Source organism: Lontra canadensis, unplaced genomic scaffold, assembly GCF_010015895.1.
Source record: "Lontra canadensis isolate GAN:19392208 unplaced genomic scaffold, GSC_riverotter_1.0 scaffold4, whole genome shotgun sequence".
Lineage (NCBI taxonomy): Eukaryota > Metazoa > Chordata > Mammalia > Carnivora > Mustelidae > Lontra > Lontra canadensis.
Genome location: NW_022630998.1, coordinates 17643170 through 17787348, shown reverse-complemented (window position 1 = coordinate 17787348; position 144179 = coordinate 17643170).

Here is a 144179-nt window from a genome sequence, read left to right as displayed (position 1 = left end):
GGCCCTGCTACTCCAATCATCATCCCCAGGAGATATCCTCAAAAGTCATAGGCTTCAGGGATATTCACTGTGGTGTTGAGTTCTCAAGCTAGCAAGGAGTGCCGTGGCTTTTCTGTCGTCATAGTCAAGAAACTAAGAAAACTCTTCACAAACTCGGAAAAATGGCGTCCAAGGGAATATCTCGGTGGTGCCCAGAGGAGGATGACATTGGCATCTCAATCTTAAATTTGGTATCTGTTCTGGTGGCAGCCTTGAAGATCTACTCTACAGTTACGTAAACAGGGCAAACAGAACAACTACCAGGGGACAGGGAGCTGCGGCGAGGAGCTGTGCTTGTATTGTATAGGGCACCAGGTGGTGGAATTATACGCAAAGCTATTGATGCAAAGGAACCACGTGTGCGTGATCACTTCTCCTGGCATTTAGGGCAGGACTGGAAGCACTGAACCAGGGTAGATGTTTCACATCAGAAGGCTATTCAGTGGGGAGGTATCCTGGAAGAGACCCCCAAAAAATTCACCTGTGCTCTCTTTAATAAAAGGAGGGTTTCGACACCCACCCACGGTTGGGAGAATGTTTTCGTCTGGAAGAGGAGTAGGAACGAACAAGAACGAACAAGAACGAACAAAAACGATGTTTTTGGCATTTTTTTCTGTAAGCTCTACGTTCTGCTTTAACAAAGAAAAAGCTAGAACCAGAAAAGGGAGGGAAGAAGAAGTATGAAGAGCTTGAGTTAGGAGAGGGGAGTGTAATGGAGATGAAATTGGCTTTAAATTTGAGTAGGATTGCAATCTTGTAGATTTTGGCTCAGGTTATTTTAAGATGTGGGAAAGGGAGATTCAAAAGAGTGGTTATTGAAGGCAGTAAAATCATTCCATAGTTGGATTTCACTGAATTAAGATTGTTCAAGTAATCTGTCAACACTTGAATGCTGTCTAATGCTCCTGCATGCACTGTATAGGCCGTTGGTTTTATTTATCTTTTGGTAACTAGTAAATTTATGGTTATAAACCATATGAAACTTTTTAATATTTTTGAATTAAATCTCAGGACAGAGATCATTGAGTACCTAATTCTTATGACATCAGGAAGCATTTAACAACTTTAGAACTAATGATTATCTTTGGATCAAGAAATATAAATTTTACTAAGAATTCTTTGAGAATTATCATAGTCATGTTGTTAAAAGAACTCCGATACTAAGTCCTCATTTTTCAAAGATAAAAGAAAGTAAATTATTGGTTATGTTTTGGGATTTTTGTCTACATACCCAGAATGTTAAAAAATCCTATATGTTGTGCCCCTCTTCCTTCTGAAACATTACCCTTCCCCAGAGCAGAGGTAGGTTGAGCCATAGAGCACCCTTGGGCCCTGGTTCTATTTATTTGTTTAAAGTAAGGAAAGACTGCTAAAAATGTTTACACAATATTTGCTTGATGTGTAAGAAGCCTGGGGCTGTTTTATGCACCTTTAGTCGTCCTGGCTTTTTAAAAAAAAAAAAAAAAAAAACTGTCTCCACCGGTAGAATTGGAGAGTCTTGGTAGAAGTGAAGGGGCTGACCCATGGACCCAGGTCATCGTCTACCACTCTGAGTCTTTATTGTATCCTCCCTCTTGGTGACTATTCCATGTTCCCTCCTATAGGCCTTCTTTTTTGTTGTAGTGAAAGGGATGTTGATACCATCCACTTTTTCTTACTAATTCACCATTATAACACAAACAGTGCTTCTGGAGTCCTTGACAGATAAAATCAATAGGGAAGAGGGAGAAGAAAAAGTGAAGGAAAATGTCTGACAATGAAAGTAAAATGAAAAAGGAAAATATGAGGAAAATAAAAACCAAAAATAAGGGTTGGTAGAATGACATCGGAAGTTGCTTTTAATTTCCTCTCTGTGGCACTGTTATTTCTGGGCCACCCTGCTCTGTGGTTTTCTGGTTTTCATAATTGAATGGATGGAATTGACAGGATGTATGAATGGCATTACTATGATTATGTAACAGTCTAAACAGTTCACTGTTGTGTGAAAGTGAATGAGGACTACATTTTACTGAACTGTTACCCTGCTTTGGCAGCAGTTACACTGTGATAAATGACCACAGAATTAATTGAAGAGGTTATTATGCTATAAAAATGTATTTCCATGGAGCAGTAATAATGAGACTTCATTGTTAGTCAATGAGTGTCCACCATTTATTCGTTAATGGGAGATTTCTCTTCTAGTGTTAGATACATTGTTTTTGAAGCACCTGTTAGAGTACATTTTAGAACTTTATTTGGAGAGGTGCCAACTTTTTCTCTTCCCATTTCAGGATTGTCATAAAGGCTCAAGGTTTGTGTTTTAAACTTGGTTTCCTTTCTTTTTGAGTACTCTCATTCTATCCCATTTCCCCTAGTTAGTTGTCAACTGATTGACTTAGAGCTGAATTGAATCCACCATTTCATTGTTCTTAAGTTATCTTCACATATTATGACAATTCCTTGTAAAAAATTCAGAAACTAATTACAGTGTAAAGAAGACATTACCTTTCCTTTCTGCAGTTGTTAAAGAAGCATTCCTTTTAAATGCTGTTCCATCAGTGTATTTTAAACATTCACATGTGCTCACCTCTATTTCAGATTTTCTGGAAATTATAGCAGGAAAACTTGATAATTTTCTTTTCCATTTTAATAAGAGAAATTGTGATAGGACAAGTGACATTTTTAAGTGATGACCTGTGAACCCACTTTGGATAGTTTGGGCCTTGGGCACCCAGCAGGAGAACGTGCACCTAAACTTAGTATCCCACAGTCTTGGTGGTTTCCTTGTCAGTATAGGCTGTACCTGAAGACATGGTCTGTAGGTGGTGGGCAGCCTGCTTTCCTCAGTCAACTCCTATAAATAGCTGGCACTCCAGAAAGATTGTCATAGTGTTTGCTCTATAAGAAGAGAGATCAGTGTGTGGAGCTCCTTGCCCTGGAGTGTGAATGCGTGCTGCCCGTGCAGCAGAGCACCCTGGTCCTCGTTCAATTCTCTGTGGGGTGGTAGTAGGATTGGGGTCTGGGGTCTTTCCTTTTCTGACCCTTGTCATCTAAATTTCCCTGGTAAAGCTCATGTGTGGTGCTGTAGAATCATGGGATCTTCCTTGAAGGACATAACTCCACTGTGTATGAATTGTTGTGAATTGAATCATGAGGTACTACTTTCTTGGTTTCTCTGAGAAGGAATTTCTCCTAAACATACTTGGACTTTTATTATATGTTCTCCCTACTCTTTCCAGTTGGAGTTAATGGAATTATCTGGCTGGCAGGCAATAACATTGATTGGCATTTATCAATTATCAGAAGCTAACTTATCAATAGTCTTAAAGGAATTGGGATTACGAAAAAAATTTTTTCTCTCTTCACTCTGGGTAAGAGGAAACAAAATGTTTTGCTCTATAGACTCAAGCTTTGCTTGTGTAGTATGTCCCTGGAGGGGAGGGAGTTTCAGGCCTGGTCAATTTTCGCATTAAGTTATATTTTTCAACTCCGCCTTTACCAGTGACACGGATGGTATTTTCAACTCCAGTTTGCCATGTACATTTTTCAGTTGGCTCAGAACTCCGGGAAAAAGATGGCACTGATGGGGCCTGTTTGGATTCCAGCCTCTTCAACACTCTGTGCTGTACAGAGCTATTCAAGGACTGAAGCATTGCATAGAAGGTTGCTCTGCTGCCCAAGTGCTCTTTCCACTGATTGATTCATCAACTCCTACTTAATAGGTGGTGCTGGAAGGCATAGAAGACAGATTTCAAATTCCAGATGTTTGAGTTTAACCTCATAAATTTGAAGATGGCATCCTGCTGGAGAAATTTACCTTGCAGGCTCAGTAAAAAGCCAATTAGGTCTTTTGCAGCCCAAATGCTTGACTCAGTCTCACAGTGGTAAAGACATCTAGAAACAGATTAATACTTACTGTGACGTACAGTCGTAGATATTTGATAGTTAGCTAAACTCCATGGTAGCTGTTGAGGGCTTAAATAATTTTATAAATCTCTATGGAAATAGAGCATATTTTTAAGAAGTAATCAGCCATGCAAATTATGGCATTTAAAAGTCTAAGTCAAAATTGTTTGTCTCTATAAACATAAATAAAATGGTTTAATTACCAAATTGGTTTGTTGGGCATAGAGAGTTTAGGTAGAAGAATTTCATTTTATCCATCCCTGAAAGATAGAATGCATTTAATTAAGGTAACTTGATGATGGAAATACAGTTGATCCTCAGAAAACAAGATTTTGAAAACTGCATGGATCCTCCTATATGTGGATTTAAAAAATATCATATAATACTGTAAATGTACATTCTTTTTGGATTTTCTTAACATTTGCTTGTCTTTAGCTTACTGTATTATAATATTACTTATAATATATAATACATATGGCCTACAAAATCTGTGGTAGTTAAATATTTGTTGTTGGTGGGGTTCCAGTCAACAGTAGAGCATTAGTAGCTTTGGGGGAGTTAAAGTTATGCACAGATTTTTGACTGGGTGTGAGGGTTTGACTGTGCAGAGGGTTGGGCCCTTAACCCCCTCATTCTTCAAGAGTAGACAGTGTATGCGTTTATTCTGTGTGTATACGTGTGTGTATATATATTCATGTACATACTTCCATATATGTATTTTACATACATGTGCTAGAGGGTATAAACTAAAGTGTTTGTCACTTTAATTTTCTTCAGTTATTATTTTTTAAGATTCTTATTTCAGAGACGGGGGAGAGAGAGCATGGGCAGGGGGAAGGGCAGAGGGAAAGGGAGAGAGACTCCTCAGCACAGAGTCCTACGTGAGGCTTGACCCAGGTCCCTGAGATCATGCCCTGAGCTGAAATCAAGAGTTGGATGCTTAACTGACTGAGCTACCCAGGTGCCCCTCTTTAATTATTTTATAAGAATATTGTAGTGTGTTAATTCCAAATTCAGGCAAAAAATTGTTAAATGTATTTTTTATACCTTATGTCCAGGATTTGTGTTAAAAAATATTACTGACGTTGATTCTATTTCAAATATGCCAATTTATAAACCAGTTGTCAAACTGGAAATTTTTAATGAAAGCCAATCTGGATTTTTTTAATGCCTTAAACTCTGCCTAAGATAATATAAAACAAGACAGAATTTATCCACTAGTCCTTAATTTTCTGAAGTGTAGAAATCAGTGGGTATAGAATACATCTTCTGTGTGTATTTTTAAAATACTGTATGAAAGAAAGGCCATAGGTAATCTCTTTATCCTGAGATCGGGATCATTAAAATTTTGGTGATCATATTCTTTGAGGCATCTTTCTCTCTCATAAATGGAATCTTTTATAAAGGGAATTATATCCTACATCGTTTTTATCAATAGACACTTTCTTCTCCTCCTTTACGTTTCCTCCAACCTCTACAACTCCTATCCATTTTGGTCATGTTAATGACCTTGGGTATGTCCTTCCATTTTTTTCCAAGTTCGTAAATTGATAATCCACTAAACTATTTGTTCCTAAAGCAATTATGACCTATTGAATTGCTTGTCGTTACTCTATGGTATGTAATTTGCAATTCATTCTTTATTCTTTTTCATGTCTTAGCAATTGTTGGTCATTTACCCTGTATGAAGTATAAGGTTTATCTAAGTTAAAGATAATTCCTGGTCAGATTCTACTCATAATCACACTGAATTTTTACATGATCGTGTCTTACCTTTTAATTTTCTCATCACCTTTTAGCTGTCAAGAATTTTGTAATTTTTTTTTTAGACTATCTTTAGGAAGTTCCTTGAGGACTAAAATAATTCACAGATTTTGATCTCTCTAAACTACAGTTAGCTTACTTCTAACTTAAGTACTAGCAGAAATAATTTCTAATGTCCCTTTTTAGTAGTAGGATTGTAAAATTTATGTAGAAGAAAGGTTAATTATAGTCTTTTGCAGGTTTTTACATATATGTATATGTGTGTGTGTGTGTGTGTATACACACACACACACACACACATATACATTCTTACACTATGAAAGTTTCTATTTACTTTGGGTCCTTCGGAAATGAGAATCAGATACTTATGACTTAATAGTAAAAATGACAAGGTAATGTACTGTTAGGTTAACCATCTATCCTGGTTTGCCTTGGACTGAAGTGTGTTCTGGGATGGAGATTTTAAAGTGCTAAACCTAGGAGGATTCTAGGTAAACCAGGATGGTTATTGATTCTATCTGGTTGGGTGGTTTCTTTAAAGTAGTTTTAAAATGTCAATTTGTTTATACCTAAAGATATGGACATTTCTGTTTAAGTCTTTAAAATCAACTTTAAAAATTACTCCTTTCCTTGGAAAATTTGTAATCACAAAATTTCCAAGGAAAGGAGAGAGATTTATAGGATCAAATAAATTTTAATGATAAAGATAAATAACAGTGTTCAATATTTGATTTATAATAGTTTAAAATGTCTTATTAGTTTAGAAATAGGTGAGAAACATTTTTTCATAATTCTATCAAATCTTATGAAAGTATAAATAATACATATACATATAAATGATAATCATCTTAAAAATGGTAACTTTTGAAGGGTGAAAATGAACAGAAGTTGAAGACAATAATTGATATTTTTTATGATAATCCTATGTATTCTAGAGAAGTTATGTTCCATAGGGCTCTTGAATTAGTCTTTTTGGTCTGCTATAACAAAAATACCACACACAAGCTGCATGGCTTAAACAGCAGTTCTGGAGACTTGAAGTCCAAGGTTAGGATGCAAGCATGGTTGGTTTCTGGTGAGAGCTCTCCTCCTGGGTTTTACACAAGGCCTTTTCACTGTGTCCTCACATATCAGAGAAAGAGAAACCACATCCTCTGTGATCTCTCTTCTGCACAGGCACTAATAGCACTGTGAGGACCCTCATGACCTTAAGTAAACCTGAGTGTCTTCCAAAGGACAATATCCTAATACTGTCACCTTGAAGTTTAAGGCTTTAACTTAAGAATTTTGGGGAGCATACAATTCCGTTCATAGCAGGTCTCATGGAAGTATACAAACCATGAGAAACTGATGATTTATTGGAGTTAATTTAGCTTGGATAATAAACTGCTTAAGGGTCTCAATTCTGAGTAATCACTAAAACATTATTTATGGAAATAACTTTTAGTATGCTTATGTATGAGCATATTGGAAGAGTTTTGATGGACTAAAACACAAAGATGACTGTACATAAAACCCACAAAACTATCAGACAATGAAAGGCTTTCTAGTAATCAGAATTCAAGTTATATTGCATTTACATTTTCATTGGCTTATGAAAATCTTTAATGGATTTCAGTATAGTGTATTAAGGAAATGAATATTTGCCCTTTACAAAGTCATTTATTTTATGTAAATTTTTGTTAGGCCTTGCTTTCCTCAAACCACCATTACATTGTTGTGCTCTTTGTCATAAGGGGGGCTGTGTCACAGAATGTGGCACGAAGCCATTGATTTGTGACCATGCCAACCCCTGTACTCACTGCCATTCTTCTTAAAGACAAGTCTACGAAGGAGAATGTATTTTTTAAGAAAAAGGGAGTGAAATGTCTTTGAGTGAAGAGAAAACCTAAACGTGATGGTATAATATTCATACACATAGTGGCAAATATAAATAACAGAATCTTGATTTTTTTTTTTTTTCCTGAGGTAAGAAAGTCTGGATCCTTGTACTTAGCTTTTCACTATTTTGAACTTGATTGTGTAAGTTTGTCAGCATACTTTGTATGGTCTGTTTTAATTGCTTACTTAATATAGATCTCTACTGGAGCCCTTTAAGATTGTTTGAGTGGAGATCTATTTATTTGTAGAAATTAAGTGATTGAATAATGAAAGGGATTTTTAGGGCTTAGAATATTCTGTTTTTGTGATTTGAATTATTTCTCCATGACTGTTTTTCAACTATGTTTGATATCCCTAAGACCGATGCTTGCATGGTAGAGATCCATGTGGGGATGGAACTAATTGGGGGTGGAGGGAGGTTGTTATTGTGGAGAGAGAGAAAATCACTAAACCATGTGGGTAGTTCTGTGAAATACAAGGGTACATTAGCATGCAGATTGCATCTGATGCTCTCATAAATAATATGTTTATAGAAAAACAACCGTTTGCTCTAAGTAAATGTTAGTGCATCCAACACTTCTGTAGATGATTTGTTGAGCATGCAGTGGTGATATTATTTCTCCTGCTGAGCATATATTCCCTTAACTATGTATTCAGGAAAATGTATAAATCACAAATGCAAAGTAAGCAAAATATAGCAACCCACATTTATTTTAATTATGTGGTATTGAAATGTGTGCTCTTTAATATTTTTCATGACTGATGGCTTGTAGAGGTACCCCAGAAAATAAAATTAAGCTTTAAATATTACATAATTGTGAATATTCAGTCTTTCCTGAACTTGTAAAGCAATAAAGCCATATTTGTATTACATTCTGATTTTTTTTCCCCCCTGTGGTGATTGTTAGCTTTTTCTCCTGAAATTTGTCCAAAGTTGAGTTTAGGCTGCATTCAGCAATGTCAGGAAAATTGATAATGTTTATTTCTTGACACCAGGCAGTTTATGATCTTACTAACTGTGTTAATATTTCCAAAGAAGGGTAACAAAAGGGGCTTTTAGCATTTACTCTTTGTTCAGTAAATCAAAGATAAACATGGTCTGCACATAGCTTTTCAGCGAACTCTGCCATTTTATTTCTCTTTTATCTTCAAGGTTTATTGCTTTACATGGCTTAAAGTGATTCAGGCTCTGAACTGTTTAATCTAGAATGTTTAGGTTACTGATATCTCTGCTGGAGTGTATGACAAAGTCAGATGTTAAACTCCCTGACCATGTACAGTAGGTGCAGTATTGTGTTTGGATGATAGATACCTTAGCACATGAACTTTGTTCTGCCCTCCTTTTTTTTTTTTTAATTGCATTGCATTTCTGAATAATTAGCTAAAATAGTGGCTCTTTTCTGTGGATTATTTTGTCATCTTCATGCTGAAAGCTTTGGACAGTATGCTAGCTCTTTCAGCTTTTCTACTAGGAACTTGCAGGAAAAAATCAAAGTGATAGTGAAGAGTTTACTAATCTAGTGATTTCAAGATGATGACACAACAGAAAATTTTGTCATTTACAGTTTCTTTCCTTTCCTTTTCCCTCTTTTAACATTACTAATTGTCCAGTTTCTATAATTTAAGTAGGCATACAGCTCTTTGAATAATGACTGATTAAGTGCCTCTTTCTTGTTTTCCCTACTAGGGAATGTTCTTAGGGAAGCAAAGAGGCACAATGCAAGTATAAGCAGAGGGCTGGACCCCAAAGAAAGAAAACTTACATTCAATGAATATTTACTTTGTGCCAGACACTGCTAGGAACTTTCATGTATGCCTTGCACTTAATATCTGGTTGAAAATCTATGCTAATGCTTTTAAATTGTAATGTAGTAAACATGCATATACCAGTTTGATAAAATTATAAACTTGAAAAGTGAAATGATTTTTTTTATGGACCTGAAACACCACAGGAGTCCTTGGGAAAGAGCAGTCAGGGTAGCTCTGGTATGGAGAGGTAAGGCTCTGAGAGGACATGGGATCAGGATTCTGAAGGAATGGTGATGTATTTGTTATCATTGCTTTAAAACAAGGTAAATGGAATTTAAAAAGAGGAACTAAATTTGCACTTAAGTAACCCAAGGATGTACCAGCATTATTTCTATCACACTGTAGCTCCATCCTTCTACAGCTGTTAAAACATCCTGACAGCTGCCTACCATGCTTTAAATAAAATTTAAACTCTGCTCCATGATCTCTGACTGCCTTTTAGGAACTGGCTTTTGTCTACTCTAGACCCCACTTCCTATCACTCTCCCTTCCCTATTGACCACTCTTGACACTTTGAACCATCTTTCTGTCCTCTAATGCATCCAGAGTTTTTCACGAATTGTTCATAGTGGATGCTGTTGACCTCCTGGGTGGTCTCCATTCATTTTTAGCCTTTCCATGATAGCTTCCTGTTTCTTGTTCAGGTGTTTACCTCTGCTTGGTCACATTTTAGCCACACAGTTTCTGGGATTAACTCCTGCTGTAGGGGAAATTCAGAGTAATCAAAGCCAATGGTGATGTTCTCAATTTTTTGTTAAGGCATTGAACTAGGTGGTCATGCTCATGCCAGGCAATGAAAAAATTTCCAGTTATAGAGACAGAGTCAGGAATGAGCAAGTGACTTTATTCAGTCCAGTTGCACGTGGGAAAAGCTTGCCAGGAGTTTCTTGGAAATTTAGTCTTGCTCTTAAAATAGAGCAATGTCAAGAAACCATCTCTTTGTTGGATATTCCATGCAAAGCCTAGGATTTTGGTAGCTCTCTTGCCTCAAGTTCAGAGTTGAGGTAGTCTCACAGAGGAAGACCAAGTTGAGAAGATTGTAGAGCTACAGCGAATAGGCAGCTATGAACTATATTCCTCTTTGACCTCTGCTCATCTGAGCCAACATCTACCCATCTTTTGTTTAAAGTAGTCTTTTTTTTTTTTTTTCTTTTTCTGATAGAATAAAAGATCCTTCCCCTGGAATTCTTTCCTGAAGATGTTAAATTCCTACCTCCTGCTTGGCATTCAGATCTCAGTTCAACTGTTGGTTATTCAGAGAACCTTTCTGAGATACACAATCTAAAATCTCCGTATCACTCACTTTATCTCAATAATCTTAATACTGTTTTATTTTCTCCTAGCATTTACTACTTCTTCCTTATTTGCTAGTGTATTGTAGTGATTCCTCAAATGTAAGCTCCATGAGAGCAGGAAGATTATCCTATTAATCCTAGCTATGATATTAGCCATTTTAACAGTGCCTTTGTCCATAATAGATTCTCATTAGTTGTTGGGTAATTGGAAATACCAGATCCCAAACTTTTACTTCCAATTCCATGTTGTTTCCACTGCACTTTGTTGCCTGGCAAGGAGGAGAATGGTAACCACATTAGAAACAAAAACAGAAACTTAACCAATCTTTTTGTTTATTGAGAGGAAAAAATTAATTAAAATTCTAAACCAATATCCATGTATGTCAGTTAAAGTATAAGAGTTTTAACCAAAATCAAATATATTTAACCTGAATCAAATATATTTGATAAATCAAATCAAATATCCTACTATGTAGGGTACTAAAAATTAGGTACAACATACACATAAGAAAAATGCAAGTGATTTTACAGAGTGAACATTAAATACATTGATTTGTTCCATGACAGCAAGTGACTTACATCACAGAATTTTATCTGCAATGAGTGGCTTGTGACATAACTACATCCTAGAACCTCATATTCTAAACACAATAGCCAGAGGGAGGCTAAATCTTGAAGAACCTGTCAATAGGAAGAAACAAATAAGTGGAAGGTTCATAAGAGCCCCAATCGTGGAGCAAAATCATGTCAAGGATGGTACTCTACTCTGGGTTGGGTAAACCTTAGCACTGCTTTAAATTGGTGAAGGGATGGGAATGGTTGGAAATAAACTAAGTTAAAGGATCATTCTGTTCACACTTTTGTTCTCTACCCAGCACTATTAGTCAGATTTTCTATCGCTATTTTTCAGTCATCTGCCTAAGATGGGCTTAGGAGAGGCAGTTTATCATACTGATTAAAGGCATGTCTTGATACCATAATCCTTGGGGTCGAATTTCTGCTCTGTCAACCTGCCAGTTGCCTAACTTTGCTTGACCTCTCTGTGCCTTAGCATCTTCATCTGAATATGTGGCTAATAGCCATTTTATAGAATTGTTGTAAGAATTGCAGGAATTCATATACATCATGAACTGTTAACCATCACCTTTTGAGTTGCTTTAATGTGACAAGAATGTAAAACACTGCATAGCATATATTATGGATTGTATAATATTGCCTAATATTGCAGAGCTAACTTTATTTGAGGGTGCTGACCTAGAAAGGTTTGCTATCTAGAGGCAAAATCTGAAGGCACAGGTGGGTGACTGAGAATGGGGAGAGGTGATCAGAGCTCTCTTGTTACCTCCCTCATAACAGGTATGTTTAGTTTTACTGATTTCCTTCAGTAACTCACTGGGGTCCGCAGGATTTTTAAAATGCTATAAATATTTTAAACAGTAAACAAAACTTTTGGGATAGGGAGATATTTCTTATGGGTATTTGGCAGGTATTGCTTACTTTCTTCTGCGACGGCAATATGTGTAACTTACTTTCAGGGAGAGGTATACCCACATCTCAGAGTTTAATAAAACTAAAAACCACTGGCTTCGACCCCTTTCTAATTGTGTGACCTGAATACCTCTTTCTATCTCAGTTAATTCATTTGTGATATGGTTACAATAATAAGGCTTTCCCCATTGGGTTACAGTCAATATGTACTTTTAAAGATTTTATTTATTTGACAGAGAAGAGAGCATGTGAGAATGAGCAAGAGAGTGAACAAGCAGGGGGACCTGCAGGCAGAGGGAGAGGGAGAGGGAGAAGCAGGCTCCCCTCTGAGCAAGGAACCTGATGCTGGGCTCCATCCCAGGACCCTGGGATCATGATCTGAGCTAAAGGCAGGTGCTTAACCAACTGAGCCACCCAGGTGCCCTGGTTTATAATCAATACTAAGCAAGCTAATATATCTTAACTAGTATCCAATATCTATCAAAACAATATGTGCCATGAAATAAGCAATTGGAGGACACCCATCCCATGAATAATAGAAATCCAAATAAAGGCTATGTCTGATTGATCAAATCCTCTTTATTGATTTTTGAAAGCCAGTATATTCAGGTCTCAAATCCATTGCCAAATTTCATTAGAAACACTGAAATCCTTACTCATAACCAGTGAAATGGCATCATCCTTGGAATGGGGCAATTATCCTGAGTGATGTGGTGGTACAAAGTCACATGATGCTGGAAGTAGAATAAACCAGACCTTTACCGGAGCCTAGATGCTAGGAGCATCCTAGTTCTTCACAGAAAGCTGTACAACAGCTACTAGAAAGTGAAAAAAGGCATGAACACATTTTGAGATGTGGACCTCTTTAAAAATGGTCTGTTAGTCAGTTTACTTGTTTTATTGAACCAGTCATCATATATGTATTGGATGTATATTGAAAGTGTGGAATAATTTATAGGGGAGAAATAAGGCTTAACTTTAAAGACATACAAGGTAATAGGGGGAAAATCCACATTATATTAACTAACAATATTGCACAAGGTTTTAGTAGCAGTTCCAAGGCAACCATATAGAATGGCATAGGATTACTTATTTACCTTTAAATAGAATAGGTGTTTGGAAAATACATCATTTCAGGCTATGGTGATGGGGATAGCTATTATATTCTGCTTAAAGAGCATATTTTTTGTTCAGTAAGAATAAAATCCTACAAGCACACATACATACATACTCATTTCTCTTTCCACATATCCTAAGCTAAATGGAACCACAAATGTTTTAGGTTTTCATCATTATTCTTATAGCAGATGCTCTATGGCCTTCCTTTATTCAAGTTTCCACGCTTAGATTTCGGTATTTTGTATTAATATTACAGACAAAGAATCATTATGTCCCACACACAGTTAATGAGTAGCTGACTGACAAAGACCCATATTTACCTTTCTTTGAATCACTGAAGCAAAAAAAAAAAAAAGATGTTAATGGTTCTGGTCTGTTGGTGATTATAATTGTGATACATTAAAACCATGGTAACACTTTCAACCTAGAAGCTCTGTAAGAAGCATTATGGTAGAATTGTCAAGCGACTTGTTCTTTTAAAAACCTAAAACAAAAAACCTTGATGCAGAGTTTGAAGCAAGTTTGCTTGAGCTACATATACAGTATTGAAAGGCAATCTAATTTTTCTGGGAATATTGAACATAGTTCAATGTTAAAATTGCTGAATGTCTATTTAGGTGTGCAATATAAATGTAAACACAAAGAAAAATCTTTGAAAAGTTTAAACTTATAAATTAGCACCTTACCAGATTTCAAGCCCATCAGGAGGTCAACATTTTCTAGCTGTCAATTCTCTTTAACTTAATGTCTGAGGAGTGTAGCGTTAATTAAACCTTTGCTATTTACTCAGTCAATCTATGGCCTTCAGAAGTTCAAGACTCCCTAATTAGTCAGATTTCATGGAGGTTCTGTGATCAGCATTAAGATGATGTTACTCGATTTAACTTATGACTTGTTAGCACCATGTGATTAGAACACTAGTCAGTTTATTTTATCATTTGGGGAGAAAATGTACTGAACCATTTATATAAAATGTTGTTCTAAGAAGTTAATTAAAAAATGAGTGGTGTTTTCAAGCCAGTATTCTGAAGTAGCACATTCTGTCTTTGAGAATGATTTCTCAGAGGACCCTATTTCCACCGCAACTATGTAAGGACGTTAGCCAAGTCTTCTGGAAGTAACAGATGAAATTAAATACATTTTTCATAAGGTGTATTTATCTAGAGGACCAAACATAGTGTGAGCAAATATATTTAGTTATTCACTTAAACTTGAGCTCACTGGAGTGCTCAAAGCCTGACTCTACGTCCTTTTAAGAATGTGTTAATTAAAGAAGAAGAGTCAGTAGTCTTTTTTTTTTTGGTTTGTTTAAAGGAAATAATAACCACAAACAATGTAAATGATAAAAAATAATCTGAAACGACTTCAATTTTCTTTTGGTAAGTTGGATAATATTTCTTGGTTCTGAACCAGAAGTACTCAAACCCTCACAAATGAGTTACCAGTAAAGGAAATTAACACCTGTTGTACTTGCATGAGATGTTTCCATTCTGTTAAGATCAGAGGAATGCAAATATATATACCTGGAAGTCAGTTGTACCTACATATTTTTAAAGATTTTGTTTATTCATTTGAGGGAGAGAAAGCGCAAGTAGAAGGAGGGTCAGAGGGAGAAGTAGAAGCAGACTCTCTGCTGGTCTAGGAGCCTGCTATGGGGCTCCATCCCAGAACCTGGAGATCATGACCTGAGCCAAAGGCAGACACTAAACTGTTTGAGCCATACAGGTGCCCCTGTACCTAGATATTTTTAACCATAATTCATATCTTGTAAGTTTTTTCTTCAGTGAGTTATCCATTGTGTTTTGGAGTGACAGAATTCAAGTCAGTCCAGTAATATCATTCAACACACATAAACTGAACACAACTCCCTTACCAGCCTGGTGAAACAAACCAAAACAAACCCCCTCCCCGGCCCCAAAACAAACCAAAGAAAAAGGTTGGGTCCTATATTTAGAGAATAAAAAGCAGCAACTGTATACATTTGATTATTTTAAACATAGGCCTAGCTTCCAAAATGGAGAGTAATCAGCCTGAATTTCTTCAGCTATCAATTTGTGTACTGACTGGTGATATTCTATTTATGTCTACAGTTATAAAACAAAATAGCCTGACAAGTAGATAATGGAAATAGCCTAAATCAGCATTCTTCCACAGTGGTGCTCTTGATACTTTGGGATGGATAACATTTGTTTGGCTGTCCTGTGCACTGTAGGATATTAATCTACATCCCTGTTAGATTCCAGTAGTGCCTTCTCAGTTGTGACAATAAAAAATGTCTCCAAACACTACCAAGTACTACCTAGGGAGCAAACTCACATCCTGGTTGAATGTCACTATTTTAGAAAAAATACCACATATTGGGATGGATGGTCTTTCCTGACTTGTCGGGTCTCCCTTCTTTCCTTCCTTCCTTCCTTCCTCCCTTCCTCCCTTCCTCTCTTTTTTCTTTCATTTTTCCTTTCTTTTCCTTCCTTCCTTTCTCTTTCTCTTCCCCCTCTTTCTCTTCCTCCTCTTTCTCTTTCTTTCTCTGTCTCTGTCCTGTCCCTCTGTCTGTCTCTTTCCCCCCCTCAAATAAAATCTTTAAAGAAAAATAAAAATGAAAATAAAACTGTTACCAAGGCAAGAGTGATAACACGCATAGTCTAGCTTTGAGGATTAACTTTCAGGCTGCCTTATTAGTGAGTAATAAAATGATTATCCAAGAGAGACTAAGGTGTTTCTTTATAGTAAATTCTATAACCAAGTTTTCATCTGGGGCCTCCTCCTTCCCACTGGGGCATGGAAAGATGCAAGCAAAGTTCAAAAGTAAAACCATACAGCTTATTTGTATTACCTGACACGTCACTCAACCCATCTTAGCTTAAACCTGAGAGTGTATGGGTGTTACACAACTGAATTCATGTGTTCCGGGGCACTGCTAAGTATGGTTCATCTCCCTTATTTCAGACAGGCTTCTGGTTGGCACTAAAGAGCTGGCTAAAAGTTATACTCTCTGAAGAAGATTTAGAGTGCTTATTCTTTATTCCTCTAAGTGAAAAAAGCCACAGGTTGGGAACTATATAAGCATGATCAGTACAAGAAAAATCATACCTAAGCATATGATAGCAAACAGCTGAAAACTAAATATAAGGAGAAAAATTCCCCCCCGTTTCAGCTTTATTGAAAGAAAAATTGACATATAACATTATATAAGTTAAAACTGTGTTATGTGATGATTTGATACGTGAGAAAAATCTTAAAAGCACCCGGAGGGAAAGAGCTATGAATCATGTGCAGGATTACAATGAAAAGAAGGACATCTAAACAGGAACAATGGAGGACAGAGCACATTTAACATTTTTAAAGTGCTGAGAGGAAAGTAAAGAGTGTCACTTTAGAATCCTGCATCTACTGGACATATCCTCCAAAAATGATAGTAAAATAGTTACTTTTTTAGATGAAAAGATAATTACTTAGATAATATTTTTAAAATCATTCCTCACCAGCAGACCTGTAATAAAAGAAATGCTAAACAAAGTTTTTCAGGATGAGAAGAAATGATACTAGATTGAAAATTTAATGTACATAAAAAATGAGAAGAACTAGAAATGGTAAATTACGGGTAATTACACAAGAACCTTGTATTGAAACACAAATGAAGGCCATTAAATGGAAATAGGCTATTTTTAAAGTTTTCATTTTGTATAAAGTGATAGTATTCTTAATTCTACGAAAACTGTTAAGTTTGGGATACATACCGTGATCCTGAAAGCAAACACAAGTAAATAAAATTAAGTATAGGTAAAAACCCAATTGAAACTGTAAAATAGAAGACTAAGCAAAAGTTTTAGTCTTCTATTTTACAGTTTTAGATTAAGCAAAAATTTTAATCTAAAAAAACAAAACAAAAAAAACAACAAAAAAAAACCAAAACACACACACACACACAAAAACCGGGGGTGCCTGTGTGGCTCAGTGGGTTAAGCCTCTGCCTTCAGCTCAGGTCATGATCCCAGGGTCCTGGGATCAAGCCCCGCATTGGGCTCCCTGCTCAGCAGGGAGCCTGCCTCCCCCTCTCTCTCTGCCTGCCTCTCTGCCTACTTGTGATCTCTGAAATAAATAAAATCTTAAAACAAAACAAAACAAAAAAAAAAAACAGTAAAAGAGGGACAGGAGACCAAAGAACACAATGGACAAATAAGCATCTTCCTATTTGCTTTCTAAAAAATACATCAAATGTAAATGGAATAAACACTATAATTAATGGCTAAAAAGGGTTATGTTGTCTGTGTTTTTTTACATACAAAGACTCAGACAAATGGAAAGTAAAAGAATGGAAAATACATGCTGTGTAAATAATAAGCAAACGTACTTGGGTGCTTTGATTAAATCAGACCGTAGATTTAAGCCAGGTGTACTGCCCGAGATAAAGGGAGCTACATCCTAATAGATTTGCTTTAAAATTATTGAAACAATTTAAGGGACAAATGAAGGACATAGGTCTTCCTGATTATCTTTTATTTTTATTCTAACTGTACATACATGTGTACTTAACAGAGTTTTCAAAGTAAGGAGCCAAAAAAAAAAAAAAATCAACCTGACAGGAGAAATATTAAGTAGTTGGAGACCTGGGACACCTAGGGCACTCAGTTGTTGAAGCATCTGACTCTTGATCTCAGCTCAGGTCTTGATTTCAGGGTGGTGAGGTCAAGCCCTGAACTGGGTTCCATACTAGGCATGGAGCCTACTTAAAAAAAAAAAAAAATAGTTGGAGACTTTAATAATTGGAGACTCTCTTAATAATTAATTGAACAAATACATTAGTCAGTCTATAAAATACTTGAATAACACTGTCAGCTACCTTAACTTACTTCTAATTTACAAAACATGACCTTCGACAACTACAGAGTACACATTCTTCTTACAAACTCACTGAGTATTTAACAATATAGGCCATAAACTGGATCATCAAATCAGCCTCAATACATTTGAAAAGATTGAAATCATGTGGAATATGTTCTCTGACTATAACAAAATTAACTTAGAAAAAAATTAATTTAGTAATAAAAACAAATTAACAAAACATTGGGGTTTTTCTAAATAAAAAGTCTAATCAACAAATAGGTCAAAGAAGAAATCACAAAGGAAACTTAAAATATATACAATTACATTCTAATTGAGGGACAAAATACCAAAATTTGTAGAATGCTGCTACAACAGTGATTAGAAGAAAAGGTAAGCTTTAAAAGCTTGGATTCAAAAAAGAAGGGTGTGAAAGCAATGGTGTAAATCTCCCATCTGAGAAACTGGAGAAAGAAAGCAATTGAAACCCAAAGTGAATAGAAGAAAATAAAGCTAGGGGCATAAATCAGTCAAATAAAAAACAACTGAGGAAATTAACAAAACCTATCTAGAATTCTTATAACATTCTTTGTGCATTCAGGCCTTTAGAATGAATTGCTCCATGTGCAACATACTGTGAAGTTACATAAGTACCTAGAATTACCTGAGTGATTCATTCATGCCTCTTTGGAAAGATAACATTATTTAGTACAATGGCAATTTTAGTTATAGTTTATTGAACCCCTGTAACGTGCAGACGTATTCAAGCCCATTTGTTCTTTTATTTGAATGTTGATAAATATGTTTTTTATTACTATTTTTTGTTTCAAGTTCTTATTTAAATTCTAATTAGTTGACATATAATATTAGTTTTACAAGTAGACCTTAATAGCAATGTTGTAAAGCTTATATCCTATAATTTTCATTTTATGTGTGAGGAAGCCAAATCTCGAACTGAAATCGTTTCCTTAAAGTCACACAGAAAGTGGTGGAAACAGGATTCAAAACAAGGACTGATCTGCCCTCCAAACCTGTACCACTTTTTCCACATAGCTGTCTTGATAGTTACCTGTTTTTTACGGATCTGTTGGTCTTTTCCTTTTTATTACAGTTCTTATAGCTCTTTTGTTATTGGCAGGTTAAGACTCTCTTGGACATCTTATTTCTACTCTATAGTACTTTGCCCAGCTTATTTTTTTAAAAAAATGTGAGGTTAAATATATTTAACATGATCTATAGATATTTCTCTCTATAGAACATAGAATTTGGTTAATGTACATTTAATGTTTACTTTGTCTCTGTGCTGCCCTCATGTCAAAATTTACCATGATTTTTCTGAGTCACTGAAAATAAGATGTTAAATCTTTGTAAAGATTGTAAAGAGGACTGTTTTTTTAATGATAAAAATAGTGAATTGAAAAAAAAAAGTATTTTACTGATGAAAGCATTTTGAATATTTTTATTTTAGTAAACTTAATCATATGATTAAAATGTTTGATCATTAACCATGTTTAGGTGTTTTTCTATACTGAAAAAGGACCCAGACTTCCTTGTCTTCCAGTTTTCTATTACAATTCATTTCCGTCCTTTAAAATGTGATGTCTGCCATTATTAATGCTTTCAAAATACTTGAATGTCTACATATTATTTGCTGTGATACATGCTTCAAATGTCATTATTTCCTTTAATCCGTATTATGATCTTTAAATAAATGGAAACCTCCTTATTTTATGTATAAGGAAACAGGTTTGGGTTATACAAATGGAAAAAAACAATTTAGTTGAGAGTCTATTGACTCAAATCTTGTACTCAAATTTTTGCTAAGTCACATTATTCAATTAAAAAAAATTTTTTTTCTTAAAGGTCATGGCAAAATTGACAGGAAACTACAGTTATTTTCCTTTATCCCCTGCCCCCAAACATAACATAGCCTCCCTTATTATCAGCGGTCTGCAGTAGAGTTGTAGATCTGTTACAGTGGATGGACCTACACACTGATATATCATAACCACCCAAAGTCCCTAGTTTACAATATGGTTCACTGTTGGTGTTAGGTGTTTTATTTGGTTTGGACAAATGTGTAATGACTTGGATTCATCCTTATAATATCATACAGGGAATTTTTACTACCCTAAAAATACTCCATGTTCTCCCTATTTATCTTCCTCCCTATACTCCCAACTACTGGCAATGACCCATCTTTTTAAAGTCTTCATAGTTTTGCTTTTTCCAAAATGTCATAGAGCTGGAATCATATAGTATATAGGCTTTTCAGGTTGGCTTTTTTCGCTTAGTAATAGGCATTTAAGATTCTTCAATGTCTTCATGGCTTGATAGTTCATTTCTTTTTAGTGATGAATAATCTACTTTATAGATGTACCAGAATTTATCCATTTACCTACTGAAATACATGTTTGTTGCTCCCAAGTTTTGGTGATTGTGAATAAAGCTGCTATAAATACCCATGAGCAGGTTTTTGTGTGGATTTAGTTTTTCAGCTCCTTCAGGTAAATACCAACGAGCATGGTTGCTGGATTGTATGAAGAGGAAGCTTAGTTTTGCGAGAAATTGTTGTCTGCATTATTGGATTTTGATATACCACACACAAAGAATGTTTGGAAACTTTAGGCCATTTAGATATATCATTGTACTTCTTCGAAGTATTTTGAGACAAGAAAATACGGTTGTGCACTTACTACCCTAGTGAAAAGTACAGCAAGTTTTGTTTGTTTGTTTTGTTTTTTAAATTAAATCCTCACGAGAGCTTATGTGATATCTTCTTCCTGTAATTGTGTCTCAAAATCTAGTTTGAGTGTAAAATACCAATAGAAGTTTTCAAACACTTAAATAATAATTGAATTAGTGGATGCATTGTCACTTACTGAGTTTACTAACTCTGAATGAGAAGTTAGTCCCATAAAAGAATTAAGCAGTTTGTTGAAAGTTTTCACAAGTACAAGGCCTGGAAGTTTGAAACCAAAAATATAATTTTGCTTTTGTTGAACTTTGAACCTTGTTAAAAATCACATGATTTTCTTTTCATATGTGCAAAATACTGTACTCAGGAAAAATAGAAGTAGACAGTTTTCATTTTAAATAAATTTACTTTCTAGTTACATATGAATGAATGTTTTTGTCAGTGGCTAATTATCTTGCATTTATTAAATAATTGAAATATCTTAAATTTTTTTTCTCTATAATAAACTTATCAGTGTATCACTAATCATGAAATATAAATGATTGGGTTGAATTTTTGAAAATCGTTTTAAGTTATAAAGTAGATAAAATGATATAAAACTAATATATAGCTTAACAAATTGTTTAATAGTGGTCCAGGAATCACAATTCACATTAAGAAATCAGTTCTTTGTCCCTTATTACACATAAAACAGATTCAGAATAATAACAATACAACTACTTTCAATTTCATTTTTGCATTATTCTCCCCATATCCTTCCCTCCTTATAAAAATAGTTGTACCATATCCACATCGTCAGAGCACACATTCTTATTATAGTACCTTCCTCTTAATCCCCATTTAGCGTTAGTTCTACAGTTGACCATGAGAATTTGTTTGGAAAGCTATGTAGTTATTTTGGGTTACAATTTTATTCTGTAATAGAGTCCTCAGAAGAAGTTCATGGGAACAATAGTATGTGAGTCTTTGCCAATTGGTAAGATTATTTCTGTGCCCTTTGTAATTGAGATTCAGTTTTCCTGGTTATAAAATCTTTGACATATTATCTCTTTGTTTATCTTAAATATATTACCCTTTTTTCTTAGGGTATAGAAACATAGATGCTGAAAAATGATGATTATTTTTCTTTCCCTTTTAAATTGCTTGCTCTGTCTAGATTGTTTGCAGACTTTTTCTTTATATTTAAAGTAGAACAGTTCTAGTATACATTTTGATGTTGATCTTATTGGTCAGTTATTTGGAACACTTGTTCAATATGTAATTTTAGATCATTTATACTTTTAGGAATTTTTTCTTGAGCTACACTTTTTAGTCTTTCTCCTATTTTACTTTAGTTTTCCTCTTCAGAAACACTTAACTACTTTTATATGCATACTTTTGTCTACCTTCAATATTTGTCACTTGTTTCATAGCCTTTAACTCTTCTACTTGTTTTATTGAAAAATTTTCTTCCTTTTTAGCCTTTAAGACATATGATTTTGTTTTTGTCTTTTTAGTTTAATCTGTTTCTTAAATTATTGTTCTTTTGAATCAGTGTATTCTGAGTTCCCTCAACTTACTGTTCTTTCTTACTTGTTCTTTCTCTCTTTTTTCCTTTCTTTCTTTCTTTCAGATTTTATTTATTTGACAGAGAAAGAGACAGCAAGAGAGGGAACAGAAGCAGGGGAGTAGGAGAGGGAGAAGCAGGCTTCCTGCTTAGCAGGGAGCCCCATGTGGGGCTCAATCCCAGGACCCTGTGATCATGACCCCAGCCAAAGGCAGATGCTTAAGGACTGAACCACCAGGTGCCCCTGTAGTGTTTCTTTCTAATTGTAATTTGTTTATGTCTTGAATCATTTATTTGATACTTTAGCTTGTTTTTAAATAGTTTTAATTGTTTGTGGACTTTTCTTTCTGACCTGTTTTTGTTGTCTTAAGGCAGTTACTTAATCTTGTCCCTTTTTAGTTTTTACAGGATTTGACCATGATCTTTTCCTATCCATCATATTAATGCAAAACTGATTTCCATCAACTTTAAGAAAGAAGTATATTTAGTTCAATATAGTTTTTAAAATCTTATTGAGTCTGCAGCTCCTGTTGTTTTTGTGGCATATTTTAAAATATGGGGATTATCTTTCTGGTATTTCCTGGCTTTTGGCCTTTTCTACTTTTATGTCTCTGCTGTCCCTATCCAGTTAATTTCTGAATCTACTCCCAATTGTTTCTGTTGCACGATCCTGTTTGGAAGAGAGCTCTTGGATGGTTAGTGGTGAGAGTTCAGAAGTACTCATCCTGCTTGAGCCATTTTTAGACTTAGCTTTGGCTCTGTGTTCATCTGTTACTGGTTTAGATCTAATCACCCCCATTGTCAGCTGTTGTTCCCACATTAGCCACTGAGCTTTCCAGCAAATACCAATCTGGTGGACATTATGGTATCCTCCTGTTCTCAGGTGATTTTCCAGGCTCTTGGATTTGACTTTTTTTCCCTTCTATGTCAATGGTACCAGGTAGGTTTTGTGGCTGTCAGGAGTTGGTTACTTGCTTTTATTTTGGGGGTTGAGATACTTTGTTACCAAGTATAAATTTATCCATGTGTTTTTTGGTTTCGATATCTTGTTATCTATTTTTGTTATATTTTTGAGGGGTTATTCAGAGATACAAAAAACTATTCTGCTACCTACACAAGAGCTTTGGGTTAAAGTATTTAGACATTACTGAGTCTTGAAATGACTTGATATTTTTCCAAGTGCATGTGCTCAAAAATTCCCTTTATACCATTTACAATTTTCAAAGGCTTCTGGGTGCTGATTTCAGTAGGCTAGTGTACCCAGGGCTATTAGCTGAGAGAGATCCCAGACATAGTATAAAATGGGGAGGTGAGTTCAGAGCATCCCCACAAGGTCAGTTGTACATTTCAGGGTTACTATTTGGAATTTAGTGTGTCACCATGCTCAAGTACATAAAAAGGAAACAATTTTTCTCTGAGTATTCTAGGAACTATGAAGCCTATACTCAGTTTTGGTGTTTTCTTCCTATATATTCCCTGTGATAACACATGCATTCTTAAGCTATGGTTCAACCAGAAATAGGAACACCTTCAGTATTTGTTCAGATGTAAGTGTAGAGTGTCTATAATAATTTCTTGGATTTCTAAAGTACTTAAGACTTTACAAACAGCTTTAGCATCCATGCTCCTAAGGGAAGCTCATTAACATGGCTATGATGAAGTTGATGCCAGTGCTGTATGTATTTTCATTCTTTTATAGCTGAAGAGACCACTAATCCTCAGATCAAGTGACTTGTCCAGCGTTACACATCCTGCATGCTGCAAAATTACAACTAGAACTAGTATTTCCTGATTCTCAAACCCATTATTTTTCCACAGGAGGGAGTTTTGGGGCCTCTACCATTATAACAGAAATATATTTGCAACATGGTATCTGAATGCATTTGCCATAAAAGCCATTTTATCCATTTCTTCTCTATGCTTGGTAAATACCCAAACCATGTAATAGCAAAGGGATTAAACTTGGCAATAGAATTTCACACCTCACGTAATTTTTTTTCTCAACTTAAAGCCATTCCCTAAATCATTTCTTGGAAGTCTTAGTATCCAGTTTAACCCTAGAAGTAATTTATAAGGCAGTGCTACAAAAACAACGATAAAAATGCAGTCATCTAAGCTCTTCATTTCTTTACCTCAGTGGCTAAGGCTGAAGAGATTGTCTGGAGCTTGTGTTTGTTCATGTGTATCTTAATTTATATGGGGCTGAAAAGTCTCCCCTTGGATTTCTGTTCTTGATGCATTTGTTTAGGAGGAGGACCTCATATGGGTAAAGGATGTTGATTGCTATGTTTGGAAATTTGATTTGACATATCTGTGAAGAGCTCATTCAATAATCAGATTCTTGTCCTTACAGGGATATCTCTTTGCCTCGCAGATTGGTTTTATTGCCAGATCTTAGTGGTTCATGGATTCAGTGTCAGAGTGGATAATGTTCCTAGACATCATTGACTCCCACTATCAGCTTATAGGGGAGATGATGGTGCTCCAGAGAGCCATGGCTTTCTCACATATCTTACCACTATCTCTGTTGCAAGCTTTTTCCACTCTCTTTTCTTTACTATACATGGAGCCTCAACAGACACAAAGCCTACCAGACCTGGTCCGGCTTACCTGCTTCTCCTTCCACTCTCATTTTTCCTACTATGAATGCTGCTACGTCGAAGCTCTAGTCAGCCTAAAATGCTTTGAAATCCAAGCAAATACCATGTTCTTATATCCTAGGTCCTTGGCATTTTCTGTTTCCTCAGCCTCAAAAACCATCCTTCATTGCTTTTCATCTGGTTCCTATGGGAGCTTTAGGGATGAGCTCCACTGCACTTCCCCAAAAAGTTTTTTTTTTTTTTTTTGAAGGTTTTATTTATTTATTTGACAGAGAGATCACAAGTAGACAGAGAGGCAGGCAGAGAGAGAGAGAGGAGGAAGCAGGCTCCCTGCTGAGCAGAGAGCCCGATGCGGGACTAGATCCCAGGACTCTGAGATCATGACCTGAGCCAAAGGCAGCGGCTTAATCCACTGAGCCACCCAGGCGCCCTTCCCTAAAAAGTTTTACTTGGACATTCCAGCCCAGTGTTGCTGACTGTCCCAATTGCTGCTGCTATAGGACCCAAATATATCACATCATAGCACTTAGCAGGTAATGCTGACATAATTGCTTTTTATTTATAAGTATTCCCCACTGGACTGAAAGCTCCAAGAAGTCAAGAACCTTGTCTATTGAATTTACTGTTCAGTATGCTAGTACCTATCTAGCATAGAGTGTAGTATGAAAAGGGGGTTCCATGAAATGATTATTAAATGACTGAATTCTTGTTCATATTATTATTACCTTATACCTGTATATATGTGTACATACAAACATGCATGCATGCACACAAGTCTAAGTGTTTTCTGACCCTTTACCTTTATGCATAATATCTTCAATTTCTGAATCAAATAAAATTTCTTTTATTCAAGATCATGTACTAATGAACCCCTCTCCATGTCACTATCCTAAATCTTCAGTAAACATTGTTACTTGACAAGTCATTTATTAGATTACTGTAACTATGGCTATTACATACTTTCTTGAAAGAACTTTAATGTCCAGAAGCATAAGGGATTTCAAATATCAGCATAAACAATATATAAATTGTTCTAAAAATGATGTTTGTCTCACATCTTCTCAAGTACATTTAATTCTCAGGAGTTAGTTTAATTCAGGAGGACAGCAAGGATCTGAGGTGGGTTGCTATGGTGGAAGTTGTTGGTTATAGAAAGGTCAAGCACCACAATATTACTAGACTAACGCTTACTAACATATTTTTTGAGGGAGAGTATACTCTGAATTAGCGATTTATAACATTAATATAGAACTCAAGGTCCTGTGAATGTCTGCCTTTCCTTGTCTGATCTTGGAATCTTAAAAGCACTTAGCTTAAGGGCTTGTGAAAGACAGGAAATCAATGGCAATGCTCAGAATTTTGTTCATACTTCTCTGTCCAGAAAACTTTCCTTGATCATCTGTAGTTTAAACGTACTGTTAAAACTCATTTTTGTCACCAGAATTCTATTTTGTTGGCTTTATTACTTTTTTCTGAAAGCAAAGTTGAAACTGAAATACTTACATAAGGCCTCCTCCTTGACATTTGCAGGGCTGGATATAATTTACAGGCTGTTTCTGAGAACTAGACAGTGGTTTCCTTAAATTAATTGCATTTTGAGAAAATGGAACAGGTTATTGATAATATTATTTTAACATACAAAGTACTCAGACAATACACTTTATGTCTTCATGTAGAGTTTTATTTAATGTTCTGTTTTATTTACTTTTTTGGGGTATTTTATTACTAGATATAGCAGAATATGTACATGAGTACATTAAACATTTCTAATGAGTTCTGTTGCTATTTTATGTTTATAAGCTATCAGACATTAAAATGTTTAAATTTTCTTTATTTCATGTATTTGTGATGTTTATGGAAATGGTGATAAAACAAATTATAATGTTTCTTTGTATCTTCCTACTAGTAAATTAAGTTTGATTTTTTTTTTCTTGGCTTTTTTTCTCTAGTTCTGCCAGTTGATTGGTAATTAGTTTTGCTACTTATGAAATATTGTATATTGTTTAAATATGACCAAATTTTTTCAGAATTAAATCAAAATATTCTGGTGCACAGGAATGGGTGCTATGAATTGGAAGTATATGCATTAGTTTCGGCAGATACATAATAAATTCAAGTGGATTTTAACAGGTTGTGCATGGAATGATTTATCCATTAACTTGTTACAACATTTGTTACATTGTTACAATGTAACAATGTAACAATGTCTTCTGTTAGTAAGTTACTTGGAAGGAGGGATCCCATCTCCTTCATTTTTCTATCCCTGACAGTATTTTTTCTTTTACACATTAAATGCTTAAGAAATCGTTGAAAAGAGGTGACATTAATTTGGATGAGTTATGAATTACTTATTTGTTACAGCATATTTATAGGGAAGAACAAAGTTAACTGCGTGGTTTTCCTCATTTTTCTTGGGAATTTTTTTACATTGTGCTATGCTGGATGTCTTTTTGCTCTGCTAGTTGTACTTTCCACCCTTCATCTTACTCACTGCTCTGGAAGGTTGAACTGAAGGGCACACATCAACAAGGCTTTTAGCTCTCTTTGGATTTGGTTCATGGCGTGGCAGGAGACCAAAGTGAGGGTGAAAAGTCAGGTTGGGGTATTTATTCCCTTGGTTGCTTCCTGGAGGCCCCCTTGTCATGCATCTGCAGGTTACTGCTTTTCTCCAAATATGTTCTAAATTTGGAACAATTGGAAAACATTCTTCAAATGTTCTGTGACTATCCTGCCTGGTCCTGGGAATCTTTCTCCCTTCTAGTCATCTGTATAGGCCCAGAGGTGGTTAACGCTTTGACTGCTCATAGCCCTGAGTTTATCCTCTGTTCCCTTCGTGAAAAGTCCTCTTGTAAATAAACTTTCTTTGAGGGACCCTAATTTGACTGTGCCGTCTAGTTGGCCTTGCAACTTGAATGACAGAGCATCTTACTGTGACTTTGTTTTAAAACTCTTTTCTCACAGGACGCATGGGTGGCTCAGTTGGTTGGATGACTGCCTTCGGCTCAGGTCATGATCCTGGAGTCCCGGGATCGAGTCCCGCATCGGGCTCCCAGCTCCACGGGGAGTCTGCTTCTCTCTCTGACCTTCTCCTTGCTCATGCTTTCTCTCACTGTCTCTCTCTCAAATAAATAAATAAAATCTTAAAAAAAAACAAAACAAACAAAAAAACCTCTTTTCTCTTGTTCAATCCTCTGTCAGCAGAGCTTAATTTCCATAAAAGCAAACACAATTTACAAATTTGATATAACTGAAGAACTTTTTGAAGGTGTAAAGCAAATTTATCAATCCTTCTAAGAAAATGGTATCTTTAATCTGTGTACTCTGCCATAAAGGCAGTTGTAGACCATTTAAAATTAATATGTTCATTAATCCAATAAATAACTGAATACACTGTGCTAAGAGCTATAGATACTTCTTTCTGTGATGGAGGTTTAGGACGTTGCATGCTTCTTCTGAGAGCGTGGGCTGAGATGACTCTCCTCTACCGTAATATAACTAATACAGGGGAAGTAAGCCTGCCACTGCGGTCGACCTAACCTGCTTGTCTAGAATAAACATCATCAGGAATAAATATATTTGTTCACCTGCCTGGCTACTGTATCTATTTCTCAAGTGATTTCCCAATTCAGATGGGAATAAGGGAGGTCACATACTTACCTTCCCAAACCTGTGCATCTAACAAGTGAGAAAGGGTATTCCAGACACAGGTATTAAATGGCTTGGCATATTTGGGTGTTTTGCCAGATTTTGACCTGTCCATTCTTTAACATGACTACAGGTGGAAGGTCTGACTGAGCTGAAATTTGTATTTTTAATCTCACTCTTGTATTTCATGGTCGGTATTTTATAAACTCAATGTTTAGGGAGTCATCGGTAGGAGATTTTAGAAGATAATAGAACAGAAGTTTATGAAGAATAAGTGGGAGATAGTATTAAATGTAGCAAAGGGGTCAAATAAGAAAGGGAGACAATGAGTTTTTTGGTACTGACAGTAGGGAGATGTCTGTTGTATTCTTAAACAGAGTTTTAGGGATAGAAGCCAAATTCTGATAGTTTGAACAATAAGGGAGAGGCAAAAAAGAGCAGATGGAGGGTCAGTGTCTCTCAGGAGACTTGCAAGTAAAGGAAAGAAGAGGAAAATTTAAGGAGCTACAGTGACACACAGTAACTAGGGATTTATTTATTTATTTATTTATTTATTTTAAGGATAGAAGAGATTTGGAGATGATTCTAATCTCTAAAGAAAGCCAGTAGAAATCTTGAAAAGATTAGGAAAAAGGAAGGAAGGAAGAACAGGATATCAGAATATCCTGAAGGAAGAACAGAATATCAGATCAGCTGAAGAAGGCTGAGTCTTGGGCTGGGAAGGACCTTTTACCCTGTGGTCTAGAGAGAAGATGGAGATGGTGTGGATACATGTCTGTATTCATTACTCAGTAGTCCTTAACTTGTCAAACTCTTTCCCACCACTGATCACCAACTGAAAACTTTACTTGCTTTTAAATTTGGGGAGGGAATTTGAATCCCTGCTTGAAGAATATATACTAAGGAGTGTTCCTCACAATTGAAATCCATGTTGTAAATCTGTACTTGCTCACTGACCAGGATTTTAAAAATGACTTTTTTTTTTTTTTTCCCCTGGATGCTTTCTTGTCTCTTATTATAATGGTTTTGGGTAGTGGTTCTAAAAGTGAACATGAAAAGAAAGGCTAATAGAGGGAGAGGGATCATCAGTGTGTGACTCTAGTGGCTTCCACAGTGGAGAACTATTGATATAGAGCCTTCTAAAAATAAGATTTTCTTTGTTCTCCAATGTAGGTCAAATTTTGTTGTATTCCCATTTCAAAGCACTGTTAAGCACCATTTGGATATCCTGCATGATGCTTTCAACTCTGTGGAAGTGAAATTCCTTGGAAGGTTCTTGCACGGTTCATTTCATTTTATGGGTAGATAAAAGGGTTTCCTATGGCCCTCTGCAAAGCCTTGAGGCAACAGATTTTGGGAATACCATATTGGAACCACTTTTTTAGAGCTTCTGAGTTGGTGGGGCTGGGGTGACATCATGAAGCTCAAGGAGTCTGGTTTCATGTGACATGAAATCATTATCTTCTTGCCTCAGGCGGAGCCTAAGTGGCAGGGTATTGTTATCTCATGGAAACCTAGAAAGCAAGTTGTTACAATCTCCCAACAATGAGACTCTGATCAAAGGATTTTTATAGGGGTTTCATTTTCTCTTAACTGTGTATATTTTATCTTTTAGGAAAGGGACACATATGGTTATGCAGCTTAAACACAATGGAAAATAGTTCAGACTGTGAATTCCATCTGCTTCCCAGAAGGGTTCCTAGTGGTAGTGAAGAGGCCCAAGGCACTTTGATTATCACCTGGTTTTAGATGTGTTCATAGAGCTTGACAGAACAGTTCTTCTTGCTGCCTCCACTTAGCATACCATCTCTTGGTTACAACCTTTCAGCTTGCCCTTATGTATGTCACATACATACACATATAACAAGAAAATACTGTCCATGCCAGCTGGCATGAGTCCAAGAGGAGGGGCTCTCTAACTGGTATCCTTTCCTGAACAGTTACTGCTTTGTCATTTGTCTTTATTCCCATGCTTTGTTTCTGTTCTAGAAGTTTTTTGGCCAATATACTGTTTATTCTTGTACAAGTCTGTTTCTTCAACTGAAAATCAGTGTGGCTGAGTCCCCTATTGTGCCAAACGTTCTTCCCTCTGACTGCCTTTTTCTTCTATAATCTCCATCCAAGCTGCCAGCATCTAAAAGGCAAAATCAGTGGCAGGTAGATAAATTACACCTGATGTACTTTTTTAGGGGTCTTTATTTAGTCATGTTATTGCATGATTGCTATTATGTGTAGGCTTCACAACCTTAAGAATTTTAGCAACTTGATTTCTTCTATGATTTTCTAAAAAAAAAAAAAAGGGATCAGAATATAAGTGGTCTGTAGAGAATTTTAGTTCTTTGCTTCTCTTCAGTGACTGGAAGTATGTGATTATACCATATTTAAGCCAGCAAGACTTTCTTTAAAAAACCTGGCATGTATGAGGACCATATTTAAAATGAGTGACAATAAAATCTATAAATTTAAATCTCATAGTAATGTATTTTCTTGAATTTTAAAAACTTAAGAGCTTATTATGTGTCAGATATTTTACTTATTGCCAAATGAAGATATTCAAATATCAAATACTGATAGTACATCATTAATTTAGAAAACAGTATCTGATATTTCCCAGCTGAATAATCTTTTTTTAAAAAGGAAGAATACCAAACAAGATAAAGCCATGCTTCATTACTTCTACAGCCAGACAAGCAAACTCATTTACATCTGAGCTCTCTTAAAGCCTCACAAAACTAAATATTTTCTGTGTTTTCGTAGTGCTCCACTGTCAGTCACAGACTTATTCTCTGGAGAGTGTTTTTCTCCAACTCCTGCAGATGTTCTTTTCTTGTATGGAAACCTTAAAGTGCAAGCTTCAGATGGTCCTGGTGAAAATATTTTTATTTTAAAAATCAATTTGAGCCCATCAGAGAATCAGCAGTCAAATTTACCAAGTACCAATTTACTTGTTTAATCTGAAATGGTGCAGGATGAAAAATCACCTTTCTAGTTCCTCTGATTCTATTGACATGAAGTAGCCATCAGTAGAAAGCTACTTGTCTTCACTTAAACTGTTGTTCAGGAATACATAAATGTGTATTTCTGCTAGAAACCAATTTCCAAAGTGATCTCTGTAGTAAGACATCAGTTATAGAAATTCTGCTTTATTATCCTTTCTCTTTAGTTAAAAGAAGAAATGCTTAATGATTTCAAATGGCAGCATACCATGAGTCCATGGATAATATGCTGCTATACACGTTTTCTTCAACCAGCTTACTTTAGCAGTAATGTGTTAACTTCTAAAATTTCTGTCCTTTGCCTTTTTATTCATTATGATGGTAGACTGATCTTTGCTAATTGCACATTTCTATCACCAGTTGCCAGATCATGCTGCCTGAATCTTGAAATGATTCAAAGGGGTAAAAAAATCTACAAAAGCCTTTCCCACTCCATGATTTTGGCTTTGTGAGTTCTGTATTGTAAGAGTCTAAACACAGGAAGCAGTTTAATTCCCTTGCTTGCTATCAAAATAGCTAGCTTGCACAGCTTAAACATTGTATTTTTACCCTTATTTTTTGCAGGGAATGAAAATGTCATCCTCTAATCAAGACGCACCTTTCATTGTTACTCCATTAACCTTTCAGCAATTATTTTAGTTGTAGTTGCTTGCAAACATTGAATTATTTTTGTTAGTTGTTGGTTTTGTTTCAGCATAATATAAGTCCTCTGCTTTCCAAAGACTTATTGCTTCAAGATTAGTTTTGTAATTCACTAATATGGTGGTTTTGGCAGTTACAGGTTCTGAACAGTCAGAGATGATAATTGGACAGTTTACCTTTTTTTCAAATTTTGGGTTTATGGAAATATTTAGACCATGCCTTTGAGAATAAAACAAAATTTAAATGACAATACTAACACAAAACTGATGTTGTGGAATGTTTTGGTGTATTTTGTTGATTTCCTTTTTTTTTTTTTTTTAAATGGCTACAAAGTACACTAGTGCTCCCAAAAGTGGATGTAGACCTGGATATAGCTGCTTAGATCTAATGGACAGTGCACCCACATAAACAGCATTTTTCCTGCATTTCTATTAAATAGTCTCTCATTGATTTTCTAGCATGGAAAAGACAAATCCTTTAAAGTAACATTAGTCCACAGATTGGTAAATATTGGAAATAATACCTATTTCCATTCTTAAATCTCCCACAGGAACTGTCATATCAGTGTGAAAGAGTAGTCGTATTGGGATTGGCCAGTGGCCATCTGGGGAAAAAAAATGTCCCATACCTTACATCAGAATAAATTTTAAAGGGATCAGATACTTACTTTAAAATATGACACCATAAAAATACCAGAAGAAGTCATGGAGTAAGTGTATTTGACTTAGGAAAAGCTTCTTTAAAAATACAAAATTCAGAAAACAAACACTGATAAATTCTATCATATACAAATAAAAATTTTTGCCTGGTAGAAAATGAAAATTCAAAATATGCAAAAAGAATGACTTCACAAAGAAGTCATTTGCAAGTCATACCAGCAAAAATAGTATTAATTTCCTTAATGTCAGCAACTCAGCAGAAATAAAAATAAGAAAACAGCTACCCAGCTAGCCATTGCAAAGTGGGTAAAGGGATGCATTGATAGTTCCTAGAAAAAAATTTCTTAAAAAGCTGAAATTATTCAACTTTATTCCCGGTAAAGATAAAGACCATCTAAGAAGACTAAATTAACATATGTTCATGTATAAAGTAGGCAAAATCATATAAATTTGATAACAAGATGCTTTAAGAGCACGTGAGGAACCTAGCATTTTCACCTGTATGGTAATATAAGACTGTGCAACTCCCACAGAAGAAAGTTTGGCATTATCAAAATTAGTAGTGCTTATATCCTTTAAATTAGTTATTCAGTGTCTGAAAATTTATCTTGTAGACATACTCATATATACATGGTATGAAAGTAAACAAGTCTATTCATTGCAATAATGAAAGATTATAAACCCAATTGTTTATGAGTTACGGACTGCGTTAAATAAGTTCTGGTATTGCCATATTGTATGGAGTACCATGCAGCAGTATAAAATAAATAAAATAACTCTTTACTATTATGGAAAGTACACCAAGATGTATTAAGTAAAAATAGCAAAGTAAAGAATGGCACTGTAGTATATTAACACTGATAATGAAAATGTGTGTTTATTGTATGCATGCGTAAATATTCACAAGATCTCTGGAATAATATCCCTAGTTGAAACCTAAGTATGTAGTTCTTTCTGAGAACAGGAGCAGAGTAGACTGGAGGCCAGAAGATGTATCCCATTCTGCATCTTAAAAATTGTGATTCGTAAATACTTCTAACTCAAAGATTGAACATACACACAAACCCACACCCTACATGCACACTGCCAGAAACAAAAAAACTCAGTGCATTCATTTCTCAAAACTCTTAAGTATGATTCTAGTTCTTTGTAACAGATGAGTCTTGAGTTTAAGAAAACTATGAACTTGCCAAAATTTTGTGAAGATAGTTAATACTTCTTCAACAATATAGAGAATATACCGTAGAAAGTCTTTATACATTCTTACCTATGCTGAAACACTTGTAATAAGTATATTGCATTCACTTAGGACAAAGTAGTAAGCTAGACTTTCCTCACTGAAACAAAGCAAAGGAGGATTTAAGAAAAGTTTAGGAGAAAGGAGCTAGATAATATTGTCTAAGAAGACATTTGGAGAAGGTTTATATGTTTAAGTATACCCCAGAGCTCAGATGAGTGAGACATAATAGGATTTGGTAAATAAATCTATATAAATCTATCGCTGACTTAGTTTTTTTTTAACCAACCCATCTTCAGTATTCTGTATCACCTTTTGGAACTCAGTGAAAGAAGGGATCATAGGAGATGATCTTGAAGATCTCAAGAATCTAATATTGTTACTCTGATACAAATTATTGATAGGTTTTTCACTCTATGCAATGTGTTAATGATTCAAGCAATCATCTTTATATTGTGATAAATTGGACAAGATACAGTAAACACCATAAAAATGAATAGCTTTATTTTGGATATCTTAATGGTGTTATATAATTAACTCTAATGATAGCCTAATGATGATAGTTTTTTTACACTCACGTATGACTTTTTAAAAAAATTTTTAAAAAGATTTTTATTTATTTATTTGGCAAAGAGAGATCACCAGTAGGCCGAGAGGCAGACAGAGAGAGAGGGGGAAGCAGGCTCCCCACTGAGCAGAGATCCCAATGCGGGGTTTGATCTCAGGACCCCCAGATCATAACCTGAGCTGAAGGCAGAGGCTTAACCCACTGAGCCACCCAGTTCAGTCAGCGCCCCTGACTTTCATGTTTAACATGAAAATGCTATATATGACTTAGTGTTTAGCACATATAGTTTTATGGGTTATAAAGATCATAAATATTAGTTGTTTTGATTTTCAGTTGGAGAGATGCTTAAATCTTCCAGGATTTGCTAGAGAGCACATCAGAGAAATGATGACACATTTATGGTTTTGAAGCATCTATAGAAGTATCCAAGAGTAGTTGTCCAGTAAGACTTAGGGCTGAGAATTGGGTGGGCATGGCCAGTGATGTTAAGAGGCATGAAAGATGATCAAACATGTGGAGGCCTGCAGTTGGTTGGGAATTTACAAAAAATTAAGTACAATGAAGGAGTGGTAGGAATTTTAGGGAAGGGAAGATACTAAAGAACACGCTTCTGTCTGTAAAGGACTTGGGTTTGTTTTGGCAGTGGTAAGTCACTTCAGTTTTTAAAGTAAGTGAGTACTAAGCATTTTAGATAGATTTTCTGAGCATTATAGTCCATGGACTTGGAAAATGGGAGGTGGGAGGCAGTTAGACCAATTAGGAAACTTAGTAATAGTAGGTAGACAAAGAACTATAAATGGGTGAACTAAGATAAGATCAGACTCTTAAAACTGCATTTAGGGGTGTCTGGCTGTTTACTATGGTGTGAGTTTATTTTAACTAAATCTTGGGGATTAGAGGGAAGCCAGTGACTTCTTAGAACAGCAGCATTTCTTTCCTTTCTCTCTCTCTCTCTTTTTTCTTTCTCTCTTTCTCTTTTTTTCTTTCTCTTTTTTTCTTTATCTCTTTTTTTCCTTCTCTCTTTTTTTCCTTTCTGGCTTTGCCAAATAGAAATACTTTTTGCAGGTATTTCTTTGAGGTTTTGTGACCTCCTTTCACATTTTTGTCAATGTGTTTGTGTATATTATTTGGTGTTTTTTTTCTTTTTTTGCTAATAACTCGATAGAAAAACATAAAATTTCATAGTATAGTCTCTAAAATGAGCTGTAGATAATGTTCTCCCTAACATGTATAGTTAAAAAAGAAAAAAGCATTGGGGCGCCTGGGTGGCTCAGTGGATTAAAGCCTCTGCCTTTGGCTCAGGTCATGATTCCAGGATCCTGGGATCAAGCACCACATTGGGCTCTCTGCTCAGTGGGGAGCCTGCTTCCTTCTCTATAAAGTATCTTTTTAAAAAGTTAAAAAAAAAAAAGGAAAAAGCATTGACAGCAGGAGCAAGCTGAAGATGCAGCTGTTAATGTGGGGGTCAGGATTAAGTTATAAATGCATTCAACCTTGATGAACGCCCCCCTTGGCTGATCTAGACACCAGTATTGTTCTTCTTGCTTTCTCTTGACTATCCTGACTGGCATACATGAGTAAAGCTCCTTCAAAAGAAGCAAAAGGAATGTGTGTGATCTAAAAGAAAAGGATTCCTTTTAAGCAGTATTTTGCATTCTTACTTCGAATTTATTTATTAGGTTTTATATTTTCAGTAAATTCTGCATTTAAATAAGACTCTATTAGATAACCCAATAAAGAGTATGAATACAAGTTATTAGCCTGGACCTCTAAGACCTGTTGAACTATGTTGAAAATATTCCTCCAATTAGAATCTGGTTCTTTAACTTGATTTCAGGTGCAATCAATGACATTCCTATAAGTGGAACCATAAAAATAGTTGAAGCATTCAAAATTGTAACCATCAGTTCTACTTTAGGGTACATATTTGTCACACTATTTCTTTTTAAGGGAGTTACTGAGTGAGGTTATAAATTTGAACTTTACCTAAACTTTTTTCTGGCATCGAGGGCCAAAAAAAGTGTTTTGGAATCTTTTCTTTGTGTTCATTCCAGCTACTTGTGATGGGTCAGTGTGTTTGAGATGAATATTTGCTTCTCAGCATTGATGCTTCCCTAAGAGAAAGAACAACAATATTTGAACACCAAATAGCTTGGCTTCTTGTTTCCCATCCTCCCTCCATTTGCACAATGATAGTAAAACACAGAGACAGACACACAGAGACAAGCACATGTGATCAAAAATCTTGATCTCTGGTTTACTCTTTGATATTTTAGCTTGGAGCAAATAAATGAATCAGCAGCCTGGTCCTCTTGAATGAAGGTAGCTTTTTGCCTCTAGGGATCTCTAACCCACTGGCACCATCAGAGCTAAACATGTGCTTATAATGTCAAACATTATTTTCTTTCAATACCAAATACACCAAAAGTCAAAGTTATTGAACCTATGGATTAAAAAATAAAATCCAGTGAAATTACACTCTGCAAAAAATTGTTTTGTCTCGATTACTTCAGGATTTGTTCTATGTTCGTATCACTGTGGATATCATTGCTTACATTGTGACTTAGGTGATCAAGGGGAGACAGCACTAGATCTTTGCTTTGCTTCTCCTTCTATCCTCTGCAGTGTGTATATCATTCATATGTTTGCGGTTGAAAGTAAGTGACTCAGAGTCCAGAAATTGGGAAGGCTCCACATAGGAGATTAGTAGTTAAAATAAGTCATTTCAAGTATCCAGGTTAATCCTTTTCCTTTATTTACTCTGTCACTCTTAGGGTCAGCTTCCTCTTAGGAGGGTACTCCACATTTTGGTTGCAAGATGGCTACCAGTGGCCATTGAGTCTAGATGCTTCCTCATTAGTGTTCAGGAAGAGAAAGAGTAGTGTCTCTTTCCCAGAAAGAATGTGCAACTCTATTCGTGTATGCCATTGGCCCAAATTGATTTAAGACTGCTCATCTGAATGATGGGAATCAGTGGAATGGATGCTGGTGAGTCCCATTGTTACCACAGTGGAAGAGTCTTTATGTAGGCTGAGTAGCTGGAACATTTAAATAGGAGTTCACCAAAAGTCTAGGAATAACAAGGGAAATAAATATAGCCAATTAGATATATTAGCTATATATATCTAAGATATATATATATATATATATATATATATATATATATATATATATATACACACACATAGCCTTAATTATCTTTTGCTTGGAGTGCCTGGCAAGATTCTTCCCTGAATATTCCCACTTCTGTTATTATATTTAAAGATACCTGTACCTTCTGAAGGAAATCAAACCCATATTCTTTGGGGTTGGCATAAGTAATCTCAGCAGACAACAGCTGGAACCAGAAACTCTAGCTATCCTTCTTTATGTGGTAGTGGATTTCATTTTACTAAGGCAGCCAGCAGACCTCCTTTCTAAGTCCAGGAATATCTAGACACTGGTATATGTGGGTAACTGTGTAACTGTGTGTGTGTGTGCACACGCACACACACAGAATTGAGGGAGAGAAAGGAAAATCACTGGCATCTTGTAATCTGTCCTTTGTCAAACTGACATTGAAATGTATATTTTGAGCATTACATGGTCTCATTTCGTAACTGAAAAATATCAGGGTATTTTAGGGATATAATATAGTGTCAAAGCACTTTATTATAATAAATAGCCCATAGTAAATTGATTACATATAATGTTTTTATACTTAGTAGAGCTCTAAGATTGAATCATAGCCGTGAAACATTGCATTTATTTTATTCAAATAAATATGGTATATTTTAGGTCCAATGAGAAAGAGTCCTATAAGGAAAAAAAATACACATTTCAAATGACTCAAAGGTAAAGCCGCCTAAAAATTTCACAAAATAGCATTAGCCGTTGCAGAACTTTAGTTTAGGAATATACTTAAAATTAGGCTGTGATCTAGTCCTAATTGAACAATTGCTATTATCCAAATTAAAAAAAAAACCCTTTTTATCAATAGTAATTGCTTTTAGAAATATAAAAACATCTAGTCAAAAAATGAGCCAGTAGTTGTCATAGATCATTCACACACTCAAAATCTTTTTTTTTTTTTTTAAAGATTTTATTATTTATTTGAGAGAGAGAGAGCGAGAGACAGTGAGAGAGGGAATATGAGTCGGGGGAGTGGGAGAGAAGGAAGCAGGCTTCCAACTGAGCAGGGAACCCGATGTGGCACTGGATCCCAGAACCCTGGAATCATGACCTGAGCTAAAGGCAGATGCTTAATGACTGAGCCACCCAGGTGCCCCAACACAAACTCAAAATCTTAAGATGTATTTATAAATGCTTTATTTGACTCATTGAAAAATACTCTCATCCATCTTCATTGACTTTAGTCCATTTGGCCCACTGTAACAAAATACTATAAACTGGGTAGTTTTATAAACAAATTTATTTCTCACATTTCTCAGGGCTGGAATGTCTAAGATCTAAGGGCCAACACATTCAGTGTCTGGTGAAGACCTGCTTCTTAGTTCAGGTAAGGTACTCGTTGGGACTGCTTTTATAGAGAGCACTAATCTCACTTATGAGGACACAAATATTCGTACCTTAGCAGTATGTTACCTTTCTATAAAGTCCCCCAGAACTGAAATAACTGAGTAATATTATGAGAAAGAATTCAGGGAAACAAAACTTAGGAATATTCTTCTGGAGACATGTGTATAGCATAAATGAAAGAACATCATTAATCTTAGTAATTACAAGTAAATTTTTCTCAAAGTCCTATAGAAGACAAGTTTTATTCCTTTAATAAAAAGTTATTGAACATTTATAATTTTCCAGGCACTATTATCTATCTAGGAGATGGGACTTTAATGTCTTCTCATGGAGGGGAACTGTGGTTGTGGGAGGGGGACACAGATAAAAATTGTTAAATGATCAAGGTAGTTTCATACAGAGACAAGTGGAATGAAAGAAATAAAACAATGTAATCAAAGAGAGTGTTGAGGAGAGATTGACCAGTTAGACCAGTAACAGGGCTTCTTCACTGAGAAATTGATGCTGGTGCTGAGACTGAGATACACAGATCTCATGAATAAATATGCAGAGGGACCAATCAGGTATTTCAGACATCTAGTTAATACATCAGTTGGGAAGTATGCAATTTCACTAATAGTCAAAGAAATAAAAATCAAAATGCACAAATTATACCTCAAATCAAATATATCTTAAGATATTCTCACCTAAGGAAACTGTGAAGCAGTAAGTGGTTATTCCTTCAAGCTGGTGGGTTTATGGTTATTTAAGACAGTGATAGAGTCTCCTTCAATGATGGAACCAAATAAGGAAATTTCTACTTCCTGGGTTAGCTATAGGCAGGAGACTCTGCCTTGGTCTTTATTTAATGTGATATTTATACATATCTAAGTTATCTAATTATTTATTCTCTACATTGCTGCAGCCATAATATTGATTGATGTCCCGTCACAAAAATAATACCTAATAAACCAAGCACTTTAAAACTTAGCCATCTCTCTCCATAGAACACTAGCTAATAGCTAGAACTAGCTAGGACCAGGCCATCCATTCTTGCTATATATCAACATGATACAGATGTAGGGAAAGTTGATTGCTCAGTAAAATGGCAAGTCTTAGAAAAGACATAAGGTTTCACAAAGGTGGTAAAAGTGATATTGAGACTTCATAAATTATATCTTGCAGAATTATACCATTTAACTATTGAGGAAAGAAGAAATCAAGGCTGTTGGTACAATGGTAGATTAACTCCAAGTGAATCTCCCCCCCCAGTACTAGTGACTAATTATGTGTATTTTACCAACACTTTAAGTAGTGTGCCAATTGCCCTGGATTTAATTTTCTTTGGTTCCCCATCCTGTCATCATCCCACTTTTCTAGGGATAAGATTCTGTTAAGCCTACTGCTTTGAGTGGATTTCTATCATTTTGGCTTCCAAGTGTCTCTACTATTATGTTCTATCAGTTACTGCTGTGCTCCAGCTGCTAAATTGGATCTCCTCACAGGAATGATTACCTGAATGAAGCATGGTTTTGCCACACCTGTATTCTGCTGCAGAACCCACCAGTTTTCCTTTTCAGGGCAGCTTCTCTGCTGATTGAATAAAGGCACTCACACTTTCCCTAGGGAGACCTGAGCAGCAGATCTCTGCTCATTTCCAGCTTCTATCCCCTTCTTAGCCATCCATAAGTTACTAAGATGCTGGAATGTCTCATCTAAGAGGTAAATTATTATGTGATCTTCTGAAAATGTTTTTATTTTTATTCATCCAGTGCTGCATTCCCTTGTAGACAATTTTTGCTTTGCTGTACTTGCACTGCTTTCTGAAGATAAAAACAACTCCTTTGTGGCAAAGTCTGTGCCCTATCTGTTCCCTTCTTCTCTCCATGAAATAGAGGTATCCCTCCCACTGTTAAGCTGACCACGTGCCCACCCTGAAGATAGATGGCTAAACCCCCTTATAATTGGGTGGGTCCATTTGACTATAGTTTGGCCAGTGGGAAATAAGAATCTTGCAGAAAGTGTCTAAATGAGATAGGACATCCTTCTCTCTGTTCTTTTTCTTTTCTTGAGTGGCATATGGACGTGATGATTAAAGTAGGTCAGTCATCCTGGACCACAACATTGAAACAACAGGACAGAAGGAGCCTGGAGTTCCCTATGATTTTGGACCTGCCTAGCTATCCCTGGACTCCTTAAATTTTAATGAGAGACAAAAAAAAATTTCCCATCTTATTTGCCATGTGGATATTTTGAGTTTTCTGTCACTCAGCAAAATCTGATCCTAAATTGATACACTCTGTATTACTAATTTACTTAGTGTCTAAAATGACAGAAACTAAGATATATTGACACTTCTATTTTAAGAGCAAAGAAATTCCCAAGTGTCTTGTCATTCTGACACCTCTATTTTCTAAAAGTGCCATTGTTGTGTTACTCAGGTATATATTTTTCTTGGATTTAACTTAAAAAAATTGTGCTCTAGTTTTGTAGTTACAATGGCTATTGTACATTGTTTTATACCTGATTTAGAGCTTCTAAATTCTAATATGTTTTCAACTTACCTGCAGATTTCTTCCTTCCTTCCTTTCTCTTTTTCTTTTTTTTTTTGGTCTATGCTGCTGTTGCTTTTCTCCTCCTCATATTCCACTTGCTCCTTCTCCATATATTGAGGAAAACTTTTTTTGTCAATTTTAAGAGACTCTCTTTCAAAAACAAGGAAATAAACCAATCTATGGGCAAATACCTGTGGTGCTACCATTTCAGCATTATCATACACCCCTGTGAGGCTTCCCGCTCTGCACTGGCAGAGATCAGAGATCAGGGTGATAAGCATACAAAGCAGGTTATTTATAAGTGAAGGGTGGTTGATATCCACTCTTAATTCTGAAGTATTAAGTCCTGAGAGTTAATGAATGAATACACCCAATGGGTGTTAATTAGAGTTAATGGATACACCCAATGGGTATAATTTCTTGTTTATCAAATAGCAATACTAGATGGACCTTGAAGAAAGATCTGTGCCCTTTGTGTTTCTGAACACCTCAAAGAAGAGTTGATGTATTATTCAATAATAGGAAGGTAGAAGTAGCCTCTGAGTATGAAACAAACTGTCCTGATGTATTTCTTCATCTTTTAACTAGGACTAGGGATCGGTGGTTCCACATGGTGGACATTGTGCTTGTGTCAGTTTTAGTGCTGTGTCTGAGACTTTAGGGAAAGTCAAGAGCAGCATGACTAGTACTTCTCTTGGGAACAGTATATTACTCAGTGTGTCTTTGTGTGTGACCTTGTACTAAAAACCCCAGTCAGTGACAATGGATAGTGTTTTCCAACAATGACTTTGTAGAAATAACAAAATGTTCATTATTTGGATGATTACTTCTGAGGGCAACATTTGATAAAATAAGAAAAAAAAAAAGAACACATAACCTTAAACCATAATCAGAAGAATTTTTAAAAAAGATTTTATTTATTTATTTGACAGAAAGAGACACAGCGAAAGAGGGAACACAAGCAGAGAGAGAGGGAGAAGCAGGCTTCCTGCTGAGCAGAGACCCAGATATGGGGCTTGATCCCAAGACCCCGAGAGATTGGGTTCTGAGCTGAAGGCAGATGCTTAATGACTGAGCCACCCAGGCACCCAGTTGAAAGAATTTTTAAGCTACCTTTGTGAGATGTAGCTATCTGGATATAGCTTATAACTTCTGGTCATTGACCTTGATGCAGGAAGGAAATTTAGAATACCTTGTACAGCTATGGATGGTGTGTCCTGTACTAGCCACTCTGGCTTATCTTTGTTAGACCTACCAGGACAAGTTAAACACTCAGGTGAGCTCCTGAAACACAGGCATTTTGTGTAGTTGTTTGGGTTGGCTGCTACATAAAACTTTTTGAAGTTTTGAAAACTTTTACAATAGAATGAGGAAGTTGTTCAATGGGAATAAAAAAAGTAACTTTGACAAAGAAAATGAAAAGATACTCAGATTTAGCTGTCCACTGGTCTGCGCTTAACTTCAGCTCTAGTTTCTAGTACACGAAGTGGAAGAAGTGAGGTGAGACTAGTGATTCTGGTTAATCTTTTATTTTTTTCAAAGTAGGTTTTATTTTCTTCATTCTTCTATCCATGAATTTCATTTAATTTTCTTTCTTTTTTATTGTGGCAAGAAGATTTAACATGACCTCTATCCTTCCAAGAAATTTTTAAGTGCGTAATTCAGTATTGTTAACTGTAGGCACACTATTGCATAACAAATATCTAGAACCTATTCATCCTGCATAACTAGAACTATATGCCCATAGTATGTAGGAATACAGTTGCATACTACACAGCAACTTCCATTTCCCCCTCCCCAGCCCCTGGGACCATCATTCTATTCTATGTTTCTAAAATTTGACTCTTTTATTTTTTAAAAAGATTTATTAGAGCACACAGGCAGGGGGAGGGGCAAAAGAAGAGGGAGAAAATCTCAAGCAGACTCCAACTCTCCACTGAGCATGGAGTCTGATCTCACCACCCTGAGATCATGACCCAGAACTGAAATCAAGAGTTGGCTGCTTAACCTCCGATTGAGTCACCCAGGCACTCCAAGCTTGACCAATTTAGATACCTCATATAAATGGAATCATGCAGCCTTTGTCCTCTGACTGACTTATTTCACTTAGTCTGATGTCCTTCAGGCCCATCCATGTTGTCACAAATGGGAGGATTTCATTCTCTTTTGAGGTGGATAATATTTCATTATATGTATATACCCCATTTTATGTATCTGTTCATTTGTCCAGAGATACTTATGTTGTTGCCATATCTTGGCTATTATAATTCTGCACTGAACATGGGAGTACAAGTATCTTATGGAGATTCCAGTTTCAACTCTTTTGGATATATATGGTTAATTTTTTATTCCTTAAATTCTGCTACTCATCAGATAAAACTGCTTCCCAATATCCTGTTTTCTTCTACTTTTCTGTAGGTAGCAAACTGGGGTGGGAAGAGAGGATTGCAATTCTTGTCACTTTTCTTCAATCTCAAATTTTCCATGTCCTAATGCCTCACAGCTGTCACTTGAATCTACTGATCTCACTCTCAGGGAGAGAAAGGATATTAAGTGCTTCTTTAGAATAGGGACATCAAGGGAAATCAATTTAGCAGTATTTAGAAGAATAAGACCTATTACACATAGATGGTTTTTTTTTAACATTATGGATTAAACTCAATCAAGTATATGGTAAGATATATCACAGTAAAACATTCTTAGTATAACCAACAACATCTTAGTTACTTTTATTGCTATCTATTTTAAGTTTGCTATTCCTTTTTATAGGCCCCTTATAAAGCATCAAGATTTTATGGAATTCATAGTTGCTTTAAATGACATCCTTGGCTTTGGGGCGCCTGGGTGGCTCAGGTTGTGATCCCAAGGTCTGGGGATTGAGCCCCGCATCGGGCTCTCTGCTTGGCAGGGAGCCTGCTTCCTCCTCTCTCTCTCTCTGTCTCTGCCTGTCTCTCTGGCTACTTGTGATTTCTGTCAAATAAGTAAAATCTTTTTAAAAAAAGACATCATTGGCTTTCAACTACATGTTAGCTCTGCTTACCTTTAAGATGATAAAGGAAACAAGACAAAAAAAAAATCTGCCTTTATAGGAAGGTTCATCTGAAAGAAGCTCCAAATTACTAGGCTTACCTACCAACAACATGTATGAAACAGCATCTCTCGGATTTTCAAACTCCTTGCTGAAAAGTTTCTAATTTTTTTCCATTTCTCATATTTTACCTAAGAATTACTTGTGTCCATGATATCAAGATCACTTAATAAAAAATTTCTGTGACTGGTGGCAATTAATTTGCTCAGTTTATCTTCCCAAAGTGAGAAAATTCCCTTTTAATCCTTTTTCCTCTCATCCACATGTCTTATAAATAAGCATTCAGAAAATTCTAAACAAAACTTTTTTAAAAAATCATCGTACTGTACATTGGTTTCCTTCTTTAGTGTCATGCTAATATTCCACCATCTGCTGTCATTTAATAAGAGCAGGACCAGTGCTTCCTACTTGAGAGTGATCAGCAGTCATTAAAGAATTGAGCATGAAAAAGGGTGAAACCCAGAATATCTCTAGAGATGTTTCCTTCTACAATGGGCACTGTTTCCTTTCCTCAGTTGTAATTTTATCCATTTAGGCTCAACTTAATAAGGCCCTGATGTTACATATGAAAGATCAAATTATGTAACTACCTTTGTAAGGCCAAGTTCTCAGGACAAGTCTTCCAGCTGAGAAATGAGAGACATAGGCTCCTTTTGCCCTTAATGCTGGTGGCAAATCCAAAGCAAAGCAGAAGGAGCAGCAACGTCAAGTTTGCAAGATTATTTTTTATGGCACAATCAAGTATTTTATAACTCATGCAAACTGAATTAAGTAGGTTTCGAGGGGAGAAAAACAGTATAATAAAATCAGGAGAAAAAACCCCAAATCTGCCATCATATTTATCCTTGAATGCTTGATAGGAACCTGTGATCCTTTATGCAGTGTTTCTGAAGGAGCCACTAACAAGCTTCTCAGAACATCAAGTCCTGGCATAATGACAGGACCTTGTCACAGGTTCCTGATAGGTGTGGAATCTTGGCCCTTATTCCCAATCGACTGTGGAACTCCACGGCCACAGGCATGTGCAAAAGGAAATTTGCGTAGCATGTTAAAAAATATTTTTAGATATCCCCTAATTAGGAAAAGAGACCATGTAAATTGTTGGTTAGCTCTGAATAACCTATAAGGTTTAGGTACTCCGTACATTCATTCACTGCTTTCGCATGTTAGTAGTTATCCACCCACTGTTCCCTCTGAATTGCATCTTAACAAGATTATGCTCCTTTTTCTAATTTATTGAACTAGCATGGAACATATTTATATAAAAATTAGCTTCTTAAATACTTCCTTGATGAAAAACATAGCTGTTGTAATTTTATTATGAGTTTTAATCAAGGGAAAAAAATGACCTTTGAAAATTTTCTTCTATCATTTTACATTTTGTGTGCATGTGCTTCTCTCTCTTTATATGATTAGAAATCTTTGTGATTTCATTAAATTTTAAATAGAAAACATGTGACAGGACAGCAAAAGTTTATTTTATAAGAAAAATTTTAAGGAACCAGTTTATAAATTAATATGACTAACAGACTATTTTCTCTGAAGATACTAATTCTTCCAGTACTGTGCATCTACTTTACAATACAATGCATTGTGATTTCTTTTGGTTTAGGAAAAAATCCTCTGAAGTGAATCCAAAAATGCCCCGCACTTTGTTTCTTTTGATGCAAGCTTCCAAGCCTTTTGGGGACCCACTGTAACTATTGTCAGTCAAACAAATACCTTTTCATACCACGTCAAATGCCAATTTAGGAAGATGTTTATCAGGTAAGAGAAAACTTTTTTTTTTTACTTTGCCCTTGCCTCCTGGAAGAGTATAAGAACCTGTGTGCTGGATGGAAGGTTTCAATAAACTGGTACCCCTCAAACTTTATAAGAATATAAGGGAGGTAAAAAGTTTTCCTTGATCTTATTAGGGTCACTGGCTGAGTCTGAAAATTAAGTTGACAAAGATAGAATAACAGGAGAAGAGCATAGACATGTATTTACTGCTAAGTTTTATATAACATGGAAGCCTTTATCAATATATGAAGAAATGGTTAAATCTGAGTATTTCAGTGCTAAGTTTGATGAACAGGGGACAGTTGTGGAGAAATATAATCAGGGAAAGAGTATGAGGTAAGTGTAGTAAACTTGGAGAAACTTAGCAGGATCGATTCATTCACATTCTTCTTTCTGTCCCTTTGTCTTGGAGATAAGGATATCCTTTTTTTGGCGGTATAAGGAGGACATCTTTCGCAAGAGAATTTTATGACCTCCTTCTGGGAAAGGTCAAAAACTCCATTCTGACTGTGGAGCCCATTTTCCCATGTTCCAAATGAACCTGCCATTTTCTCAAATCACCTTATAATACTCAATTTGCCAAGATATCATGTGTGGGGGTATTGGGTTCTGAACCTCCTCAAAAGTACTCCCTTGTGGATGTTGTTAAAAGAGTACATTTAAGCTGCAACACCAAAGATTCTGATCTGGACAAGTGTTTGAGAATATTAAGTACCCCCAAGTGATCCTGGTGGCTGTTCCAGGAACCACACTGAGAGTGTAGATAATGCTAATTAAATTATTAATGCAGTTATTCATTTCTATGGCAAAATGGTAACTGGTTAAAGTTATGTCTACTAGAAGAAAGAAATTACAATATAGTATGTTTGGTGGTGACTTTTCTAACTTAAAGCTGGCAGAGAGTCAGAATTTGAGGTTAAGAGATAGGGAATACAGGAAACGTAGAAAGGATAGTTTTAAATGTGGATTTTTTTTTTTTTTTAAAGATTTATTTGAGAGAGAGAGTGAGACAGCACAAGCGGGAGGAAAAGGGAGTGGGAGAGGGAATCTCGAGCAGACTCCATTCTGACTGTGGAGCCCACGTGAGACTTGATCTCATGACCCTGAGTTCAAGACCTGAGCCAAAAGGAAGAGTCGGATGCTTAACTGACCCTGCCACCCAGATGCCCCAATTTTTTTTTTTAAGTTATCTCTACACCCAACTTGGGTCTTGAACTTTCAAATCCTGAGATCAAGAGTCACATGCTCTAGCAACTGAGCCAGCCAGCTGCTCCTTGAGATGCTTCTTTAAAAAAAAATCTGGTAATAAAAAGTTGAGTTGGCATAACTGGTCCTCACACATCAAAACAATCATTGATATGACAGAGAGCTCAAGCGCGTGCTAGCAAGAGTAGGAGGAGGGGCAGAAAGAGAGGAAGAAGCTGACTCTCCACTGACCAAGGAGGTCAATGCAGGGCTCCATCCCAGGACCCTGGGATCATGACCTTCGCCAAAGGCAGAGCTTCACTGCCTGAGCCACCTGGGCGCCCCTACTTAGTTATTTTTAAAATGAAGTCTTTTTACTTACAGAGATGCAAGTATATGTATTGTTAAAAACAACAATAACCTCTCAGGAAGCGTCAAAGCATTTAAAGGCAAGGTGTTGACCTCAGATAGATGGCATTTCTTATCCCAGCACTACCATTTAACTGTGTATATGAATCTGGGCATCTGAGGTCTCTTAGTCCTGATTCTCATTTCCTTCATGCATAAAATAGAAATATTCATTGCATCATTGCTAATATTAAGTGAGATAATAAGTCCAAAGTATTTAGAATAATAGCAGGAACATGAGTATTTAATACAAATATTAATTTTGGTAATTGAGTATGTGACCCATTTTAAAGACAAACATGCAGAATGATTTCCTCAAAATTATTATTCAATGAATATTGTCAGTATTTCCAAAAGGACCAAAAAGAATCTTAATTTAGGTGTTTTTATCAGTTATGAAAAACTAGATTTTACTGCAGGAAATAGCTTTAAGCAACAAAGTTTTACTCTTTGAAAAACAAGTTTTACAAATACCTGTCGTATGCCAATAATGACGGTGCAGCAAGAAGTTCTATTTTATACCATCCTCTCTGTGACTGAAACTGGTGGAAACTTCACTGTTGGGAAAGTGGGTCACAGTCACAAAAGGAATAGAGGCTAATTTATGCATCAGCAAATGCTTTCACATGGAAAATTTACAGTTACTACCACTACTCAAATTCCGTTGGACAAAGAAACTCCAGTCACTGTGATGTGTAATCCTTCCATATGCCTAAGGGTAGAGAAGAACCAAACATTGGTAGACTGTGAATGTGGTGGGCATACATAGTAGGGTAAGGCAAATGGACTGTGAGAAAACTAGGCCCCAGAATTCTCTAACTTGTAAAATCACAGTTACAGAAACAAACGAGTAAGTGATAAACTAAGCATTTCATTTCTATGTAATAGTTTCCTTATTTTATATAATTGAATCAATTTTATCTTTTATTAATGCCTAGAACAAAACACATGTGCGATTCTTGAGTATAGTGGAAGTGATAGTCCAACCAATACAGTTCAAATTTGTAATGACCTCTCAGTTCTTTTTTATTAAAGATTTTTATTTTATTATTTATTTGATGGACAGAGATTACAAGTAGGCTGAGAGGCAGGCAGAGAGACGGGGAAGCAGACTCCCCCCTGAGCAGAGAGCCAGATGCGGGGCTCCATCCAAGGACCCTGGGATCATGACCTGAGGTGAAGGCAGAGGCTTTAACCCAGTGAGCCACCCAGGTGCCCCTGACGTCTCAGTTCTATATTTTCATTAACTTTCCCTCAGATTCCATTGAAATGATAAGCACATTTATTTTCTACAGTCAATTGCCATTATTCAGTTTCTGTATTTGCAAGTTTTCTAAAATTTTCTTATAACCCACAAATTACTCCTCAGTATCTCTGGTCCTTTATGGTCCTTCGGAGACTGTTGAAGAGCCACACACAAACATTAAGTCCCTGATGTTCATATCCTCAGCAGAGTTTGAACAAGCCTCTGTTCTGCCTTCTTGTTTTAGCTCTCTTACTGTAAATAAGTGTCCTGGGGGTGGGGGGTTGTCTATGCAGTGTCATACTTAGTTGTGTTATTGTTAGTTTTTTGTTTGTTTGGTTTTGTTTTTTGATTTTGCTGAAATAGTGTATAGTGCCGAAATGTATTGCTCCTAATGCTCTTAAGTGCAAGAAGGCTGTGATAGGTCTTAGGAAGAAAATACGCCTATTAGGTAAATTTTGTCCAGACATGAGTTACTATGAGTTGAATGTTAATGAATGAACAATATATATTAAGTAAGTTGTCTTATGCAGAAACAAACATAAAATTGGGTTATGTTAATTAATGTATGTATTAATTTCTTGTTTTCTGTGTGTTTCTATTTAAAGATGAGATGCTGGCAAACATGAGACCAGAGGCTCGTAAGAACATAACCCTATGCTTACCCTAGGGGCCATGTTTAAGTGTGATTAATTCAGTGTCTGTGGTGACTTTTACAGATCATAACTACTGTAAGAAATGAAACTTGGACACTTAAATAGAAATATTAAAATAGGGAAGATCTGGAGCACCTGAGTGGCTCATTTAAGTGTCTGCCTTTGGCTCAGGTCCTGGGATCAATCCCTACATCAGGCTCTGTGCTCAGAAGGGAGTTTGCTTCCCCCTCTGCCCTCTGTACCCCCTACCTCTCACCCTGTGTGCTCTCTCTCTCTCAAATAAATAAAGTCTTTCTCCGATTGACTTATTTCGCTAAGCATGATACCCTCAATCGGAGAAAGACAACTATCATATGATCTCCCTGATAGGAGGGAGAGGAGATGCAACATGGGGGGTTAAGGGGGTAGGAGAGGAGTAAATGAAACAAGATGGGATTGGGAGGGAGACAAACCATAAGTGACTCTCAATCTCACAAAACAAACTGAGGGTTGATGGGGGGGAGGGGGGGTTATGGACATTGGGGAGGGTATGTGCTATGGTGAGTGCTGTGAAGTGTGTAAACCTGGTGATTCACAGACCTGTACCCCTGGGGATAAAAATATATTATGTTTATAAAAAATAAAATTTTAAAAATAAATAAATAAATAAAGTCTTAAATAAAAATAAAATATAACAGATCTTTCTGTCACCTGAAACAAAGTAAGTTCAAAATCAGAAAAAGATGGGAAATTCTGTGTCACTTAGAAGAAAAGAATAGTAATTATTAAGTTGACCTGCAAAAGCTGCAGTCTCTGTAGGTAATGTATTAGTGTTAAAAAATAGTTATCTTCTTACAAGTTAAAAACCAAAATTGCTATGTTCAGAATTTTATTTTCTTAAAGTTAGGTACCTTTGAAGAAAAAAAATTTCTGATTTTTAAGGTTTAGGCTCCCATGTGTAGGTCTTGCCATTGCAAACCAATTGCAAGCTTTTGTACTCCACCAAGGAAGAAAATTTTTCTTACCATTGCTTTATTTATTTTTTTAAGATTTATTTATTTGAGAGTGAGAGAGCGAGTGAGCGCGTGTGCATGGGAGCACGGGTTAGAGGCAAAGAAGCAGCGAGAGATGGAAAGAAGGCGTATGTAGACTCCGTGTGGAGCCCGATGTGGGGCTCAGTCTCACAATCATGAGACCACAATCAGAGCCGAAGCCCAAAGTCAGACTCTCAACTGACTGTGCCACGCCGGTGCCCCTTACCACTGCTTTCAAGTGACTGGATATAGGGAAGAGGCTTTGTTAAACAGCCAGTTTACTTCCTTGTGATCCATGTTTTTAAAAGAATTATACGAGATCCTGATTTCTTCCAACTTAAACTTAGCTAATTAACTAAAACTTGAAATGAAATGAAAACACTAATTTATATGACAAAAAGCTGGTGTATTAGAAAGGGCTGTCCCTAAATTCTTTATCACCACCTTGGCAGCATAATCTGTTCTCAAACAAATTCATCCAGGTAATTACAGTGCTTTAAAATTTGATGAATGACCATCCGCCATGGTTACATCATGAAAGATGTTAAGTAGTGCAACTAGTTCTCATTTACTAATAGGATTGCAGAGTCCCAGTTTATCTTCCTTTCACACTCAGAGCAATCCCATTTCATGGCTAATGGGGCATTCCCACACTTTATCTGTCTCTAAACAAGGGAAGATTAGTCATATGATATGCCAGTTGCCTGTGACAAAAAGACATGTTGTTGCTCTCATTATTGGCCTCTCTCTCACCTATCTATCCCGTTATCTTATAGACAGCTGCCTTAAAGAAACCACGTGATCATTATTTCAGGTCACAAAATGAGCAACAATCCTCCTTGTCATGTAAGTTAAAATGCAAACCTCTTTTCTATGAATTCATTCTCAGATAATAATTTAGAGGGAAATTGGCCAGAACTTTTACATGGTTTTCCATTTTTAACTATACCCTGCTCTGCCTATGTGAATTTCTGGCCTGGAGGACCTGGGTGGACTTTGTGCTCATCAGTCCTTGGCTCCGATTATGCTATGTTGGTAGTCAGGTAATAAATCTCTGCACAGGGGGAGCATGAAGAGATTGTCAGATTTGGCAATAAGCATATGGAGGAGTCAGATTTCTTCTGTGTCAGAATCCTATGGCAAGACAAAGATGGGCCACTGGTTATTACCTGGGACACAAGTTACTGATTTGTAAATTTGATGGTACTTCTCTACTTACTACTTTAAAATGTCATAATGATTAATTTTAATGTTCACTGTTAGGGTGTACTGCTTTTTCTTGCTCTTAATTAGAAATGTCATTTAGAAATTAGTACATAGATACTGACGTTATATATAGCAAAAAATGTAGAGTTTCTGAGTACTTAAAAAAGGTGGTGGTGGGGGGGGTGGGCACCACAGGGGTAACTCTAAGATTTCTAACAAAGTTCTGCTGAAGTGATTTTACTCTTTGACTCCAGTAGTAATGGACTTAGTTTTAGGGGAAAAAATGGTGAAAAAAAAAAAGAGGAAAATAGTAGTATTAATGTGTCCTGATCAGTCGAGTCAACTGAAATATACTGCTGGCATCAGGACGAAGTAGAAAATACACAGAAAAGCCTGATGAGCTTATAACTTGGGACTTGGAAGGCCTAGACACAGATCTAGAAGATGTGGTAAGGATGGAAAGATGCGGCTTACTAAGTGGGTCTCAGGGCACATGATGAGTCCAAGAAATCTGTTTACTTACCAATGACTGGGAAGGATATGGAAGCCATATAAAATATTGGTATTTCCTAAAATAAGTGTGAGTTAGCAATCTACACATGAAAAAAAATCTGATGTTATTAGCTCATTTAACTTCATTTTAATCCTGTCTTAGGGGTTCTTAAAAATAGAAACATTAGTTTTTAAGTAAGATTTTAAAGAAAGTGAGACATGCTGATCCACTCTCTCCTTAACTCCCCAGTCATTCAAGCTCATGAGTAAGTATCTATATAAGAGTCAGAACCATGACAATCTCAAAGAGGAAGTATTCTGTCATGGTAGATTAAAAAGGGCTTGGATATGGCATAAAGAGGAGTTAGGTTGAATTCTGGCTCTGTCACTTACAGGTTACTCTGAGTTTCAGATTCCTTATGGCTAAAATGGCACTAACAGCACTTACTTCATGTTAGTATTGTGAAGATGAAATATTAAATGAGACTACGTATGTAAAACACTGAGTGAAGTACTTCATGTAGAAAAAGTACTGGATTAGAGGCTGCAGTTACTACTTCCTCTGTGTGCTCCTACCTGGAACCAAGGTTCTCCCCCATGGATGTTCACTAACCAGAAGTGCAATTCAAAATCTTCTGGGGTGGGGACCAGGCATTTGTATTTTGATTCTGAAGATTCTGAGGTTCAAGGAGATCAGATTCTTGAGAATATAACTTGTAAGATCTCCGTGAGCCTGGACCATACTCTGCTTTGAGGATACCAGCTGCCTAGGTGTCCTCAGAAAGCTGCTGTGGGTGAGGAGGAGCCTCCTTATGCTCACATGTATGGCTGGTCTGCAGTCCTGAAGGTACAAGGAAAATCCAGGCTCTGATCTTTATAAATTAGACTCTTAAAACAGACTAGTGCTACTCTTCAGATGTCTGTTTTCCAAGGGCTTTCCCTACTGTTTCCCTAAAGTTGCCTCTTTTGTAAAACTATTGTTGGATGTTAGGGACATGTGATGAAGTGTGATGCCCTCTGTTCTTACCTCTCCCCACCCCCAGTCCCACACCCTCGACAGCAACCCTGTCTTCATCTTTCCTAATATATAACCCCTCAGTCCTCTGGGGGTTAATTTACTATGGGAGTTCAGCACAGTAACTGAACCTAAAATTTCTAAAAACGGGCTGTTAGAATTTAATGCCTCTCCTCTACCACAGGCATTGGATGTTACATAATTCATGCATATGAGTGATGGCTTGTGTCCTTATTTACAAATGTCAACATAACCACCCATCCCCAAAAGCTTTTATCTCCTTTACCTGGACAAAAATAAATTAAGATTTCTGCAGTGCCAAATTCTCTCCTCAGAGAAGAATGGAAAGGAAGGATGGAATCATGGTCTATTTAGAGGGTAGACTGGACAGGAATTGACTGGGAAGGAGAGTGAAGATTGAAATTAACTTTCCAGTTTCAAGATGAATCCAAAGTGTGGACTTAGTGGCTGTAAAATATGATGTAATTTTAGAGTGTATCCTTGTCCCCCTCATCTGCACTACCCAAATCTCCTCTCTACCCTCACTGATGTGTGCAGTTCATGCAAAAGAGGACAAAGGCTCTTATACAGACCGGTATTGCCTTTCCCGCTATTCTGCCTGGTTGGGCACGATAGTGTCGTAGGTGAAGAATGGTCAGATACTTCAAGGAGTCAGGCAGAGGAAATATTTCACTTCCATCTATTTGGTCCCACTAGTATGGGTAAACTTAGGACTTGAAAAAGACAATCGAGCTATTTTTCAATTGTTTAATTGCTCAATTCTACCATAAAGAAAAATTATTACTAGGTATTAGAGAGCTTCATCATATTACTGGAGCTGCACATTCTCAAATAGGCACTTTTCTGTTAAAGGAAAGCCAGTTTGCGAATTCTTTATCTCTGTACCGACCTTAACTTCAGCTAAAATTATAAAATAGCAGTTGAGTTTTTATTCCTACTCTATAACAGTGGCAAAACAAAGCATGTAATTTTCAGAAACAAGGACAGGCGTGAAATCTAGAAATTGAGCCCACATTTACTAGAACTTGGTAGAAAATATCTTTTTCAGAGTATATACATAACATATTCTGCCAAATCTCTGCCCTTTATACTTTCTCTTTAATTCTCTTATTCCTCAGAGTAGAACACCTGAAAGGTCAGAATATATAAGAATTTACTGATTGGATGCATCTACAAAGCAAAGTCATACAGTGCCTCCTTTTGTCCTTAATAAATGCTAATGGTATTGACATTCAGTTGGTATGACTTTGCTTTTCTTAGTGTTACCTTCTTCCTTAGGCAATTTGCTGTGTCATCTCATTATAGTCATGGCTTGAAAGAGGAACCTAGTTCTAAAGCTTGAAGTGGTTTATTGATCCTGAAAGATGAGGTAATTCACTGTCTGACATAATTCAAGCCTCCATAGAACAAAACTCTGAAGTACACTTTTCTCATGAAACAGTCTCTAATGGAAGTATCAAGATTCTGGCCCTTGCTTGGAATCCTCAAAATCATTTATTTAGATTAAAATCCAGTCCTTAAAATTCATTCTGAATCATTCTCATGGCCTATTCCCTTAAGTAGGAGTAAGATCCTTCCATTTGTTTAACACTGGTAATTACTGCTAATTGTCCTGATAATGTTAACTAAATCTAATTCATTCCTATCATTGTATCTCCTACCCTGTGATTATTGTCAGGAGCTGGGATTCTGTATATATTAAATATCTTCTTAAAGGTTACACCCGGGGACTGTGAGGGAAAGCTCGATGGCAATGAGATAATATCTAGAGGATTGACACAGAGTGACCAGTAAAAGGACTTACATGCATTCTAAGTTACCCAGAGTGAACCAAATTATCATTTTGTTTCAGAAACACGAGGATGAGTATTTACAGTTGACATAAGGTAGCACTTGAATGGAATGTTGAATCTCTTTATTAATTCTATTTGGAGGACATCATCAGAAAAGATGTGATTTGTTTTTCTTTATATGATCTTAGACTTCAAATATTCTCTCCACAAATATGGCTTTGGGTAGAGAGTTTTGTGCCTCAGAAACTAATAAAAAGCTTTTGAGCACTTAGTACCTGCCACTCACTGTTTTAGGGAATGTTTAAATATAATCTCATTTTATTCTTAAAGAAGGTAAATTTATTTTCCCATTTTATTGATAAGAAAACTGACAAAGAGAGGTTAAGTAATTTGCCCAATATGGTACAAGTAAGAAGTGTTAAAACAATTGAATTTATGCAAAGGGGATCCAACAATCTCTCTCTCTCTCTCTTTTTAAAAGATTTTTATTTATTTATTTGACAGAGAGAGGGAGAGAGGGAGGGAGATAGATTGAGAGAACAAGCACAAGCAGGGGGAATGCCAGGCAGGGGAGAAGCAGGCTCCCCACTGTGCAGGGAGCCCTAGATGTGGGGCTCAATCCCAGGACCATGGGATCATGACCTTAGCTGATGGCAGCAGCTTAACCAACTGAGCCACACAGGTGCCCCCACCAATCTTTCTTGACAACTAGATTACACTGATTCATCTTGCAACTGGAAACAAAAAGGATAGTATTCATGAAAAAGGCTTATTTGGATGGTAAGTAAGGATAAATAAAATTTTGATAGAGGGAGGTGGCAGGGCAAAGCTAACAGGCATTTTGAGCTAATGAAACAGCATGAGAACTAAAGAAAATAGGAAAAATGCAGAGCATCTTCAGGAAAAAATTAAAAGTTTATCTGTGTGTGTGAGTGTGTGTATGTGTGTGTGAGAGAGAGAGAGAGAGAGAGAGAGAAATTAAGAGAGAGAGAAAGCATTTGAATTATGTAAAGCAAAACACACAGGCTCTGTAATGAAATGGAAGTGGAGAGCCAGAGCAATTGGAGAAGAGCAATAGCAGCAGCGGGAGCTTAGACCTGATGAGCAGTGGAGCCCATTTTAGTCTAACGTGCTTGACAGGGGGTCTTTGGTGTTAACTGAAAGATGTCACAAGGCCTCCAGTATTTGATCCTGTTCAAGTTCTCATATTGGTCATCTTGACTCCCCAACATTTGATTTATTTATTGTTCATTGTCTAAACTGATCACCCTAAGCCCTCTGAAATAACATTTTGTTTGTTTGTTTTTGTTTTTGTTTTTTTCTCCCTGTCTAGGAGAGGATACTTAAGGATATGCCAGTGTTTTCTCTACTCACTAACAACAGATGTTAGAAAGTAGCTCAGACCTGGAGAAAGAACCCATAACCAGCTGTTTCATAGCTGTAATTACAACCTTAATAAATGAATCATTTCCTTCAGTTGGCACTAGTTGGGGTCTGAGCCTGGTGTTCTGTGGGTTAGCAGTTCTGGAAGCATTTCCTTGTCCACTGATAATGCTTTAACATGGAGGTTTGAGAAATCAGGCACATAACACAAATGGCCCTTGCTGTGTATAAATGCAAGTTTAGCGATTGGTGGTGAGCTCATATAAGTAGGAAGAAGTCATCAAGTCCTCGGTAATATAATTGGCTTGACTTATTAGGTTGTAGCTTTGAATTTAAAAATCAAACTATAAAACATAATCTGCTGTACAGTGTGCTAATTAACCAGCTGGGCCAGCTTTTATAGACTTAATTTTACAGATTTCCTCGAGGACCTAATCTAGTTTGGTGACTCAGAGCTATATCTCCCTCCTGCTAAGTCTTAATAATCATGGTCCCTGGTTTTTTTCCTTGGTATGTCAGAGACCTCATCTTTGTCTCTTTTGTTAGATGATATCCTTTCCACACACTAATCTTTTTTGTAGATATCAATATTAGACATTGCATTATAAAACCACAGGTTTTGCTACTTCCACCCAAATAATTTTCTTCTGTGATTAATGCTCATTTTTCAAAATAATGTATCCTAGTCCCAAACAAACATGCTAGGTCATAACAGAAGAGTTAGAAGTAACAGTAAGGGTTGAATTTCTACCAAATGTTTGGTAGAAAGGAAAAGATGAAGTGGGAAATCATTCAGTTGCAAGCTTTTCCATAACAATAGTAGTAGGGAATGTAAAAAAAAAAAAAAGGAGGGGAACAATAAAAATCAGTTATATTCCCAGCTTTAAGTTCACAAATGTATGCAGCTAAGGAGGCAAGTAGAACAATAGGAACAACATAAAGCCTTAAAATAACTTTTTAAAAATTGAAGTACAGTTGACATACAATGTTACCTTAGTTTCAAATGTACAACACAGTGATTCAACATCTTTATACATGCTATGTTCGCCTGAAGTATAGCTGCCATCTGTCACCATGCAACCCTATTAATACCTTTGAATATATTCCCTATACCGTGCCTTTTTATCCCCAAGTCTTACTCATTCCATAACTAGAAGCCCATACTTCCCACACCCTTTCACCCACTTTGCTAATCCCTCCTCCCTTGAGGCAACCAAAAGTCTGTTCTCTGTATTTGTGGGTCTGATTGAGCTTTTTGTTTGTTTATTCATTTGTTTTTTTTGGGGGGGGCAGGGATTCCACATTTAAATGAAATCATATGGTGAAATAAGAGATAAACACAGCAACTTTTTTAATGATAGAGATAGCATATGCTTGATGTAAGAAATATATAAACTGTAAAAGAATTACCAAAAGATGATGATTATGAATATTTTAATGTATTATCATCTTTCTCTACTCAAAATTTTCTACTTATTTGCAGTCATCCTGGGTAGGTAATTTTGCATTCTCCTTGTTTTCCCATCATTATCCTACATTTTCTAAAGTCAATAAAAATTTTCTGACATCTGTGTAAATTTTATTGTTGTTTTTTCTATCAACAAAATTGACACTTAATAGAAAAATTTAGAGCATTAAGTTGACAAAAGCTACTAATGCTATGGATAGTGTGTGCATGTATACATTTATACTAATTCTATAACCTAAATACACCATTTTTGTGATTACATTATTATTTTACAATATGGTTTTTGTTAGCAATACACTGAGTATTTTTTGATGCATATATATGTATATACATATTATTTTAATAAATAAATACTACTGTATGGGTATTCTATAATTGATTTAACCAATCCTCTACTATTGGCCTTTCATATGGATTTCAAATGTTTATTCCAAATGTTTATGTTTACATATAATACTCTAATAAAAATCTCTAGGAATATTTTGTCATTCTTAATTTAAAAAAAATACATTTTTAGAATTTGTGCGTTTGTACTAATAGAATTTACTCCAATCTGATGTTGTGTATGAAAGTAATGGGATTCTTTGGATCATATCCAGTTTAATATGTGGACATTATCTTCTTGCATTCCTTTCTTCTTAACATGATTTTTTCGTGTAGTTATTGAATATTTATATATTGGTATTTCTTTTGTAAATGGTCTATTTTTAGTTTTCTATTTTTACATTGGGGGATAAGTCACTTTGAATTTAACTTACTTAAATTAATTAAAAATTTAAATTTCTAGTTATTTTATTTGGTTACATGATATCATATATATTTAGCATGATCCAGGAAGGGAGTTTACTTATTACTTCCAAATTTAGGTTAAAGCCTCAAAGCTGAGAATGTTGTGGAAAAGTGTCACTGTGTTTTTAACAAAGGAACTAGATATACCCTATACATCTTTAGGATATGAGTTTTCAGAGGCCTATCACCATCAAGAGCAGTCGGAGATTTATTTTTGATTAAATAGTAGAAAATACTTTGAAAGGGCTTTGCAAGGAGTAGAGAAAAATATTTTGCTTCTCCTTTTCCAATCTTCATGCTGAATGAAGGCAATACCAACAGGGCTTGACTTCATCCTTGGAGTCTGTGGGGCACAGATAGTGGAAAGTCTAAAGTGGATCACAAAGGCAAAGCTATTAGGGAGGGCAGCAGGAAAGTGTGGCTAGTAATCTAGAGTTTGGCAAGGTGATTTGGAATGTTTCCCTAGAGCCAAATGGTAGTGGACCATAATTTGTCTTGTGAGGATATCAGCAGATTGACAATCTTGTTTTCCAGATGTTTAAGTCCCACATCTTGAAATCATGGTTAACTGCTTTATCTCCTTCATAATCTGCAAGCAATCAGCAAACCCTGTCAGCTTCAGAGCACAACCACCACCTCTAAGATGACACTGTCATCCAAGTCATTAATACCTTCATTCTAACTGGTTTCTTGTATGTTTGCCCTCCCCAACCCTCCCACTTAATTTCTGCATAACACTCAGGTTCTTTTAATATTTAACTTGAATCATGTCATGGTTTTGTTCAAAACCTTATTTATAATGGCTTCACGTCTCACCCAGGGTAAAAGCTAAAGTCTTAAAAATGACCTCTAAGTTCCTATGTCGTCTGCCTCCCCATTCATTCCTTTCTGAGCTCATTTCCTTCTGCTTTTCCTCTTCTCATTGTGCCATGTACGTGGGACTTCATACTATTCTTTTAGCTTGTCAAATGTATACTCATCCTGGGACCTTTGCACTTACTGTTCTACCGGGAACACATGTCCCTAAATACGCGTATACTTCTTTTACTTTACTTAGGTAGCATCTTTGAGGTCACAGTTTCAGAAAGACTTTTCTGCCCACCCTTAATGTATTAGTGTCCCCTTAGTTCATCCCGTGTTCCTAAGTTACATTTCATTTTTCTTCTAGGCACTTAGCATCATGTGTCATATTTTTATGTGCTTATTTCTTTATTGTTATAGTACACCAGCTTGCCAGCTCTTAGCATCTTGTCTTCGATCACCACAGCATACTACAGAGTAGGACACAGAAAAGGCACTGAGTAGTTAAGTGTTTAGTGTTTAGTAAATGATGAATGTACCCTGATTCAGAAGCAAAGTTTTTTTTTCTTCTGTATGTTACTTTTAGTTATTTAAGATGAATGCATTTCCATTCTCGAGATACCTAGAAAAAGTGTGTATTTTCAAGACTAGAACAACTGCTAGATAGCTAACTCTTGGGTATATTTTAGGTGTATTTATTAACCTTGATATAATGCTTTAGTTAATACCCTACTATGCCACACGATTTTATACCCTGCTACAATTTATCATTGCAATTTTGATAAGCTTACTTGTGAAGAAGTCTTATTTCTTATTTCTGTGGTAACAATTTACCATAAATATATTGGCTTAAAACAATTCAAATTTATCATCTTGGTTTTGGAGGTCAGATGTTCAACACAGACCTCGCTTGCGTAAAATCATGGTGTTAGCAGGATTGATTACTTCTGGAGCCCTGAGCGTAGATTCTGTTTCCTTTTCTTTTCAGTCTAGTGATTACCTGCCTTTCTTGGTTCATGGCCCCATTCCACTATCTTCAAAGCTAGCAAGATAGCATCTCTGACCCAGCCTGGTGAAGTTCTATACTTACAAGGATTCATGTGATTAGATGGGTTCTACCCAGGTAATCTTCCCATCTCAAGCTCCTTGACCCTTTTCACATCAGCAGAGTCTCTTTTGCCATATAAGGTAATGTATTCACAGGTTGTGTGGATTAAGTTTCCTAACAAGGAAGGAAAGAAAACATAGCTATATTTCATGATTGTCCCTGCTGACCTCTAAGACTAATACCTTATTTCTCTTTTCTTTGAAAACAACTTTCATTTCACTCTCGGTGTTTGATTTTTTTAATGAATGTAACTTTGAATCCCAGCAACATACTGAAAATGTTCTTTCCAACTCCACCTTTGACCACCTAGTCCAAATTTGATTCCCCCCCCACCCGCCACCCCTCGCCATGTGTCAGTATGCCTGAGAAACTAGCAGGTAGATACATATTTTCTGTAACAACCAGGAAGAATGGAGCCTGATGGCTCAGACCAGAATACAGAAACTACCTGCTTTTCCCTTTCAGGTGTATCTTACCTTCTGTCCTCTTAATGACCTGCTCTTCTACTCATGTAAAAGTGTGTCTTACTTTCCTGATCATTTACTGTAGTTTGAAACTCTCTACCTTCAAACTGTTTCTCCAAACGTTTCTCCAAAAGCTTTTCTTGTATCCTACTCTTTCCATGACCTCTGCTTATCTTTCTAACTACTTTAAAATTCTCAACTCCCTGTTCTTCCTGTTTTAGACTCCTAAGCCAGGTGTTCCTTTTCTTGGGGAAATGATTCTGAGGACAACAACTTTACCTCAGGTTACTTAAGTGCCTTGCTTGTTACCTGGTCACTCTCTTCATAGAGTCTACAAAGCCATAGCTGCAGGTCACTGCTCTGAAGAGACTGAATATTGAGCAGTTATGGGCACTGACCCAACTGAGTGAAGGTGACATCCAGTGAACATAATCCTTCTTCCTTGTCATGTGTTACTGATTTTTTTGTTAATTGCGGTAAAATGTATATAATACAAAATTTACCATCTTAACCATTTTTACGTATTCAATATAGTTCAATAGTGTTAAATACATTGACATTGTTGTGCAACCAATCTCCAGAACTCTTTTCATCTTGCTAAACTGAAACTCTCCATTGAACTCTAATTTTCTATTTTCCCTCCCTCTAGTCCCTGGAAATCACCATTCTACTTTCTGCCTCTAAGAATTTGACTATGCTAGATAGTCATGTAAATGGAATTATATAGTGTGTGTCTTTTTGTGATTGGTTTATTTTACTTAGCATATGTCCAGATTCATCCATCAGGATTCCCTTCCTTTTTAAGGCTAAATAATATTTCATTGCATGTATATGCCACGTTTCTTTATCCATTCATCTACTGGCAGATATTTTGGTTGATTTTACCTTTTGGATATTGTGAGTAATATTGCTATGAACATGGGCATTCATATATCTCTTTGAGACTCGACTTTCAGTTCTTTTGCATATATACTAAAAGTGGAATTGCTAGATTATATGGTAATTATATTTTAATTTTCATACTATCATACTGTTTTCATTAGCAGCTTTAGCATTTTACATTCTCACTAGCAATGCACGAGGGTTCCGGTTTCTCCACATCTTTGCCAATACTCATTATTTGTGAAAGAAGCCATTGTGATACGTATAAGGTGATATGGTAACCATATGATGATAACCAAATGATAACCACTATTAAGCAAGTTAATGTAGCTGTCACCTTGCATAATGATATTTTTGTGTGTGTATTAAGAGAATTTGAGATCTCTCTTAGAAAATTTCAAATACACAATACATTGTTATTTAAGATTCTACAATAAATGAGATCATGCAGAATTTGTTTTTCTGAGTCTGGCTTATTTCACTTACCAGAATGTTCTCCAGGTTCATTTGTGTTGTTGCAAATGGCAGGATTTCCTTCCTTTTTAAGGCCAAATAACATAACCTAATTAATGACTTGTTGATCTCCCCATTGATGCTGTGCAAAAAACTCCTTAGTCAGAAACCAGTGAGGATACCTTAATAAGAATCTTTGAACGCTGTACCTGGCTGGAAAAAGTGGAGAGGGTATTGTGTCAGGTTAAAGGAGGAGATAAAGCACACCTTTTTAAAGGCTTCTTTATCTCTACCTTGCCTTGATGTCTCCTCCACTGCTGGTGGCCCATAAAGGTGTTGTCTTCTTAAAATTTTCTCTTGAATGTGATTCGTTTCTTCAAGTTTATCAAGTCTAAAATTAGCTCATACTTCTGATATCTCTTTTTCTTTCAAGGTACTGTTTCATTTACTCAGTCTTCATACATTAAAGTTATTTTTTATTCTTCTTTGTTTCTTTCAATTAACTGTTCTTCTTTCTTCAATTAACCATTTAGTGTCGATTTGTCTTTCTTGATATCCTATGTATTGAAGTTCACTGTGGAATATACCTGTGGTCAAAGTTAGGTTTATTTAGCTTGCTATAGCAAGGGAGACTCTAGAAAAACTTCAGAAGCATTTCAGTGAAGGGTGTTGGATGGGCTTTTTATTGGGTTTGGGATTGTTTTGGATGACTCCGAGGAAGGATTAGGGAAGTACAGACTTGATCTCAATGCTATCAAGACGAGAGCATTCCATTAAATAAGACAAGTCAGACATAGATAATGTAGGATTTCACTTACATGAAATATAAAAATAGCTGAACTCATGGAAACAGTAGAAGGATGATTGCTAGGGTCTGGAGGATGGAAGAAGAATTATGGAGGTGTTGTTTAAGGGTACAAACTTGCAGCTAGAAGATGAATGAGATCTGGAGATCTCCTGCATAGCATGGTGAATATACTCAACAATACCATTTTAGAAACTTCAATTTTCTAAGAGAATAGATCTAATTGTTATGACCACAAATAAGACATAATTATGGATCATAATAGAGGTGTTACCTATTCCCATGCTGGTAATCATACTGTAATACATAAATGTGTTCAATTAATAAGCTGCACACCTTAAACTTATATAGTGTTATATGTCAATAATATCTCAATGAAAAAAAGAAATTCAGTAATTGGGATTCTTAATAATTTTTATTTTAAAGGGGGAATTAAATGGTGGTAGAATTACCATTGTTAAGTAGCAACTCTTAAAAAAAGGTGATAGGAGTCAAATGAGGGGAAACAGCCATACCCTAGCTGATATCTTGCTGTGAACATGGTGATAGAGTGGCATGAGGATTTTCTATTTCATGTTGTGAATATCATAATCTGTTTTTAATTTTCTCCATATCCATTTATTTCCTTCTGTTAACTCACCTTCCATCCCTACCTGAATATATTCCCTCATGTCTGGACAACTGGAGTAGCCACTTCACTTTTCCCTCTGCCTCTCTCTATCCCCCACTCCAGTCTGTCCTTCTCACCATTGCCCAATCAGTGAACATGACTTTGACCTCCTTATTTCTCTGCTCAAAGGATATGTCCCCCCACTTTTTTTAACAAAAAGAAGTCCACACTCTTTTTCCAGTCAACCATCTCAAGCCACTTTGCCAGACCTCAACTACTTTTCTCTGTATTAGTCTTTAATTTGAATATATTATTTGCATTCTATTCTTGCTGCTAGTGATTGCTTGACATGCTGTTTAAAAATGGGGGGGGGGGAATGGGTGAAATAGGTGATGGGGATTAAAGAGGGTACTTGTGATGAGCACCGAGTGATGTATGGAATTGTTGAATCACTGTATTGTACATCTGAAAATATAACACGGTATGTTAATTGTACTAGAATTAAAATTTAAAAAATGTATATTCTTGGACTTTAAAATGGCTTACTCAATCCAAAATGTGTAGGGATATAACTAATGGTCTCATTTCTTAAATGGATTGTGATGCATGTTGTTAGCGGGCCCATTTTGAAGAATATTGTTCTGTGGATTTGTTCATATTGTTCCCTCTCTGGAAGACACTCCAGTTATCTCAGTTAACAAGTCTTTAAAGTCTAGTTGAGAAATACTTCCCTAACTGTCTAATTTTAGAGTCACTCTAAGTCAGAACTGTTAAAGCATTCACCGCATATACCACATTATCCCTTTGATATTGACCATTAGAACTTACAAGTACTTTGAAGGAAAGGGCCTTGCTTAGACATCTTTCTATCTTCTATAATATTAAGGATAGGGTGCTATAAGTAGTAGATATTCAGTGAAAACTTGTTACTGAAGAGTAGTGTGAGTCACTGATACTATTAAATCTGGACATAGGTGAGCTCGAGAGCCCTGTGTCCGGCTCAGCACTCAGTGCAGTCTGCTTTTCTTTGTCCCTCTCTTCCTCCCCTGCTGTCATTGCTCTCCCAAATAAATAAATGAATAAGATCTTTAAAAAAAATATGGATATAAGAATTAATTTTAGGGGCACCTGCGTGGCTCAGTGGGTTAAGCCTCTGCCTTCGGCTCAGGTCATGATCTCAGGGTCCTGGGATCAAGTCCCACATCGGGCTCTCTGCTAGGTAGGGAGCCTGCTTCCTCCTTTCTCTCTCTCTCTCTCTGCCTGCCTCTCTGGTACTTGGGATCTCTATTTGTCAAATAAATAAATAAAATCTTAAAAAAAATTAATTTTAAATGAATGGAGTATACTTTCCCCAATACTGATCTCCATTGTAAATTAATATCTGTATTAATATTTAGTTAAGTGCAATTTTAAGCATATAATTATACATTTAAAAGCTAATTGAACAATATTATAGTTTGTTATATTTGCTTTGAAATTTGTATATATTTTGAGAGACAGAAAGGGGGAAAAAGAGATTTTGCTTTATTTAATGTGTGTGCATTTTTATTACAAATTTTAAAAATTTAGGAGATAATTTCACTTTCTTGGTTGAAAAAGTTGTTAAATGCTAAGTTTGGCTAGCAGAGTTATGCAAATGTTTATACATATTTTAGATAATTTCTCCAAGAAATCTTATGTTTTGGAACTTCAACATGTTTGATTTTTAAAAATAGCATTTTTAAAGATTTTTATCATACCCCTTATTGTTTTTAGTTCAACTTTAGCATCTTGAGCATATAAAAGTGATATTTCTTTCCTCTCCAGGAGCATTGGACTCTAAACAAACTCTGAACACAATTGCCTTCAAGGCAATTCCTTTTTCTTTAAAGTGTAAATGCCACTTCTGCTACCAGAGTAAAGTGTAAAATGTAATCAGCCATAAGTCTCATTTCTTAATTCTATGCCTTTGAATCCACAAGAAAATTACCTTAAATCTGCTATCAGGGTGCCACAGTAGATATCCTTTTATTAGCATCCTTTATTCTGAGTAAAATACATAAAACTTTCATTGTGGTCATGAATGTGTTCGGTGATGTTTTCCCTGGGTTTTCGGATTTCAGAGAGGCTATAGAATTGTGTCCCCTTGAGGGTATAAGAGGCAATTCAACTGAGAACCTTGCAGTTCTGAGTGCCATCCAGCAAGTGGAGGCTTTGTGTTTATGATCTTACTCGTGCAAATCTCTCAGATTCTGTTTTCTTTTTCTTTTTCTTTTCTTTTCTTTCTTTTTTTTTTTTTAAGATTTTATTTATTTACTTGATAGACAGAGATCACAAGTAGGCAGAGAGGCAGGCAGAGAGGAGGAAGCAGGCTCCCTGCTGAGCAGAGAGCTCGATGTGAGTGAGACTTGATCCCAGGATCCTGAGCCAAAGACAGAGGCTTTAACCCACTGAGCCAGCCACCCAGGTGCCCCATCAGATTCTGTTTTCTAAGGACCAAAGGGCTCAAAGGTTCTGATGCCAGCCATGCAAAAATGAAAAAAAAAAAAAAAAAGTCATTACCTGACTTGCACATTTAGACTGGGTGCTCAGAGTTGTGTAACATGGAAGCAGCACTATTGGTCTTTGTTGATAAATTCATCCCCGAGTTCTACTAGGTGTTCTGCTGGTTTTTAAAATAGATTTCTCCAATCTGTTCTTTACCAGTGGAGAACAAGTAGACTATTTTTTATCTGTTGCTACGAGGGCTGAGGAGAAAGGCAATCTCCAGGGTGGCTGGAGGAAACAGAGCATGCTCACTCTGCTCTCTTCAGGACCATGTGCTTGCGTAAGCCCAGTGCATTTAGTGGTATGATTATTTCATCAAGATAACAATGAAGAGAGGGAAGGGATCCTTCCCTCTCTTCATTGACTCTCTATGGAATGTAGAATGAACAAATGAGTGAGTAAACACTTGGATATAAAGAAATAGTTGTTTCTACCATCAAATAGTTTGTGTGTGACTGACTCACTGACCTTTGGCCTTCCAGATTAAAAAACTTGTAGTTCCAGCGCATAGAGGGAGCTTTTTGTGTTGAAGGTGAATCTGAGAGAATAGAAGAGGGAAAAACCGGTATCAAGGGAGCATGAAGGGCATTACTACTGTTACTCAATCTTAAAAGGTCTGAGAAAAGTATAACAAAAATGTTCAGTGTCATAAGGGACATTGTAGATGTCTAGTCTTGAGAGTCTCAACCTTGGCTGCATGTTAAAATTATGTCGGGATTTTTAAAAAAGATTTTATTTATTTATTTGACAGAGAGATCACAAGTAGGCAGAGAGGCAGGCAGAGGGAGAGGGGGAAGCAGGCTCCCTGCTGAACAGAGAGCCCGATGTGGATGCTGGGCTAAATCCCAGGACCCTGGGTCATGAGATCATGACCTGAGCTGAAGTCAGAGGCTTAACCCACTGAACCACTCAGGCACCCCTATGGAGACATTTTTAATATTAACTTATTACTGAAGTATAACATGTACAAACCATGAGTGTTTAGCTCAATTAAGTTTCACAAGGTGAATATACCCATCTAACCATTACCAAGTTAAGAAACAGAACATTCATAGCTATTAGAAGCCCCATGTTCTTCCTAGTCATTACCTCCTTATAGAAGTAGCCCTTGTCCTGGTGTTGAATACTGTAAAATAATTTTGCTTACTTTTGAAATTTATATCCATGAAATAAATAATTGTGTCTTATGCTCTTTTGTGTTTGTTTTTCTTTTTCCTGTTCAGTACTAGGTTTATGAGAGTCTGCAAGTAGCAGTAATAGAGTCATTCTCATTGTTGCCAAACCCTTCACATATGAATATGCCACCATTTATTTACCTCTTCTAATATTGATGGACATTAGGGTGATGGTAGGTTTTGGCTGTTGCAAATAGTTTTGCCATAAATATTGCTATGATTATTTTGGTGAACCCATGTAAATATTTTGTTGGGCATATATCCAAAATGGAATTGCTGGTTCATGGTATATGTGTGTGTGTGTGTGTGTGTGTGTGTGTGTGTGTGTTCAGTTGAGTGTATACAACCACTCATTTTACAAATTGTTAAACCAATCTATACCCAGCTGCTAGCTGTTCCACATTCTTACCCATCTAGGGACTTTAAAAAATACTAATACCCAAAGTGCACCCACATTCCACCCCAGAATAATTAAATCAGAGTTTTTGAGGGTAAAATCCAGATGGCACTAATGTCACCAGAGAAGAGAACCAAAAAATCATTAATACTCAGGTGAGGTACCTGGGGTATGAAGAGATAAATGCTTTCTCCAAGCCACCCAGACAGTTACAGGCCCAGGACTGGATGCCAAGTCTCCTGACTTCTGATCCAGGCTTGCTTTCCCTGTCAGTTTCATTTGGAGGCACTTCCTCATTTCATTTCATTCTTGTACTGTGAAAGTGAACTTTGATTTAGTCTACACATTTAAAGCTCAATAGTTGACAAAGCAGTTTTTCAGGCTTTGTGAGGTAGGTAGGGCAGATATGTAGGACTGGCTACAGAACTTGTGGGATCCAGTGCAAAATGAAAATGTGAGCTGACTTGTTCAAAGAAATGATAATGAGGGGCACCTGGGTGGCTCAGTTGGCCGAGTCTGTCTTTGGCTCAGGTCATGATCCTAGTGTCCTGGGATTGAGCCTTGCTCAGTGAGAGCCTGCTTCTCCCTCTCCTTCTGCCCCTCCCTTGCTTGTGTGCTCAGTCTCTCAAATACAAATATAAATAGAATCTTAAAAAAAAATAATGAATTTGAAGACCATATCAGCAGAGCATTAAACCAAACATGGGACCCTTTTAAGAATGGGTACCTGTGTTATTGCACACCCATGAAACTGCCCTGCAGGTATTATTATTTTCAAGCTACAGATGAAAAATCAAGGCTCAGTGACTTGGTTAGTGGTTGGGTCAAGGGTAGAGACTGACCCAATGATGCCTGCTTTGTCTTTCTGGTCTATAGGGTGGGCAAGTCCCTTTTCTCAGGGATTTTCCAAGATAAAATGAGTAAAAATGATAGAGACTAAATGTAAAATGCTCACAGGAGAACATTAAAAAAAAAAAAAAAGAAAGAAAAAGAAAAGAAGGGGGGGTGTCATTTTGCCAGAGAAGTAAAGAATAAATTTTGTGAAAATATGATCCAATTATCCAATTAACTGCTGTAAAGCCTGCCACCTAGGCTCTATACCTTAACATGCTTTGGACATGTCTGTTGTATTTTCTGAAACATTTGGCTGGTAAACTATATCCAGATGTTCAGACCCTTCCAATAGTTGCCTTCATAAGCCTTATGTTGGGGTGCTGTGTGAGAAACAGATGGAAATATCTATTCTTCTTTCCGGGGTAAAATCTTCTAATAACACATGGAAATATGATAGAACTATCAAATGGCATAGAGTTGGAAAAAATATTTTAAGAAGTAACTCCCAACTCTAGGTGTTTTATAATAAAGTAAGAATAAGAAAACCTCCTCCTACCATCTCTAAGCAATCTGTTTCCCTCCTTGCCATCTCCACGAAGTTACTTTTTTTTTTTCCCCTCCCAAATTATATTTATAAGCCTATGAATAATAGCCTATTTAGGGATACTTGTGAATGACAAGAACTAATATGTAACTATACTTTTTTCTTTAAAATGGTGTATTTTTTTATGATTGGCTTCAACTGAATTATTTTTGTCTCCCAAAGACATGCAGAACCATTTCTGACTTCTGCATATGGCTCCTCTCCTACACTGAGAACCTGTACCCTTCCCACCCACAAGAGTTAGGACTAAGGAGTCAGAATTGAGGACTCAGGACCAACATCACCACATGGTTGATTTAAAGGGTCTAAAGCCCTTAAAAAAAATCGCTCCTGCTCTTTATGTTCATTTCCTCTATTGTAAAATGTGATGTTATGTGCTGAACGGTGCCCTCCCCAATCCTAGATTTATATTTTGAGGTCCTAACAACTGATACCTCAGACTGTGACTATATTTGAAGATAGGGCCTTAAAAGAGATAAGTTAAATAAGGATATTAAGGTGGACTTAACTCCAATATGACCGATGACCTTATAAAAAGAAGAGATTAGAACACAGGGACACACAAAGGAGAGACCATGTGAAAACCAAAGGAGAAGATAGCTACCTACAAACCAAGGGAAAAGGCCTCTGAATACATTAATTTTGCTGACCGTTTTGGTATTTGACTACTAACCTCTAGATTATTGAGAAAATAAGTTTCCATTACCCTTGTCGGCGATACTTTATTATGGTAGCCCTAGCAAACTAATACAAGGGATAATATAATAGGGACTTGAAAGATTGTATTATGGAATAAATGGAATTGCCATGTTGGCTAACTGTGAAGTTTAGAGTGGATGTTAATCCTATAGCCACCAACTTGAAGTTTTCTATCTACAACACATGGTCTACCTGACTTCCTTTATCTCCTTCTTCATTGAACTCTACAGGTTTTGCTTTCAACATGGAACATGGCTCCTAAAGAAAATGATTTAATTCAGAAGTGAAGGAGATCTACCATTGAGTATTTCTCCAGCTGTGTTTGTGTATTTACCAACGTAGATTTTCAGTCTGAGTGAGAAGCATCAAGTGTCTCTTTCCTTACTGAAAGGTCAAATCTAAAGTTGGCAGCCAGATGTAAATGTACTCCTGTGTCTAGCTAGTCTTACCTGAGTTGCATCTGTTCCTACATACTCTGTACTGTTGTCATTCTTTCTAAAACAGAAATTTGAGAAAGATGATAGATTGATATTTTTAAGGGTAATACCCCCAATAGCTTTGTTCTCTTTTGCTGAAGACACATTTTTCTTGCTAGCTGGTTTTAATAAAAGCCCTCATTTTTATTCAATAGACTGTGCTAATAGTACCCCGAGAATAGTTAGTATTTACATAGCAGAATTTCCCGAGAAGCTCAAAGCACTATATAAATATTGTCTCATTAAAAACTCATATATCCCCATGAATTAGGTTGGTGGCTGCTGCGATTTCCCTGATGTGCAGATTGAGAAACAGAGGGCGAGAGACTTGTAAATTCAGCAAAGCTGGGAGGGAAATACAGAAAAGCATTGCCTTCTCATATTTGGTGAAAAAAACTCAGGCTAGCTCCCCATGTTTTCACAAACAGAGGCATTCCTGCAAAGTCACAAGCCTATGTTTTGATGAGTAATTAACACATTATTAAGGGTCGTTGTTTTTCTTTGGGGACTGGGGCCATTTTTAGTGGGTGGAGGGAGGCACTGAGAAGTACCTGTAAAGTCTTAATAGTAGGAATTGGCTTTTCTGGCTTTTTCTGGGTTGCTCAGCTTGCCATGGAACACTGCTGGTTTATTTGTGTCACTTTTGATATTCTCATTTCTAAAATAATCCTCTGAGTAATCCTTTCAAAGCAGTCCTTCTGACAGGGTCTCACACAACCTTTCTGTTTGCTGGTGGCTCTGTTCTGGTGCAGTCAGCAATCTCCTAATTCAAGGGTATAATCCTGCATCTATTTTCCATTCTTTTAGGGCATTGATCTTCCTTTGTCTCTATTTTTCCCTCTGCAAATCCTGCTTGGGTTAGTTACATGGCTGCAAACACTAGTAGGCTTATCAAATTAATTGCTAATGAAAATGGCTTAATAAAATCCACAGATGAACAACATAGAATGCGGGTTATGACTGTGTGCTTGGAGAAATTGAAAACAGATTAAGCATGAAGGAACTGTGGTGTTAAGGTTTCTTCTGCCCCAGAAACTAACTGGTTAATGGAAATAGCAGTAGAGATGGTAATGCAAAAGCTGTGCAAAGCTGAGAAAGAAGCCAGAAGGGACCCAATAGACTGCAGGTAAATTTCCCACTTAAGGGTCAAGACTGAATTGAAATTCTGACTGACAGGTTTTGATTATAGTACTGAGCTCCTAAAATCTGGTGCACAGCTTCTCTACTGACTCAGATAATGCCTTTTGCTGAACATCTGCAGTTAAAGAAAGGACTATTACTTTTGGCTAAAAGCATTCTAGTGGAAGATACTTCATTGGAAAGGCAGCAGCAGCCTTTAGCTACAGCATAGAGGGGACACACCACAGATCTTTTAATTCAGTGTTTTCATAGCACAGCATATTCAGGCATACCTCACGTAATTGTTGCATGAAAGGTTTTGAGGTTTGTGCCATGAATGGCAGTATTCCTGAGGTGTTTGTTCTCTACAACATAAAAATACTTCTTCCTCTGTCTTTTCTTATAAATTAAGAAAGACTAATTTTTTTGTTCTGTCATCAGATTCAAGATTGTAAAAGTATCCTTTTCTTTGAAGTTTTTTTTTTAACAAGGTTATTAACTCCTCATATTGATTTTTTTAAGGATAAAAATAAAGGGGTTTTATGTTCTAACACCTAATACTACACTTTCTCAAGGAAGTTATAAAGGAATTTGTTAGAGATTGCAAAGACTATATACCATTTAATGGAACAAGTGCTCTCCTTTTTGTATAGTGAGAGTAAAATCCTGTCAGTGTTTGTTTGAGCCTTGTACACATATTACTTTAATAAATATTTTCATTATCTATCATCTATCTATGCACTTTTTTTTTTTTTTTCTCCGCTGGGTGAATGCCCTGTTAGGAACCAGAAATTTGAATAAAAAGGAGAGGTTCTTCAAAGGACACACTAATAGCCCCCAGTCTTTTTTTAATGAATGGGAGTTGTTCAACCAATCAAATGAAGACACCATTGGCTACTTTCCCAGAGCCTCCCATTTCTCTCTAGGGCTATTTAGTGATTCATCCCTACACTAAGTGTTTAGCAGAGTTAAAAGCAATGAGTGAAAAATTCCGTAATGTACCCAAAGCCAAATCCAAATGGTTTTTTAGTCACTGTTTTATACTGACTGTACACTACTCCCTCAGCTGATATAAATAATGACTCAAATGCATTTTCAAACTTAATAATACTCTACTAAATAAACACCCTTATATAATACACATCTAAAAATTCACTGAATTTCCCTGAGAAGGAAAAGTGGCTACTGATACATTTCTTACCTTTTTTAATCTTCCATATTAGGCGTTCTGGATACATCTGTTGGTCAGTTAGCCTGAATTATAAATGATATGAATGTGTGTACCCATTGACTACCCAGGATACAATAATGTTACTGATCATCCACACTTTTACACCTAGACAGTTATCACTGAAATGATCAGACCTGAAATCTGAGCCATATGCCACCAGCTCATAAATCAAAGGTAGAGCTCAATGAAATGTTGACTGGCTCTGTATACAGAGATGAGATGCTGGGTTTCTTTTGCCCCATTACTCCTTGGGAACTCTAGGGAGGAATACCTTTACTGTACCTCCCTTAATTGGCTGTATTCCAAGAAGCTGCTGCTAGGGTTTGACATTTACTCGATGTTAGTATAAGGCGGTGTGATTTAGACAAAGAAGAAAGCTGACAGCCTCATGCTGAAGTGTATGAATATTTAAAACAATGTTAGTGTTGCACATGACTGGTAAATAGTGATTTGTCATGCTTAGACTGAATGAATTTTGCATTTACTTTGCTTTTGTCTTTCGAATGGCTAAATAAAGGGAAAAAAAAAGTCCTTTAACCTCATAAGCATATCAGTTCCTCTTTAAAACTAGCTGTACCTTGTTTTAATCAATTGCTACCAATTAATAATTTATACTCAAAAAGGATTGCATATGAATCCTTAATCTCCAATTTCATATAGATTCTAGGTGCATGAGCTGGGGTGATAATAAAAAAGTCTTCTATTTCCTAATTGCAGGCCTTTCACAGGTTATCTATTCATACTGGATCTTTATTTCCTCAGCTCTAGATGAAGGCTTGGGTCAAACTAGAGTGAATGTTCTATTTGAATAGCATCTTGTAATCAAGGCAGGCCTTAAAAAACTTAAAATAGTTTTTCAATGTTTAGAGATCAGATAGTTCTTTTTTCCCCTAATAATAATGTGTGATTTTGGTTTCTTTTGAAAAAAACAAAACAAAACAAAACAAAACAAAAACCCTCTAAATATCTAGCAACACTAGAACCAAAAATTATTTGTAGGCAAACCTACTGAGCCAGGTAGATGCAGCCTGTGCTCTCCAGCTTCCACATTCCTGCTGCCCCTTCCTGGATTCCAAACACTGAGGCATAATGATAGTTGCCATTTATGCAGCCCTTGAACTGCTATGTTTCGCTGCAGTTGACTTGCTTTGCTCATTTATATTTCTTATCTGGCCCTGTGAGCATGTGTTTGCAACCTCTGGAGACTAAAGCTCTAAAAATTCTATGACACATGAGTTTATTTCTTGAGAAGGGTCAAGAATAATTTAACTATATAAGATATTTTATTAAGTCATAAGCTGTTTTTTGTTGTTTTGTTTTTTTGTTTTTAATTCTTAAAAGGCATGTTTAGGTGGTTCCCAGTAACCACATATGAAAGAGGCTAGTACTTTGCTGTTATTGACTGGAGTATGCCTAGGTCCTAGAGACTGCCTGTAGTTTCTTGCTACTTGGATTTCTCCAGTAGAGCTACTCATCTCATCAAGCCAGCAAAAAGTCTGTCTGTCCAGTTACTAAACTTGGAGCCTTATAAAAGTTAATGTAATCAGAGGAGTAGCCAGCTTTACATAGTCTATTGATAAGAAACAAGTCACATGGGGTACCTGCATGGCTCAGTGGGGGCTTAGTGGGTTAAGCCTCTGCCTTTGGCTCAGGTCATGATTCCAGGGTACTGGGATCAAGCCCCACATTGGGCTCGCTGCTCAGCAGGGAGCCTGCTTCCCCCTTTCTCTCTGTCTGCCTCTCTGCCTACTTGTGATCTCTATCTGTCAAATAAATAAATAAAATCTTAAAAAAAAAAAAAAAAAGAAACAAGTCACAGGTCCCCCTTGACATTAAAGGAATTACACCAGTAGGTGGGAATCACTAGAGGTCATTCTCAGGCCTGTCTGCCACAAAAATATTTTCTACTTCAATAAACATTTATTCAGCACTTAACACCTACAGCTTTCATTTGATTAATGATAAAGAAAGGACACTATAGTGATAAGTCTTTTAAAAATAGGAAGTTGAATAAGATCCAGTTCCTTCTTTCTAGAAACTTATAGTCTAACATGAAAATTGTTAAGTTTATAGTTCTATTTGTGCCTAAAAAGTATTAACTATCTTCAGAATAATCAAAATATCTAGAATGTTCAGAAAGTCTCTGAATCTCTTGAATTAAAATTTGTGCATTAGATTATGCTTAAGACAGTGGCAATCCACTGTCTTATAAGTTAACAATTTAAAACATGTTAGATTCTTTTGCTTGGCTTTCACTTACCAGGAAGATGAATTTGATGATTATTATAGATGGTGACTTCCATTCTTCACCTAATCTTTTCGATAAAACAGTCAATGCCAGGTATGGTATAGATAATCAATACATGTTTTTAAAAATCTTTACTTACCTTCTGCCTTAGGGAATGGGAAGGCTATCAGCAGAGAAAGGACATTAGAAATCCTGTTTAAACTATTTGTAAAAACTTTAATACCACACGGAGTTTCTCAAGGTGGATTGTCTATGAAGAAGATACTAAACTATGTATCAAAAATAAGTGTCTTACTGTTTTACTTGAGTTCACTACTGCCTAACACATCTTACCCTGTCCCCATCTACCCTGGGTAGAAAAAAAAATGGTTTTATATTCTAAGTGCTGACACAAATTTCTGCAAATCAGATTGCAGTCAGAGAATTTAATTGCAACAACTCCTTAAAGCTGCAAATGTGGAACACATACACATATATATAGAAATATTTAAATGTATATATAAATAGTCTCTGCTTAATGTGATTGATACCAAAATTTCACTGGGCACTGATGAGACCTATTATCACTGTGGAGGCAGCATGTGGCCCTCAATTAGGAGAAAAAAGTGCTTTTCACTGCTAATTAAGATATCTTTAGCAAGGAGAAAATGATTATTGTTCACACTGTGCTTAAAATTTATTCACTAAAATTTGTCCTGTAAATTTCTCTCTCAGAGGCAAACTTACATATATCCTCTAGTTTCCTGTCAATGCATGTATACAGGTAAATAGCAAAATTAAGAATGTTCATGGATGGGCCACTTTTCCCTATTTGTTGAAGAAAAGGCTGTAGCATGTGTCCAGGTTTTTGCTATTTCTCAGAGAGGAAATTGTTGGTCTTTTTTTTTTTTTAATACTTATTTTGTGGATCAGACATTCCAATTGAAATTAACTGGTCAAATCAGCTTGCAATGTGCATTATTGCCAACCTGTTCTATTAGGCTTTGAAGGTGCTACTCATTTTTAGGGAAAAAGTGCTCAATTCAGCATATTTTTTCTTCATTTATTGCTGAGCTGCAGAATATTTAGACTTGATGAGTAAATGAGTTTTATCCCCATTTTATAGAGAAAAGCAAGACTTAAGATGTTAAAAGTCCTGCCTAGTGTCTCCTAGTAACTGTGGTATTTAGTATGATTAAAAAGGGAAGGCATGAATATAAATTTGTTGATTATGAAAGTGAAGGAATCAGAATCTCTTTTATTACATCAGATGTGCTATTTGCACACACATGTGGCTATAGTAGATGAGTATCATAGATTCACATTTTGCATTTGCAGTTGGATAAGTGCTGTATGTAAAGAAAGCCATGCATATGCAGTCCATTCCCAATCACCGAGGAGCTGACTAAATTTTCTGAGTTTAGGCTTCTCCTACAGTCATTGCATCAGATACGGTATTCCATTAGGGAACTGCTTCATTTGCGAATATCTCCTTATTTAGAATTCTTCATTAATCTTTGCTGGGCCTACATTGTGAAATAATAAGATACCAGTTGTCTATTTCAAAATTACTCTCTGAATATTTTTGTCTTTATTGAGCAGTAGTGTCAAATGCAGCATTAGTGAACTTTGTGTCTAAGTGAACAGCCAGCAACTTGGGATAAAAAAAGTGTCAGTTGGGTTAGGCTGGGTTAATCTCTAAGTTGAAAGTGCACTCAGATCATGTCTTTGCATGGGAGATTCACTTCTGACAATAATGTAATAATCTGCATATTGTGCAACCTCACACTTGATCATCAAGCAGATCAAATTAAATTGCTTAGTTCTAATGGGAAACCCTGTGCTGTGTGCTGTGTCCTGTGGGGTAAAAGCTGAATAACATACAACTTTTGCTCTTCTGAAGTTCACAGCCTGGGACGGCTTACTGTTAAAGACATAAGCCAATAAATATACAATCTACAGAAATCTGTAAAAGGCACTAACGGGATACTACATGTGAAACCATTAGATAACAAAGACCTATGTTTTTGGAAGTCAACTGAACTGAGCTCTTAGTTTGGAAAAAAATAATGTAAAGTCTCAGAGAAAGAGTCCATCAACATAGTAATTATTAAAATAATTGTTTGGGGTGGAGTTCTTAAGAAGCGGAGCCTGAGAAGGGTGATTTATCAAGAGTGGTCTCTGAAGAAAACTGGAAGGCTGGTGAGGGCTGCAGGATAGGACAGGGAAAGTAGCCGGGAAAGGATAAAGTCTCAGCGTGATCCTGCAGGGAGCTCTGGGGCATAACTGACAACCATGGAGTTGTCAAACTTTGAGGGGGAGGGGCAGGATTTTGTACCCTGTATCAGTCAAAATGGGCTATAGGCTATAGCATTTCTGGACAGGTTGGCTCCTGTTTCCTGAAGGCAATTTTTGGAAGAAGCACAGCCATGAGCTATTTGCCACTCACTGTGACAGCACTTGGGGGATGGAAGGGTGCATTGCCCTGCTGTAGCAATGACTAATGTTTATTACATGATTTACATATCTAACATGTATTAATTCTATGGGATACATAATAACATTTATTCATTTGAAATCTAGGAAAACTAAAGCACAGATAAATTAGGTCATGCAACAGGAAAGTGTTAAGAGTGACAATTTGGAAACAATCTAAGTAGAGAGAACAATTTAAGTAGAGAGAAGCTACCCTAATTCTCTGCTACTACATGGCTGTAGTGAATAATGTTGTTTCAAAAATAAGTAAGTGGCAACAAAATAGGTTGTAATTTCTCATTTCTTCATAGAAATAATTGTCTAAATTGTGATAAAATGGCCCACTGTTCTTCAGGAACTGAAGTTTTACTGGGCCTTCTAGGAAAACACCTTCCCATATCCCAGTAGCAATTGCAGCTCCTGGATGTTAACTCCTTTCCCATTTTCAGGGAAATACCATATTCTTCACATCTTTTGACATCTCCCCCCCACCCCCCTGCCCCAGGCTGACCGTATTTCCCCTAACTTTCTGTATTCCAGCCTCATGTTTGTTTTGTGAATGTGTAATGCTGACTTCCATCACAGGATCTTTGCACATGCTCTTCCTCTAATAATAACACGATTTCTGCCAACCCCTTCTCGCCCCCAGCAATGTGCTTAGTTATCTCCTCATGATACTCCAGATCTGACTGATAAGGCTTCATTTACTTTACTTCCTGCCCCCTTGTCTAGGTCAGCTTGTATCTCATTTCATGTCGATAGATACATTGGTGGGATAGTTTAATGCCTGTCTCCTCTCTGTACTGTATGTTCCATAAGGGCAAGAACTATGTTTGCTTCATTCATTGTTATACCCAGCACAGGGCCTGGCACATTTTGGATGCTCAATAGATAGGTTAATAAATGAATAAATGAGGGAAAGCATATGTATTCTCTGCTCCGATTTCTCCCTATGGACCAGTGACAGGCTTGTCTGCCTGCCCAATGGCTTCTTGTGCTCTAAAGATTGGTTTATATCGAGGACCTGTGTCCAAAAAGCAGGCATATTATTATCCGTGTCTGAAATCTCTTGGTGTGACAGAGCTAGTAGCAACCAAGCTCTGAGCTGCTATAGGGACACTCACTCCCCACACTTTATCAGTGGTGCAATTAAATTTTGAATTAGACATCCTTGGGAAATAAGGACCCAGTGATGGCAATTATCATATTCTTATACTGTAAGAGTCTAATGTGGAAGTGTCTGGGGTTTCACAAGTCTTCCCTGTTTCAAGTCCCTCTTTAGCAGTGATCAGATCCACTACAAACATGCCCATTTAGGACTATGAATATTTACACTGATACTTGTAAAATACCTTAAATAAAGAAGGCAGGGGTTTTGATGCTTTTAAATAATATATTCCAATTATTTATGAATAATTTGTTCTGTTGTATGTGTTTTTATTCGCAACAACTTTAGAAGAATTTTAAAGGCAGGGACACCTGGGTGGCTCAGTTGGTTGGACGACTGCCTTCGGCTCAGGTCATGATCCTAGAGTCCTGGGATCGAGTCCCGCATCGGGCTCCCAGCTCCACGGGGCGTCTGCTTCTCTCTCTGACCTTCTCCTCGCTCGTGCTCTCTCTCACTGTCTCTCTCTCTCTCTCTCAAATAAATAAATAAAAATATTAAAAAAAAAGAATTTTAAAGACAGGATTTGTAATGAGTGACTCTCATTAAGAAATATAGAAGGAAGCAAGAATATCTTTGCACCTGTTTTTCTTTTTTTTTTCCTGTTTTTCAATCATATTCTCAAATACATTTTTCTGTTTCACATGCAAGTTTAAAAGTAGAAAAGTTAGGATGATTAATACTTCAATCCTCTGCATTTTCCATGTTATTTTGCTGGCATAAAGAAGATGCATCTGTTTGACTTGAAATGATATTATAAAAAGGAATTGACAGTACATTTATTAACTTATTTGTAGAGAATTATTTAGTGTACATTAAATAACATTTGTTATTATCTTATCTATTATTTAAATAACTAAATATTCTGTTGGAAGTATAGCCAGGTTTTGCCAAAGAAAACACATTATTAAAGTTCTTTCCAAAGTGTTCATTATTCTTAGAATACTCCTGTGAGGTTTGGACTTCATGGCCCAGCAGGTCATTTACATCTCTGCCCTGAGCAACTTAACTGAGTATTGAATTAGGGCCAGCTCTGGTATGGAACACTCCAGCTGCTAAAGTGTAAAGAAAAACTGAATATAATAGTGGGATAAAAAGAGTTTGGCCTGTCAAATTGGAATTGGGAAACTTCACGTAATGACATAGATTGTATTGGAATTTAAATAAGATGAAATGCCCCAAATTTGATATTTATCATACTTGGTAATTCTCTAAGCTCAACAATATTGCTCAAAAAACTAGTATTTTTATATTTTAGTAGATTACTGTTTATTACAGTTTCCATATACATCTAGAGAGAAAACAAATATCTAAAATTAGAAACTTGGAATAGGTCTCCCTTATGGTGTAACATATATTTCACAGAGAATTCCAAGGATTCTGTTGATCTCAACTAAAGTAACCATTTAATTTGTTGGTCAAATTGAAACAACTTTGAAAGTGAAGGATGGTGTTCTGCAAAATTATGCCAGGACAAAAATTGGAACCATTTCTGATACATTTAGATATATAACCAACCACCTTAGGGATGAATAAATTCACATCTTTAGCCACTTCTGATTCCATGGTTGTGAAAGCACATCTTTTGGAAACTACTACTTTTTATTCAAGTTTGTATTCAGGTAATAAAATAACTTTGTTAATACTGGGTCTTTGGAAATATATATGGACGTAGGTTGTATAAACCTGTAACCATGCACAGACCCATTTATTCATTGAGCCAAATAATATTAATTGAGTACCTACTATGTTCCAGGAGGTATGATAGATTTTGGGATACTGTGATGAGAAACGTAAGGTAATGTCTTGCCATTGTGCACATTGTTTTCTAGTGTACGCAGTGAATAGGAAGCACAATGACACAAATTACTGTAAATTTAAACAGTGTTGTGTTACAAAGGAGATACACATGGACTACTGGGAAATGTAAAATGGGGATTTGACCCTGTCAAAGAAGCCAGATAAGCATTTCTGAGCAAGTGACAATTGTGCTGAAATTTAGAGTGAGGACAGCTAAGTAGTTATAATGATAGTGTAGACCAGAGGGGATGGTTTGCTTAAGATTGGATTAATGTTAGCTCTCATTCAGTGTAGGTATATCCAAGGAATATTGATGGACACATCTTCGTGACAGACTGGCCTCTTAATTTTTTTTAGTTGATAGCTTTTGCTTTGTGAGTCTGGTGGGTGAGTTGTTTGGAGTTTGACAATGTTGGAGTGGAGAGGCTGAAAAAATAAATTTAAGATGGAGAGGGAAGAGGTAGTTAACTCTCATAGGAGGGGGAAATGGAGGGATCAACCCCAGATGCTCAGGAGATGTGTGGAAAGTGTAGAGATGCAAGATCACTCTCTCTCAGAAACCTGACCATAAATGACCTGGTTTTTGAAGGTGGATTTGCAATTGAGGGGCTAATCCACTTCAGTTTGTACACATACATTAAAAGACATTTATCAGTTCTCCTCATGCTTTTGTATTCCTTGTCTCTTCTAATTCTTAGAGAAATTTTTTTTGCAGTTTCCAGAAAATAAGCCATAGCAATGATAAAGTAAGTGAGTCAGTCCCCTGCCTCATTAGAGTTGTCCAAATAGGCTTCCTATGTATGTTAAGTAACATTATATACCCCCCCATTCAGAGTTCTTTATCCAATTTTAGAACATTTGAGGTACAGAGAACTACCATGTGATCTGCTCTTATCTATAAATAAATATTTTTAAGGATATAGGTTCAAGCATTATCAATGTAGATGGTGTATGCATTTATGTCTGTGTATGAGCTTGTGCATGTGTGTATCAGAAAATCAGAGGCTAGTTTGATATTGTCCCTACCCTTAACTTTGTAAAATTTACATAGGATAGTACTACTAACATGCAAAAAGCAACTTTTGAGCAATATAGAATTTACCTAAAGGTTGATTAATTACCTAAGGGTAATTAAATAAAGACTGATGGGGGAGTTTTTATTAGGGAATGTATGTTTATAATTAAACATAAAATCAAGAAAGATGTCATCTTTAAATTTAGACCTGAAAATTTCTTTGAACTGACAATTGTATTTTTGTTCAATTGACCTATGTCTCTTAAAAGTTTCAATTGCTTTCTGTCTCAGTAGCTTCTCTGACTTCAAAATGCCCTATATAGAATTCAGCCATTGCTGAATGATACAACAGAAAAAAACTTCAGTGACTTCTATCAGATTAAGCTTGGACAGTAGCTCCTAAGCAAAAAGCATAACCCTGTAACTGCAAGGGTAAAGCAAATGGCTTTGAATAATGCAGCTGGATGCAAGAAGAGAACAGAGTGGTTAAAAAAAAAAAGAAGAAGAAGAAGAAGTTTCCAGGCTTCTTTCTGGTTCAATTCCATGGCTATCTTTTTATATAACTGCAGTGAATACAGGCTTTTCTCATTGGCTAGCCTAAAATGCTATGAAGTTCTGATTTTTATGCTCTTCCTTCCCATGGAGGATTTTATTGAATTCCTTTTTTTCCTAGGATAATAAAACTCTTTATATCCTAATTGCTCAGTGGAGGATCCACATGCTTAGGATAATAATGAGCTGGCACAAAGCCTTGATTTCTGGAAGGCTCTGTGGATTCAGAGAAGTCACAAGGTTTGCTAAAATGAATTCCTTTTTGCTTGCAATTGGTCCCTCAGGTAATGTAGACCAAAGAAGAAAGATGCAACTTCAGACATTAGTGAAAAAGCCCCATGATCTGGAAAGAAATTTTGTTCAAGTGAGGGCATGTCAGCCACAGAGCTTTTAGAAAACGAATCACTAAGTCCATATGTTTTAGTGAAGTGCCACTGAAATAACTTGACATGAGCTCGTTGTATAACATAAAATCACCTTTCGTTGACTCTGAGCCAAACCATTCACATTAAAGTTTCAACTGGAAGCCTGCCTAATGTTTGAGGGATTATTTCTACAAATCCAAGATAGAGGGTGTGAATACTAATTGACTAATGAGAGGAAAGGCTGTACAATAATGAAGGTCACTGTTGATATCCAAAAATGAGCATTCTACATGATGTGGGGCTGGTGGCTCCAGTCCTCACAACACAGGGTCAGCATTTTGAAAACCATCATTCCACCCTTTAAAATTGTTATGTATATCCCCTCCTCCCGCTTGCTTTGTATTTTCCCCATACCATTGATCACTTTTGAACATAACCTAATTTTTGTTATATTTATTATTTAAAATCTGTCTCAGAGGAGGGACAAAGGTGGCAGAGGAATAGGGGACCCTATTTCAACTGGTTCCCTGAATTGAGCTGGATATCTACCAGACTATTGTGAACACCAGCGAAGTCAGCCTGTGATATGAGAAGATCTATCTGGATCTCTACAAACAGAATATCTCAGGTGGTTGGTCTTGAGGTATGAAGGAAGGAGCCATGATTCTGTGAGCAAATATCAGGAGATAAATGGAAGGTGATGGAAGCCGCTGGGATCATGCACCACTGGAGGGCAAAAACCTCTCATGCTGGGGACCGGAAGCAGACTTACAGACTGGAAACAGTTGGGAAAGGACTTTAGGCAGCCCCCCCAGACTGAAACCTGGACTGCAGGGGCACGCATGTGAACTGCGGGTGGCTGGCAGTTTTAGAAGCACAAAGGGCAGAGATGTGTCTGGACCTGGAAGAGAGGGCTGTGAGTGCTGCTGTGGGGGCCACAAACCAGAATGCAGCAGGTTTTGGCAGCATAGACAGAAGCAGGGACTGTGTGGTCTGGAGAGCTCACTGAGGGGCAGACTGTGATCTCTCTGAGACAGAGGTTTGGATACAGTCACTTCTGACCTAACTTTCAAGGAGGAATGCGGAAAGCTGCCAGAAAAAAAAAAAAGCCGCCCCAAACCAGTTTTCACTGAGTCCATCCTTCCTTCCCCACACCCCCAGGGAGCAGGGCAACTCTGCCCAAGCAGGGTTGCCTGAGTGACAGTGCAGCAGGCCCCTCCCCCAGAAGACAGGCTGGAAGAACAAGAGACCAACAACCCTAAGGTCCCTGTAAAACAGGTGCATCTTGCTTGGGTTGTGGTCAATAATTTGGATCTGTACATTCCCTCAACCACTCCTCAACCAAATGGCCAAGGGGAAGAACCCCCAACATAGGAAAAACTCAGAGACTGTAACCTCTGCCATAGAAGTAATGGATATGGATATAAGCAAGATGTCAGAAATAGACTTCAGGGTAACAGTTATGCAGATAATAGCTAGGATGGAGAAAACTACTAATGCCAACATAGATTGTCTAATGACAGAAATGAGAGCAGATCTGGCAGAACTTAAAAATGCTATCAGATACAATCTAATCTAGATACTCCAACAACTAGGGTAAATGGGGCAAAAGGATGAATTAGTGATCTAGAAGACAAACTGATAGAAAAGAAGGAACAGGAGGAGACCTGGAACAGACACCTTAAAATCCATGAGAACAGAATTAGAGAAATAAATGACACCATCAAATGTTCCAATGTCAGAATTCTTGGAATCCCTGAGGGGGTGGAGGAGAGAGGACTAGAAGATATATTTGGGCAAATCATAACTGAGAACTTCCCTAATCTGAGGAGTGAAACAAACACTCGTGTCCTAGAGGCAGAGAGTACTCCTCCCAAGATCAAGAAGAACAAATCAATGCCCCGGCATGTAATAGTAAAACTCACAAATCTCAGAACCAAGGAGCCATCTTAAGGACAGGTAGGTGGAGAGATTCCTTACATACAGAGGGAGGAACATCAGAAAAATGTCAGACCTGTTCACAGACACCTGGAAAGCCAGAAAAGGCTGGCAAGACATGTTCAAGGTACTAAATGAGAAGATCATGCAGCCAAAAATTCTTTATCTGGCAAGGCTGTCATTCAGAATGGATGGAGAGATAAGGAGCTTCCAGGACTGGCAGACACTAAAAGAATATATGACCATTAAGCTGGTCCAGTAAGAAATATTAGGAGGGAGTTATAAAAGGAGAAAGACCCCAAGAGTGATATAGAACAGAAATATACAGAGACAATCTATAGAAACAAGGACTTCTCAGGCAACATGATGACAATAAAATCGTATCTTTCAGTAATCACTCTCAGTGTGAATGGCCTAAATGTTCCCATAAAATGAAACAGGTTTGCAAATTGGATAAAAAGACAGGGCCCATCTGTATGCTGTCTACAAGAGACTCATTTTGAACCTAAAGATACATCCAAACTGAAAGTGAAGGGATGAAAAACCATCTTTCATGCCAATGGACCTCAAAATAAAGCTGGGCTAGCAATTCTCTATCAGACAAATTAGATTTTAAGCTAAAGACTGCAGTTAGAGATACAGAAGGACACTATATCATTCTTAAAGTGTCTATCTAACAAGTTCTAACAATTGTAAATATCTGTGCCCCCAAACATGGGAGCACAACATGGGAGCAGCCAACTATATAAGCCAACTGTTAATCAACATAAAGAGACACATTGATAATACTTTAATAGTAGGAGACCTCAACACTCCACTCTCAGCAATAGAAAAATCATCTAAGCAGAAAATCCACAAAGAAACAAGATCTTTGAATGACACACAGGACTAGATGGACCTCATGGATATATGTAGAATATTCCACCCTCAAACAACAGAATACTCATTCTCCATCACACATGAAACTTTCTCCAGAATAGACCACATATTTGGGTAACAAATCAGGTCTCAACTGACATAAAAAGATTTGGATTATTCCCTGCATATTCTCAAACCACAATGCTTTGAAACTGGGACTCAATCACAAGAAAAAGTTTGGAAGAAATTCAAACACTTGGAAGCTAAAGACCATCCTGTTCAAGAACGTTTGAGTCAACCAGGAAATCAAAGAAAAACTTAAAACAATTCATTAATCCAAAACCTATGGGATACGATAAAGAAGGTCCTAAGGGGGAAATATATAGCCACCCAAGCCTCATTCAAAAAAATAGAAAAATCTGAATACACAAACTGTTTTTACACCTTAAAGATCTGGATAATCAACAATAAATTAAACCTAACGCACACACAAGAAAGGAAATAAGTTTAGAGCAGAGATCAATGAATTAGAAACCAGAAATATAGTAGAATACATTAACAAAACTAGAAGCTAATTCTTTGAAAGAATTAGTAATATCAATAAACCACTGGCCAGAGTTATCCAAAAGAAAAGAGCAAGGACCCAAATTAACAAAATTATGAATGAAAGGGGAGAGATCACAACTAACATCAAGGAAATACATACAATGATCAGAAATTATTATCTACAGTTATTTGGCAATAAACTAAGCAACCTTGAAGAAATGGATATATTCCTGGAAACCTATAAACTACCAAGACTGAAACAGGAAGAAATTGACAACGTCAATAGACCAGTTGCCAGTAACAAGATTGAAGCAGTGATCAAAAACCTCCCAAAAAACAAGAGTCCTTGTTTTCCCTGGGGAATTCTACCAAACATTCAAAGAAGAAGCAATACTTATTCTCCTGAAGCTGTTTCCAAAAATAGAAATGGAAGGATAACTTCTAGACTCTTTCTATGAGTCCAGCATAACCTTAATCCCCAAACCAGGCAAAGACCCCATCAAACAGAAGAATTTCAAACCAATATCCCTGATGAACATGCATGCCAAAATTCTCATCAAGATCCTAGCTAGTAGGATCCAACAGTATGTTAAAAGGATTATCCCTCATGATCAGGTGGAATTTATCTCTGTGATGCAAGGGTGGTTCAGCATTCACAAATCAATCAATGTGATAGAACACATAAATAACAGAAGAGACAAGAACCACATGGTCCTCTCAACTGATGCAGAAAAAGCATTTGACGAAATACAGCATCCTTTCCTGATTAAAACTCTTCAGAGTGTAGGGATAGAGGGAAGATTCCTCATTTCATAAAATCCATCTATGAAAAACCCACAGTGAATATCATTCTCAATGGAGAAGAGCTGGGAGCCTTTCCATTGAGATCAGGAATATGACAAGGATGCCCACTCTCACCACTATTGTTCAACATATTAGTAGAAGTCCTAGCAACAGCAATCAGACAACAAAAAGAAAATGTATTCAAAATGGCAAAGAAGAAGTCAAACTCTCTTTCTTTGCAGATGACATGATACTTTATGTGGGAAACCAAAAGACTCCATCCCCAAATTACTCAAACTCCTAAAGCAATTCAGTAATGTGGCAGGATACAAAATCAATGCACAGAAGTCAGTTGCTTTCTTATACACTAACAATGTAACTGTAGAAAGAGAAATTAGAGAATCGATTCCATTTACAATAGCACCAAAAACTGTAAGATACCTTGGAACAAACCTAACCAAAGAGGTAAAGGAGCTATTCTCTACAAACTGCAGAACGCTCATGAAAGAAATTGAAGAAGATACAAAAAGATGGAAAAACATTCCATGCTCATGGATCAGAAGAATAAACATTGTTAAAATGTCTGTGCTGCCCAGAGCACTCTATACTTTCAGCGCCATCCCTATTAAAATACCAATGGCATTTTTCAAAGTGCTGGAACAAACAATCCTAAAATTTTTGTGGAACCAGAAAAGACCCCGAATTGCCAAGGAAATGTTGAAAAAGAAAAAGCTGGAGGTATCACATTGCCTGATTTCAAGGTATATTACAAAGCTGTGATCACCAAGAGAGCATGGTACTGGCACAAAAACATACACATAGATCAGTGGAACAGAATGGAGAGCCAAAATATGGAGCCTCACCTCTATGGTCAACTAATTATAACAAAGCAGGAAATACTATCCAATGGAAACAAGATAGTCTCTTCAATAAGTGGTGTTGGGAAAATTGGACAGCTGCATACAGAAGAATGCAGCTCAACCATTCTCTTACATCATACACAAAGATACACTCAAAATGGATGAAAGACCTCAATGTGAGACAGGAATCCATCAAAATCCTAGAGAAGAACATAGGCAATAACCTCTTCAACATCAGCCACAGCAAATTCTTTCAAGACATATCTCCGAAGGCAAAGGAAACAAAAGCTAAAATGAACTTTTGGGATTTCATTAAGATAAAAACCTTCTGCACATCAAAGGAAACAGTCAACAAAAAGAGGCAATCCACAGAATGGGAGAAGATATCTGCAAATTATACTGCAGACAAAGGGCTGATATCCAAGATCTATAAAGAACTTCTCAAACTCAACACCCAAAAACAAACGATCAAGTCAAAAAATGGGCAGAAGACATGAACAGACACTTCTCAAAAGAAGACATACAAATCGCTAACAGACACATCATCATCATTAGCCATCTTACACCATTTTGAATGGCAAAAATCAACAAGGCAAGAAACAACAAATGTTGGAGAGATTGTGGAGAAAGGGGAGCCCTTTTACACTATTGGTTGGACTGCAAGTTGGTACAGCCACTTTGGAAAACAGTGTGGAGGTTCCTCAAAAAATTAAAAATAGAGCTACCCTATGACCCAGCAATTACATTACTGGGTATTCACCCCAAAGATACAGAGGTAGTGAAATGAAGGGCCAATGTCCATAGCAGCAATGTCCACAATAGCCAAACTGTGGCAAGAGCCAAGATGCCCTTCAACAGAAGAATGGATAAAGAAGATGTGATCCATATATACAATGGAATATTTCTCAGCCATCAGAAAGGATTGTCACACTAAATTGCTATGTATAAGCTTAGATATACGGTCTTTGCTGGTGTCCTTTTTTATTTCCAGAAAACAGTCTATGGTCTTTGGAGTTTTGTTTTGTTTTGTTTTGTTTTTCCTTTTAGTAATCTCTATGTTTAACATTGAGTTCAAATTCTTGACTCCAAGATTAAGAGTCTCATGTTCTATCCACTGAGTCAACCAGGTGACCCTTGTCTTTGAAGTTTTAATGCTAAGAATTTTTTTTCAGCTTGGTGGTTTCCTCTATATTAGTATGACTCCTACCTTCCCCCCACAATTTCTGTTCCTTCCACCTATGCCCCCAAAAGGAAAGTAGTGAAAGGAAGGGAATGTTGGGGTTCTGAACCTATGGAGCAGTTGAAAGTAACAGAAACCAAAGCAATCACTGGATATGTCAGCAGTTGTCCATCAACAACTCTAAAGCAGAGTTGATAAGAGAAAGGGGAGAAAAGTGAGGTATTAAAGGTCACCTACCCACATTAACCCTCCTGCTAAGAGGGACTGGGCTAGAGGAGAGCCTCAAACGTTAGAAAGTCTGGGTCCTGAAGAAGAAGGATGTGTTTGGACCTGATGGCGAGTCAGTCAAAGAAGGGGAACTAACTCTCTTTTTGTAGAATGGGACCCTCACCTCAGGGGTATAGCTGATAAATTTTTAATGTTTAAAAAAGCAAAATAGTACTTGTGGCAAAAGATTGCTTCACATGGCATAGTGTACCTAGTCTGTTTCCAACTCACTATTCAGTAATGCTATGATTTTTTTATAGTAATTCCCGTACTAGATTATTAGATATTAGATATATTTTTAAAATTTATGATGCCATTCCAAAGCAAGCTCAATTATTTATCTGTTTATTTTGAATGAGTGGCTATATTGCAATAGAAGCTTGGGCTTAGAACAAGAAAGGAAATAGTTTTTCCTACTTGCATATTCTGGTGGTGTTCTAGTATCCTTCTAGTTTCTATTGGCTAGAAGAATGCATGTCACAAGAAGAATGATTAAAAAAAAAAGATAATGAGAATATTCAGTTGGGTGATGAGATGAATGAGAGGAAATGTACAAACTGTCTTCAAATATTTTCAGGCTTCATAGATTTATTGAATAGATGGGTAGAAGGATAAATGAATTAATAAGTGAATGAACAAAAGAAGGAATGAAGCATTAAGTGGAAGGTACAGGGGAGCAGCATACAGGGGTTGTAATGATATACATGTTCTTCATCCTTAGGGAACTTATGTTCTAATGGAGTTGAACACAGATGAAAAGGCAATTACTCTATAGTGCCTTAAGGAAAAGAGTGAAGAAATTGGCTTTGAGTAGCTCCATAGGGCAGAACTCAAGCATGTGTCTATGTTTGTTTTGAGGTTTTTGTTGCTCTTTTTAATGAATTGTATATCAAATGACTTTCTAATTCTAATGCTGAATCGAATTCAATCTAAGACATGTTTATTGAAGACCTACTATGTGCAGTCTACCCAGAGAGATATGGAGTATACATCTGGAAGATAATGCCAAAGGGGGCAGAATCAGGGTGATGAGAACAGTTAGAAACTTGTACTGCCATAAGTAGATACCATCTATATCTGCAAATGCATTTTAAGTGTCTCCACTGTGGCATGGTTCAGGCATTAGACTGTATGTTCAGTTTATTCAACTAGAATAGGTAAAACACTTTTCCTATCTAGTTTCTGATAAGTCAGATTTATGTACATACTTTTCACTATATGTCAACATTTAGTGACAGTAAATGGTTTTGTGAGTTATAAACTGATGTTTATTTCTGACCAGAGAGGAAACAAGTATTTCTTCCATAGTCATATTTAGGTTTTTTAGAAAAGTAGTCATTGATTCAAATATTTCTATGGAGAAACTGAAGACAGCATGGAGAACAGACTATCTCCAAACAAGTTCCGAGGTGTTTGCTATATAATAGCCATCCTTACTGTAGTAATGTAGCATAAAGCAGCCTGCTCTTGGCAAGTTTTCTGTAGTTATTTTTAGGAATGGGACTTAGCACTGGGTATTTTTATATTGTTGGATACTGGGTTGATTTTTACAGATGCTAAATTACTTCATGAAGATTAACAATTTTATATGTTATAGAAAGTATTGATCTAGTTAGAAATCTCACAGGGGCTTTCAGGAGACTTTTGAGGGTGTCAAAGAGAACACAATTATAGCAACTATGAAACTGTTAAATAGTATTATTGTTGTTCTTAGCAAAACTACTCTCCCCCACTCCAAACATTATTACTCTTTGCTTATTTATTAAAAAGACCTCTCTTATTTGCTATATATTATAGAATTAAGGTAGGTTCCTGACAGGTAATACTTTTTTGTATATTTCCTTTAAAAGTATTTTTATAATTGCTATTGTTTGTTGTAGAAAAATTGAAAACTATAGAAAAATATGAAGAAAATGAAAATCCTATTTCCCTCTATTATTATTGCCTTAATACTTAATTTCCTTTCCCCGATTATCCCATTTGGATTTTTCTGTTAAAAATAGAGACAGAGAGAAGGAGGGGGAAGAAAGAGAAAGAAAAAGGGGAATGGAAAGGAAGAGAGAGACAAATCCATCTGGTTTTACTCTTCTGCTCCAGTCTGCAAGGCAGTGTTGGTGGCCCCGGCTCAGTGCCATACGATATAGATTGGTTGTGCTGCCCACCACTCTTAAAGAACATAAATGAATTGACAGCAGTCTAAATACATAATTGACAAAGAAACAGTTTAATCTTCAGGACTTTTCCTCTGCCCAATGATACACTTTTGAAATTTCATAGACAGTATTTTATCCTTTGAATCCACATTCTTTAGAAACTGTCCATTCCAGAAGAGGCTATTTACTCTATATTTGAAAACTAATAGCTCTGGGATGCTCTGCTTCACACCACAAGGAAAAATCTTCCTCTAATGTAAATTCCAATTTATTACTCTTGAAGGTAACAGGAAAAATTACTTCTAAATTTTAAATAGCTATTATTTCTCTTTATCTCTAAAAGAGTTAAAAAAAAATCTTGAAGTCCAAATTCTTTGAGGTAATTTCATATACTTGTGATAGAATTGTAGCATCCAGTTTCTGATGAGAACATTGCTAATGTTCCCATTTCTGCTTTTCTAAATTAAAAATGTTGAGAGCAGACATATTCCCATGATGACTCCAGAATAGTTAAATCTTATTCTCATCTTGGTTATGCCCACATAGGCAAAAGTGAAAAGCATAGATTATTAACTTTGTAGTGGCCCTTTAAGATCACCCAACTTAGTCCCCATTTTTAGATGAAAAAAATCCTTAAAGCCTCAGTGACTGACTTAATGACAAAAAATGAATTAACTGGAGAACCAGAGTTCTGTCTGCTTTCTTTCCTACAAAACTGTCTCTACAGAATACTAGACCAATGATCAGGAAGAAAACTTAGGGGCGCCTGGGTGGCTCAGTGGGTTAAGCCTCTGCCTTCGGCTTGGGTCGTGATCTCAGGGTCCTGGGATCGAGTCCAGCATCAGGATCTCTGCTTGGCGGGGAGCCTGCTTCCCCCTCTCTCTCTGCCTGCCTCTCCACCTACTTGTGATCTCTGTCTGTCAAATAAATAAATAAAATCTTAAAAAAAAAAAAAAGAAAACTTAGGGGGCACCTCGGTGGCTCAGTGGGTTAAAGCCTCTGCCTTCATCTCAGGTCATGATCTCAGGGTCTTGGGATCTAGCCCCACATCTGACTCTCTGCTCAGCAGGGAGCCTGCTTCCTCCTCTCTCTCTGCCTACCTCACTGCCTACTTGTGATCTCTGTCAAATAAATAAATACATTCTTTTAAAAAAATAAATTAAAAAAAGAGAAAACTTAGGTCCTAGTTCCAACTCACCTTCTATGTACTTTGTAGATTAGAGTCATATATATATATATATATATATATATATATATATATCCTAATTTAAAAAGTTATATATATGTACATTTATAACATATATGCATATATATACATATATAATATATGTAACTTTTAAAATTAGGAGACCTAAACAGATCATCTTTAAGTCTCCTTCACACTTCAAATTTCTATGATATATAATAAATTTTGAAAATAACATTCTGGATTTATAACTAAAATCCCAATAAATGTCAGTAGTAAACATTCATTCTTATTCATATTGCCTTTAATTTCTCACCTATGAATTTATTTAATGAAACCAGAATTATTAACTTTGAGAGTTAGAAATTACTGAAAAAGACCTAAAGAACTGGGAAATGTGAATCATTCTTGCCATGTATTTATTTTTCACCAAAATTCTACACTGAATTTTTCTTTCGTGTTTATAGTGAAAATTAACACTCTGAGGTGTCACAGATGACCTATTTAAGTTTACCTCATTTGACATGGAACTCATGGTTATCAAGGATTTTAGAACATCTTCAAATGATTTCTTGTCAAAAGAGAAAGAATGAAAGAGAGGAGGGGGATGGAGAAAATGTATTTTTTCTGTGATAATTCTTTTTTTTTTAAATTGAAGTGTAGTTGTCAAACAATATTAACTTGAGGTGCATATCCTAGTGATTTGATGTTTATATACGTTGTAAAATGCTTATCACCATAAGTGTAGTTACCATATGTCACTATGCATGCAAAGTTATTACAGTATTAACTCTATGCCCTATGTTGTACTTTTTGTTCCTATGATTTATTTTATAACTGGAAGTTTGTACCTCTTAATCCCTTTTTCTATTTTTGCCCATTTCTCCACTCAACTCCCCTCTAGCAACCTCCAGTTTGTTCTATTTATAAGTCTATTTTGTTTGTTGGTTTTTGTTTTTGTTTTTACCTTCCTCATGTAAGTGACATGATATGTCATCTGTCTTTCTTTTAGCACAATACTTTCTGTGTCTGCCCATGATGTTGTAAATGGCAAGATCTCTCTCTCTCTCTCTCTTTTAGAGAAGGGGGATGGGGCAGAGGGAAAAGGAGACATATATAAAAAAATGTTTTATGGCCAATGTCAAAGAAATTACTGCCTATGTTTCTTCTAGGAGTGTTATGGTTTTAGGTCTCACTTTTAGGTCTTTAACCCATTTGCAGGTTTTGTGTGCGTGTGTGTATGTGTGTGTATGGTGTAAGAAAGTGGTCCAGTTTCATTCTTTTGCATGTAGCTGTCTAATTTTCCTAGCACCATTTATTGAAGAGACTGTCTTTTCCCCACTACTTTGACTACTTTGTCATGGATTAATTGACCCTATAAGTGAGAATTTATTTCTGGGTTTTCTATTCTGTTCCATTGACCTATATGTATTTGTCTATTTTTGTGGCAGGGCCTACTGTTTTTATCACTGCAGCTTTGCAGTATATCTTGAAATCTGAAATTGTGACAGCTCCAGCTTTGTTCTTTCTCAAGATTGCTATGGATATTCAGGGTCTTTTGTAGTTCCATACAATTTTAGTATTATTTATTTTAGCTGTTTCAAAGATGCTGTTGGTATTTTGAAAGGGATTGTGTTAAGTCTGTACACAGGTAGTATGGATATTTTGGGTAGTATGGATATTTTGACAATATTCTTTCTCTAGTTGAATTCTTGATTGGATTAGCAAAGTGAGCAAACATGCTTATTTCAAAAGTAGATGTACAAATACTAGCAAGATAGAATATATGTTTTCATATCTTTGAAAAGAAGCATGTTGTAAATAAAATACAACATTGGGTTTCTTACTGCTTTGGACTTTAAATCATTATAATTTTTTCCTTTTCTTCATCAGAATGTTATAAATTTTTAATACTTCTGCCTCCAAAACAGTGCTAATATATACTGCTTTTTTTTTTTTAAATATAAAGCCTATACCTTGATTTCATCATTGCATTCATTCATGTCCCATTTCCCTATCTTCACTTCCTTAGTGAAGTGAACATTATATAACACTGGCAAAACTTTGACAAGATTTTTTCATATGTTGAGAGGATTCAAATTTCATATTCCTTCCATATCATCTCTGAGTTTAGACCATTCTGTGATTTCCTGTTACTTGTCAAATTTTATTTTAAAGCCTTTTTTTCATTGCTGTGTTCTTGCTATGCTTTTTACTTTATTTCAACCTAACCTCAGTCCTTTCAAACTGGACAAAGTGGCACAGGGATCTGTGTTTTAAATAAGTAATTTTGATTTTAACAGTTTGCAGACAAAATGTTGGAAAACACTGATAAAAAACACCTGCATATGCAAAGCTCATTCTTGACCTTTTTGGAACCTACTTAATTTGGACTCCAGCGCCCAAAAAAACTGAGAAAGAAGAAAAAGTCCTCTTGAAAGGTCGTTGTGTTTCTATATCCTTTCTCTATCCTCCTTCAGGGTCCTCCAGGTGCCTTATCATCTAAATTTGTTTTCTGGCCATGCAAGGTTCTCTAAATTACATCCCTTCTAGGATTGCCCCATTATATCTGTTCCATTCCTTTTAGTATTATCATGTCCTTCATCAAATGAAAAATTCTGTGTCTTTTGCTTCAGGAACACCCAAATTTGAGGATATAATATACTATCACATACTTTGTATGGTAGGACCTGAACACATAGTGGCTCCCTATTGTATGAATTCCATGAGCATGATTAGTCAGAAAGCCTACTGGGCAGAAACTATACAATTCACATTATGTCAGTATAATTTGGAGGACCCCATGAGCCATTTAGAACACACCAAATTAAGAGTACAAGTAGTGAGGCAACTATGGGCTTTTTTCCCAAAAGGAGGTAGATACTAATCTCAGCCATTTATTTTATTCCTTTCTTGAAGAACTTCTCTCTCTCTCTCTTTTTTTTTTTTTTTTGTCTTAAAAAGATCAAACATGACAGGATTTTAGGGTTTTGTTTAGTTTCTAACTGAATGGAATATTTTCATTTTCTTATTATTTTAAATAGAGAAATCTATAGTTCAGGATATAGGTATGAGATCAACATTAGTTATGATTTTTTAAAAAGCCTTTGAAGTCCAAACTGTCTATATCCTTGTTCTCCAACTCCCCTCACACCCTTTATGCAGATATTCTAATATGAATTGGCTGTGCAACATTAATTGGAGCCACACTTGAGGATCGTTTTTCATGGAGATTCTGAAAAAATATGATAATACAGTGGTGCTTCTTAATGACCTGCCCTATAAACATTAACCTTGATTCTTTTGAGATGTTGCAGATGAAATAGATGTCTAAAGGAAAATTCCAGAATTAGAATGACTATTAAAAATATTGGCTAGAAACCATCAGTACTCAAGAGTGGATACTAGTACCTTTGGCAGGAAAACAAACGTTCATCCTATGCACATGTAGAAAGTGTTTTTTTCTGACAGTGTCTGTCTTTTACTGGAGGATACTTGAAGTTTCTCTCAAGGATGCTACTTTGTTCTTCTGGCTCTATGTGCAGTGCAGTTCATTAGCACATAAACTGTTCATTTGTTTTTCTTGATTAGGAACTGAGTAGAAGTCAACATATAAAATATCTATCTTTTTACATTGAATGGGATTTTCTATTAAAAAAGGTCTTAAGGAAACAAGTCTAACAGATTAACACATGGGAAGATAAATATGTATATTTTTAAAGATTTTATTTATTTATTTGAGAGGCAGAGATCACAAGTAGGCAGAGAGGCAGGCAGAGAGAGAGAGGGGAAGCAGGCTCCCCGCTGAGCAGAGACACCCCCAATGCGGGGCTCGATCTCAGGACCCCGAGACCATGACCTGAGCTGAAGGCAGAGGCTTAACCCACTGAGCCACCTAGGCGCCCCAATGATTGACATTTTTATTATAATGGAACAAAAATACTGGTGGGTGAGCATTCTAGTTCATTAGTACATGGATAATGCCTAAACCTCTCAAAGTACAAAAGCATTCAATAGGACTTGATATAGATAAATAGGGTGACAGAGAGGAGTGATTAAGAGTGCATGCCAAATGAGGTTACATCCATTTGGATCATGATTGTTATTCGTAGGTTGTTTGGGAAAACCTCTTGATATCTTTGTGCATTGTTTTGTTATTGTAAATTAGGGATAATTAATAGTACCTGTTTCATAAGATTGCTTTGAGAGTTAATGTAAAGTGCTTAGAACAGCTCCTGGTGTGTAGTAGGCAATGGTATAATGGTAAATGGTTGACAAGTGGCTCTCCAAAATGGAAGTTCTAATTTATAGTGTTTGACAATTTCTGTGGAATAAATACTCCCACCACAGTGCAAATACCCTCAATATGATACCACTGGATGCTCAGTTGAAAGGAGATGTACACAACGGGCACTCATTAGCCTATGTGAGTCATCTCCAGCATACCACTGATAGTAAGCATAAATAAATCTTAATTGTTGTTGTTTTCATATTAAAATAGTAGAAGACACTTAGAGACTTTTAACCCAATCAGTTGTGCCCTATAGCATGACCTTTAATTGTGAAGTCATATTTATAGCTTATTATTTACTACATAAAATCCAACATGCAATACACATTTGCTTTAGTTTCCCTGGTAGGATTAGTTAGTGTCCTAATTTTAAATTTTGCATTTTGTATTTATTAGCTTGCAAGACACCCCTTAATTTATATTACGATATGTACCTAACATTTGCATCTCCCAGGTTCAGTGTGTTTACATTTTTGACTGTGAAGTTTTCTCTGCACTGGAGTTTTACTTTTTATTTATGTTCTCATTGCCAGGCATAATCAGTTTTGAAAAGAAAAAAGAGAGAGAAAAGATCACTTGTTAAGGTAATGCCTTCCAAGTGAGGAAGTAATTGCCCATTTATCAGGCTTTGAGTTCTCAATAGACTTCCCATGGTAATCCTCCTTGCAAGCATCTATGTACCAATCTCTGGCAATTATAAAGCTCAGTCCTCCTTTCTAGGCCAGGGTTTTGAGAATGAAGTAATTGCATCTGCAATTAGTAATAAAGGAGACTGAGAGGCTTGTCTTCCAGAGTAAGAATAATTATTTTTAAGTCTAAAAATGCAGCCTAATTAGTAATCCAGGTCAGAACAGATATCTATATAAAGAGGGGTCAAAGTATGCATATCAAAATTTAACTTAAGTATTAACAAAAGAAAACACCTTTAAGCTGAGATTTGACAGAATGTTATGCAAATTAATAACAAAGCTCCTCATGATAGAACTGTACCAATTTTTCTGCAGAGCAGTTAGAACAAATAATTTATTTGGAGACTAATATTGTAAATATGAAAATATATAACTGACTCCTCTTTGGAATTTAGATATACACAGCTGGCTATGATGTTGGTATCTTGTCTTGCCTCCCAGTTGGAACCAGGAGGTGTATATCACTCAAATTGGACTTTTATGATTTTAAAAAGAAATTATAGTTCAGTTAAGTAAAGAGTCTCCCTTGTAGGTTTTGGAAGATGGTTTAGAAGAGTTTGGGAAAAGCAGGCCATTTTGCTTTCATGAGTCACTTGCACTTTCTCTTCAGAAACTTAGAGGGGCTTGCTTTAGAGATGTCTCTACCCATCTAAAGTGATAGGGGCCAGAACACAGCTATTATAAGTTTTATTTTTCGGATGTTGTTGATAGTATTAGTGGAAATTATGTGCCTAGCATTTATCTAAACTATTAAGTGCCAAGCACTTGTCCTAACTACTTAGCTGCACAACAACCCAATAGTCAGGTAGATTATTATTATATCAAGTTTGCCAATGAGTAAATCAAGGATTAAAAAACACTTACTATTTCGCCAAAAGTTATCGTTACTAATGAGAAAACCTACTCTTCAAACTTCAGTCTTTGCTTCCACAACCATCTTTTTACCTACCCGTTAGTACAGCACAAATGTCAAAAGGCAGTTTGACATTAAATACAATTTTCACCAGTTACCCGCAGTCGATTATTTATTCACTGCTCAGCTGCTTTAAAAGTACCTTATTTAAACCTATGATTTAATTCCAACTTTTAGAAAGCAAGTTCAAAAAGCATTTTTTTTAAATTTTATTTTTTATAAACATATATTTTTTTCCCCAGGGGTACAAGTCTGTGAATCACCAGGTTTACACAATTCACCGCACTCGCCATAGCACATACCCTCCCCAATGTCCATAATAACCCCACCCCCCCTCTCCCAACCCCCCTCCCCCCAGCAACCCTCAGTTTGTTTTGTGAGATTAAGAGTCATTTATGGTTTATCTCCCTCCCAATCCCATCTTGCTTCATTTACTCTTCTCCTACCTGCTTAACCCCCATATTGCATCTCCTTTGGCTTTCTTTTTCAATATTCCTTTGGCTATTCGGGGTCTTTTCTGGTTCCATATAAATTTTAGGATTATTTGTTCCATTTCTTGAAAAAAATGGATGGTACTTTGATAGGAATTGCATTAAATGTGTAGATTGCTTTAGGTAGCATAGACATTTTAACAATATTTATTCTTCCAATCCAGGAGCATGGAACATTTTTCCATTTCTTTGTGTCTTCCTCAATTTCTTTCATGAGTACTTTATAGTTTTCTGTGTATAGATTCTTAGTCTCTTTGGTTAGGTTTATTCCTAGGTATCTTATAGTTTTGGGTGCAGTTGTAAATGGGATGGACTCCTTAATTTCTCTTTCTTCTGTCTTGTTGTTGGTGTAGAGAAATGCAACTGATTTCTGTGCATTGATTTTATATCCTGACAATTTACTGAATTCCTGTACCAGTTCTAGCAGTTTTGGAGTGGAGTCTTTTGGGTTTTCCACATATAGTATCATATCATCTGCGAAGAGTGATAGTTTGACTTCTTCTTTGCCGATTTGGATGCCTTTAATTTCTTTTTGTTGTCTGATTGCTGAGGCTAGGACTTGTAGTACTATGTTGAATAGCAGTGGTGATAACGGACATCCCTGCCGTGTTCCTGACCTTAGCGGAAATGCTTTCAGTTTTTCTCCATTGAGAATGATATTTGCGATGGGTTTTTCATAGATGGCTTTGATAATATTGAGGTATGTGCCCACTATCCCTAGAATTTGAAGAGTTTTGATCAGGAAGGGATGCTGTACTTTGTCAAATGCTTTTTCAGCATCTATGGAGAGTATCATATGGTTCTTGTTCTTTCTTTTATTAATGTGTTGTATCACATGGATTGATTTGCGGATGTTGAACCAACTTTGCAGCCCTGGAATAAATCCCACTTGGTCGTGGTGAATAATCCTTTTAATGTACTGTTGAATCCTATTGGCTAGTATTTTGGTAAGAATTTTTGCATCTGTGTTCATCAAGGATATTGGTCTGTAGTTCTCTTTTTTGACGGGATCCTTGTCTGGTTTGGGGATCAAGGTGATGCTGGCCTCATAAAATGAGTTTGGAAGTTTTCCTTCCATTTCTATTTTTTGGAACAGTTTCAGGAGAATAGGAATTAGTTCTTCCTTAAATGTTTGGTAGAATTCCCCCGGGAAGCCGTCTGGCCCTGGGCTTTTGTTTGTTTGGAGATTTTTGATGACTGTTTCAATCTCCTTACTGGTTATGGGTCTGTTCAGGCTTTCTATTTCTTCCTGGTTCAGTTGTGGTAGTTTATATGTCTCTAGGAATGCATCCATTTCTTCCAGATTGTCAAATTTGTTGGCATAGAGTTGCTCATAATATGTTCTTATGATTTTATTTCTTTGGTGTTAGTTGTGATCTCTCCTCTTTCATTCATGATTTTATTGATTTGGGTCCTTTCTCTTTTCTTTTTGATAAGTCTGGCTAGGGGTTTATCAATCTTATTAATTCTTTCAAAGAACCAGCTCCTAGTTTCGTTGATTTATTCTATTGTTTTTTTTGGTTTCTATTTCATTGATTTCTGCTCTGATCTTCATGATTTCTCTTCTCCTGCTGGGTTTAGGGTTTCTTTCTTGTTCTTTCTCCAGCTCCTTTAGGTGTAGGGTTAGGTTGTGTACCTGAGACCTTTCTTGTTTCTTGAGAAAGGCTTGTACCGCTATATATTTTCCTCTCAGGACTGCCTTTGTTGTGTCCCACAGATTTTGAACAGTTGTATTTTCATTATCATTTGTTTCCATGAATTTTTTCAATTCTTCTTTAATTTCCTGGTCGAGCCATTCATTCTTTAGAAGGATGCTGTTTAGTCTCCATGTATTTGAGTTCTTTCCAAATTTCCTCTTGTGATTGAGTTCTAGTTTCAGAGCATTATGGTCTGAAAATATGCAGGGAATGATCCCAATCTTTTGATACCGGTTGAGACCTGATTTAGGATCGAGGATGTGATCTATTCTGGGGAATGTTCCATGGGCACTAGAGAAGAATGTGTATGCTCTTGCTTTGGGATGAAATGTTCTGAATATATCTGTGATATCCATCTGGTCCAGTGTGTCATTTAAGGCCTTTATTTCCTTGTTGATCTTTTGCTTGGATGATCTGTCCATTTCAGTGAGGGGAGTGTTAAAGTCCCCTACTATTATTGTATTATTGTTGATGTGTTTCTTTGATTTTATTATTAATTGGTTTATATAGTTGGCTGCTCCCACGTTAGGGGCATAGATATTTACAATTGTTAGATCTTCTTGTTGGAGAGATCCTTTGAGTATGATATAGTGTCCTTCCTCATCTCTTATTATAGTCTTTGGCTTAAAATCTAATTGATCTAATATAAGGATTGCCACTCCTGCTTTCTTCTGATGTCCATTAGCATGGTAAATTCTTTTCCACCCCCTCACTTTAAATCTGAAGGTGTATTTGGGTTTAAAATGAGTTTCTTGTAGGCAACATATAGATGGGTTTTGTTTTTTTTATCCATTCTGATACCCTGTGTCTTTTGATTGGGGCATTTAGCCCATTAACATTCAGGGTAACTATTGAGAGATATGAATTTAGTGCCATTGTATTGCCTGTAAGGTGACTGTTACTGTGTATTATTTCTGTTCCTTTCTGATCTACTACTTTTAGGCTCTCTCTTTGCTTAGAGGACCCCTTTCAATATTTCCTGTAGAGCTGGTTTGGTGTTTGCAAATTCTTTCAGTTTTTGTTTGTCCTGGAAGCTTTTAATCTCTCCTTCTATTTTCAATGATAGCCTAGCTGGATATAGTATTCTTGGCTGCATGTTTTTCTCGTTTAGTACTCTGAATATATCATGCCAGCTCTTTCTGGCCTGCCAGGTCTCTGTGGATAAGTCTGCTGCCAATCTAATATTTTTACCATTGTATGTTACAGACTTCTTTTTCCGGGCTGCTTTCAGGATTTTCTCTTTGTCACTAAGACTTGTAAATTTTACTATTAGGTGGCGGGGTGTGGACCTATTCTTATTGATTTTGAGGGGGGTTCTCTGAACCTCCTGGATTTTGACGCTTGTTCCCTTTGCCATATTGGGGGAAATTCTCTCCAATAATTCTCTCCAATATACCTTCTGCTCCCCTCTCTCTTTCTTCTTCTTCTGGAATCCCAATTATTCTAATGTTGTTTCGTCTTATGGCGCCACTTATCTCTTGAATTCTGCCCTCGTGGTCCAGGAGCTGTTTGTCTCTCTTTTGCTCAGCTTCTTTATTCTCTGTCATTTGGTCTTCTGTATCGCTAATTCTTTCTTCTGCCTCATTTATCCTAGCAGTGAGAGCCTCCATTTTTGATTGCACGTCATTAATAGCTTTTTGATTTCAACTTGCTTAGATTTTAGTTCTTTTATTTCTCCAGAAAGGGCTTTTATATCTCCCGAGAGGGTTTCTCTAATATCTTCCATGCCTTTTTCGAGCCCAGCTAGAACCTTGAGAATCGTCATTCTGAACTCTAGATCTGACATATTACCAATGTCTGTATTGATTAGGTCCCTAGCCTTTGGTACTGCCTCTTGTTCTTTTTTTTGTGGTGAATTTTTCCGCCTTGTCATTTTGTCCAGATAAGAGTATATGAAGGAACAACTAAAATACTAAAAGGGTGGCAACAACCCCAGGAAAATATGCTTTAGCCAAATCAGAAGAGATCCCAAATCGTGAGGGAGGGGGAAAGGGGATATAAAGAGGTTCAGAAAGAAAAAAAGAAAAAAAAAAAGAAAAAAGAAACAAATAAAAAAAGAAATAATGAAATTATTTCAATAATGAAAAAATATAAAAAGGAAAAAATATATATATTAGATAAACTAGTTAAAAAACTTTAAAAAAGAAAAGGGTAGAAGTTAAAAAAATTTAGCAGAAGATGAAAAAAAAATTGAAAAAAAAATTAAATTAACTGCAAGACTAAAGAATCATGGGGAGAAAGCCATGAGTTCTGTGCTTTGCTTTCTCCTCCTCTGGAATTCCGCTGCTCTCCTTGGTATTGAAACTGCACTCCTTGGTAGGTGAACTTGGTCCCGGCTGAATTTCTTGTTGATCTTCTGGGGGAGGGGCCTGTTGTAGTGATTCTCAAGTGTCTTTGCGCCAGGCGGAGTTGCACCGCCCTTGCTAGGGGCCGGGCTGAATAATCCGCCCGGGTTTGCTTTTGGGAGCATTTGTTCCCTGAGCGCTTTCCGTAGAGTTCCGGAGAACGGGAATGAAGATGGCAGCCTCCCAGTGTCCGACCCGGAGGAGCCGAGAGCCTGGGGCCCCACTCCTCAGTGCGCCCTCAGAGAACAGCGCCCAATTGCTCCCGTCACCCTGGCCTCCGGCCGCGCTCCGAGCTGACCGAGCCTGCGAGCGGTTCAAGGTAAGCCCGAGCTTAGAGCTCACTCCTCGGTTCTGTCACTGTAGCCGGCTTCCCCTTTCTAATACCTGTAAGCTCTGCGACACTCAGACACCCCCGATCCTTCTGTGACCCTGCGGGACCTGAGGCCACACTGGTCCCGCGTGGGCTTCACCCCAGTTAAGCCTCTGGAACGATGTCCCTCAGTGGAACAGACTTTTAAAAGTCCTGATTTTGTGCTCCGTTGCTCCGCCGCTTCCTGGGAGCCGGCCCCTCCCCCTGCGGTCTATCTTCCCGTCGCTTTGGATTCACTTCTCCACCAGTCCTACCTTTCAAAAAGTGGTTGATTTTCTGTTTCTAGAATTGCTGTTCTTCTTCCCTTCGATCTCCCGTTGGATTTGTAGGTGTTTGCAATCTTTAGATAAGCTATCTAGCTGATCTCCTGCTACCTGAAGTAGTCTCAGCTGCTATTTCTCCGCCATCTTGACTCCTCCCCCCCAAAAAGCATTTTTGTAGGAGGTAGGTAGATAATACATATAATAAGCACTATATAACAATTCCAAAGTTTCAGAGCTGAAAACATGGAACAGAATAGTAAAAAGGTTTTCCTGTTTTGATAAATCACACTAACATTGTACATCAGAGCAAAGATTTGACAGGTCCTGGTCAAAAATTCCTGGCAGTTGTACTTTGTTGAGGTGGAGATTTAAATGGTTTTCATAATTGCAGTGATTTTTATCGAATACAATAGTTTAAAAACAATATAACTTTGGACATTATTGGAGAGGCTTAAAAACCCCAAAGGATCTAACTAAAACTTTCCTTCCTAATAATCAATAAATCTGATGGCAGGCCGAATGAATATAATCTTCGATTTCTTTTTCTTTTTTCTTTTTACATTTTTTTCTCTTTTTCTTTAAATCTTACTATTCATATTTGCTTACTTTTAAAAAAAATATTTTTTAGAGAGAGAGAGAGAGAGAGAGAGAGCGCATGAGCTGGGGGAGGGGCAGAGGAGAAGGAGAGAGAGTCTCAAGCAGACTCCTCCAGTGAGCTTGGAGCCTGATGTAGGGCTCTGTCTCAGGACCCCAAGATCATGACCTGAGCCAAAATCAAAATTCAGATGCTCAACTGATGGAGCCATCTAGCCACTTCTCCCCTCTTTATTTTTAAAGATTTATTTATTAATTTTACAGACAGAGGCTGACTTTTATTTTATTTTATTTTTTTCTCCTGAGTTTACACCTCTGAACCCTAGCTAATTTGAAAGGAGAATTATACATTTCTGAGAAGCTGATAGGAATTTTCTTTTTTCCTTTTAATTTATTGAAATTCAATTAATTAACATATAGCATATTATTAGTTTCAGAGGTAGAGTTCAGTGATTTATCAATCTTATATAACACCCAGTGCTCATTATATCACATGCCCTCCTTAATGTCCATGACCCCCTTACCCCATCCCACCACCCCTACCCCTCTCCAGCAACCCTCATTTTGTTTCCTATAATTTATACTTTCTTATGGTTTGTCTCCCTCTCTAACTTCGTCTTATTTATTTTTCCCTACCTGCCCTTATGCTCCTCTGCCTTTTTTTAAAATTCCACATACAAAAAGATGTGGTATGTGTGTGTATATATATATATATATATATATATATACCACACACACACACACACATATGCACAATGGAATATTACTCAGTCATCAAAAAAATTAAATCTTGCCATTTGCAATAACATGGATAGAACTAGAAGTTATTATGCTAAGCAAAATAAGTCAATCAGAAAGAGACAATTATCATATGATTTCACTCATGTGGAATTTAAGAAAGAAAACAGATGGACATATAGTAAGGGGGAAAAAAAGGAGAGAGGGAAATAAACATTAGGGATTCCTAACAATAGATAACAACTGGGTTGTTGGAGGAGGGTGGGGGTGGGATAGATGGGTGATGGATATTAAAAGAGGACATTTGTGATGAACAATGGATATTGTATGTAAATGATAAATCACTGAAATCTCCAGAAATCAATATTTTGCTCTATGTTTATTAAAATTTAAATTAAAAAAAAATGACAGCTCTGCTCAAGCATGAGGTCATTCTGGGCCTTGTTTATGTTTTAGTGGTAAAACACAGAAGTAAACTCAGTAGCTCCCACAAAACAATACTAAAATATATTTCAGGTATAAGATGCCCTATTATCATTAGAGAGCAGCCATCTATAGCATAAGCATCTCCCTGACAGTAGATTTATTGGCCATTGAATCATTTAATCATCAACTCAATCACTTACTCCTTTAATAATTATTGAATTCTTGTTCTCTGATGTTATTGAGAATTTCCTAATATTCATTGCTGAATAAATATTGACATTTGCTATGAACATCTAATTATTTTCTCCCCTTGCTCCCTCCAAGAAATTTCCATGCCAAACTTCTTAAAATGTTCTTTAAAAAGTCTGTATCCAGTGTCCATAATAGCCAAACTGCAGAAGGAGCAGAGGTGTCCTTCAACAGATGAATGGATAAGAAGATGTGGTTTATATTACTCAAGCTATCAGAAATGATGAATACCTATAATTTGCATCATCATGGATAGAACTGGAGGGGATAATGCTAAGTGAAATAAATCCAGCAGAGAAGGACAATGATCAAATGGTTTCGCTCATATGTGGAACATAAGGAATAGCACAGAGGACTACAAGGGAAGGGAGGGAAAACTGAATGGGAAGAAATCAGAGGGAGACAAAGTATGAGAGACTGTGGGAAAAAAAACTGAGGGTTACAGAAGGGAGGGTGTGGGGGGATGGAGTAACTAGGTGATGGGTATTAAGGAGGGCACATGTTGTAATGAGCACTGGGTGTTATACGCAACTAATGAATCATTGAACACTACATCAAAAACTAATGATGTACTATATGTTGGCTAACTGAGCATAATAATAATAAAGTCTCTATCCAAGAAGAATAAAAATTTTATTTTGAAAACATTTTTTTTTCCAAAATGGACAGCAACATGCAAAAGAATGAAACTGGAAAACTTTCTTATGTCACATACAAAAATAAGTTCAAAATGGATTAAATACCTAAATGTGAAACCTGAAACCATAAAAACCCTGGAAGGCAGCATAGGCAGCAACTTCTTTGACACTGGCCATAGCAACTCCTTCCTCAATGTCTCCTGAGGCAAGGAGTAAACATTAAAACAAAAAACAAAAGCAAAAATAAACTATTGGGAATGCATCACAATAAAAAGCTTCTGCACAGAGAAGGAAACAATCAATAAAACTAAAAGGCAGTCTACTGCAGGAGAAAATAATTATTTTGACATATCCAATAGGATATCCAAAATATATAAAGAACTTACAAAGCTCAACACCAAAACCACAAATAATCCAATTAAGAAGAGGACAGAAGACATCAACAGATGGTTCTCCAAAGAAGATATATGGATGGCTAATAGACACATAAAAAGATGGTTATCATCATTTTCCATTAGGGAAATGCAAATCAAAAGTACAATGAGATAATCACCTGGCACCTCTCAGAACATCTAAAATCAACAACACAAAAAACAACAGGTGTTCGCAAGGGTGTGGAGAAAAAGGGACCCTCTTGCACTGTTGATGGCAATGCGAACTGATGCAGCCACAGTGGAAAGCAGTATGGAGGTTCCTCAGGAAGTTAAAAATAGAACTACCCTATGATTCAGCAATCACATTACTAGGTATTAGCCCAAAGGATACAAAATACTGATTCAAAGGGATGCATGCACCCCAGTGTTTATAGCAGCACTATTTACAACAGCCAAAATATGGAAGCAGTACAAACGTTCATTGATTGATGAACAGATAAAGAAAATGTGGTATATTTTTACGATGGAATTTTATTCAGTCATAAAAAGAATGAAATCTTGCTATTTGCAACAGTGTGGATAGAGTATAATGCTAAGCAAAGTAAGTCAGGGAAAGCTAAGTACCATGTGATTTTACTCCTATGTGGAGTTTAAGAAACAAAACAAATAAGCAAAGGGAAGAAAATGAGATAGAGACAAAGGAAGAAACAGACTTTTTAACTATAGAGAACAAAGTTATGGTTATCAGAAGGGAGGTAAGTGGGGAATGGGTTAAGTAGATGATAAAGATTTAGGAGTACACTTGTCATGGTGAGCACAGGGTAACGCATGGAACTACTGAATTACTAAGTTGTATACCTGAAACTAATATAATACTGTATGATAACTAACTAGAATTAAAGTAAAAACTTAAACCAAAAAAAAGCACTTTTTCCCAGAGACTAAAAGAGCATGTCCATTTCTCATTATGTTTTGTCTTAGGGAATAAGGAACTATGGGGAAAATAAAGGGGTAATCATATACTAGAAATCAAATGAGGATCCATTAAAATGAAATATATTAAAAAATGAAGATATTATGGTTAAACAATAAGGAAACTGTTGGTCATAATTTCCAAACTGTGAAGGACTTCTCAAAGTATAAAAACATAGCTTAAAGTAAAATAAAAAACCCCCCAAAAAACAGAAAGTAAAACAAAATATAGGACATAACAGATAAACTAGATAAAAACAAAAAACAAAACAAAAGCTACTTTCTTGGTGATGATTACAAAAAAGTCATGCCTGGGATTGTATTAAAAGAAAATAATACATAAAAACCGATTAAATGTCCAACACTGGATACAGGTTAGAAAATATACAATGCACACTACACACTCATTAAAAGGGATGTTGAGTATCTGTGTGTCCTGTCATGGTCAAACTAGCTTCTATATATTGTTGAATAAAAAGCAAAAACAAACAAAAAAGTTAGAAAACAACTTATTTAGCATGGTTTCACTCATGCAAAATTAATTATATAGGAGGTACAAATTTCAAAGTCAAAAACTCAAATTATGCAGACAACACTTTTTATTTCTAACTTCGTTTTCAAAGCCTCATTTCCTTTTAATAGTGGAAAATTTAAATTTACCAACTCATATTAAACTGGTACTTTTAATTTAAAATTATTTTGGCTGCTACATATTCAATTACTTCAGCATTCTAAAATGCAAATAATTCCTCCTTCCCCTCTCCCACACACCACTCCATCTTTCTCTTCCCTTCCGTGATATGACAGGTGATATAAGCTCTTTGAGAACTTCTGTCATTCTGATCTCAGAGGGAGTTTTCTTGGCCATGTGAACGGGCATCTGTCCAGGATGGATTCTACTGATGTGTACAGATCACACCAGTCTTCCACATTCCACAGATTCTCCTGCCTTACCACCCTCTGCCTTCTAGGCACATTTCCATATAGTTCACTCTGCTCCCTTCTCATTCTTTTTTTTTTTTTTTAAAGATTTTATTTATTTATTTGACAGAGAGAGAGATCACAAGTAGGCAGAGAGACAGGCAGAGAAAGAGAGGGAGAAGCAGGCTCTCTGCCGAGCAGAGAGCCTGATGCGGGGCTCGATCCCAGGACCCCGAGATCATGACCTGAGCTGAAGGCAGAGGCTTAACCCACTGAGCCACCCAGGCGCCCCTCCCTTCTCATTCTTTAATGAAACCTCTCTAGGACCATCTGTGGGATATCCGCCATTTCTATAAGCTCTCTCAGAGACAAATGATACTTTTGGATTACCCCCCATATGAAGGGTGAAGACTAAAGAGCTCTTGAGGTACCTTTCAAGCTCACTGACAAGATACTTCATGTCATCGTTGCTACTAGTTATCAGGCTGAATGCAAAGATTTTGTACAAGGTTGCATGTTCCTCTAGTTTTATGAAGGGAAGCTAGATAATGGTTTCCCTGCTATGGGATCTCCCTTCACTCCTATCACCCTGAACATCTTCCCCATATTATTCAGCTGTGAGTAGATAGGTTGCTGGGTCTTTGCTCAGGAAACTACCATCATATGAATTTTCTGCTTCTTCTATAGCTGTTGCCTTTCTGTCCTACAGGACAGGATAGAGTTTTTAGATTATCAGACTTTTTTTTTTTTTAATTGGTCGGTTTATTTCTTCACATTCAATATCCAACTTCTCTACATTAAAAAAATCTTTTTCTCTCAAAAATTCTGTATTTTGTAAATGAAAAAGCATCTTATCTTACTAAGGCCAGCCAGTTTGTTTGTGCTTGCGTGCGCGCGTGCTCTCTCTCTCTGTTTTAACAGACACATCTTGGTATGTATATACATAAGAAGTTGTCCATAAGAAATACAAAATGCTTTTCTTGGGTATCACTGGGAGGTTGGGAATTTAGGTGATTTTTTTTTTTCATTTCTTTCTCTCTCTCTATTTTAAAGATTTTATTGATTTGACAGAGCAAGAAAATAGAAGCAGGAGTAACAACAGAGGGAGAGGGAGACGTAGGCTCTCTGCTGAGTAAGAATCTGATGTGGGGCTCCATCCCAGGACCTTGGGATCATGATCTGAGCCGAAGTGTGATGCTAACTGATGGAGCTACCCAGGTCTCCTAATATTTTTCATTTCTTATGTTTTTTTCTATAGTCTAAATTTTTTTTAAAGATTTTATTTATTTATTTGACAGAGAGAGATCACAAGTAGATGGAGAGGCAGGCAGAGAGAGAGAGAGAGGGAAGCAGGCTCTCTGCTGAGCAGAGAGCCTGATGCGGGACTCGATCCCAGGACCCTGAGATCATGACCTGAGCCGAAGGCAGCGGCTTAACCCACTGAGCCACCCAGGCGCCCTATAGTCTAAATTTTTTATAGTGAGTGCATTTATTATAATTTTTATAGATTTTTCTTTCACAATATTTTCTCTTTCAAATAATCAGATAGCCTGGGTGTCAAGGATGAGAAGCTAGCCTGTAAGTAATATTCAGAACTCTTCTAGGAAGCCAGCATGTCAAGATGTGTGATGTCACCAGTTCAAGTATACATAAAAGTAGATCTCAAAGATATCATCCTTTTTGTATCTACTTCCCATACACCAAAGGACAATTTATCTAATTCTTCTCCTACATCCATCTAAAAATTCTGTATGCTACTGAGATTTGAAATCTCACTCAGCTAAAACCTCATCCACAGGATCTTTATGGATTACCAATTCATATTATTGAATTCCAGGAAGTCACAGAACACAGGGATTACAGGCCAAAAAACAAAAAACCCAAAACAGCCACAGATGTAGCCACAGGTGTAGAGGTGCATAATCTGCACTGATTATAGTAGTTGTGTGTCCTTGGGCAAGGTACTTAGCTTTTAAGTTAGGTTCCTCATCTATGATATAGAGTAAATACTAGTACATCATCCAAATGATTATGAAAATCAGTGCATAAAGTAGAGGCAAAACACTATGCAAAAAATAGAAAATTTTCAATATAAAAGTTAGCTATTAGGATGAAAAATCAAAATATTACAACCACCTGGTCCTACCAAATTTCCTCGGAGTATTATTATTTTGCTACTTTTTACCAGGATGTGATCTTTCCTAACAATAGCAAAGGTACTTTAGTGCTCTCTCTCTGCAGGAAGCTCCTGAAATAAGTAATTAATATTGCCTTGTCAGGCAGACCAAACTCAGCTCTGAAACTGACCAGTGGTATAAATTAGAGCAAATTACTCAGCATATTTGAAATTTACAAGCAGAATGGGAATGTTATCCCCTGTATTTGAAGGTTGTTATACCAGAAATAATCTATAAATAATACTTAGTACAATACTAACATATAGAAAATATACCATATTTGACAGTCATTTCTTAGCAGTATGAAATGTTGGCCTCTCTTAATGCTCTGACCTTACCATTTTTCTTTATAAATTATCTAGCTATTACAGTAAAGAAAAATCCTTTTTGTGCTTTTTCAATAATACCAGAGAAATATATTTCCCATCTAAAAACTGACAACTAGGGATAAAACAAATCAAAAAGTCTAAAAACCAATGAAATATGAGACACTAAGTAATTGCTGTAAGTTAATACTCACTGAAAAATCACATTGATTGTTTTAAAAAATGTTCAGATAAGGGGCACCTGTGTGGCTTGGTTGGTTAAGCATCAGCCTTCAGCTTGGGTCATGATCCAATGGTCCTGGGACTGATCCCCAAGTTGGGCTCCCTAATTAGCAGGGAGTCTGCCTTTCCCTCTCCCTTTGCCCCTACCCCCTGCTTGTGCTCTCACACTGTCCCTCTCTTTCAAATAAACAAATAAATAAATAAAATCTAAAAAAAATTCAAAGAAAATGATGTTTTATGTTAAGTGCTTAATAGTATTTTTCTTGGCTTTTAAGATAGCATTAAATAGAAGCTCTTCATTATTTCCATCTCAATAATAAGATTGTCAACTTTCTACAGCATGATGAGATTATCCTAATGTAGCAAAGAATATAAGGAATCATTTTTTCCCACCTTTTCTAGATGAACATTACCATGTAAAATCAACATGACAATGAAATAATTGTGTTTTCAAGATCACTACGTAAGTCATTATTTCAATCAATGCTCAATGTGTTTTATGAAAATACTTTATGTAGACTGGCAGCCTCCAAGAGCAGCTTAGCACAACCAGCCAATTCAATCCTTTTTTAAGGCAGCTATATATTTTCTCTAATACAATATGACTGTTTCAACCTTTTAATTTAAACCCAATCTTGGCTTTAATGAAGGATTATCCTGGCAGGAAACCAAACTGGATTTTTAGTGTGTGCTTTAATGTGTCTATTCTCTGTCTTCAATTAGAAATATAGTAGTTGTGGCCCAAAAAAGGGTACATATTCCATTATTATATTTTTCTCCTCTTAATACTTAGGGTTATTGGAAAATATTGGTAAAAATATTCAACATTGGAAAGTATTATCATCTAACTCACTTACAGGAAAGGTAGAAAATTTAACAATTTAGATTATATTTTTATTTTCCACTAAAGATGAGTATCTAAAATAGGGTTGGCAATTCTATAATCCTGCAAATGCCAGATAGTTAATACTTTGGCTTGGTGAGCTATAAGTTTTCTGTCCCATCTACTCAGCTCTGCCATAGCCATGTGAAAGCAGCAATAGACAATACATAAATGAATGGGCATGCCTGTGCTCCAATCAAATTTTATTTACAAATTTTATTTTATTTACAAAAAAAAAATGGGAGATCAGACTTGGGATATAGTTTGTAGACCTGTGATGTAGAAGATGCATCATAATCAAAATATAAAAAATAAAATTCTCTGTACAGAATACACTGTAGAATTCAAGATTTAATCATACTAAGCAATCAGTAACTTCCAATTCCATATGGAATTGAATCTTGGATATTCCATACCGAAGATTCAGTGTGAGATGCTCTGAAGGTACAACAGTAATGTAAGAACAAATTCTTATCCTGAGGAAGCTGATAATTTTCCTGTGAAGCCAAGAGTTGAACAGAATAAAATAACAGCATTACTAGACATTATGCAATGAAGGGTCAGATGGATAGCCTTGAAATAAGCTCAGGACTTGCAGGACTCCACTGGGGATATACATTTATTTAATACATTTCAACTAAATAAAATTAAGAGTGAATAATGCTATTATTCCTAGAAAAATGGATACTTTATCAGTTAACTTGATGTGCAGAATTACCTAATATATATGTAGTATATATGTATTGATCCATTTACAGTTGCACCCAAAACCATAAGATAACTAGGAATAAACTTAACCAAAGAGGTAAAGGATCTGTATTCTGAAAACTATAGAATGCTCATGAAAGATTGAGGAAGACACAAAGAAGTGGGAAAATGTTTAATGCCCATGGTTTTGAAGAACCAATACAATATTGTTAAAATGTCTATGCTACCTAGAGCAGTCTATACATTCAATGCAATCCCTATCAAAATACCATCAACTTTTTTCACAGAAGTGGAACAAAGAATCCTAAAATTTGTATGGAACCATAAAAGACCCCAAATAGCCAAAGGAATGTGCAAAAGAAAACTGAAGGTGGTAGCATCACAATTCCAGACTTTAATCTCTATTACAAAACTTTAATCATCAAGACAGTATGGTACTGGCAACAGACATACGTAGATCAATGGAATAGAATAAAGAACCCAGTAATGAACCTCCAACTCTATGGTTAACTTACACAAAAATATACTCAAAATGGCTGAAAGACCTAAATGTGAGACAAGACTCCATCCAAATCCAAGAAGAGAATACAGGCAGCAACTTCTGTGACCTAGACCTCAACAACAATACATACACATACACATACACATACATATAAATACACACACCACAACCTTTTTATCCATTCTTCTGTTGGACATCTGCGCTCTTTCCATAGTTTGGCTACTGTGGACATTGCTGTTATAAACACTGGGGTACAGATGCTCCTTCAGATCACTACATTTATATCTTTGGGGTAAATACCCAGTCGTGCATTTGCTGGGTCATACTATAGCTCTATTTTCAACTTTTTGAGGACCTACCATATTGTATTCCAGAGTGACTGTACAAGCTTGCATTCCCACCAGCTGTATAAGAGGGTTTCTTTTCCTTTCTCTGCATTCTTGCCAACATCTGTCATTTCCTTACTTGTTAATTTTAGTCATTCTGTGTGAGGTAGTATCTCACTGTAGTTTTGATTTGTATTTCCCTGATGATGAGTGATGAGGAACATTTTTCTTCTATCTGTTGGCCATTTGTATGTCTTCTTTGGAGAAATGTCTATTCATGTCTCCTGCCCATTTTTTTTTTCTCCTGCCCATTTTTTAACTGGATTGTTATTTTGGGTGTAGAATTTGATAAGTTCTTTATAGGTTTTGGGTAGAAACTCTTTATCAGATACATCACTTGCAAATATTTTCTCCCATTCCATAGGCTGTCATTTAGTTCTGTTAATTGTTTCCTTCACTGTGAAGAAGCTTTTTATTTTGAGGAAGTACAAATAGTTCATTTTTGCTTTTGTTTCCCTTGCCTCCAGTGACGTGTCTAGTAAGAAGTTGCTGCAGCCAAGGTCAAAGAGGTTGCTGCCTATACTTTCCTCTAGGATTTTGATGTTTCTGTCTCAAATTTAAGTCTTTCATCTATTTTGAATCCATTTTTGTGTATGGTATAAGAAAGTGTTCCACTTTCATTCTTTTGCCTGTTGCTGATCAGTTTCCTCAACACCATTTGTTGAAGAGACTTTTTTCCATTGGCTCTTCTTACCTGCCTTGTCAAAGATTAGTTGACCATAGAGTTGGTTGAGGGTCCACTTTTGGCTTCTCTGTTCTGTTCCATTGATCTATGTGTCTGGTTTTGTGCCAGTACCATCCTGTCTTGATAACTGCAGATTTGTAATCTGGCCTGAAATCTGGCATGGTGATACCTTCAGGTTCTGTTTGTTTGTTTGTTTGTTTGTGTGCTTGCTTTTTCAGAATTGCTTTGGCTATTCAGTGTTTTTTGTGGTTCCATAAAAATTTTAGGATTGTTTGTCTAATTCTGTGAAAAATGCTGATGGATTTTGATAAGGATTGAACTAAATCTGTGGATTGCTTTGGGTAGTATAGGCATTTTAACAGTGTTTGGTGTTCCAGTGCATGAGCATGGAATGCTTTTCCATTTCTTTGTGTCCCTTTCAATTTCTTTCATAAGAGTTCTACAGTTTTCAGAGTACAGATCTTTTACCTCTTTAGTTAGGTTTATTCCTAGGTATCTTATTTTTGGTGCGATTGCAAATGGAATCAATTCCTTGATTTCTTTTTCTGGTGCATCACTATTGGTATATAGAAATGCAACAGATTTATGCACATTGGTTTTATATCCTACAACTTTGCTGGATTTATGTATTCTAGCAATTTTTTTGTGGAGTCTTTCAGGTTTCTATATCAAGTGTCATGTTGTCAGAAGAACTGTCATTTTAAAGAAACTTTGAGTTACCAAGGTAGAAGGGACAGGTAAAAGTTGCAGCACTAGAGAAACATAGAGGAAAATAGAAACTTGAAGGGATCTCAACTTTATAAGAATATGAATCATTCATGGTTATTTATAAAGAAATACATTTATAAAGAAATCATTCATGGTTATTTATAAAGAAATACATTTTTTTTTTTTTTTACAAAGTGGGTAGCACTTTGAAAGTAGAGAAGAGGAATTCTATATAAAGAGAATGGCACCAACAAGGACAAAAAGTGGGGAAGAGTGGAGAGTTGAATGCTTGAAGAGAAGTACTAGCTACTATGATTGGAAAGAGACTGGCTTGAATGCACCTTTAGGCAGAGTAACATTTAATTACAGGTAAGTGATTCCGCAACTGAGCTGTTGAATATGGTATCTAGTCACATTAAAATAAGCCATAAGTATAAAATACACATCAAATTTTGAAGACTTACTATGGAAAATGTAAAGTATCTTATTAATAATTTTTTACTAATGACATGTTACAATGATAGTATTTTAGATGCATTAAGGAAAACATGCTATCTATATATTATATATTGTAAAAACTCACTTGTTTCTATTTGATGTGGCTAGTAGAATATTTAAAATTACATAGTTGACTCATGTATGTGACTTATATTTGAGACACTTAAATTTCAATTGGGTGGTGCTAGTCTAGATTTTTATCTGAAAATAATGACTACTTGGATAGTTAGGGAGATATTAGTAAAGGTTTAGACTTACTATGTTTGGTTAGACTTACTATGTTAGATTGGTTTAGCTACTCTGCAGGGTAAATAGAGAGTGAAAAATGTAGGACTGCAGCTCGGAGAACAGAAACTAGAGACATCTCATGGAGTTATTCACATAAAAATGCTTGTGAGACTAAGCTGTGAAGAAATGAACATGAGTAATATCTCCTAGGGAAGAAGTATCTACAGAGGAGAGATAGGAGCAGAGAACAAACCTGAGCAATGTCTGGTTGAGCACAATTCTTGCCTTTGAATTTTAAACATTTTGAGATATAATTTCTAGAAAAGTATTGGCAGAAACAAAAAAACTCAAACCACCACCACCAACCTTTTACCTTACTAAATGAATGCTGCATTCAAGATCATTTTTAAGAGGGAGATTCAGAAGGCTGAGTGGTTCAATGATTTTTCTTCCCTTGTATGTATGTGTACTAAAGAATTTAATCCATAGTTAACCAAGGAAAGATATTTTTCAAGATGGAAGATTACACATAAGAAATATAAAATCACAGAAGTACAAATATGAAAGGTTTCTATATGGCTTGCCATGTCTAAATGTGCTATATGTGGCAGAATGTAATATTGTTTAGAAAAAGGAAATATTTTCACTCCTAATTTTTCCTCCCCACAAAAGGGGGGCATATGAAATCCTGACAAGTTGTAAAATCTCCACCTCAAATCAAAGGATGATTTTCTAGGTCTGCCATTTACAGGTATTGATGACTTTTGCCCACTGTTTATGTTAATGGAAGAATGAACAGTTGAGCTTCATTTCTTAAGAATGACTGAGACCTTGAAACTTTCCACAGTTATCACCTGTGATTACAGTGATGAAAGGGCTCACATCATAAGGAGCTTGTGCCCAAGCTGACTCCAAACAAAGCCAGAACTTTACCCAGAGCCAGGATACACCATTCAATGAAAAGGAAAGACCAACTACATGGTGGTGGTGGTGCTGGGAATATCACTGCAAACGCTACCTGTGTAACTGGACAGATTGAGAGATGTGGAGATGTTATATTTGAAAATACAAAAGAATATAAAGCAGACCATGAAACCCTAGCTTGGATTTATCCTCTTTACAAACTGTGGAATAGGATACACATTTGTAATTTAATCGAGTAATAAATGCAAGACACACATTTCCAGTGATTAGTCTAGATGTTGAATAGTTCAACCCATCAGGAAGGTACTGGTGCTTTTAAGATCCATAAATTTGATCAGATTAAGGTAGTCATTCAAATTTACCTTCTAATATCAGAGGAAAACACTGTGTGAAAACCCTTTGAACTGGGGGCAAATTAGCCCCTTTGTGATTTTGGCCTGAGTTTTCAAGGATCTACTAAGAATCACTCATAAAACTTGTTCAAATGTACATTCCTGGGTTTCAGAGTTAACAGATCTTTAACCAGATTTTTGCCTTTTTAAAACCTTCATACTAAGTTGCTTTGATGCAGAAATATTTGGACCATAGCTTTTATTGTTTTATTTTGTTACTAAATTAAAAATATGATTGAAATATACTTGACATACAATATTAATTTCAAGTGTATACCATACTGATTTGTTTATATACCCTATGCCATGCTCACCATGATACATGTAGTAACCATCTATCACCATGTAAAGTTATTACAATATTATTGACTTATATTCCCTGTGCTCTACTTTTCATCCTTGTGACTTATTTTATGACTGTACGTCTGTATCTCTTAATTCCAACCACCTATTTTGCCCATTCCTCCATCCATCTCCTCTCAGGCAACTACTTCTTTCTATTTATGAGTCAGTTCTGTCTTGTTTATTCATTTGTTTTGTTTTTCTTAGATTGCATATATTAGTGACATCATATGATATTTATCTTTCTGTCTTACTTCACTTAGCATAATATCCTCTAAGCATTTTTGTCATAAACAGTGTATCTCATTTTTTTTTTTATGACTGATAATATTCCATTGTATGCATAGGTATGTACACATCTTCTTTACCCATTCATGTATCGGTGGGCACTTACATTTTGTCCATATTTTGGCTATTATAAACAGTGCTGCAATAAACATAGGGATGCATATATCTTTTCAAATTAGTAGTTTTACCTTTTTCAGGTAAATAGGAAATTACTGGATTGTATGGTATCTTTATTTTAATATTTTGAGGAACCTCCATACTGCTTTTCACAATGGCTGTTTATATTCCCACCTGAAGTACATGATAATTCCCTTTACTCCAGATAACTGCTGACATTTGTTATTTCTTGTCTTTTTGATAATAGCCATTCTAACAGTTGTAAAGTGATATCTTATTGTGGTTTTGGTTTGCATTTCCCTGATGATTAGCAATGAGAATGTTTTCATGTGTCTGTTGGCCATCTACATGCCTTTGGAGAATTGCCTATTCAGGTGTTTTGACCACTTTTTAAATTGGATTTTGTTTTTGTTTTTGTTTTTGCTTTGGTGTTAAGTTGTAGGAGTTCTTTATATAGTTTGGATACTAAACCCTTATCAGATAGATCATTTGCAAATATCTTTTCCCATTTAGTAGACTTTTTGTTTTATCGATGGTTTCCTTAGCTGTGCAAAAGCTTTTTAGTTTGATATAATCCTAATGGTTTATTTTTGCTTTTGTTGCCCTTGCTTGAGGAGACAGATGCAAAAAAATACTAAGGCCAATTTTGGGCCATAACTTTAAGTAAAAACTTCCTATAAAGTGAAATGTTACTTTGGATGAGGAATTGACTTTTTAGGATCAACTGATACTGATTAGAAATACATAAACTAAGCATCTCTTGTTGGTTTTGGAAACCAGGATTCCACATCAAACCAGCTAGTAATTGAATATTTGAAATCACAAATACTGCATTTATTTATGGATACATATTATCTGTGAAAATCAAAGTATAAATACAGAAAGTGTTTACATGAAACTTTCAGTCTTGTTTTCTATGGTGGTAATCTAAACCTTATAACTTTCTGTAGTTTTACCAATTGTTAAGCTGCTCCATATCCAGAAATATCTTGTACTTCCTTTATTGTTTTTCTAGTAAGTGGGTTTATAATAAATAGTAAGTGATACAGCTACACAGCTGTGGTTTATAACATAATACAATTTCTATCACTGATCCCTATCTTGTGTGATTTTATTCACTAAATTACCCATTGTGATGGAAAGCTATTGTGGAATATTAACTAATCTGTACTCTCCTTTTCCCCTACTGCCACATTGCTGTAGTTTCTGAGACTTACCCTCTTTGGCTACTAGATAGAAAGCCTTTGTAGCCTTTGTTGTACAAGGATCTGCTATCACAGCACAGTCAGAAGACATCAATGTCAGACATAAATTAGAAGGTTTTAAAAAAATTCTTGAAGTCTCATTGCCCAGTTATTGCTGCTATAAACAAAAACAAACTTATTAATCTTGGGGTTGGGGGTCATCTGGATTCTGTAGTAGAGAATCTGTTCCTTTAATCATTAAATTGTCTAGAAGTTGACTAATTCCTTGGCTTATGGCCCCTTTTTCTGTCTTTGAAGGCAGCAACATAAACTCTGCAAATCTCTCTGACTCCATGTCTTTCTCTCATAAAGACACTTGTGATGACATTGGGTCACCCAGTAACCCTGGATGATTTCTTCCTCTCATGATCCTTAACTTAATCACATTTTAAAGTCCCTTTTGCCATTATTGGGGAGCGATTATTTTGTCTACCTCATCTACCAGTGATAAAACCTCTGGCTGGTAGGAGAGTCAATGGGAACTCAAGAGAGTTTGGTATTGGAGATTCTACTCTTTGTCTACTTCAAATTAATTATGAGACTACCTCTGAACTGTGGGCACAAGGGAATAGAGGACATTTTTTCTGATTTCTTGAGCAGAGCCCAAGAAAGATTTCCTGCACTACCTTGTTGAAGCACTAGAGAATTTAAAGGGGGTGGAGACTGATATTTTAGGTTTAGGTGTATAAGCTGCACTATCACCCTTGATTCTACAGGGTCCTTGGTGTGGTAGAGGAGGACACCTGTGAATTCTCTGTAATACACAGAGGTACTTAGATATGGCTGAGAGAGAGTGAACTAATCAAATGGGTCTCATGAGTAGAGCGTACAGACTTAAACAATGATCTGAGACCTCTATGCCATTTGGGAGGTATGACCACTTTGAGGACAGATGGGGTAGTGTTCATGCAATGGTTGTCAGCCTGAACAAGTGATGACCAGGAATCCAATGCCCTCCATCAGTACCATGTAAGCTTTCTAGGAATTTGGTGCCTGTTTAGAGGGAAGGGGAAGAAAAAAACCTGAATTGACTTGAGTAGACAATTGAAATGGCCAACTATCTAGGTTAAGTTTTGTGCCATTAGGCAGAATGGAAGCTCAAAACAGAGAATAACTATATTACTTTATAGTTAATCTTTGGTGTTCATATAGTTATGGTATAACCATATAATACCTCTATATTTTTTGAGAAATCTTCAAAGTTTCAGATATAACATCATGGAGGGCCTAGGACAAAATAGGATACGATGAAAGCTTCTTTAGCTCTCATTTATTCTTTACATATTTTGCTTATATTTTGTTCCATTTCTTAAGCCTCTGTCTAGATATCCCATTGACTGGTACTTATTAAAAATGTAGTGCTCTAATACATGGCTCAAGCAATAAAGTATTTATTTACTTATATAACTAGAAAATCCTGTGAGAATGCCAGCTTTTGGGTTGATTTGATCCAAATACTAATGACGTGGATCATGTCATTGAGGTGGCAGTCCCTTGTCTTAATGGTCTCTCACTGCTACCCTCTACATATTCAACTTGTCCTTAAGCTGGCTTACCTCATTGTTGCAACAAGGCTGTCACCTATGGCATCCATGACCAATAGTGTTTGCATAAATCTAGGGGACGAAAGGAATTTTCTTGCCCTAACCATCAAATAAATATCCTGAACCTTACTTTGACAAGAGTAATCTGGTTACATACCCACTCCTAAACCCTTAACTCTGTCATTGGAATCCCATGTTCTGATTGACATAGGCCTTAGTTATGTTATCATACCTGATTCAAAAAATGGCCCAAATAGTTCAGATCCATCAGTCCATCTCTGGAGCTGAGGTGGATCAGTCTTATACTACTTAGCAATGAGAGATGGATAAAAGAGAAGCCTTTCCTACATTGCTCTTATTAGTAAAAACCCTCTGTGTTCCTCTCATCGTATTCTTTTATATAATCTTCTCAAAATTTCCAAGGCATCAATTTTGTTAATTTGATAAGCTAAGTTGTTTCATTGAGGGTACTCACAGGAGAATACATGGCTCTTTTGAGCTGATAGACTGCTTTTATTGTACTAGAAAATTAGAGTAATTTTAAGCTTTATAGATAAAACCAGGAAACATCTTTAGGGTGCCACAAATAAAATAGTTCTTGACAAATGATTGAACATAAAGTTTTGCATTTTTAAAGGCTGGAGGGATAGTGGCCTTAAAATCAATGAGGGACTGTTCCTGGTGCTGATTAAGGCACTTTTGGACACGATGAGTCATGATAAACTAGAATAAAATGACTCATCTCTGTGTATTAAGAGACTTACTCTGAACATGCACATTATGAATAGTGGGGGTGATTTCATTCTGTATTTGAAAGTCAAATTTGGGACCTCTTTTTTTGCAAGTCTGTTGGACACAATAGGCTGTAATGGGTCTTTCAGGCTTCTTAGGGTCCAACCTACTCATAAAATTAGTCACTATAATGACTCCTTTGGACCAGTGACAGGCCTTGATATAAATGTTTGTTAAGAACATTTTTGCTGATTACATCTCCGATGATGGCAAATAGAAGTTTAAGGGATGGCAAGTATTTTAGAGACGAGTCAGTGTTTTTATCAGATGACAAGAACACAAGTCAGAAAAACAGAGTTACTGACTCAGTGTATATACTATTCTTGGAGCCTGAGAGATTTTATATGTATGGACTTTTTTTTTTTTTTTCCCACAATGTGTTTTACAAAGATTGGAATATACATGTAAAGTATATTGAAAAAAGTACACAAAGGTATATGAATATTTTTGTTCTCTGTACATGATATATAAAAATTACATAAGTATTTGGATGGATAAATAAGGTAAATACTCTTTTACTTGTGATTTTTCATGAATTTTTAGAGCTAATTAGTGGTTCTAAAATATGTTCTAATTTCTTCATGGAAAAAATGGAGGCATAGTTTATTAGCTTCTAGACCTATGATAATGAAACCAATTTGTATTTATTTTCTGAGTAGTAATGGAGAATGAACTTTATCAAGAAAATTTAGTTTACATTTCAGAAATTCAAATTTTACTAATTTGTTTGGCACCTTGTATCCTTGGAATGAGCATAATTAAGAGTTTCTGAGCACAAGAAGTTCCAGTATTGCATTTGGGATTGAGATATACCAACAATACTGGTATGTTTCTAGAGTTAACTTATCTGCCTGCCTGGATGAAAAGTTCTATGAGACAGAATTACCTATAGATGGAACTAAAAAAAAAATTGATATCCTTTTGTCACTAATGTTTACCTTGTGAAAGAACAGTAACTTTGTTATATATATATATATATATATATATATATATATATTTACAAATATATAAATATATATTTACAAATATATAAATATATACTTACAAATATATATTTGTATATATTTGCATATTTATACAACAAATATATATTTTTATATTTGTAAATACATATATATTTGTAAATATTTATCAAACTTATATTTGTAAATATTTATATATTTGTAAATATTTATCAAATTTCTAGTATTTATTCATAGCAACCCAGATTGCTTTTGTCTTCACAGCATGTTAGAATATTAGTGTAATCAAGTTAACTTTTTTATCATACATAAGAAAACTCAGGCTAGATACTTTATTCTTGGACTCAGTTGCTAAACGGGAAAATTGTTCTCTTTGGCAATTTGTATACTATATACTACATACTACTCTATTTGTTTGAAATTGCATTTTGTTCTAAGTACAATGGGAAGTCTTTGGAGGAATTGTAAATAACAGAACAGTGTGGTTTGGTTTATATTTAAAAAGGAGACCATTAGTGATACTGTAAGAGCAGAGGATGGCGTGGTCAAGAGCAAGACTGGAAGTAGGAGGCAAATTAGGATGCTCCTGTGAGAAGTTCAGAATTCAGGGATGGAAATGATGGCTATGGAATAGAGAAATTGTCAGAATGATAATATTTAAAAGGAGAATAATAAAATGGATCTTAGGAGAGAGACAGGAAGAATTAATGGTTCCTAGATTTCTGACTTTGTTAATGGAATGGGTGGTGGGATTACAGTGCTATTTATAGGTGTGAGGGACTCTAGATAAGTTAGTAAGTTTTTTGGAATTTTTTTGTGAGGAGTTAAGATCCATACCTACACGATACTATCAGAGTTCATTTCGATGCCCTTCCTTTATACTTCCATGGTAAGCATAGTTTTTGTTTCTGTTATGAAATACATTTCTAATTGCCTATACTGTGTTATGTTTTTCCTCTTTACAACAGAATACTAGCTTTGTTGATGGCAGCAGATGTTCAGATGACTTAAATTTCCTTCCCTCCCATGCAGTGGAGGTGACCGTAGTTGATGTGACAAACCTGGTCAATAAACTGAGTTCTCTTGGGTGGGGCTTCTAAGAAAGTTAGGGACAGATGCAGATGGCACATATTTTTTAATTTATTTTTTATTCTATTTATTTATTTATTTATTGCCTACTTTCTGCCTGAAATATGGATGCAGAACTATAGCTACCATATTACTACCAACCATGAAAGACCAAAACCAATTACATAGGTCTGACCTTGGTCTTGTTGTTGTGGTGTTACTCCAGTAGTCCTGAGTTGACTTCCTCTATATGCCTTGTTATGTAAGAAAATGAAGCTCCTTCTGTTAGGCCACTGTTATCTCCATTTCCTGTTCTATACAGTCAAATCACTCTGATAACATTCTCCACAGTCTATGTTATAAATTGTAGTGGTTTCCTGTCTTCCACACTAGGTAAATTTCTTGAATTCAGAGTCCTTACCTTATCTATCTTTGTATTCGTGGTGCTCAGCACAGGATTAACAAATGATAGGCATCATAAAAGTTAGTCAAAGTAAGTTGATAAATAATTCCATCATCAATGTAGGTAAGACAAATAAGACTGGGATAGAGATAAGGCTGGAATGCTTGGATATATTTATCATGTGTATTTAGTCTTGTGAGGAGAAACTTCCCATCATGTTCTTCTTTTACCCACAGTTAATATCAAAAGAAATCTGAGTGTACCACAGCATTTTCCCCGCTAAGTATGATTCCTCAAGGTATCTGCAGTCATTCCAAAGGTCTCAAGCTTATATGTATTTATAATATGCAAAACACTTTCTTTTTTTATTATTTTTATTAACATATAATGTATTATTTGCCCCAGGGGTACAGGTCTGTGAATCATCAGGCTTACACACTTCACTGCACTCACCATTTCACATACCCTTCCCAATGTCCATAACTCAACCATCCTCTCCATACCTCTCCTCCCTCCAACAGCCCTCTGTTTTGTGAGATTAAGAGTCTCTTATGGTTTGTCTCTCTCCTAATCCCATCTTGTTTCATTTATTCTTTTCCTACCCCCCAAACCTCCCACGTTGCATATCCACTTCCTCATATCAGGGAGATCATGTGATAGTTGTCTTTCTCCACTGACTTATTTCGCTAAGCATAATACCCTCTAGTTCCATTCATGTCATTGCAAATGGCAGGATTTCATTTCTTTTGATGGCTGCATAGTATTCCATTGTGTATATATACCACATCTTCTTTGTTCATTCATCTTTTGATGGACATCTAGGTTCTTTCCATAGTGTTTGGCTATTGTGGACATTGCTGCTATAAATATTTGGGTGCACGTGGCCCTTCGGACCACTACATTTGTATCTTTAGGGTAAATACCCAGTAGTGCAATTGCTGGGTCATAGGGTAGCTCTATTTTCAACATTTTGAGGAACCTCCATGCTGTTTTCCAGAGTGGTTGCACCAGCTTGCATTCCCACCAACCTTTCCTACCAAGGAGGGTTCCCCTTTCTCCGCATCCTTGCCAGCATCTGTCATTTCCTGACTTGTTAATTTTAGCCATTCTGATGGGTGTGAGGTGGTATCTCATTGTGGTTTTGATATGTATTTCCCTGATGCCGAGTGATGTTGAGCACTTTTTCATGTGTCTGTTGGCCATCTGGATGTCTTCTTTGCAGAAATGTCTGTTCATGTCCTCTGCCCATTTCTTGATTGGATTATTTGTTTTTTGGGTGTTGAGTTTGATAAGTTCTTTATAGATTTTTGGATACTAGCCCTTTATCTGATATGTCATTTGCGAATATCTTCTCCCAGTCTGTCAGTTGTCTTTTGGTTTTGTTGACTATTTCCTTTGCTGTGCAAAAGCTTTTGATCTTGATGAAGTCCCAATAGTCCATTTTTGCCCTTGCTTCCCTTGCCTTTGGTGATATTTCTAGGAAAAAGTTGCTGTGGCTGAGGTCGAAGAAGTTACTGGCTGTGTTCTCCTCAAGGATTTTGGTGGATTCCTGTCTCACATTGAGCTCTTTCAAACACTTTGAGTCTATTTTTGTGTGTGGTATAAAGAAATGGTCCAGTTTCTTCTGCATATGGCTGTCCAGTTTTCCCAACACCATTTGTTGAAGAGACTGTCTTTTTTCCATTGGACATTCTTTCTTGCTTCGTCAAAGATTAGTTGACCATAGAGTTGAGGGTCTATTTTGGGGTTCTTTCTTCTGTTCTATTGATCTACATTTCTGTCTGTGTGCCAGTACTATACTGCCTTGATGATTACAGCTTTGTTATAGAGCTTGAAGTCTGGAATTGTGATGCCACCAACTTTGGCTTTCTTTTTCAACATTCCTCTGGCTATTTGGGGTATTTTCCATATACATTTTAGGATTATTTGTTCCATTTCTTTGAAAAAAAAAATGATGGTATTTTGATAGGAATTGCATTAAATGTGTAGACTGCTTTAGGTAGCATAGACATTTTCACAATATTTGTTCTTCTAATCCAGGAGCATGGAACATTTTTCCATTTCTTTGTGTCTTCCTCAATTTCTTTCATGAGTTCTCTATAGTTTTCCGAGTTTCTTTTCCTCTTTGGTTAGGTTTATTCCTAGGTATCTTATGGTTTTGGGTGCAATTGTGAATGGGATCGACTCCTTAATTCTCTTTCTTCTGTTTTATTGTTGGTGTATCAAAATGCAACTGATTTCCGTGCATTGATTTTATATCCTGACACATTACTGATTTCCTATACAAGTTCTAGCAGTTTTGGAGTAGATTCTTTTGGGTTTTCCACATAAAGTATCATATCATCTTCAGAGACTGAGAGTTTGACTTCTTCTTTGCCGGTTTTGATGCCTTTTATTTCTTTTTGTTGTCTGATTACTGAGGCTAGGACTTCTAGTACTATGTTGAATAGCAGTGGTGATAGTGGACACCCCTCCCATGTTCCTGATCTTAGTGGAAAAGCTCTCAGTTATTCCCCATTAAGAATGATATTCGCTCTGAGTTTTTCATAGATGGCTTTGATGATATCAAGGTATGTACCTTCTATGCCTCCATTTTGAAGAGTTTTGATTAAGAAAGTGTACTGTATTTTGTCAAATGCTTTTTCAGCATGTATCGGAAATGTCATATGGTTCTTATTTTTTCTTTCATTATTGTGTTGTATCTCATTGATTGATTTGTGGATGTTGAACCAACCTTGCAGGCCAGGAATAAATCTCACTTGATTGTGGTGAATAATCCTTTTAATGTACTGTTCTATCCTATTGGCTAGTATTTTAGTGAGAATTTTCACATCTGTGTTAATCAAGGATATTGGTCTGTAATTCTCTTTTTTGATGGGGTCTTTGTTGGGTTTTGGGATCAAGGTAATGCTGGTCTCATAAAATAAGCTTGGCAGTTTTCCTTCCACTTCTACTTTTTAGAATAGTTTCAGAAAAAAGCATTAATTCTTTAAATGTTTGGTAGAATCCCCCCTAGGAAACTGCCTGGCCCTGGGCTCTTGTTTTTTGGGGAGAATTTTGATGACTCCTTCAATCTCCTTACTGGTTATGGGTTTTCTATTTCTTCCTGGTTCAGTTTTGGTAGTTTATATGTCTCTAGGAATTCATCCATTTCTTCCAGATTGTGAAAGCTGTTGGCATATAGTTGCTTATAATATGTTCTTATAATTATTTGTATTTCTTTTGTATTGGTTGTGATCTCCTTTTTTTCATTCATGATTTTATGAATTTGGGTCCTTTCTCTTTTCTTTTTGATAAATCTGGCCAGGGGTTTATCAGTCTTATTAATTCTTTCGAAGAACCAGCTCCTAGTTTCATTGATCTGTTCTACTGTTCTTTCTATATCATTGATTTCTGCTCTGATCTTTATTATTTTTCTTCTCCTGCTGGGTTTAGGGTTTCTTTGCTATTCTTTCTCCAGCTCCTTTAGGTGTACGGTTAGGTTGTGTACTTGAGACCTTTCTTGTTTCTTAAGAAAGGCTTATATGGCTTTAAACTTTCCTCTCTGAGTCGCCTTTGCTGTGTCCCAGAGATTTTGAACAATTGTGTTTTTATTATCATTTGTTTCCATAATTTTTTTCAATTCTTCTTTAATTTCCTGGGTGACCCATTCATTCTTTAGTAGGATGCTCTTTAGCCTCTGTGTATTTGAGTTCTTTCCAACTTAACCTCTTGTGATTGAGTTCTAGTTTTAGAGCATTGTGGTCTGAAAATATGCAGGGAATGATCCCAATCTTTTGCTACTGGATGAGACCTGATTTGTGACCAAGGATGTGATCTATTCTGGAGAATGTTCCTTGTGCACTAGAGAAGAATGTGTATTCTGTTGCTTTGGGATGGAATGTTCTGAATATATCTGTGATGTCCATCTGGTCCAGTGTGTCATTCAAGGCCTTTATTTCCTTATTGATCTTTGCTTGGATCATCTGTCCATTTTAGTGTGGGGGCTATTAAAGTCCCCTACTATTATTGTATTATTGTTGATGTATTTCTTTGATTTCATTATTAATTGATTTATATAGTTGGCTGCTCTCATGTTAGGGGCATAGATATTTAAAATTATTAGATCTTCTTGTTGTACAAACCCTTTGAGTATGATGTAGTGTCCTTTCTCATCTCTTATTATAGTCTTTGGCTTAAAATCTAATTTATCTGATATAAGGATTGCCACCCCAACTTTCTTTTGATGTCCATTATCATGGTAAATTGTTTTCCACCTCTCACTTTAAATCTGGACGTGTCTTTGGTTCTAAAGTGAGTTTCTTGCAGATAGCATATTGATATTTTTTTTTTCTCTTATCCATTGTGACACTCTGTGTCTTTTGATTGGGGCGTTTAGCCCATTTCCATTCAGGGTAACTGTTGAAAGATATGAATTTAGTGCCATTGTGTTACCTGTAAGGTGACTGTTACTGTATATTGCCTCTGTTCCTTTCTGGTCTGTTACTTTTAGGCTCTCTCTTTGCCTAGTGGACCCCTTTCAATATTTCTTGTAGGGCTGGTTTGGTGTTTGCAAATTCTTTTCTCTCTCCTTCTATTTTCAATGATATCATAGCTGGATATAGTATTCTTGGCTGCATATTTTTCTCATTTAGTGCTCTGAATATATCATGCCAGTTCTTTCTGGCCTGCCAGGTCTCTGTGGATAAGTCTGTTGCCAGTCTAATATTTCTACCATGGTTTATTACAGACTTCTTGTCCTGGGCTGCTTTCAGGATTTTCTCTTTGTCACTAAGACTTGTAAATTTCACTATTAGATGAGGGGGTGCGGACCTATTTTTGTTGATTTTGAGGAGGGTTCTTTGCCTTCTGGATTTTGATGCTTGTTCCCTTTGCCATATTGGGGAAATTCTCTATTATAATTTTCTTCAATATACCTTCTGCCCCTCTCTCTATTCTTCTTCTGGAATCCCAATTATTCTAATATTGTTTCACCTTATGGTAACACTGTCATTTGGCCTCCTATATCACTAATTCTCTCTTCTGCCTCATTTATGCTAGAAGTAAGAGTCTCCATTCTTGATTGTACCTCATTAATTCCTTTTTTGATTTCAGCTTGGTTAGATTTCAGTTCTTTTATTTCTCCAGAAAGGGATTTTATTTCTCCAGACAGGGTTTCTCTTATATCCTCCATGCCTTTTTTGAGCCCAGCTAGCACCTTGAGAATTGTCATTCTGAACTCTAGATCTGACATATGACCAATGTCTGTATTGATTCAGTCCCTAGCTGCCAGTACTGCCTCTTGTTCTTTTTTTGTGGTGACTTTTTCTGCCTTGTCATTTCATCCAGATAAGAATATATGAATGAGAAAATAAAATATTAAAAGGGTGGCAAAGACCCCAGAATAACGTATGCTAACCAAATCAGAGGAGACCCCCAAACCGGGGGGGGGTGTGTGGAGAAGAAAGTAGGTAAAAAGAAATTTTAAAAAATATATATTATATACATATTAGACTGGTGAGTAGAACATAGCCATCCACTTGATTTTGGGTGTATTTTGGTCTCTTAGAAGAAACTACCTCCCAAAATTTTAAAGAAAGATACACACACACACACACACACACACACACACACACACACTTACATACGTATATATAGTTATATATACACACACAGAAATAAGGGTAAACATGATGATGGGGTGGAATATGACTGTAAAGATGAAAATTAAAAAAAAAATCTAAAAAAGGAAATAATAGGATCAGTTGATTGGAAAAAGAAAAGAAACAAAAAGTGGTGGGGAGGAGAGAATGTGCTCAGGCTGGAGACTAGTACAAAGCCCTGTGCTAGATTTAGGGTATATTTTGATTTATTAGAACAAATTGTATCCCAAAATTTTTTAGGAAAAACAACCGTATATATATACACAAAAATAAGGTTAAATACAATGAAGGATCAAATATGACTATAATAATAAAGGTTTAAAAAGTTTTTTTTTTTTTAGAAAGGTATTATTAAGATAAACTAGTTAAAAAGTTAAAAGAGGAAAAAGGAAAAGTTTAAAAAATGAGAATAAGAAAAAAATAAAATTAAAAAAATTTAATTTAGCTTTGCAAGACTAAAGGATCATGGGGAGAATACCATGAATTCCATGCATTGCTTTCCTCTATCTCTGGAGTTCCATTCTTCTCCTTGTTCAGTGAGCTTGGTCTTGGCTTGATGTTTTTGCTGATCTTCTGGGGCAGGGGTCTCTTGCAGTGATTCTCAAATGTCTTTGTCCAAGGCAGAATTGCACCTCCCTTGCCGGGGGCCAGGCTAAGAAATCTGCTCGAGTTCACTCTTGGGAGTTTTTGTTTCCTGAATACTTTCTGTAGAGCTCTGGAGGATAGGAATTAAAATGGCAGCCTCCCAGTCTCTGGCCCAGAGGAGCCAAGAGCTCAGGGCCCCACTCCTCAGTGTACCCTCAGAGAAAAGGGGTCAATCACTCCCATCTCCCTGGTCTCCGGCTGTGCTCTGGGCCCACCCGGCCTGTGACCGAGCGTTTCTGTCTCTGATGCACAGCCCCATTTGGAGTCTCCAAACCCAGCATATCCTGCCTCCAGAGGAGGAAAGCGAGTCTCCCTGGATCTGCCACTTGTGGGGTCCCTGCTCAAAGAGCAGTGGTCTGACTGTGCCATGGATCATGGTTTAAGGTAACCTTGAACTCAGAGCTCACTCCTTGGCTCTGTCTCTGTAGTCAGCTTCCCTGCTCTGATACCTGTGAGCTCTCTTACACTCAGACACCCCTGATCCTTCTGTGACTCTGTGGGACCCGAGACCACACTGTCCCTGTGAGGGCGCCACCCCCAGTTAGCCTCTCGAGTGATATCCCTCAGTGGAGCAGACTTTTAAAGTTTGGATTTTGTGCTTCATTTCTCCACTGCTTGCCAGGAGCCGGCTCCTCCCCCCGTGGTTTGTCTTCCTGTGGCTTCGGGTTCCTCCTCCGCATGTCCTACCTGTTCAAGCTCCTGTTGGATTTGTAGGTGTTTGGAATGGTTTGATACCTATCTAGCTGAACTCCTGCAAACTGATGTCATTTCAGTCCACTACTCCTCTGCCATCTTTGCAAAACACTTTCATATTGGTATCATGTTTGACCCTAACTGGAAACATTTTTATTTTACTGATAAAAGAAGATCTAAAACACCTGAGTGACAAAACAAAATCACAATAAATGTTGGCAGAATTGCAACAGAAAATCCACAAGTTCTTCATTCTGTATCAGTGTCCCTTTCAAGACATCTCATCAGGTACTTTTTAAATAATTAAAGATTAAATTTAGATATAATATTTAATAAGATATACAAAATGTATACATTATGCATAATGCAATTAACATATAAAAATGTGTAAGATATTAAGATGCAAATTAGAAATATTTTATTTTTTCTCTTTATTTGATATAACCAAAAATCACTTCTTGGCCTTTTGGCTAAGATCAAGTGTATTTGATATAACCAATTAATACTCAAACAGTTTTCAGTTAAAATCATACACTGAAAAGAGGCTTAAATATAATTTTATGGGTTATTTCCTGATAAGTTTTGTCTAGTTTGAATTCTTATATTGACATGTGTTATCTCTTAAATACTTGAGTTAGAAGTATTTTATTTGTAGTGGAGGCTATGTCAAGCTCTCTGAAAATAGTTAAATATTGCAAATGGACACAAAGTCAGACCAGTGAATACCCAATTGGCCCAATATAGGATACTTTTAGTATCAAAGTAAATAATGGAATTATTGGATTATATCTCATTATATCAAAATATAATTTGAGTTTATACTACTAAAAAAGGTTAAGTGAATTAATAAAGGAACAAGGAAAGGAATGGTCTTTATAGTGGAATGCCAATTAATATGAAAAATGATTAAGTAGAAAACCATATTTTAATCCATCATGTTTTGAGGACAGATTGAAGCAGAAATCCTTGATGGACCCTAAAATCATTTGGTGAAAGTTTGTTGGGGTGGTCGATACAGAAAATTTACATAATGCTAAAGCCTCCCCCCATATTGTTACTTATTAATTACAAAGGATAATAAGGTACCTTTACAGTGAAGAAATATTACAGGTAAATAGTGATCAGAGTTACCACTACCACTAAAGGGATGCAGTGGATACTGGGGCTTGTCACCCAAATCTCCCTTCAGGACTGAAGAATGCATTCCCACAGCTAGAGTACTTCAGTCAGGCAGCTGCAGCTGTCAGCTCTCTGGAGTTACTTTGGCTGAGGAGGTCATTTTACCCACAGGCACACCCTTTTCCTAGTGTGGCCCTCATCCAATGACTGGTTGAGGCAGTACTTACAGACCTGGTCGCCTTGCTCCAGTTCTGGACAATTCTGAAGAGCCATCATAATCTGATATTGCCCCATGGAGTTGACTGAGCCTTTTGTTGAGATTGCTTCACACCCTAACTTCTCTCTGTACTGAATCCGTCTTCCTTTCCATCCTTTCTCCACTAGTAGTCCCAAGGACCCTTCTTGATAAAATTTCTTCATACTAGCCTCCCTATCAGAACTTGCTTTTTAGGGAATCAAACCTGTCACATCAAAGAAGTTGAACGTGTGTATCTCTAGATATCCTGCACTCAGAAGGACACATATCAGTTATGTAATTTTCCTGGGAAAAATGCTAAAGTTGAATCTAATTATGAGGAAATATTTAAAAAATTCCAAAGTGAGATATTCTATAAGAACAACTGGTCTGTACTTTTCAAAAATTCTTACCTCATTTTTATTTTCTACTTTTTTATACTGATGATTAAATTACTATGCTAAAAAATGAGAGAAAACACCATTAGTAGCATGAATAGTAGATAAAGTGAAGATAAGTAAATTACACGTTGACGGGAAATCATATATGTATATTGCATACTACAAGATTCTCTGTCCATAGGATAGGTTTTGTTAAAATATATAAACAGTTTATAAAAATGGTATATTTTAAAGTATTGCTAGAGCAACTAAGTAAACTGAAATTCTTTCCTCCAGAAGCTTTAGATTTAAAAGAAATAAAAATGACATATTTTCCCTAATATAAGAATAAAGTGGGAAATGACTTTTTTTTTCCCTGAAAGGGGAGAAGTAGCAGGTGCAAAATAAATGTTGGAATGGAAAAGTATGCTGATAAAGTAGAAAGACATAATGGTAATAAGGACCTGAAAAAATGAAGAATAAATAGGAGAATTAGAAAGTAAGATTTTCTTTCTGTAGTAAAATATAGCTCAAGTATAGTGACTTTGAAGGTGTTACCCAGTTTGTGGATTGTGGATTAAGACAATACTTGATGTTAGTCTCCAAGTGCAATTATGTTCATGTTTCTATCTGGTAAGGGGAAAATCTCTCTGAACTCAGATTCTATTCAGTGTATAAAAACACACCCTTGCCTTTGCTGTAACCAGGAAAGAATATGCTATAGAAAGAGAAAAGAGACTAGGTGTTCAAATTAGAGAGGGGTGAAACTTGTATAATAGTTAGCTGACCAATTCCGGAATCTGGAGGTTGGGGGGGGACCTTAATCGTTTTATGAAGAGTTTTTTCTTAAAGCATAATTTGATAAAACAAATCAATAGCAGGTTGAGAGTAAGGGCCCTTAAACAAGACGGTCACATAGTGACAGATTAGTGTACCGTGAGAATGTGGAGCATAAGGAAAGAATCTGAAGCTTGGTGACAATGGGAGAGAATCATAACAAGGAATTTTTCATAGCTCCTTAGATTCCTGCTTTTCCCTTGACATTGTCTCTTCTTTGGTGGTTCCACTTAGGCCACAAAATATAATGCAGATATTTCTTAAATTTCCCTTTCCAAATTTAGAAATGAATAGTGACTATTTGGACAAATCAGAACTGTTCAGAAGTGATTTTTGAGAATGTGAATCCCCTAAAACAATGGAAATTAATAACAGTCAAAAGCCAAGAGACTAAGCAGAGGCCATGAGGCATTAAAAAGAGAACTTTGAATAAGCTGGGCCATGAAAACAGAGGTGTATCAGTGTTACCACAAGTTCTCCAGAGTTTCAGTAGCATTCAGTGCTGCTGCATGAGGTCTGATGATACCACTGTTGAAGCTCTTTGCTAAGACTTAAGACCTCCTCCGTTACATTTAATAATTGAACTCCATCACTTAAGGAAGTGACAGCATGATTTTGTACAGGCAACTAAAAAAACTCCAACAAATTTACAGATGTCACTCCTCTTTGAAGTTCCCTCAGTTTTTGACACAGTTTGAAAATGATGTGTGCTGTTAATCACTAGTCCTTTGTAAAAGTAGAGCTAAGCATTTTGAGTATTCACTGAATCTTACTCTTTCTTCCAAAGTAAGCGCATGTGCAAACAAGTGTTTCTGTGTAGGAAGGTAAGGTATTTGTGGTGCTGGACTTACCTTTCTATTGCAGATGGCAATGGGGAACTTCCTTACTTACATGAGTAACTTCCGGGAAGTGGACTGTGGCTTAATGATACATAAAATGCCCAGTAGGATCTCAGTATGTTCATTTCAGATTATGGCAACTTGGAGACCTCCCTCTTTCAGCTCTTTGTGAACTAACCTACAAAAACAAGATAATCGCATTTTGAGGGCCTAATTGATGCAGGACAAATGTGTGTAATGAAGTCATTGATATAAGTATTTTTTTTTAAAGATTTTATTTTTAAGAGAGAGAGCGAGTGAGCACGTGTATGAGCGTGAGGGAGAGAGAGAGAGCATGGAGTGGGAGAGAAGGAATGGGAGAAGCAGGCTCCCCACTGAGCTGGGCATCTGACAGCTTCCCATCATCTCAGAATCCTGGGATAATGACCTGAGCAAGAGGCAGACACTTAACCAACTGAGCCACCCTGGAGCCCTGAAATGATTCATATAATTCATAGAAGAGACTTCCTGGAAACTAACTATTTATTTTCCAATCTTCAAAACAAAAATGATAAATATAACATAATATCAAAGCAAATGAAAAGTAGCCCAAACCAAAACCTGTAAAAGTTGACTCCATAAATGTATTAATGTTGGGAATTTTTCTGCTCTACAGTTATATTACAGAGATGTTTCTCAAGATTTTTCACTGCCTTGTTGTTCATGCTAGTGTTTGTTTATCTGAGATTAGATCATTATGGCTCTTTGGAGGCTAGGCTATATGGGAATAATCTCAGTATGAACATGGAGCATTTATAGGGCAAGGGGCAGCACGTTCAGTAACAATGTTAGATTTTGAAAACATTTCATTTTGCTGATTTAGAAGTAGAGAAGATAAAGCCAGTGAGACCAGCCAAGCTCATGCTCTCTCCCCCCCGTTCAATAATTTGGAAGAAGGACTAAATGATGCTTAGAATCCCTGGATAAAGGTCCACCTAATCCTCATGCTTGCTTAAGCTAAGAAATTCTTTATGTCTGATGTTGCCAATGAATTGGATTGTATTGCTTTTCTATAAAGCTGACCACCACGGATAGTTTCTTTTTGTTTTGTTTTAGCCAAGAATTAGTCTACTACTGTATACTGAAGGATTTTAGAATACCCAAGATCTTAGAGGCTTAAACAAAATGAAGTAGTTTGGGTGTAGGTGGTGAAGGTCAAGTAATCTTCATTTAGCTGACAGACTTATTTCAACTCATTTACGGGAAATAGCTGTTGGGCATTTGGGAGAATTTATTGACATAGTTTAGTGTTTTCCATCCTTGGTATATAGCACTTTTCCTCCACACTGGCAATGCTTTATTTTTTACTTTACTCCTGAATTAGAAAATACTGTTTTAAAGATGAAGTTATCTTTTGAGTAGTTAAAGATAAAAGCGTACCACATTGGAAAAAATGGGACTAAGACTCTTTAGTCTTAGTCTAAAGATTTATTTCATACCATTAAAAAGGTATCTTTAGAATACCCATGAGTATTCCTTCAGATGGGAAGATACTACCTTCTTATAGTCCTGTGAATAATGCTCACAAAGGTAAAAGTAATGGAAAAGAAATAGTCAAACAAAAACAAACCTTATAACATGCTTTTCCTTTAAAAACTAATGACTTTGTTTATAAATAGTGCCAAACAGGACTTTTCCTCTATGACAAGATCAGAATTCACAGAGCTAATAGAATAGTCCTAAGAACAGCAAAATAAAGACTTAGGATCTCCATGCTGAAGGGGACATTGTTACATAAATCATCCAAAAGCAACTCAGAACTTCTAAAGGCACATAGATTGATTTGGATATGACCTTTGTCTCTTTCTGGAACCCTTGAAAGGTTTTAAGCATTGGTAGACTCATGCATTGCTTAAGACCAGCATCCAGAATCTAATACTTTTCTATGACCAGAATGTTAGGCATTCTGTTCTCTCACAACTGACTTCATGTTTTGTCTGGTGACTATGTAAGATCCAGGAGAGGAGATATTTGCTTTGAATGAATTTTCTTAGTTGTCTATGACTCATTCTTTCTGCTTCACTCCTTTTTACAATGAAGATCCTCATTTCCTTTACAAGTCCACATCTACTGTCCTGCCATGACCTTAAGTGAACTGTGTTTAAAAATAAATTCCCCCCTGACCTCCGAAGTCCTCAGGAGCTGAGTTAATAACCAGTAATGGTAGAGAAGGAAGACTTAAAATCTTTAGGTTATTTACTATTCATTCATTTCAGACTCCTAGAATTGTTAAAAATGTCAAAAAGCTTCTAAAACAAGGGTGGCTGATATTTGGGAAATATCAGAGGAAAGTAGAAATAATTATAAGCTCCATTTATAAACTTCAAAATGGATACAGCCTTTTGAGCCTCAAGAATGCAAAAGGAATTGCTTTTTAAACTTGGATTCCCCTACTTTATTGAACAAAAGAAGGCCAATGAAAAAACCAGCATAGTATGTGTTTTAAGCAACTAAAATGTTAATATTCAGGACAGATTTGAGAAGTAATAATATGGAAACAGTTTTCCTTATGTTTTGATTCCTTATGTTCACATGACAGTTTTGAGTAAACAAGGTACTTTTACACAGGTATTATTTCATTCTTGAAGCTTCATCATTTAGTCATTTTTACTGTGTTGAACATACAATTGGGGAAACAGGCTTGGAGAGCTAAAGTGACTGGCCTAGTATTACAGAACAGTTAAGCCTTTACTAGGGATCCTCTTCTGTACTAGTTTCCATGTAATAGAGATACTGGCATGACTGAGATACAGGATTTTCCATATATGAATTTTCTTCCCAACTTGGGGTTCTGTGGCTGGGATACAAATGCATATGTATACATAAACTGTGATAAGAACACAATCCTGTTAATGCAAGAAGAGGGGAGGTACTAACTGCCTAAAGCAAATAGGGAATGTTTTAAGAGAAGTAGGAATTTCCCAGCAGTATCAGGAAAGCAGAAATTCAAAGCAGAAGGATTAGCATACATAAAAGACACTGATAAATGAAAGAAGACTAGGAGTTTGCTAAGCTTGAACAAAGGGCCCAAGGGGATGAGAAAGGGGGTTAGGAAAACCTGAGGTTATGAAAGGATAAATCTGGAAAGATAGGTAGGGACTAGATATTGAGGATTCTTACATGCCAAACTCAAGTTTTATACCCCAAATCACAAAGGCTTTGAGAACATAGTTAAAGATAAATATAAGCTTAATTCTTGGAAAGTCCAAGCATAGAATCCATATTTTAACTTGACTTGTAAGTTCTGTAAAAAGTAATTTAATAGAAGCTTTTTCACTTTGGTTGTTGCCCTTAACTGCTAGTTTAAGAGAGAAATCGTTAGATTCAATCTGTCTTTAAACTAAAAGATGAGCTTGTCAGTCTCCAAGAGTTACATGCTTCTTTGATTGGAAGATTTTTATACTTCATTTTACTCAATATCAGGAAGTCTCTATGGAAATACTCACTTCCAGTTGATTAGAAATCAGAGAAACAACATACAGCAAATTCATTTGAGAGAACTAATTACAGAAATGTACATTTTGGGGTGCTCTTTATAATTCTGTTAAGTGAATATCCAAATGTCATATCAGACAAGTCTGCAATGCTCATTCATCTGGCAGATTATCTGAAAGACAGCAGCCTACTGGCTACTGCCACATTACCCATATGCCAGCTATCTTCCTTTCCAGATGCTGTCCCTTGTCACTTATTTCATAGGAATAAGGAATGTCAGAAGAAAAAAAGGAAAAAGAAAAATTCAAGCAACTGCTTTTGCTAAGTTAATTCCACTATCCTGCTGTGATTGGTTAAATAATATCGATCCTAGTCCTCCTTCTATTTCCCCACCCTTTGTAGAACTGTTTTTCTTCACGTCCTTTTCTACCAAATTACCATGTTTGTTGCCTGGGTTCCAGCCACATCATGATTATTTACACTTTTATTTTTGGGGCACTCAGAGTTCATAGTGTTAAAGAAACAGTAAGGTACAATGCAATGTGCAAAGTGTAACTCTTTGCTCTATATATTTTATAATAATATACGTCGGGCTGGTGGAAGATATGGGGAAGTTTATCATCAGTGAAATTGAGACTAGACTACTCATGAATATAGCATAAAAGGGATTAATAAATCCCAAAATCACACTGATAGAGCACAGACTTCATTTTACATGAACTGAGAGATCCCAGATCCCACGCTGGAGGTGTGTGTATAATTACAAGTTATTAAATCTCCAGGCTAGCTCTGTCCTCAGTTTCTCTGGGATTACTACTACTATTACTATTAGCAATTACTATACAAAAAATTTTTGTCTATTTTGACATGAGATATTCAACAGGGAGGCAACACAGCAACCACTTTATCTCTACTAAAGTATATTCAGGGAAAACATGGTCCTGGGACTTTTTTCCACAAGCAGATTAAGAATTTAATAGTTGTTTTTCTAGGTGAGAAGTTCTCTGACATCATCTCACTGGCCTCTTTTTGGTTTAAATTGAACAGGATGTACATCTTTTGAGTGAAGGAATACTGCACGTGGGTTGCAAGATAAATTGGAATATGAACAAAAAGATATCAAACAAAAATAATAGCAATGAAGTTATTCAAGCACATGCCTAGAGAAAATTCACTGCTTACCTGACACTCAACTTGCCTTTTGAAAGTTGATAGACATCAGATCACGTGTCAAGAAGATCATTTATTTGCAATATTAAAAAATATCCCTTCCTTACTCTTCAAAGCCGGATTTAATGCTTTACAAATGGTTCACTTCATGAATTGTATCTATTTTCTTGCCACCCCCACTTTCTGGCATGGCAGACAGATTTAAGTTTTTGGATTTAGGTATTAACATTAATTCCATACTTAAGAATGGAAGTTTGCAAACTTGTGCTGTGTTTTGTTTTTTTTTTTTTCAATCAGTTATCCCTATACTTTTTACAATGATACTTAGGGAAACCATTTCCAAAGTAATGTACTATTAGCATTGCCATTTAAATACAAGCTCCACTTCCTCATCTGGAGTCATTGAAATACAAATTTCTAAGGGTTAGTTGATCTCAAGTTCTTTGTTTCATGACAACAAAATTGCACACACACACCACACACACACACACCCCAAAATAAGAAATAAAATACTGCTTGGAAAGAAAAATTAATCTTTAAACATAGATAAGGCTTCAAAACCTTACAGCGGAATTGCAGCCTTACCTCTGTTTTCTTTCCATTTGTTTAAACTTGGATTCTTAGCTTGAAGTTCTACTAGGTACAACTTTTGCATTCATTTATTCATTTAGGAAATATTTACTGGATGCCTAAATGTCAGTTACCTTCTAGGCGCTGAGAGTGCATCCATTAACAATACTGACAAAAATTTCTTTTCTTATGTGCTTACATCTGGAGAGAAGCTATAGAGAAGTCTAAAAAGTCTGATTACAGTTAGTGATCAGGAGAATGGGTTCCAGTGTGGATATTGGTACTGCATTATTGAATGGCCTTGGCCTATTCCCTGACTTCCATGGGCGACATTTTTCTTGCTCATTAAATGGAAGAGTCGGAAGTCATTCTGTAGGCTGGTTGCAAGTATCTTTTATTTGTTTTTTTTGTTTATTTTATACTAGTATCCTGGTAATGCATCTGGTAGCACTAAGCATCCTCAGCATAAAGGAAAACATGGACTTTCTTACTGTAGCAATTTTGCCTGTGGTGATTTATTCATTTCTACGTTGAATAAATGTGTAATGCTTTTCTTCTACATGTGCTGAAACTGTGCTTAGTGAATTAGGGTTTCAGGTCAAGGAGACAAATTGTTTTCCTCATGGTTTGGCTGAGGAGATCTTCATTAAAGTAATTAACTGAATGCCAGTGGGGTAAATGCTGTACTTCTCAGCAATCTGAACAAGGTGCAGTGGGAGACAAACTAGATCACAAGTGATTCTACTTAAAAAACAAAACAAAGCTAAATAAAACCCAAACAAGTGATTCTACTTAGGGGATTTAGTTAGGGCTTGCAGCAGAGGAAACATTTATTCTTGGTCACTCAGGGCTGAAACGGCAGAACAGGCTGGTGAGGGACTTTGAAGAACAGAGAACAGTGAACACAACTATTCAGAGGCATGAAAAGGCATTGTTTTTGTGAATGACAAAAGAAATACATTCTTTCAAGATCAGACTTAAGGGGTCAGCATCCAAGATGAGTGAAGGGAGATAAGAAAAGAGAACAAACTGAGATTAGATAATGAAAAACCTTGTATGGTTTATTGTAAATTGTAATTTTCATTAATGAGATGAGGAGCTTGAACTGAAGGTTTTTCTGGGTCCAGGTCAATGGTACTAATTTGTCTGATGAGTTTGTTTTCAGTGCTAGCCCCAATGTAGACTACTTAAGTATTCTAACTAGATTGAATATTTTGTTTATACAAAATGTGTCGTGAAGGACTAGAAGGACAGGCAAGCCTGTTCATTTATATGCATAATTAGGTCATTAAGATGGGATATAATCAGTGAGTGAATTCACTTTTCCTTAGCCTCTCAACCTTAAAAATATTGTCTTAAATTCCCCCTTTGTCTTCCCTTGAAAACCTTTGATCCATACAGTTGTCAGAGTTTTCAGTCACATCCAACTATAAGGACAGTCTGATTTTGATAATTAAAGCCATTTTTAAAGTAATAAAGGTCATTAGCTATCAGGGAGATTCAAATCAAAACCACATTGAGATACTACCTTATACCAGTTAGAATGGCCAAAATCAACAAGACAGTAAACAAGTGTTGGAGAGGATGTAGAGAAAGGCGAACCCTCTTACACTGTTGGGAATGCAAGCTGGTGCAGCCACTTTGGAAAACAGTGTGGAGATTCCTTAAGAAATTAAAAATAGAGCTATCCTATGACCCTGCAGTTGCACTACTGGTATTTACTCCAAAGATACAGATGTACCTCAATGTTCATAGCAGCAATGACCACAGTTGCCAAACTGTGGAAAGAGCCAAGATGCCCTTCAACAGGTGAATGGATAAGGAAAATGTGGTCCATATATACAATGGAATATTATGCTTCTATCAGAAAGTATAAATACCCAACTTTTGTATCAACACGGACGGGACTAGAGGAGATTATGCTGAGTGAAATAAGTCAAGCAGAGAGAATCAATTATTATATGGTTTCACTTACTTGTGGAGCATATGGAGGACATTGGGAGAAGGAGAGAAGTGAGTTGGGGGAAATCAGAGGGGGAGACACACCATGAAAGACTGTGGACTCTGATAAAGAAACTGAGGGTTTTGGAGGGGAGAGGGGTGGGAGGTTGGGTGAGCCTGGTGGTGGGTATTATGAAGGGCACATTATTGCATGGAGTACTGGGTGTGGTGCATAAACAATGAATCTTGGAACACTGGAAAACAAAGTAATAAATGTCCATTCAAATAGTTTTTTTTTTTTTTCTTAAAGATTTTGTTTATTTATTTGACAGAGAGAGACACAGTGAGAGAGGGAACACAAGCAGGGGGAGAAGCAGGCTTCCTGGACACTGGGATCATGACCTGAGCCAAAGGCAGCCGCTTAACAAATGAGCTGTCCAGGTACCCCAGGTCCATTCCAATCTTTTTTTTTAAATTTTTTATTAATTATTTTTATTAACATATAATGTACTATTTGCCCCAGGGGTACAGATCTGTGAATCTGTACGTCAGGCTTACACACTTCACAGCACTCACCATATCACATACCCTCCCAATGTACATAAGGCCCATTCCAATCTTAATGAAAACTTTAGTCTCCCTTTTCAATCCCAAGACATCTTCCCTTATACTGAATAAACCTGACGCATGAATTGGGAAACTTCCATGAGAAAAAGAAGTGTGCACTGTGATTTTAGTCTTCTTTTCCCCCTTCCTCCTCTTCATTCATCTTTCTTCTTTCTTCTTCTCGTTCTTTTTTCTCCTTTCTCCTCCCCCTCCCCCTTCTCCTTTTTCCTCCCTCTTCCTCCTCCTCTTCTTTATCCTTTCTCCTCCTCCTCCTCCTTTTTCTTCCTTCTTTTTCTTCTTCCTTCTTCTCCTTTCTTCTTCTTTCTTGTTTGTCTTTAAATGTGTTTTCCTGAATTCTCTAGGGTTTTAGCACTGGGAAGAGGAACTACAAGAAAAGTACAAAAATCAATCACTAAGCTATTCTTAAGCTTTTTTCTTTACTCCAAGTACTCTCTGACAATGATACTGAATCTCTAGGTTTTCTGTGGACCCATATGTGTGTTCTTCAGAGACTCTGCACAGACCACCCCAATACATAGTTTTTAACATAGGTGACCTGCTTTCAGTGGGATATTCTCTGAATTTTTCTCAGCCTCTCCTGCTGGCTATTGTCACTTAGCAGATATCTTTCTTGGATGGGATACCTTCAAAATGGTTCAAATTTGTTATTCCTGTGTCATCTACTTTGCCATTAGGAAACTTGTGTGTCTTTGTTATACCAAGGGGACTTGTCCTTACTGCTGCCCTTTGTCCTTGCTCTGTAATCATGGGATAATCTAGGTATTCTTCAGCATTCAGAATTATCCCTGCAAGAAACATACTCTGGTTTCACGATTCAAATATAGCCCAAGCTCTAGAGGAAACATGACCGTTTTTCCTATACTACTCTGGAGGAGGCACCAAATTGAGTCTAGAGATTGTCACAGTTGGAGCTAATGTCCACCATCTATGGCATTTTTTTTCTTGTATGCTCTCTTTCTATGTGGTGGAAATATGGGTGTAAGAAGCAACAAGTCTATAACAAATTGAGGGAGAAAGGGGTGGCACTTCTTTTTTAAAAAATCCCCTAGATGAAAATGAAGGTGGAAGGACTAGTTCTCCTACCTCAAAGCATTTTTGGTTGAAAAGTTGGGGAGTATCTGGTAGCTCTTAAGAGTTTTTCAGAATGTTACCCTCAGTTATGAAGCCTTGGTTAAAACGGTGACAAAAAAGGAAAAAGTTTTATTTTACATTCTGTGACTTTTAAAAAAAATTTTTCTAGTGTATTTTTTTCTTACTATTACATAATGTTCACCTTGACAATTCTAGCCTATCTTTCTGGGATAAAGGGAGCTAATGAAATACTACATTAATAAAAAGTAGGGCAATAACTTGCTGGGAGCCAATAGCGATAAAAGCAGTGTTAATCAAAGTCATAACTCAGAAGGAGTGGGGCACTTGAGGGTGTTGGATTGAGCTACACTTGAAACTATTCTTTTTCATTTAGAATGTTGTACCACGGGCTTTTTAATTGAAGACTGGACCCTGTTTTATCAAAGGAGGTCCTCACCTGGAAAACACACATTTACAATGCCAGCAGGTAATTTCCATATTGTGTATCTTAAAACATTTTTTTTAAAGATTTTATTTGTTTATTTGACAGACAGAGATCAGAAGTAGGCAGAGAGGCAGGCAGAGAGGGGGAGGAAGCAGGCTCCCTTCTGAGCAGAGAGCCCGATGCAGGGCTCCATCCCAGGACCCTGAGATCATGACCTGAGCTGAAGGCAGAGGCTTTAAACCACTGAGTCGCCCAGGTGCCCCTTAAAACATATTTGCATA